This window comes from Vicugna pacos, chromosome 6, assembly GCF_048564905.1.
Source record: "Vicugna pacos chromosome 6, VicPac4, whole genome shotgun sequence".
Classification (NCBI taxonomy): domain Eukaryota; kingdom Metazoa; phylum Chordata; class Mammalia; order Artiodactyla; family Camelidae; genus Vicugna; species Vicugna pacos.
The window spans coordinates 4,036,750-4,138,465 of NC_132992.1; the positions used below are offsets into that span (position 1 = coordinate 4,036,750).

Sequence of the window (101,716 nt, forward strand, 5' to 3'; positions counted from 1 at the left end):
TTATCAATGACTGAGTCAAACTTGATTTTCAAAAAAATCAATGCCACCCCACTTAACAAGTAGCCCCTTGGGTACAGAAAAAGTAAGTCCTGCCCGAGTCACCTTCACAGCCACCTATACAGCAACATAGTCTTGCTGGTTTTTTCCCACAAGCAGTAGCTGGAAAGAACAAATTCCAGCTTTAAGAATGGCCAGCAGCTGGTAGGGTCAGGGCACTGAAGGAGTGTCTCTGGCCTGTGTGAAACAGACTGACTGGACGTGGAGTGGGGAGGGGAGGGCTGTCTTCTGCTGTCACTAACAGAATACACAAGAATGAACCTGTCATCAGGTATCAGGAGTCCATGTCATGCAAGTACTACACTAAGATTATATGGTAAATTCAGGAATGTTACTGTGGGAAAGGGAAGGCAGCCTCACTGAGAATTTAATCATTTAACTTTAAAAAACCTTTTAAATCAGTACAAGAAAGTAAAACTGTAAGAATTATAGATTAGGCTCAAACTGGCAAGAAGTCATCTAAATCTCTTTTTAATGGATCTTTTTCTTTTTTTGTCCAAAGCGCCGCCTGCGCTGTTTATAGAGATGACGGAAATTTACGTATAACCCTGCAAAAGAAGAGAGGCCAATTAGAAATAAGAATCTGTGTTCTTGTTCATAAGCAGAAGCTCTTGGGGCAGGGCTGAAAGATGTCTGTTTTTCATATCCCAGCCCTGGCTTACTGAGTTGCTCAGAAGTACAACTCAGAACAAACTATATTAACAATGCTTCTAGAGACAACTCAATTTTTTCCCAGTGGATTTTAAATTTTAATTTTCTCTCATATTTTATTACAAAAAATTTCAAACATACAAAAGATTAAATCATTGTACAGTGAACACTACCTAGATTTAAATTTTAACTTTTTTATTATATTTATTTCATGATATTACCCATTCCTTTCTAATTTTTTGTGTATTTCAATGTAAATTGCAGACATCAGTATACTCCACTCCTAAAAATTTCATTAGAGTTTGATATTCTTTTTTTTCTTTAAGGTACGATTTATATAAAATGAAATACACGAATCTGAAATGGAGACAAGACAATTTTTAATTCAAGTCTATGCAATAACATGTATTAAGCAACAGCTTAAAAGGTATGAGACACTTTCCTAGAAAGCACAATTCAGTGAACTAGAAAACAGGATTTCAGAGCCAGAAAAAAATGTCAGTCCTATGTGATTGCTGAGTAGTTCTGTGGCTTAGCCTCACCCTAGCTTCCTCATCATACAATACAATTAAAAATACTTATTTTACATTTATTGTGAGAGAACGTGTCTTCAGAAAAACACAAATGGGACTGTTGTTATGCTGCTTCTAAATTATGTCGACTTACAGTTTATTTCATTCTGAAGAATAAGAACAACTACATATTCATTGCAGGCAAACTAAATATGGGTACAGAACCTTGTTAATTAGAACGTGCAACAGCGTAACACAAGAAAAAGCCACTAAGGTTAGTGCACATTAAAGTATGTCTACTCTTCTAGCTTTTAAATTTTTTGTGTGTTTGGTTTTTTAGGTGATAATTAAGTTTATTTATTTACTTTTTAATTATTTATTTTTATTTTTTGGGTGGAAGTACTGGGGATTGAACTCAGGACCTTGTGCATACTAAGCATGTGCTCTACCCCTGGGCTATACCCTACCCGCTTCTAGCTTTTTTAGTAAAATATGTTGAGGGTCTTTCCAATACTTATTCCTTTTTAACACTTTCAGTAGGCTCACCTCATGGAGCCTAATTACAGTAATACTAGATTTATCAAGTAATAGCTCTTTTAATGAATATATTTTCCAAATTGAAGCTTAATCCCTTCAAGCACCAAACATTTTAACATTTTTGGTTAGAAATATTTCTGGCATGGGTTATATACCCTTTCTGAAATAGCCGACCCCCAGAGGGGTTCCTAAAGGGTAGAGGTCTCTTCTCCCCAAATGACCAAGAACACTGGGCTTTCCAACTTCTTGAGTTTACTCTTTGTAGTCTCCCTCTCACTGTCTGGGGTAGCCAGCGTCCAAGCTGGTCCCCAGTGATCCCTACCTCCCGGTATTTCATGCACTTGTGTAATCCCCTGCCACATCGTACGAGGTTGATCTGTGTAACCAACAGCAGAATCCAGCAAAAGTGACAGTCTGTCACTTCTGAGATTAGGTTATAAAAAGCAGTGTGGACATGCTAGAAGTGCTAATTGTCACTACAATGGAAATCATATTATAGTTTATAAGTGTATCAAATCAACATATTATATACCTTAAATTTATACAGTATTATATGTCAAATACAGTTCAATAATAAATAAAAATTTTTAAGCTCCCCCCAACCCCCTGCAAAAAAAAAAGGTAGTGTGGCTTCTACCTTTCTCTCAGATCACTTGCTTTGGGGAGAAGCCTTGTCATCAGTAGCCACATGGACAGTACTACGACAGGAAACTGAAGCCTCCTGTCTGCAGCTACATGGCTGAGCTTGCAGTAGATCCTCCAGCCTCAGTCAAGCCTACAGGAAGTGTAGCCCCAGCTGACCTGACAGCCTGACTGAAACCTCATGAGGGCCCCTGAGTCAGGGCCACTAGCTAGGCTGCTTCCTGGCCCTCAGAATACATGTGAGATAATAAACGTTTGTTGTCTTAAGCTGTTAAGTTTTGGGGTAATTCGTTACACAGCAATAGATAACTAATATACTATCTGCTGTCACAACCTTCTGTTCCTAGGAGACCAGACAGCCATAATTAAGGCCACCTCAGGACTTTTGTGACATAAAGCAGGGAGAAATCCATATAATTACATTAAAGTACGCTAGAACTTTATATAAAGTGAACAGTTCTCCTAGTTAGGAAGGCTTTTAAATCTCTCATATTTGCAATAATTTAGGTTTACTTCTTTTTCCCGTCTTTTAGTTCTTAGTTTTTTTGAGTTAAGGCAAGAATTTGTGATTTTATATAAAGGTAAACTTATAAATAAGCAAGGTTGTACATGAGGAGTAAGGGGCTTTCCTATTGTTAGGTAGAAAGCTTTCTGACATCTCTTGGCTACTGGAGGCCACTATTGCCTTCTTCCTTCCTTGCTGCCACCTGTAGGACCACCTCTGTAAACTCTAGATAAGCACTGTGCTACTGAAGTTAGTAAAAGTAAAATGAACTTTTCATTCAGTTTTAAAAGAGCTTCTTACATTGTTTTAAACATGAAATATCTTATGATAAATTCACTGACCAAGAGCATTTCAAGAAGATAACCACTAGAGATGGAAGGAAGAAATACTTCCACACATAGCATATTCTCCTAATGGATCTGTTCTGCAAAGTAATTGTTTTCTAACTTACTACTACTCTCTTGGAAATAAAAATTCTAGTAAGGACTTTAAAAACTTTGCATCACTTAACTCTACCCTCCATGAAGTAACAGGGAAAAGTATTAGCGAGCCAATACTTACCTAAAAATATTATTATGAGATAAATCTGAAGAAAAAAGGAAAATCTAACTTTGATTTTCACTGGATATGGCAATGTGAAGCTGAATCTTCCTGTTTCATTAAATACTGGAATGGACTGGATCACTGAGACAGCTGAAAGGAGAAACAAGAACTTTTCAGAAACAAATCAAATACACTCACACCTACTGACAGAATCTTCTATCCCCTCAAAATTCCAGTTTGGGGTTTGTTGAAAATGCTTCCTCCTCCCTTTGCACAAATGGCTCTTCTTTCTTCCCCTAGCTTTCCTAAGAGATAAGCCTCCAAGCTGACAATGGACAGAAAAATGAAGAACAGTCATTTGACATATTCTATAAAATGGAGAGAAAAATCCCTACCTGACCCACTCACTAGGTGTTTGTTAGAATAAAATGAAATCATCAATATGACCTTGCTTTAGGAAATTAAAAATTCCATATAAATAGGAAGCATGCAATGCATGACCAGCCAGCTTCTAAACCTCAGCAGTATGAGCCACTTCCTTGGAACAGTCGGGTTACCAGGAGTATTATGGAAAGGAGCCACTAGAAGGAAATTCTGTCAAAGTCCAACACCCATATGTCAGACTAAGACTAGCGGAGGGAGGAAGAAAGGTCTGGCCTGTCAGCTTAGCTGTCCCTTAGAGCTAAATTTTAAAACCTCGAATTCCTGGAAGTACCTTCTGCCAAACATCCCAGAGGATATAAGGGAATCCACACCGTGTAACGAAGCCATGTGAGCACCTTCCAATCCATGTCAATGCAGGAAAGCATGTAGAAGGGGTACCTATTGAAATAAGGAATTCACACATTAAAAGCCAGTGAGTGCAACCCTAGGACATCATTCGAGAAGAATAGTTAGCCTCACAGTTAGCCACACACAGCTTCTTCAGACCAGAATTCTAATCCAGCATTATAAGCTCCCAACACGCTCCTCCTCCAGTCTTCAAAGGGTATGGATTCTCCATAATGGGAGACTAAGTTTAGGTCTCAAAGGAAGCCTTTATGAAAATTTTCAGTAATGGAGCAGATGCTCAGAAGCCTTTTGGCTTTATTCCTAGTTCTGATCTATGTTCCAAAAAAGGTAAAGATGACAATTACTTTGACAGACACTCTCTCCCTGCATAAATGAACATGACCAAAATTAAAGTATACAAAAGACCTCTAATCTACAATCAGGCATAATCTATTTAAAGAGGTGACATTAAAAAAGAAATCTGTTTCTTCCCAAACAGTAGAAGTTAATATTAAATACCCGTAATCTCGTTTGCCTTTCTGTTAAGTAGATTAGAGAGTATACTGGGGGTCATGGTTACAGACTACAGTCTAGGGCTGCTAACACCTGTTCTCTGTCTCAAAATACCACCAAACCTGGAGCTGAGGAGTCAGTTTGGAAAACCAATGCTCCACTTGACTGAAAAGGGAAAAAGTACATAACATGTATGGTGGTCTGGTAGAGAAGAACACACCTACTTTAATAGGATTTTTTTTAAGATATTTCTTCTATTGACACCTGAGAATAGAAGAAGCAGATAAGAGGTCAATTCAAACTTCAGCAATCTTCTAGTAAAAGATTCATTTCTATCATCCCTTCTAGAAGGCTGGTCTTCACTAGTTCCATCCAACCTGGTTGCTCCTTCGACCTCATGTTTCTTCAGCCCTTTCAAGAATTTCTCCATGTAAATGAGTCCTCCCTTACCAACTAGACAGCAAGATCCTGAAGGGTAAGATGGACCTTTCATTTCTCTGGATCTTTCCCTCTGCTCCCCAGTGCCCAGGCTGATATTATGATCCACTGATTGCTTAAAAAAAAAAACAAAACCTCGGCCTCACCTTTGCAGAGCACATAGAGGCAGGCAGAACTCTCCACACATGGAAACTTAATCTCAAACCAAATGAGGCTCTGGGAAAGACAGCAGCTCCCTCAAGGAGAGAGCTGCTCCAGAGTGCGAGAAGCCCTCAGACACCACCCTGGCATTTCTACCCACCTGAAAATTTCAACTATGCTCCACATATAGAACACAAAGAAAACCACAGCTTTGTTCTGCATTTCTTCCATGGTGCCAAAGATGATAAACAAAGTGAAATTTCTTCCAAAAAGCTATGAAAAGGACCCAAAAGAGAGAAAGAAGTTTAAAAATCTATTTTTTAAAAAACCCGCTTAAATGTGTTATCTGAAATCTAAATTCAAGGTAAACAGAAAAAGACTGAGAACAACTTGGGACAAGTTAAATTGCCCATACCAGTCTTTCTGGATAGATGTGTGGGTGTAAAAATATATCATCATAAATAGTATATTTTTTAAAATACACACACGCATTCAAACACAGTTTAAAGAACACTGGCAGACGAACACTTGTGTCTGCATAACCCAAGTGAAGAAACAGAACATTACCAGCGTGGCACCACCCGCTTACCCCGTAAGTAACCACTACCTCGTGTTAACCATCCCACTGCTTGTCTTTACAGGCTTACTGCTTATGTATGTACTCCTCAAACAGTAGGTTTCATTTTGCCTGTTTTTAAACTTTCTGAAATACGCTATATGTATTATTCTGTGACCAATGCTATATTCCCGAGATTCATCCCTGTTGACGCACATGGCATTGCCCAGCTCCAGAAGGCTTCACTTACCTTGCATTCTACACGAGTGGCACTCGCTGGAGCCATGCAGTGTGATGACACTGAACCTGTCCCATCTATCTTGTCCTAGAAATTCCAAGCTGATGCTTACTTGTACTAGTCTTTGATATACAAAAATTATTATTCCGTATTAGTGGGTCACTCATTATCCCCTTTTATTTTTTTTAAACTAAACAAAACAGTCTCTTTCCAAGGACAGAAACCCTAGAAATAACAAGGCTATTGTATTAACACCCTTCACCATGCAGCTGACACTATCGGAATGCCAGAGCTAGTATGCCAGTAAAGGGCAAACTATAAAAAGAATTTCTAGAAGAGACTAACCAACAATCACTTGGTTCCCCCTGAGTCTGGGTGGGTGGTATTTAATAACGTGTAATTGCATGGCTAGGAAACAGGGCAAGGAGGCTGGAAGATTTTGATGCCCCATGCCTGAAAGCAACCTTCCAAATATCAGGAAACAACACAGATGTGAGGAAACTCCCCCCATGAGTCAGAAGAGTCACCAAAGTGAAAAGAATTCCTAGGAATTACACTACCTCCATCAACCCAGGGTGGGAGAAGGCCAAGCACGTCCCTATCTCTGAAGACTGAGGCTAGGATTTTCCACTCCTGCCTGAGAATCAAGCTTCCTTGGTTTTAAGGCTCTTTTTATAACTTTGTGATTCCATGAAGATCCTATAAACAGTGAATAGACCTGAAATGGCCAAAGTCTGTCTACTAAACAAACATTAAAATCTTTTGTTCTCCACCCTTGAGCTCAACTATACGATACCTGGATAAGAGAAGGCGTCACTGGTGACTTAGTGACTCCAATTGCTGCATTGATAGTTTCCACAGTTGACAGCATCTGGCAGAAATACATCATGTCAGCCATGGTGTGGAATGTGTCATAGAAGGACTCTGTGGGACAAATACACATTAAGGGTAAATCCACTGGCAAACTCCAAGAGAATTACTTCGCAAATTAGCTCACTCCTTACATGAAAGGAATTTTAGGAAAAGTATAAGAAATATCCAGTCAAATTCAAGTTCACTGTCCAACTAAGCTGGAGGACAGCAGACCTCCGTGAGCCTGGATAATAAATTCTACTGGTTACCAGAGAGTTAACACATAAACCCTGTATGCCCTTCTCAATTTTAAAAGGCCAGAAATAAAGCATACCTAGACTTCACTCAGTTATTACATGCTGAAAAATCTATGTATCTGGCACTTAAATAATAATTTTTTTCAGATCCATTATCTCATCAATAAACTAAAACTGTATCACATATATTGAATGCAATCGAGCCTTTTAAAATCTCAAAAATTGTACAATTATACATAAATGCAGAGGTACAAAAGTATTGAAATAAAATTAATTTTCAAAAATCTTAACTGTATTTATACATTTAATCCTAATAATTCTTATTCTGAGAAACTATCCTAAGCAAAAAGTCTAAAATGAAAGAAGAAAAAAATTTTAGGAACAAGATAGAAATACTACATGTTTCTAAGTGCACTGAAGTAGAAATGGTCTAAGCCTAAGAGTACAGAAAATTTGAGTAAACTAGGGTATATTTAGCTCATGGAATATTATATAACAATTTAAAATAACAGTTACTACTTATATGAGGTCAACAAATGTGGTTTCAATTTGGAGTGGTCCATCATTTACTATCCTTTACTTTTCACACTGATGCTCACTTGAGGTCCTGCATTCCTACATTCCTATCTGCAGTGTTTCTCAATCAGGGAACCACTGACATCTCGGGCCGTACAAGTCTTTGTCCCGTACATTATAGAAGGTTTAGGATTCCTGCTTCCCTGCCTATTAAATACAAGTAGTGCCCTGGAGAACTGCCAGAGTTAGGCAAGCTACCAACAAGGATGACACTGCAGATGCCTCAAAAGAGTATGGTTTAAATATCGAGTGACTAAAAGAGGCCCCTGCAAAGACTGAAGAAACCCTCTAATATTTTCACAAAAATGACCTGCTTTGCAATCCTGCTGTGAAGTCAAATGTGAAAAAGAATGGTATATAGTGTTACTGTATAATTTTGCCAGAAAAATTTCACCAGTAAGTTCAAAATTTGGTGAATTCTTTTCTTTGAAGCATGCAAAAATACAATCAAATTTTGCTATATATAAGACAAAAAATTTATTCATAATTTTAAATGTCCCCTGTCAAGACAAAATTCCAATCAAATCTTTTTGTCAACGTTTACAGTGAAATTCTGGTATCTTTTTTTTTTTAACTTTTTTTTAATTGAGTAATAGTCATTTTACAATGTTGTGTCAAATTCCAGTGTAGAGCACAATTTTTCAGTTATACATGAACATACATATATTCATTGTCACATTTTTTTTTTGCTGTGAGCTACCACAAGATCCTGTATATGTTTCCCTGTGCTATACAGTATAATCTTGTTTATCTATTCTACAATTTAAAATCCCAGTCTGTCCCTTCCCACCCCCTCGCCCCCTTGGCAACCACAAGTTTGTATTCTATGTCTATGAGTCTATTTCTGTTTTGTATTTATGTTCTTTCTTTTTATTTTTGTTTTAGATTCCACATATGAGCGATGTCATACGGTATTTTTCTGTCTCTTTCTGGCCTACTCCACCCAGAATGACATTCTCCAAGAACATTCACTTTGCTGCAAATGGCGTCATGTTGTTGGTTTTTGTGGCTGAATAGTATTCCATTGTATACATACACCACCTTTTCTTTATCCAATCATCTGTTGATGGACATTTAAGCTGTTTCCATGTCTTGGCTATTGTAAATAGTGCTGCTATGAACATTGGGGTGCAGGTGTCTTTTTGAAGTAGGGTTCCTTCTGGATATATGCCCAGGAGTGGGATTCCTGGGTCATACAGTAAGTCTATTCCTAGTATTTTGAGGAATCTCCATACCATTTTCCACAGTGGCTTTCCTTGCTTCCCTTTCCCACTCTTAATGATTTAGATGTCTTCTTTTACAATTTTGTGTTTATTCTATTTGTAATTCATGGCAGTTATCTCCTTTCCAGTTATGAGTTTCTCATTTTTGTAGCATCCTGCTTCTTTTCTATTCAGAATAGACCTGTCAGTATTTCTTTTAGCATGGGTTTAGTGTTGCTAAACTCTTAGTTTTTGCTTGTCTGTGAAGTTCTTTATCTCTCCTTCTGTTCTAAAGGATAGCCTTGCTGGATAGAGTATCCTAGGCTGCATCTTTTTTTCATTTAGGACTCTGAATATATCTTGCCATTCCCTTCTGGCCTGTAGTGTTTGTGTAAAGAAATCAGCTGAGAGCCTTATGGGGGTTCCCTTGTAACTCACTCTTTGTTTTTCTCTTGCTGCCTTTAGGATCATTTCTTTATCCTTGACTCTGGCCATCTTGATTATGATATGTCTTGGTGTGGGTCTATTTGGGATCTTCCTGTTTGGGACCCTCTGCGCCTCCTGTACTTGGATATCTGATTCCTTCTTTAGGTTTGGGAAGTTTTCAGTCATGATTTCTTCAAATGCCTTTTCAATCCCCTTTGTTCTTTCTTCCCCTTCTGGAACCCCTATTATGCGTAGATTGGCACACTTTATATTGGCCCATAGGTCCCTTATATTGTTTTCATTGTTTTTCTCTCAGGTGTTCTCATTGGGTGCTTTCTGTTGTCTTGTCTTCTAGGTTATTACTTATATGTTCCTCTGCATTATCTAGCTTGCTTTGTACAGCTTTTAGGTCAGCTCTCATCTCAGCAAATGAGTTACTAATTCTACTTGGTTCTTCTTTATAGCTTCTATTTCATTTTTGACATGTTTTATATCTCTAAACACTATTTTTTTTAGTTCCTTCAGTACTTTGATCACTTCTTTTTTTGAAATCTTGATCCAGTAGGCCATCAATGTCTATTTCCTTGATCGTGCTGTCAGGGATTTCTCTTGATTTTTTAATTGGGAGTGGTTCCTCTGCTTCTTCATATTGCCCATATCACTCTGGCACCAGTGGGCGGGCGGGTCACTACCCCTCCCAATGTTGCAGTCAGATGCTGTGCTCAGGAGAGGCAGGCGGGCGGATCGTGCCCACTCCTAGCACTGTGGTCAGGTGCTGCGTTCCTGCCAGGAAGGCGGGTGGCCGCCCGTCCTCTCCCGGCACTGGTCGCTCCGCTGCTCTGTGCAGCTGCCCGCTCTGCCTCAGGTCGGTGCTCCATAGGCCAGCTCGGGGAAGACTGCAGAACAGCCGTGGCCCTGCTCCATGCCAAATCTCAGCTCCTTGTTTGTTTTGGTGGTGCAAGTTCTCTGAGGTGCCAGGGCAGAAAGATCCTATCTGCCTCAGGCTGTAAACAAGTCTCAGTCCTGCCTAGGAGGTTGCGGAGCCCCTGGGTGAGGATTCAGGTCTCAGCCCCGCCCCTGCCCAGGTGCTGCACACAGGAGGCTGTGCCCCATCTCTCTTGAGAAGGTCCAGTAATGGCGCCATGGGTCTGAGGAGACCTAGGCTACAGTGCCCCTCCCCCCAGGGCACACAAGCTGTGTTGCTTTGCAGTTTTCCGCAATTTATGAGGGACAGAGGTTGTTCTGCTCCGTATCCCCTCCCCACCATGGCGCGCAGCACCCTGCAGTCCCTCGGGGCTGCCTCAGTGCAGCCACCCCAGTCCTCCGCCCGGCTCCAGCAGCCTGGCCCGGCCCCCAGCTGCCAGCTCGCGTCTCGGGCTGGGTGTCACAGGGACCCTCTGTGCCCGTTTAACGTAGTTCTGTTGGTTAAGGGGTGCTCGGGGTAGATCTAGGCCTCCGAGGCGCCCCCTCCATCCCGTTGGCCTCTCCATTGGAGGGGGGAGACCCAGCAAACGAGCACTACTCCTTCTTTGCCACTGCCTCCCCGTGGAACCGGTCCCACACTGGTTTGCTTTCTCTTCTTTCTTTTTTCCTTTTCTCCTACCAGACTTTTAGCATCTTTGTCTTTCAAAGAGGGTGATGTTCTGTTGGAGTTCCGCAGGTGCTCTGGCTGGCTGAGTGGGTCCGTACATGTGAGTTTTGGTGTATTTGTGGGAGAGGGTGAGCTACCAGCGTCCTTCTACTCCATCATCTTGCTTCTCCCCCTGGTATCCTTTTTAAGGGGATTCAGTTTTTAATTTCTTGGACAAATTATCTTTGAAAAATGAGGTCCTCCATTATCATGAACTAGAAAATTTAAGACTTAAGATTTGGCATATGGTAAATAAACATTAGATCTTGTTGCTCTGCCTGAGTTTATGGGAAATTCATCCTTGTTTCAACTCAAGAATAGAAATCTGATCTCTAAAATGATAGTTATAAAGTATTAATAGCATTAACATGCTTATAATATTGTTCTAAAAACAAGAGGCAAAACTGTGCACATAGTATGATTATAACTTTTAACTGCAGGAGAAAAAAAGACTAAAAGGAAATGTATAGAAATATTAATAGTGATGGGCAATGGCTTCTTCACTTCCCTTTCCATCCCCCCCCCACCTCCTCCCTGGTTTTCCCCTATTTACCAAACTTTGTTAAATCAGTCCTTTTAATTTTATGCTACGGAAAAACTTTATGTAAGTACTAAAAGGCATTCATACGTTAATGGATATAGATTCAAATAGTAGTAGCATAAATAGTATGCTCTTTCTGGGCAGTATATGTCAGAATCCTTAAAAACAATATGCCCTTTAATCTTATAATTCCACTTTAGGAACTGTTCCTAAATTATGTGGGTCTGGAAATATATACAACAAGGTGCCAAGAATCTGTTGCTCTGACAGACGGGATTATGGTAGAGCTTTTTTGTTTTGTTTCATTTATGTCGTTAGGTAATTAACACATTTTTATAATTAGAAAAAAAAGTTTAATTTATTTAATAAATAAGTATTCCTTAATAGAGAGAGACAAACTCAAGCAAGAGTTTCTATATAAAACCAAGAGTTTACTATTTCCTTAGCATGAGACATTAAGTACAGACATGTTTACATGGAGAAACAAGTACATTTGTGGAATTTGCTATTCACCAACATCCTTTAAGGAAAAAGAGAAAACTGCAGAGGGCAAGCCCCAGGTCTTTACTACAACCGTTGAGGTCTGATAAGGGAAGAATTAAAACAGAACCTCCATTCCAGTAGGTGGTTAGGAAGGGCTCAGAGCAAAAACAAGAAATTACAAATTCAGGCAGCTCACTTTAAACACAAGACGCAGGTAACTGAGCAGCTTTAGGACAGGATCATCTAACGCCAGCAGACTTGCACAGGAACATTCAAAATCAATCCAGTTATGTTAGGTTAAATAAATTATTTATGTATTTGAATGTCCCTATTCATTCCATGGGACTTGTGATAAATCCATAGTAGTAAGAGCTACAGATCTGAAATAACTCTGAGATTTCATTTGTTTCTTTAAATAACTCATCTATAGACCTCTGGTTACACATAAGATACTAGGCATTTGAGGAGTTTTTCATTAGCCTGCTGCTGTGTTTTGGAGAATTCCGAGGTGTTAAGAAAGCAGAAAAACAATGTGCACTTCTTTCAAATGATTCTAGACTTAACTACAATTCACCTCTACAAACTTCAGGTGGAAAAATTTAAAACTGAAGAATAAAATGGTCTACAGGATTTTTTTCTCCTTTTAAATAGTTTATATTTTCCATTATACTTATATTTTTCTTCATATTTACTTTATAAAATAAAGAAAAAATCTTAAATTACCCATTCAAACCATTTGAAAATGGTACCTTTTCTTCTAATCATTTCGCATTTATTGGCTCAATTTTTTTCTCCTTTTTGTACTGTGTGATCAAACTCTAGAACAAATTTATACCTTCCTTTTTTAGCCTATTATAAGTATTTTTCTATATTATTACAAACTGTTTAAATATTTTATATTTGCTTCACAACATCCCACTGAGTGAAGAATCTAAAGCAATCCTTCACTGATGGACATTTAGGCAGTTTCTAATTTGTCACTGATTAAAAGAATGCCATAATGTATGTCTTTTTGAAAAAGCTTTTCTTGCAGTTTCAATTATTTCTTTAGAATCTATTTCCAGAAGTGAAACCACCAAGTTCAAGGATATGAAGAGTTTAAGTTCTTGATGCTCCTTGCAAAATGATTTTCCAAAAGAGCTGTACTTATGTACCCTCCCAGAAACCACTGTTGTGCTTATTTTAGCATATGTTGCCTTGAATTAGGTATCTTCTATAACTTTGCAAAACTGATAGATAAAAAATAGTATTTTGTTTCTCGTTTCCTTCATTACTGAGTTAAACATTTTGCTGTATGGTGAAGTAGTTTTATTTCCTCTTACGAACTGCCTGTGCATGACTTCTGTTTATTTACCTACTGGGTGGAGTTTTCACATTTTAAAATCAATTTGTACAAGTTCTTTATATGTAAAAGAAAAATCAACACTTGCTGATATTTGCTGCAGTTTTCCACCAACCCTCCATCCCCATACTGCTCAAATCAATATGCTTTTAATCTTTTTTTTTTTTTGAAGTATAGTCAGTTTACAACGTGTCAATTTCTGGTGTACAGCATAATAGTTCAGTCATATATATACATACATATATTCATTTTCATATTCTTTTTCATTATAGGTTACTATAAGATATGGAATATAGTGCCCTGTGCTATATACAGTATGAATGCGTTATTTATTTTATATATAGTAGTTAATATCTGCAAATCTCAAATTCCTAATTTATCCCTTCCTACACCCTCCCCACCCTGATAACCATAAGTTTGTTTTCAATGTCTGTGAGTCTGTTTCTGTTTTGCAAATAAGTTCACTTGTCTTTTTTTTTTTTTAGATTCCACATATTAGTGATACCATACGGTATTTTTCTTTCTCTTTCTGGCTTACTTCACTTAGAATGACAATCTCCAGGCCCATTCATGTTGCTGCAAATGGCATTATTTTATTCTTTCTTTATGGATGAGTAGTATTCCATTGTACAAATTTATCACAACTTGTTTATCCAGTCATCTGTCGACAGACATTTAGGTTGTTTCCATGTCTTGGCTACCGTAAATAGTGCTGCTATGAACACTGGGTTGCATGTATCTTTTTGAATTAAAGTTCCCTCTGGATATATGCCCAGGAGTGGGACTGCTGGATCATACTGTAAGTTTATTTTTAGTTTTTTGAGGAATCTCCATACTGTTTTCTATAATGGCTGCACCAAACTGCATTCCCACCAGCAGTGCAGGAGGGTTCCCTTGACTGTTGTCTTTGCCTCCCTCATGCACCCACACCTAACCAATTTTCCTTGAAAACATTATTAGATTTCCTATCCTTTCCATTGATTTATGACTCTTTTTTTTATCATATACATATCATACACATATCTTTTATATCAGGTAGAGAAATCCTCTCCCCTACTGTTTCTTCTCCAATTTTTATTATCTATTTATTGTTCACAATAAAATTTCAGAATACTTTAGATCATATTCTCAAAAACATTCCACTGTCATTTACCTTGGCCAGAATTCTGGTAAAATGCAAATTAATTTATCAAGAATTAATATCTTTATGTGACAGTCTTTTCATTCAGTTTTTAAAAAATTTTTATTTATCTAAATTGAGGTACTGGGGATCGAACCCAGAACCCCATGCATGCTAGGCACACATTCTATCACTGAGCTATACCCTCCCCTCATTCAGTTTTAGAATAGTCCATTTGAGAATCTGTGTAGGCTCCAAAGGGGTGAGATCCCTTTAGGGCTTGTATAATGTTGACACTGGGAGAATCCCATCAACTTATTTAGTTATAAATGAACTATCAAATAGTGAATAAGAAAGGGACTCTAGCCCAAGATGTGCCTCTGGCTAGCTGGGTGGATGTGGATCATTTCTTTGACCATCTCTAAGCCTCTTTCCTCACCTGTTAAATGGATGGAGTATCCAGCCTGCCTGTTTCTCAAGGCCATGGGAAGTAAGGGATGTGAAAGTACGATGAAAGGCATGAAGTGCTACACAAATATGGGGGATTATTGTTAATACCAAAGGCAGAGAGTGTTACTTTTGGTGAACAGTGGACTAAACTACTGAAAAAACTGGCTTTGAAATTCTGTACTTGCCTTTTCCCAGGATAAAGAACCGCACAGTCATATTGACAAATATCCAGGAGAATCCCAAAAACTGAACAAAATTATACATGAACAAGTATCCTTTCTTCAAGCTTGTAAGAGCTGAAAAGTAAAGCAAGGCAGTAAGCTGTCAAAAGCAGTAGTCACAGTGGGAGAGGGGTGTGAGGGGCATCCTTGGATGACTTCATCCCTCTTTCCTACTTGAGTGCCCTAAGCTCCCCCACAAGTATCTGGCCCAGGCCCACACCAACCTGCGTTCCTGGTCCTATAGAGAAACAGATATGGAAACATTTGAGGAACATTACAGTCCAAGGTATGTTTTCAACAGTCTTTCCCCTCATAGCCTTGAAGGGGTAAGTATACAGACATAACAAATCCAAGAAGGAAAAAGGAAAATTACTTCTGGCAAAGAATGACTGACTAGCTTAGGAAGCATTAAAGGGAAATAAAGCTAAATCCAGCTCTTGCTCTTGTCATCTTGATATAATCTACAATTTCTTCTTTTCTAGAACTATATAAGGTCATGCAAGTCAAACTAGTTCAAAGAGAGAGAAACAGTGATGAAAAACATTCTGATATTTGATCATATATCCATTCAACCAAGTATTAACTGAACACCTACAATGTGCAAGAAACTATGAGTAGCACTACTAAGATTCAAGACGGTAAAGACGCTGCCTTCAAAAAGTTTACAATCCAAAAACTATATCACAAGACTAAGAGTGACAAATAACATCTTTTGAAAATTTCAAGTTGAGAAAAGGACGTTCGACTGGAGCAACATGAGTCAGCCAAGGCTGAATGGATGAGATGGTGTCTCATCGGGGCTTTGAAAGGTGGGTAGAATGAGAACACAAACAAAGGAGGAAAATTACAAACCGAGAGAGGCAGGAAGGAGAATAAGGGACATTAATTTTGCCTACAGCCTAAGGGCTGGTGAAGACACAGCCAATTATGGAATTAAGGAAGTGTAAGGAGCTTAGAGTTATAGTTGAGTCAAAGCAATAGGACAAAGGAAAGAATAATTCTTGAGAAGAGCCATGGAGTTTGGATGTTGTTGCTACGTATTTATTCCTATCTACATATTTTTGTAGCCACATATCTGTGCTGCTCCATAGATACTCTGCATAGACAATTGGTTACTACTCAAATAATCAGGCTTTCCGTGGTCAATCAAAAGCAGCCTTATCCTAAGGGGCCAAAAAAAGTCAGACTTCTGGTAACGTTTAACTAATTAAAATTTTTTTCTTTAAAACACCCAAAATGTATTACACTTCCCCATCATAAAGAACTTTTTTCATCAAGAAACTTCATGAATTTAGATAAAACAGTTAAAATATTTTTCTAACATCCTTAAAAAAATCCATCCATATACATGAATTTTTTACATATTTCAGAAGTTAATCCCTCTAAAACACACACAAAAATTAATTTTTTTAGTATAAAATTGTTATTTATTTAATTTATCTTTTGGTAGGGGAGGTAATCAGGTTCATTCGTTCATTTGTTTTATTTTATTTAATGGAGATATTGGGGATTGAACCCAGGACCTCATCCATGCTAAGCACGTGCTCTATCACTGAGCTGTACCCTCTCCCCACAAAATTAATTTAAATCTCAAGGTGGCCTCTTTACGTTATTCTTCACCTCCACTAAGCCTCTCCCTTCCTCTGCTTTTCTGAAGCAGAAAATTCCTCTAAATTAGTGGTTATTCAATTGTTTTAAAGCAATAAAACCTGTTTTTCAAAAAAACCCAATACATAAAACACAAAAGCCAAGCTGCTCTGATTGAAGTGGACTTGCTTGCTTGGCCTGTCCTTCCAAAGCATCTCTGGGAACCCCTGAGGTAGCATGAAACATGCTTTGTAAACCACAGCTCTAAAATGTTCCCTGGCACGCCAATCAAGTGCCACCACAACTTGAAACGTTCAGTGTAGGACATAGGAGGAATCCTTCCTTCACTCTGCTTTTCAGCATGGTCCTCCTACCAGAACGGGAGCTCTCTGAGCACAGGTGCTATGATGGATTCACTGGCTCCACATCTCAAGGGCCTGGTGCAGTGCTTCCCATATAGCATGGATTTAACAGACAGCTGCTGAATTTAATCTATGACACCCCGAAGATAAAACACTTACAGAGCTTCTTGCTTGGACAGATAGGAAGAGAGCTGGATTTTTAAAAGTTTAATGAACAGCAGGACTATACAGAATACTCTCCATTTTTAAGGTTGACAACCAAAGCCCTTAAGATCTCAGTTGGGACAAAAACACCAGGCTGGAAGAAGTATCGTCATGGACATATGCTGTCACTTCCACGTCTAGGCAGGACTTGCGACCACCCATCACTAGGTCAGTCCAGGAGACCGAGGCTCTTCCAATCTGCTACATCACCCTTGCTGTACTTATATGAATGTTAGGCCCCCGCCAGAAGGGGAACATTAAAAAAGTAAGGCTTGTGATGTGGGTGTGTACAGCTTAAGCACTGGACGTTAAGCATTTCTCATAAATTCACCTACATAATATGAGCGCTACTGCCGTTTCACACTCATCCATTCCCCCAACTCTGTCATAGTTAACTGGTAACTGCCGCAGCAGCAGGGGCAACTTACTTTCAGGGGAGCCTTGGCTTTCAAGTCTGAGTTTATTTAGGCGTTCTTCTTCCTAGAATTTGGACAGAAGTTTTCCAAGAACAAGTTAGAATTCCCAGATGCTTACAGGAGTCCACATTTTGGATAAGTGATCTGACTCCCTAAAAGCCACCTCCTTCTCCAATTGTGTTCTCGCTTCACTGGGGAAAACGTCCTAGCTCATGCACCAAAAAGCCTGCCTCCTCCTTCCTGGGCAGCACTAGTATGTGGAATGCCCATTTAGTTCTCACAGAATTAAACCAATCAGCTGGCTTCCCAAACTACAAAGTGGTCAGTCTTAAAATCTTAAGAGCTGGAAAAGACATCCAGAAAATCTGTCATGGTCAGAGAAACAAAATAGAGATTTCAGGCAGGAAATAAATTGCTGTTTCATTTTTTAAGATTTCTATAGCATAATTTTCCAGAAGCTAAAATCATGTCTCCAACATCAATGTGAACTTATATTAGGCTGATATAGATGGATACATAAAGAAATATTTATGGGTACATGTATATGTATGGGCTAGTATACACATATGTATTTTCTTGTTCCATCAGCTGAGGGGGCCTAGAAGCAATGGCACACCAGTAACAATGAGCAGACCTAGCACCCAGATCTTGGTTTCCACTACCATTCTCCAATAAGAAAAACAGAGCAGGGAATATAGGAGATAAACCTGAAACAGCTGATAGTGCCAGAAACTGAGGCCATGCTTTAAAAAAAACGCCTCACGATGTTGGAGCTGTGGCAAAGGGACATATGAGCCAACTGCAAGAGCTTCCAGTGGCCAAAGATGGAACAATCTGTGCAAGAAAGTAAATAACATGTATCGGATTATAATCCAAATCATAAAACAAATATTCATGAGTACACAGTGATACAAATAAGTGATTGAATAAATAAATGAGAACAGAAAAATCTCCCATGCAGAAGAACTCCAAGTGAAGTATGCAAATATTCCACCCTAAGGACAGGCAGTGTAACTCCTGACTCCTTAAGCGTGGGCTGCATTGTGATTTCCTCCCAAAGAGTACAGTAAAGACAGGAGAGGAGAAACATTGCAGTAAAGAAACCTTACACTGGAGAAACCTGCCCCAAAATACCTCAGCCAGATGCTCAAAATTAGTATCAACAGCAGTAAGTCATGTCGATAGTACATACCCTTGATATGACATGCTAAGAAAGGCACTGTATCTCTGTGGGATTCCTGCCAAAAGCACAACTCCCTAGTCTAATCATGAGAAAAACATCAAGCAAATCCCAACTGAGGGCCAGTATACAAAACACATGACCTTCTATAACACCACGTCTCCAGGTCTTTCAGTGAATTTATAACTTTGTCCTTATTCTTTCAGATCCTAACAGGATATGAGGTGGCCTGAATAACCTGGGTTCCTCATGACTTCTGTCTAGATCCTCGGGTCCTTACTGACCTTGGCTCTGAGCTCCATTTCCGCATCAGATTCGTCCAGCCAGCGATCAAAGTCAGGGGCCAAAAACAGTGGGCGCTTCTCCTGCTTGGTGAGTCTCTCCCACCACTGACTCACCTTCTTCTGCACCGTAATGTTTACCTGTCTCTGGGTCAGTTTGTACACCGGCTAGGAGAGAAAGTGAGAATGTGAGAATGCCCGCTCCCATCGCCCACTTCTTCCCCGGAAACCACACAATCCGGTGTGGCTGCACAGAGAAGCTGCACAGTGTGCTTTCTCGCTTCCTTCTCTGTTGCTACAAGTCCTCAGGTAAAGAAAACATTTAGACCAAGGGTTGGTGTGAGGAAGAACCAGTGAGAACTGAACGGTCCTTCTCTCTTCATTCCCCAGTGAATGACACAGGAGAAAAGCAGGGTAAGAAAGGTAGACGGTTCTGGTTATCCTAACGAAAACTAGCGTGAACGTCCTGCCAGATCCACCTCAAGCAAGGCACCACATCCATTCACCCTCTCAAATGCACCATTACCTTCCAAATCTTCCTCCCATGAAGATGACTCAATTCAAATGGTCAGCAGTCTCTGGATTGTTTCAGAAAGGCCTGCATCAAGGCCAAAACTGTACTGGATCAGTTACAACTTTTTCACAAGCATTCGGTCACTACTGAGTCTTCTCAACTAACCTCAAATTCTCAGGGGGTGTTCTAGCTCATTATTCATCTTACGGCCTCTCCCTTTGCCTCCAAAGCAAGCCTAAGACAGCTTCTCTGCTGACTATTACGAATCTCGGAGCAGGAAAGGATCATAGCGATCACTTAACCCAATCCTTCATGTAATACATGGGGAAACTGAAGCTCGAAATGAGGAAACTTATTCACGCTGCTAATAAATGGCAGAGCCCAGATTCAAGAGTCAGCTCAGATTCTCTGACATTCCTCTTCTTCTGCAGCTGGGCTCTGTTCCAGACAAAAGAAGCACATTCTACTTTGGTTTATCTTCTTTCCCACAACCCTTGCTTCTCATTTCACAAAGCTACTAGTATTTATTTCTCAAAATGGTAAGGGAAGTGAGCAAGAAAAGAACATACCTCTGGCTTCACAAGGTCTAAGAACTCCAGGTGAAATTCATAAACATTGTCTCCTTTGGCACCGTGCCCCTGAGCTATAAAGACAGAAATGTCGGTTACAGTCAACCTGAGCAGAGCAAGGCTGCCCAAACATTAACCTGGGGAAGTTCTTTCAGAAGTATGCAAACAGTAACAGGTCCTACCAAAATGAGTGGGGACTTGCGAGCAGAGCTATTCAAAAGCTCAGTAGTTAAATCCTGGACAAAAGTTTATCTCCTTCTGTTCTTCTGGTAATCAGTTCCAGAGTATTTACTTAATCTTCCAGTGTGGCCTCAATGATGCCCAGTACAAATAAGAGGCAGGAAAAAGAACACAGAAAGCAAAGCCAAAGGTATCCCATAGATAAAAATTTAACTTTCACATTTACTTTGGCTCTGAATCCAGTGCAAAGAGTAATCAAGCGAGGGTATTATCTTGACTGCCATTAGAGAAAGCTGCAGGGTACATGGAAATGCTGGACCGTCTCAAAGAAAGCTCTGAATTTAACACCTTCCAACCACGGATAGAAAATGAAGAAGTTGACACATGTGGGTGGAACAAATGGAACAAAAAAGAGACAATTTTCTCAGCTCATTCCTAAGAGAGGACAAATGGAATTCGGAGGAAAGTCCTCGGCTGACCATCACACCATCCCTGTGCCTTGACACGGCTCCTTTCCCCACAGCAAGCAGGTGCCGTGCCTCCGAGCCAGTGACTGAGGGACGTCCCTGCCCCCTAACTCTCCCCCTTGGTTCCCTCCTGGGATTATCTTTCCTTATCTGGCCGTACACGGTATGATTTGCCTAACAGGTGCTACAGGTGATTACTGTGCTCTAAGATCATAAATTCTCTAAGGTGGGACAGTCTATAAGCTCCGTGTGGCAAGATACATCATTTTAACTTCTTTCAAATATTTAACTCCCCCCAAAATCTAAGCTGCTACCTCAACTGCTTTCACCTTGAAAAGTAAATACAAAAGCCAGGCTGTGCCTTCAGGCAAGTATATTAAGGTAGACAGAGTCTCACATAAGGCAGAAATTCTTCAATCTCCCATAACCCCAGTCACTTACTAATGACATTCAAAGGAACTGGAACAGAGAGAACAGGGAGAACCCCACCCCAGCGGGTAACAGTGAATCCAGACCTACCCTCTCAGGCACAACAGAAAATCTGCTGATGACCTAGGGAGGAAGGAGGTGGGGGACAGATCCACAGAATCAAAGACTGTCAGAGCTGGAAAGGCTTTAGACAGCACCTAGACTGCAGTGTTCACTAAACTGGTCTCTAAGAATAATATCAGGGAGCCACGGAGCCTCATGAAGAACATTTCTATTTTTTATTTTTGTTATAGTATTTTTTAAAAGTGTATTCTGGATCATCCAGATGGCTACATTATAATCCAGTACTACCACACAAGTTCAGTGGCTGTGTTTGCGTCTGCATTCACAGCTGCAATGGAGACAAACATCACTTGAGGTGACCATATTTAATTCTTAACTTGTTTCTTAATCTAAGGTCTATGGCCCTGGAGGATCCTGTGGACGCATGTTCAGGTGTCCATGGATCCTCAAGTTTGAGAAACACAGACTATAACCCAATACCCTCATTTGATGGGTCCAGAGAAGTCAGTAAGTTGTCCAAGGCAGTAGCAGAATTAGAGCTAGAAGACCAATCTCCTGATTTCTAGCCCAGGATCCTTTTCCCTACATTTACTGCCTCTCCAAGGGGAAAGCAGGATGTTAAACAAATGCTTAACTTTTCTAATCACAGAGCTCAAAACAATCTAGTTTACTCCAAGAGTATTAGAGAGGGGAGCTTCAACAGAAAGTGAATAAAAGAAACAGATAAAAATAAACAGCAACCCCCATCACGCCTCTTTAACTGTGTAGAAGGCTGGGAATATTTGCTCAGATACTGACCTTTGAAATGCAGCACATTTTCAGTGATGCTGATGGCAGGATTCTGTGGAAAGAGACCAAGGATGCGAGAAGGGTATTTTAATGAGGAGAAAAATAAAATTAAAACCAGGGGCTTACTTCCCTCCATCCCCCCTTGGGGACTCAACCTACGATGCTGTGCCTCCCCCAGAGGATATATTTGGTCGTGTGTTCACGTCTCTGTAGGGCTTCTCAATGTCTATCTGCATCCATCTGAGATTGCAGGCTCCTACAAGAAGGACCCTAAACTGCTCTGCTGTGCAGAAAATCAGATACTGAATCAGTCCATTCTGATCATGACAAATGGTACATGGTGCCATGGGGAATATACAGATCTCTAAGATGTAGCCCCTGAGCTGTGGAGGCAGAGAATCTAGCAGAGCAGATGAGTCATTTCCTGTGAGAAGACACCATACAATATCAAGTAACATGTGCTCAAGACTAAAAGAGCAGTTAGGTGTTGGGCGTTAAGAATTCTTGAGAATGAACATAATGGGAATAGAATGTTTAAGGAAAACCTCATCAAGAGTGAGACTTGTACTGCAACATGAAAAATAAATTAATTCCTTTAGGTTAAGTGAAGGGCCACAGATTACAGGTGGCTGGATGAAAATGAAAAAAATGCAGTGCCTGAGCCTCAGGCTCCACACTCTTGGCCCCTATCCAAACCAAGACTAGAAGAGATCAAAATTCTCCAAATTGTTCATTTCGTCCCCGAAATTGCTACATGTCTTTCAGTGGTATAATTTAAAGTGAAACAACTTTTTTCTGTGGATGAGAAATACTTTACCTCCTAATTTCCAGCTCAAAGTTAATAAGCAAGAAGCAGCATGTTTCCAGTGTCATGCCTAGTTCATTTCTTTTTCTCCTGTAAGCTCCACTCTCTGTGTGCCATCATGCATCAAAGGAAACTGACAAGGCGGAGAGAAGGTGGAAAGGGGCTTTATAATAACAGGCACTGGGAGCCTAGATGCTCTACTCATAGCCAAGAGTCTTAGGAAAAGGGGGAGCCTCAAGGCTGGGATGGGGGAGCATCTGAGCCAAGCTTTACATTAAGAACCTCCCCAGTGAGAGTACAGACTTGAGGCTGAGAAGCTCACCGAAAGGGGTTACCTACCTAGATGATCTTCTCTGTACCAGGAAGAGGGAGTTAGGGAACCTCATCGAAGAAGGCTACACTTTCACAGGCATGGCTCCTCGCCAAGGGAAATGGGGCTCCTCGCCAAGGGAAATGGGGCATGAAAGCTAGAGTTCTGGGATGTCTTAGTGGTAAATTTCCTACCTAGGCCACCTGTCCAACTCTGTGTTCCCCATACCCTAACTCACTTGGAAGGAAAAAAGAAGTTTTGGGGGCCTAGTTTATCCTCTTCAGACACAGATGTGTACAACCACAGTTTAAATACCTAGCCACAGCACAAACCCAGGAGTTCACTAAGCATTTCTGTGAGCCCGATTCCAGATGCTAACTCAGCAATACTAGGACCGCTCCTACCCAGCAGCAGACTGGGCATGTCCGGTTCAGCTTCCCCAAAGACGGTGGGAGTTAAGGAACACATTTCAGTAAAAATGAAACTTATGCCACAGACAAGCTTAAAACTGGGAAGGAAGAGACTCTGAAGCAATTGAAAAATTAATATCTATATTTATAAATGATATTGGCCTATAATTTCCCTTTCTTATATTTACATCATAAAAATGAATTGGAAAATGTTCTCTCTCTCTCTCCCCCCACCCACCCCCATGAAATGTAAGTATAAGTCTGGGGTGGTTGCCAGCCTTCAGCATGGCCCTCCATGCTCCTCTCCCCCTGGTACTTACACCCTTGTGTAGCCCCCTTCCAAACGATGTCACGGATGATCTATGTAACCAATAAAACACAGTGGAAACAATGATGTGATTTCTGAGGTTAGGTCATAAAAGGCATTGCAGCTTCCATCTGAGCCTCCTGGATGGCTCACTCTGGGCAAGACCAGACACCATGACATGAGATTCTATGAGGAGGACTAGCTTATGGATACCGACTTGACAACAAGGTGAGCTAGACATCCCTGAGGTGGCTACTTCGGGGCATCATACAACACCAACCACAACTGACATCTGACTACAGCCTCTTGAGAGAACCCAAGCCACAACACCCACTGAGTTCTTCCCGAAGGACCTTCGGGAACTGAGGTCATAAATGATTAATGCAACAATAGATAATCAGTAAAACTGGAACTGCTTCTTTAAATGTTTGGTAGAACTTCCCAGTGAAGCCATTTGGACCTGGAAATTCCCTTGTGGGAAGATTTTTGACTATTGACTCAGTTTACTTAATGGTTATTGTGCTATTCAGGTTTCCTATCTCTTTGATAGAAACCATCTTTATTTCCTAAGAATTTACCCATTTTATCTGACATAAGCTTAATATTCTCTTAGTTTTTTAATGTCTATAGTTTCTGCCATTTAAGTCTTCATCACTGATATTGTTTGTATCTTAATCTTGTCAAGAGATCTGTCCACTTTGTCTTTTCAAAAACTAACTTTTAGTTTTATTGATTCTACCTCTATTTTCTATTTCTGCCTTATCTTTGTTATTTTCCTCCATTCAACACTTCACAGGAGAGTTTGCTATTTTTTCCCTAACTTCTTGAAATGGATTCACAAGTCATTAATTTTCAGACCTTTGAAATATAAGCATTTAAGAATATGACTTTCCCGCCAACTCCCATTTTGGTTGTATCTGTCGAGCTCTGAATGTAGCATTTTCATTATCATTCAGCCTAAAATATTCTCTAATTTCCATTATAATTTCTTCCTTGAAACATGGGTTATTGAGAAGTGTTCCTTAATTTCCAGAGATTTTCTAGTTACCTTGTTATTAATTTCTACTTCAGTTGCACTGTGATCAAGAAACATTCTCTGTATGATTTTAATCCTTTCAAACTTGTGGAGACTTGCTTTACAAAGCAGTATACAGCCAACTTTTGTAAATACTCTGAGTGAACTTGAAAACAATGTACACTGTGGACTTGCTGGGTGTAGCATTCTATATGTGGCCATTAGGTTTACTGCTAATTATCTGTTCACATAATCTATATCTTTACTGATGTTTGTCTTCTTATTCTACCAATTACTGAGAAATCACACTACTATAATTCGCCTATTTCTCTGTGCTGTTGATGAGTTGAAACCTCTATCATTATGATCTTTTTATCTCTAAAAATACATTTTTGCCTAAAAATCTTATCTGATATCATCTTAGTTATTCCAGAGGGACCTACATTTTCTTCTGCCAGGCACCTAGGGACTCCACCAGTTGGAGCCACTTTAAACTAAATTCATCGCTTAAGGATTTTTGGATCTCTAAAACTGTGTAAATTGGAGTTGCATAATCTTTTTGACAGCCAACTGATGTTTTAACTCCTGAAGGACCTTTCCCTCTACTTTGCTCAGCACTAAGCCATCTGGGGATAGGGAGATGAGATGAATTTACTTCTAGTTCATCCTTACCCTAAGCGCATAGTTCTCTCAAGTGGAGTCTATGGAGAGAAGGGTTTCCTGTTACATAATAAAGCTTTTGTGGGCTTGGATCTTACTTCTATCCCTGCACTCTGGCAGGGTATCCAAGTTCATTCAGTTGAGCAAATGTTGTCAAAGCAAAAGCAGTTTCAGTGTTCAGCTCACCTCTCTGAAATTCCCATTTTAACTTCTAATTTGTTGACTCTTTGATGAATTTAAGATTTCTGTTGAACACTTTCAAGTTGCTTTTAGAAGGGTTGATCTGCACAACCTAGCCCAACTTTTATCAGAGTCAGAATTGCACCTTTGTTTATAAAAGGGGCAATTTGATAGGGAAAGGGGTAGAAAGTGGTTTTGAAGTCAGGTGAATCTGGGTTCAGATCCTAGTTATATCACTTTTTATTTCTATCATTCACTTTCAAAGCCACAGCAACTGTCATCATATTTAAAACAACAATAAAACTTGTTTCACAAAACTGTTGCAAGAATTAAATTGTAATAACACAGAAGTCTGGCAACTAGCAAGCACTCATATTTTGGCTGCTTCTCTTCTTCTCAATGCCCTCCCAAGCTTCTGTATCTGTTGAACATTTATTCATCTTTTAAAGTGCAGGTCAAATATTAATTCCTTTTCCTTCCTACTCACCCCCAACATCAGAATTAATAGCTTCCTTGTTATATATTATCTTCACTTCTATTATACTACTTATTACACTGTTTTATAACTATTGTTTATTGGTTTATCTGCCCTTCCAGCCTTGAGTTCCTTGATGGCAGGCACTGTGTCATTCATCTCTGAATCCCTGAAGCCTCAAAAACTTCAGTGAACTGAAATTAAACCAAATCATCCCATTTCCATTATTTCTGACAGAACTACAGAGTTCAATGAAGTATTTGCTAACTAACCCTTTAGACAAAGGTTTCCTTGGTCATTCTAATGGTTGGTTATTTATCTTATTTATATGATCAGTATATACACAGAAAGGAATTACAAAGCAAGTGTGAGGCTGCTATCTTTAAAGGGGGCTGTTTCCAAGATCAGCTCTTGGCCAGCATCTGGGAACCTGGCTGTCCTCCATTCCCTGATAAGGTTGGTTCACTTTTCTTAGACTATGCCTACAAACGATGTGATTTATGGTGAGCACTAGCTTTCCTTATGGAAGTCTAGAATTTTGGTATAAGCTGGGTGGAGAGTACCTACGAAACCAGCCCCCAACAGAAACATGAGTGCTGAATCTCTAATGGACTTCCCTGGGGCAGAAACATTATTCATAAGTTACTGCATTTTTCGTTGCTAGAGAAAAGAGCACACTCAAGTGTGCTCCCTCACAGTGGGGAGAGAGGAAGACAAGGAGGCCTCTGTATGGATTTCTCAAAAACTATGCCTGTGTATTTTCCTGTCACATATCCTTTCACCACGGTGCTGGTGCGTTCTGCTCAGCTCGACTTCTGAATGTCTGAGTGTCTCGGAATTCAATCCTGGGCTGCTGCTTATCTCTATAAGCTTTTACTATATATCAGTTTTCTGACATAAATTGGCATCTTGGGGGTCAAATTGAGCCCACAATATTTTATATGGCCTGCAGAGAATGTTTTTGTTTTATTTATTAATTAATTTTTAATTTTAACTCACCACCAAGCACTTTCCACCAAGGAATTTGAAGTAGCTGTCCCCTCTTCCTACAATATTCAGTTCCCATAATTTTGCATGGTTTTTTAACATTTAGGTCTCTGCTCAAATGTCACCTCCTCAAAGAGAACTTCCCTGACTACCCAATCTGAAACAGTTCTTGTGATTCCTTCTCATATTTTCTCTTGCTTTACTTCCTTCATAACATTCAATGTTATCTGAAACGATTTGATGATTTTATCTGCTTTTAGTGTGCTTACCACCACCACCATCACCACTCAGTGAATAAGCTTCACGATAGCAGGGACCTTGCCTGCGTTGCTCAGGCCAAGGTCCCAGAGTCAGGAAGCCTGCCAAGCACACAGTAGGTATTTGTATATATTCACTGAATCAGTATAAAACTATGAGGTTTTTTCATTTTAAAAATTCTGGATTTCTAACATCTTTTTCAAAAATTAGAAGAATTAGATACCAACCGTGGATCTCCATTCTTGAATGACAATAGCTACCCTCTAACATGAACTTTATCCTCTTCAATTAACCACTCTCCTCATCCAGCTCAGTTCACTCACATTTACTGAACACTCACTACATTGCCAATTATCTTTCAAAGTATTTCACATTACTAGCTCCCCGCTCCCCACACACAAAACAAAAATCTATCAAATAGGCACTGTTGATAAACAATTTTACAGATGAGAAAAATAATGCTTACAGAGCTTATGTAACTTGCCTGAGATTACAAAATCAGCAAGGGGAAAAACCAAGATTCAAACCAAGACAAACAGCTTCCCGGGTTCCTAATTACAATGCTATGTTTTGAGCATTTGATTTTGGCAACCTCTGATCTTTACTCTCTTCTGGATCATCTCATCCTGCCTCAGGGGGTTAAATACTAAAACTTATTAATTGGTAACTCCAAAATTTGCTACATTTCATCAATTCTAACATTCACATTCATTTCACATATAATCTCTCTATAACTGGGCTATTTATTGCAATTGACAGCAGCACCTTACAACTGTGTAGCAGTTGTGCAGCCCTTACATGGGTGTCACTGCCACAGCATGTGCAAGCTTGGCTGTTATTCCAAATGGCATGATTACACAGCCGCAACCCAATATTTCAGTCAACAAACCACTTAAAGGCCATTTGAGGAAGTAGTATGAGTCCTGGTTAGTATCTGGAAACATTGTGTTGACATCTTCTGGTGAGATCAAGAATGTGCCAGCATCAAAACTTATAGATGTTAATGGCTTGAAAAAAAAAACTGCCAGAGGTAACAGTGGAGCACTTGTTTTCAGAAGTGTTGCATTACTACTGCTCTTAATGGCACAGAGGATGATACCATATGGAAAAATAATGACAGTGACATCTCTGAGTATAAAAGAGATTCAGAAGAGTGAATTCTGAAATATGAAGATGGTTTAGGAATATCTTCACCAAATTTTTTGCTTATATTTTCACATTTACATGTATAGAAGAGTGAGATTACATAGAAATTAGATAGATTTTATGATTTTTTAAACTGTTTTGAGAAAAAAAAATAAGCAGCCCCTGACATCTGAAACTGACCTGACATTCACAGCCAGATCTCAAAATTACTACAAGCTGGTCTAAAGCTCACAGCAAGGCCATTCTGTTCTTCTACTGAACATAAGCAATCTCAAAGAATATCCGCCAACCTCAGGTTACTGAGACTATGATAAAATGACACAAGATAAAGTCATATCATAATTCCGTCTAAGCACAGGTCATTACACCATCCACAAAATACTCAGTCATAGAAATGTCCCCATTTTCTGACAGCATCCTAACTAAGTTGAATCTCCACTTCCTTAGACTCTCTCCCGATTGCTCAACCAAAGCCTAAATCCTATAATCAGTTCCTTCTGACACCCTCTTACTGAGACACCTCTCAGTTCCCCGTGTGTGTTCTCCCTCACTGAAGCAAGCACTAAACCCTACTCATTGAAACAAGGTACGTTTCTAGTAGTCTTTGGCTGGAGGGAACTGAAAAGTTTAAACAAGTCTCAACGAGTTCTTTCAAAAATAAAAAACAAATATTTGAAGTAATAAGAAAGTATGTATCATAATTTAATTAGCAGCATTTTTTTCTTCATGGTGCATAAAATAATGGAGTCTCTTATAATTAATGAAGTCTAAGATTTCATGAAATTCTATTTTCAGCCCAGACTATTGCTCTGAACTCTGCATTTGTATAATTAGGGGACTACTTCCCATTTCTACATGGAAACTGTTTAAGACAAGAGTTTCACACCAACATGTCCAAAAGGCCCCTAAACCTCTTCTCTAGTCTTAAATTTTTCAGTAAACTGTATCATCACCTATTCTGTGCTTAAGCCAAAATTCTAGGACTAGTTGTCAATTCCTTCCTCCTCCCCTCTACTAGCCCCAACATTTGCAATCCATCAAGGCCTGAAGGGTCTCTCCAAATATATCTCAAATCTGTTCGTGGCTCTCTACCTCTACAGTCATCCCTAGGCCGAGCAGCGTTCTCTCTTACCCACAGTGCTACAATAACCTCCCTAAATGCTTTTCCAGATTTCACTTTTGCCCCTCTCTAATCCCCATAGCAGCTGGAATAATCGTTTTAAAACACAAATCCTATAATGTCACTCCTCTGCTTAAAACTCTTTAATAGTTTCCCAATGCTCTTACAATAAAATCCAAACTCCTTACCATGGCAACAAGGCCCTACATGACCTACATCTTGCAAACTCCTCCAGCCTCATCCCCCTATAACTTCCTCCTTTCTACACTCCCAACGTACTAACATCCCCCAAGTCCTTGCTTGTCCTTAAGTATGTGCCCCTAGTTGGGATGTTCTTCCCCCAGTTCTCTTCATAATTCATTTTATCCTTCCAGTTTCAGGTAGCTCAAACATCACCTCCCCAACGAAGCCTCTCCTGATCACCCTATTTTACATGCTTCTACCAATTATTGTTTGCTTTCCTCATAGCACTTACCTTGGGCTTATTTAATGTAATCTTGGAATATGAAATACTCCAAGCAATCAGCCACACACAGAAAAACAGAGCAAACATTACTGTACCTATTATCCATCAGCATTTTACTTTACTTGATTCAGTTTTTTAAAGAAATAAAACCGATATAGGTACTCAATCCCATTGCCCTTTCTCCCTCAAACACGTCTCATCCTCACAGATAACCACATCTAGGACTGGAATTTATCACTCCCACTGTGTTTCTTTACATGTACAACATGTTGGGTATTCATTACAATACAAAGTATTATTTTACATATGACATAAATGGTTTCATATACAATACGAATATATATAATTCTTCAACTTGCTTTTTATTTGATTTATTTCTAAACTTTATCCATAGATACAGATGGTCCTGTTTTGTTTATTTCAGCTGTTGTACAGGTGCCATTGTGTAAATATACCACAATTTATCCATTCTTTGGTTGATGAGAACTGAGGTTGTTTTCAAATTTTTGTTGTTATGAACATGCTGTCTCTTTATGCATAAATGGAAGAGCTCAGTGATACGTACCACAAATATCTGCCTCAAGCTTGTGTTAAATCTGTTTTTTTTTTTTTTAGGGTTTATGTTTTTGTGTCTTGTTTAACACATCCTTCCCTGTTCCAATATTGTAAAGATCATGTCCTATATTTTCTTTTTAGTAGCTGAGCTTTATGCATTTAGGTCATTAACCCACCTGAAATTGACTTTTATGTATGGCATTAGGCAAGATCTTATTTCATCTTTTTGCCATTTGGATTATCAGTTGTCCCAATACAATCTCCTGAATGGTTCATCCCTTCCCCTATTAATTTGTAAAGCCATCACTGTTGTTCAATAAGTTTTCATGTATAGATAGTTCAGCTAACAGACTCTATGCTGTTCTACTGCTCTTTGTGTGTTTCTCTCTCTCATCTAAGGTTGACTATCACTATAAAAATCCCTTACACGTGAAGAGCACACTACAATTTACAAAACATCTTCAAATCCAATATCCAATGCAAACCTCAAAACAATTCTGTGAATTAGGTGTTATTATTCACATTTATTTGGATGAAGAGACTGAGGCTCATAAAGGTGAATAATCCACGGACACCAGAGACTAAGTGGAAGAGCAAGGACCCAATCTCATGCATTCAGTTACGACTCTTTCCACCAGACCCTCTATTAGTTAAGGTCAAGAACAGTGTCTTTCAAGCAGCTCCCAAACAGAGCTATGCACACCGTCCACATACAACTAAAACAAAAACCTTGATAAATGAACAAATGCTTTAACAGATAAGGTTGTTGGCAAAATCTGTCCATCATGCTTATCCTGAAAATAAACTCTATTCTGAAAGTAACCCTGCCCAAGCCCCACTGGACTCCAGCTGGCCCCTTTGCTACCGCTCACCTCAAACACAGATAATGCTGCTGTTGAAGCCTTTACCGAGTACCATTCCTCCTCGTGTCAGTAGTGGTTTCTCATCAGTCATTAGCCCTGCAGCTCCAAGGTTAGAACAGAGATGTGAAAACCAGACAGTCCTCTGTGTCTCAGGAAGGGCGGGGGGCAGGGCTGATGCCCCCAAACTGGAATTCAACACTGAAGCTCACTTATACACAGGCTGAGGGAAATGCTATGGAAAGCAGGGGGCGACAGAGTGCTGTCCAACAATCTAGCACCTAGCTTAATGAGAAACAAAAGTAGGTACTCCACAAATGATCTTCATTGAACAAATAAATGAATTGCATTATCTCAAACCAGAAGCACCAGTTTCACAGGCCCTGCAGAGAGCAATTAATTGGAAAAACATTTCTAAAGAGCAGCTCCTAACATTCAAAAGCTGGCCTTGTTAGAACATGTTATTCTGTTATAGGACATAAACAATCTCACAGAATACCTTAATAAAATAAGACAAAGGCCACCGTATAATTTTGTGTAAGCACAGACAAAACTATGGCTACAATGCCACCCACAAAATACCAGACACCCTTCCTCTCTTGGCCAAAATAAGTGACAGGAAAATATATTTAGAAATTGAAATAAATTAGCTGTAGTTCAGACATCCAGACTAGAGCTGGATGGCCATCGTGGGTAAGGCTTCAGATATGTTCCCGTATTACTAAGGACTTACATTTTCTAAACTGTATCAGGCTCAAGAAAACCCAAAGACAGTGTGTGCCCCTAAGGGATATTTTTTCCTTGCCCCCACCCCCCACCCCCCCCACAGCAAGGGCCACCAAGTGTCAGGCCATAAATAAACTGCCTCTGAGAAATCTATATGTGGACACTGGGCTATAAGTGGTGTGCACCCCAATTCAGCTTGCATTCAAGTGTTAATTACACTCACCCTGCCTCCCAGCAAAAGAAGGGCCATTCATCAAGTCAGAAGTGGAATATGCACTGCGGGCAGTTATCCCAGAGCCCACTCCCTTAAACAAATTTCAGATGGGCATTTCAGGAGGAATGTCTAATTTGGCTAATTCCTTTCTAGGACTCTGGACAGGGAACAACACCACCAAAAACATAAAGGGGTCCCCTCTGATATAAGTAAACTAAATTCAGGGTCCTAAACACTAGTAACCCAATCATAGACAGAAAAATAGGAGTGCCCCTGTTTTCTGACAGCATCTAATCTAAAGTGAATCCTCACTTCCTAAGTCCATCCCCCAATCACAAAAGTCCAAATCCTGTAATCATTTCTAACATCCTTAATGAGCAAACCCATGGGGTATGTCCTACTTTACTGTTATAAATAATAAATACAACTTGATTAACCAGAGGTGTGTTGCTGGCAGTCTTTGGCTATAGGGCACTGACACATAGAACAAGTCAGACAAGTGAAACTCTATGCCTTTCTCTTTCTGTAAAGTTCTCCCAATCTCAGCTTGACAAGAACACTCCATCTTATTTCTGGAAGTCACCTCTAACTAAACGAAAGAGAGGTTACAAATTCCTTTAAGACCAAGGATCTGGTTCAATATTTAACTCAAATTCTACAAATAAACATACTTATGCACAAAGCTTTTTTGTTTGTATATAGGATGCTTCCTCCTAGATAGAAAGCCCTTGGAAAGCTGAGTCTGTCTATTTCATCTTTGTAAATATGCAGTACTTTACACGTGGTAGAGAATTTCTTTTATGAATGGCATTAACGTGCTGCTTTAAAACTAATGGCAGTTGAAATGGATGCCGCAGAATTACAGCTGGGAAATCCCCTCAAAAAAACAAAAACTCAGTTGGGGAAAAAAGGATCCCCCCCCCAAAAAAAGGATTTCTTTCTCCAAAAGAAAATTCCATTTTTTTCTCCACCTTTACATTTCTTCATTTTTAACTACATATTCAAAACACATCCCTTCATGTTTAAAAATATACCAAATATGATTAACACACATGATCATGTTTCTTCACTAAAAGGTTTAGGTCTTTCAGGAAAAATATAAGTATGATCATTCTTTCATTTGCCCAACTAATTTCCATTTTTTCCCACACCACCCTACTCCCTCTAAAAAACAGCTTTTCTGTTAGTAGTTTCAAAAGTATCCCAGATAATGTTGGGATCTAGTTACATCTAGAGAAGGCCTGAGTTTATTTAATTGGTCTATATAATGCTTAAGTAAATACTAAAACTAGATTGCCATGACACATATTCCGTACTTTTCTTATTGATTGCTGGAAGAATACTCTTTAGAAGGAGACTTTTATCCCCATTCATGAAGATTTTGTTTGTTTTTTTTCTTTTTTATTAAAACACCCTGGAGCAGAGTACAGGGAAACAGCACAGAACATTTATTCATCCTCTGATGCAAAAGTGTAGCTCAGTCTGGCTTAACACATTAAATGACACACCGTGCAATGTCAAACTATTGAAAGGCATTCTGGCCAACATTGTCTTTATCTTTCAACAGGAAAACAGTTTTACATTCCAGAAGCAAAGATTAAATTCAGCAAATGCAAGTCCACATTCAAAGAGCACCTACACTTTGCAAGACAATATGCCAGATGGGCTGACAGATCCAAACATAAATGCCTGACTCAGAGGCAGAGAGAGTTAAGCGGAGTAGGGAGGTTACAAAGTGCCATAGATGTCAAGGAGAGTAGGGTGTAAGGAAGACTGTAGAAAGAACATTCCAGACTGAAAACTCCAGATCGTCAAAGACTGGAATCCTGGATGGTAGGGACAGGGACATGGGGGTACACAGGTCCTGAGATCTCCACCACTTAGGAGGCCTCAGCTTGTTCACACAGGGGGCCAAGGAGATCAAACATAAATGCTCAACGTAACTTAAGATAATTTTGCAACTCAGCAAACCTGAGCTCCCAGCCTTCAGAATGGGGGTAGGTGGGGTAGCGGGGGTATTATTTCTTCAAAGTCTTCTGGACTAAAATTAACTAGAATGATTTCCATCGCTCAAAGGTAGGGAGGTGGGTGTGGCCCCTCTGAGGCAGCGGCGGGCCTCGGGAAGGTCCGAGGGGGCTGTCTAGACCTCTTCAGGCCAGCGCTAGACGTCCAGACACCGCCCAGCAAGCCACTGTCACACAGCACTCCCGACCCAACGAGCTCATCAGCTTCGAAGGGCCTTGGCAAACCTGAACCCCGACAGCCAGGCCTCTAGGGTTAGGCTCGGGCTCCATCAGTCCGCAGACCGCGAACAAAGAGGAGGCCCGGGGCAGCCACCAGGGCCCGCGCCGGACTCACGCAGCACCCGAAGGTACCTGAATCCCTAACGGGTCGCGCCTGGGCCCATGGTCTGCGGGTGTGCCTCGATGTGGGCCAGACTTTACCCGGGCCTGGAAGCCGTGAGCGCACTGTGTGCATCCCGCTGGCGCACTACTGGCTCTCCGGCACGCAGCGGGACAAAGGGGACAGGGGTCCCAGAGGGTCCGGGAGCCGCGACTCCGCGCGCGTCTTGCCGCTCGGCCTTTACCTGCACGTCACTCAGCTCTACGCGCAGATACAGCTCGCGGTGTCGCTGAGCCCAGTAGACGTGCGGCGTCAGCACCTGATTCTCCATGACCACGCTGCCCAGGACGGGGAGAGACTAAGCTCGCTGCGCCTCGCTGCCCCTAGAAGAGCGCTGCTGGAGCCCGCCGCACGCAGGCCGCAAACGCCCGCACTCCGGAGTGCCGGGAGCCGGCGGCCGCGAGAAGAGCCACGCTCGCGGGCCGCGCCTGCGCAGTGGCTAGTCGGGGGGGGCGCGGCTGCGCGGGCTCGGGGCCAGGGCGGGGGGCGGGCCCAGGAGCGTGTGACGCCACTGCTTTCTGCGATTGCCTCCGGGGTTGGGGTCCGCTGGTGCGCCACGCTTCCATCTCTTATGGGGGATGCTTAACAATAAGCGTACACGTAAAAAACGGTGGAGATTCATGAGGAGCCAATCAGCATGGAGAAAGGGCTTGGGACTGGTGTATTCGTAAGGTCCCTCCATTCTGTCGCTTATTAATTCAATATTTGCCGAGCGCCTACTATGTGCCTGGGATTCAAAGTTAAATACCGGAGTTTCAGGAGTAAGGCGTGCTGTCCTGGAACCCTCAGTCTGTTAAAAACCACAAGTAATTACAGACACAATAAGGACAATGATTGTAGGGTAAGCGGTATGGGAGAGAATGGAAGAGTTCCAAGGGGTGAGAGTTAAATGTACAGGCCAGAGATTTCCAGCGCTGTCCCATAGAACTTTATGCAATGATAGAAATATTCCCTTCTGTGCTGTCCATTGTGGTAGCAGCTAGCCATGTGAGGCTTTTGAGTACTTGAAATGTGGCTAATGAGACTGAGAAACTGAATTTTTAATTTTATTTACTTCTAATTATTTTAAATAGTCACCAATTAGTAGTTATCCAATGGGACAGGAGACTGGTCTCAAAATAGGAAACCCAAACTAGAGATAACACTAGTTTATTTTTAATTTAAACTATCTTGTCGGTATCCACTTTCATCCCCAAATCAGCTGCAGTGAAGAATTTCATGGAAGCAACATTTGTATGAAAAGCAGAAATCTGGGACACAAATGAAACTTGTAATTCAGTTCTGTTAGCACCCATTTATTTAGCAAAGTGCTGAGCACAGGGATCCAGAAATGATGCCAGCTTTCAGAAAACATTTAGCTCAGGGGGTGGGTCGTATAAAAATATAGAGGGTTTTAATATGGGGAATGTGCTGAGCTCACAAAGAGGCAGGAATTTAGGAACTGAGGGTTGTAGGAACCATGGCAGGCTTTTGAGAACAAATCCTTGAGAGCTGGACAGCGAAATGTGAGGAGAAATTTGACAGAGGAAGAAGCAAAAGTAGCACAGTGGAGGCACAGAGCAGGAGTCCAAAGATGAGGAGATATGGAAGGTTCTGCACACCAGGGGTTGGGCATGCAGGAGAGGAGTCATTATGGGTCTGGAAAGACAGGTAAGGAGTGGATTAGCAAAGACTTTGTTTCAGTGAGGTGTTTGTACTGTACCCCACAGACACGCACATGGGAGCCAAGGAAGTCTGTTACAAGAGATTAACAAAATAGATATGTGCTAAATAAATATGTGATAAATTTCTTCTGTGCAGCACAGGGAACTATATTCAATATCTTCTAATAACCTTTTATGAAAACAAATATATGTATGTATATGTGTGACTGGGACATTGTGCTGTACACCAGAAATTGACACATTGACTCTACTTCAATAAAAAAAAAAAGCAATAGAAAAAAAAGAAGAAAAAAATCAGATGTGTACTAGGCAGAAAAACCTGTCAGTGAGGAGAAACTGGCAGAAGGCAAACCATTTGGAGGTGATGCAATATTCCTGGCATGCGATAATGATGGCTTTGAATTTTAAAAATAAAATATTTTTGAAATGATAAAAGTATTTTTATTGCATTTCTTTTACTACAAGGTAGATGCAATATAGGGCACTTTTTAAAAATTGAGGTGTAACTTATGTATAGGAAATGGGCAAGTTTTAAATGTTCAGTTTAATCTGAATTTTTGCATTCATTTATACCTGTGTAATTAATCACCATCCAGATCAAGGGCTGGAACATTTCCAGCATCTTACAGATTCTCTCACATCAGTATACCTGTTTCTCCCATGCCTATCTGCCAAAAATTAGTATCTCATTTCAATCACCATAGAGTAGTTTCTGTCTATTCCTGAATTTCATGTAAATGGAATCTACAATATGTACATTTTTGCCTGGTTTCTTTCATTCGACATAATGTATTTGAGATTCACCTATGTTTTGTGAATTAGCAGTTCATTCTTTTTTGGTTTTTGTTTGTTTTTACAGTGTAGTATTTCCTTGTATAAATATATCACAAATTATCTGTCCTCCTGTTGATAGATATTGTATTGTTTCCAGCTATGAACATTTATGTACCTGTCTTTTGCTGTATATATGTGCTTAATTCTCTTAGGTAAATACCTAGGAGTGGAATTTCTAGGTCGTGGAATAAGTATGTTGAGCTTTAGTAGATACTGTTAGGCTGTTTCACAAAGTGCTTTGATCAATTTACACTCCCACAAGCATGTTTGAAAGCTCTGGTTGTTCTGTTTTCAGTCTTTTTAATTCTAGCTGTTCTGGCAGGTTTGTAATAAAAAGTAAAATAATTTTAATCCGGCATATTTCAACCCTGAGTTTTGTCAGCTCACCTCTATCCAAGGTGATAAGCAAGGAGACTGAATCTTGACATTTTGCCTCAGATGCTCCATAAGGATAATCCAACAGAAGGGGGTTTATCCAGCCTGGACCACAGCTAACCTACTGGATGACTTCTCTGGGTCTGAGTTTCCAATGTGTCAAATGAGAGTGTGTTAGACTCAGTCCCTTCCAGTGTTCTTTTTTTTTTTTTTTTTAAGTGTCCATCCTCTTTTTTGAGGTGGGGGGAAGTAATTAGGTTTATTTACTTATTTTTATTTTTTTGAATTGTTTTGGCTATTTTGGGTCATTTGAATTTCCAAATACATTTTATTGGGGGGTTTTTTGGAGGGGGAGGTACTTAGGTTTGTTTGTTTTAACGGGGGTACTGGGGATCGAACCCAGGACTTTGAAGCATGCTAAACAGGCACTCTACCACTGAGTTATATACACCCTCCCCCACCTCCAATATTCTTATCAGCTATTCCTAAATGTTCGGTTTTGTGAGAAGGACACCTGTTGTGGGTCTCTCTCTCTCTCCCTGGGAAATCCATTAAGAAAAATATTGAAATGGAGAAGGGAAAGAGTAGCATCCAGGTAAACTGTAAAACTAAAAGATGACAGAGGGATAAAAAGGCAGCCTGAAGTAGGTAGGGTTGAGGGTTTTATGACAATACTAGTCAAATGAAAATGCAAATTAAGCACTAACTGTGTTCTCCCTTCTGCATGCAGCCTGTCCAGCCCTGTTTGGCTCGGGGTCACCTCTCCCTTCACAGGCCACAGGAAGCATTTGCTGAGTGCGTGCTGTGAATGAAGCACATGGTCAGTGCTGAAGGCTGTATTCCTGCCTTTGGCAAGTGATCATACACATTCTCCTTGTTCCCCTTTTCACAGAATCTTCTATTCCCAGAAGAAGGTTTGGAAAATGAGCTGTAGAATTTGATGGTTTGTGCCTCACCCAGGATCACCCCGCTGGATATCCTGAATCAAAATCAGGCTTCTCTATCTAAACAGCACGAAGCTGAGAGTGGAGAGAGAGACTGACTGGATCAGCCCAGGCATCTCCTGGGAATCTGTGCATCCAGCTCATATCCCTGCAACCTCCTAACCATGCCAGGAGGGTGGTGGGCACTGCAGCCAGTCATTGCTGGAAAACCCTTCCCCTCAGCCTGACAATCCACAGTACAGAAGAATGTGCAGACAAGGCCCTTTCTTTGGGCATGGGGAGTGGTCTTTCCACCCTACTCAGTTTGATCTACCTGAAAATTCCTGGCTCTCTGGGCTGCCTATGTGGTTGTGAGAGCAGATCGGTGGTCTGCTACCATTTGTGTAAAAATAGTAGAAGAGTAGGAGGAATAGTACATCTATATGTTGGCATTTATTTATGGATCATAAAATATTACTGGAAAGTATATGCAAGAAACCAATAACATCAGTTTCTTGCAGGGAAGGACAACCATGTGACTGGCAGACCAGCAGAGGAGAATATTTTTTACTATGTACCCTTTTATACTTAAAAAATTTGCATCTCACGACAGTATTCAAAAACTTGAAAATGAAAAAGAAAATTCGCTGGAAAGTCCCTTTTTCTGTTGTTCCAGCACCTTGGTTTGTACCATGACCCCAAAAGTTACAAAATATGGGGGAAATGGAAAAACAAAGTCTAGCCCGTTGTATCCTGTAATCAACTACCATCAGTGTATACATCATGCTTATGATCTGTTTTCTTCAATTAGATTATATATCTCCCCTAGAACACATATTGCCTCCTCTCTGTACTCTAGCATCTAGTAGAATGTTTCAGAAAGTACATGCTTAAAATATGTTTGTTGATGAGAAAGCCCAATGCTAGAAATGTTTTAGTGAAATTGGCATACTCATGCTGAATGTAGCTAAGGACAGTATGAATTCGTGGAATCATTTTGGAAAGCAGTTTTGCAATATGTCACAAGAAATATGGAGATGTTTGTGCTGATTGGCCTGGCAATTCCCCTTTTAGGATTTTATTCTAAGAAAATAATTTTAAGGAGGAAGATTTATGTATGAGGATGTTCATGGCGTTAACAGGGTGAAACACTGGAAATTACTCAAGCAGAATGGCCAAATGAATCGTGGTACGACAACTCAGTGGGAAAACTCTACAGCTGGGCAAAATGGTGAATAAGAAACTAGCAATACTGGAAATACTTTTGATAAAAAATACAAAAATTTCTTTTACAACTTTATCTAGTGGTAAGATACGGGGAAGTGGGAAGCAACTTATGTTTTTGTTTTCTTCCTTTGTGACCCTTGATCCTTCCCAATATAGGGAACTAGCGTGAGGCAATCGTTATTTCCTGGGAGTTATAACTTTGGGATTAGAAAACAGAAACGTTAGACTGTTCTCTTTTAAGCCCAGCTGCACATTCAAGACAGAAAATATTTGGAATAATATACAGACTAAATAAAATTTTTCCAAATAGAGAAGGGGGGAGAAATCAGATGAGAGAAATCAAACTTAGAAAAGCCCTATATTGCACTGTTAGGAAGGAGAGGAGCCAGGATGTGAACCCAGGCCTTCCTGACTCCAGGAGTCCATGCTCTGACCCATGAGTACCTGAGCAAAAGTACCACTGCCTGAAGATCATGGGACTGTTAGATGCAGAACTGTGAGACAGGTTGGTCTCTGATGAGGTCCAGTGTGGAAAGCTGTCTCTAAAACATGAGGCCAGAACTGGATGGGGACCTGATTCCTTCAAATAGGCACTGATTGCAGGATGCAGCCCACGGTTCCCCAGGAATGGTCCTCACTTGGCCTTACCACCCTCATTTTCATTCACACTTATCTGCCTGCTGTCCATTATGTTAGAATATTATTGTTTCATGATGCTTTGTGATTTGTTTCAGTTTATGGCAGGGACAGATTTGTATCAATCCCTCTCTATTTATTCAGACCTCATGTGCCTTCTCCTGAGGAGTTCCTAGAGTGTAGGGCAGCATAAAGCTAGGCTTTGTCAAGCACACAAACAAGTTTGGCAAGGCCCAGTCCTGATGGATCCAGCCAGTAAAGATAAAACGAGCCACTGCATTCCTCAGTGTATTACTTACATATATAACAAAGGGAAGAATGCATCAAGGTACCAGCTGCCGGTGGTCCTTGTCCCACATGAGAAAAAGGACACTAATGAAGTAAAAGGAGCCAGATGGATGCACTGTAAGTTTTGGGAAATCTGGATACTGAGGAGACAATTTAAGACTGTAACTAAGAGGTTTTTATATTCTCAACTCTTTTGTGATGGGGGTGGGGCAGAAAGTGTACACCTCATCAGAACCTGCCTCCGGACAACCTCCCAGGAGAGATTGCCTCAAGGTCTTCCCTCATAAGTCTGTGGTTCTTTCCAGTTGTGGAAAGATCACAAAGCCTTCTGCTAAGTCTCAGATAAGTTTCAGTTCAAGCCTTTGCCTGGGAGGCCTCTGTGGATACGTGCAGAGTTGCCAGGGTGCGTGGCTGTGTGAGATGTTCCTCTACAGCTTTCTCAGGGTTAGAGGCTTTTAAACTCTGCATAAAAAGAGAAAATAAGATATGAAAACCAAGAAATCTGAATTCAATGCTAGTTCAATTCATAATTAGGATGTGACTTTAAATCCTTTACCTCGCTGGGGCTCATTTTTTAAATCCATAAAATTATGTATTTTCTGTTTGTTTGCTTTCAGGGAGGTCTGTTTCCTCTTATTAGAATGTAAATAGAAAGACAGGGATTTTGCCGACTTCGTTCACTGTTATTAGCCCTAGTACTTGGAACAGTGACAGGCACATGGCAGAGATTCAGGAAACATTTGGATGAATGAAATGAAGTACAAGATGTTTCATTGCATTTTGTTAGCATGAGCATGTGCATTCATAGCCTTAAAACCTACTTTTGGGTGCTTTGTTTTTTGCAGGAAATTCATAGAGGAGTCGCAGTAAAACGTGACTGTACCTTTCTATCAGAGGAATTCAACTTAAAAAAAAGCCTGAGCAACTCATTTAACCTCAGAGTCTATAATTACATACTGATGAGTGAAACTTGGTACCCAAATTATCTCATTCGTGCTGTCATAATAAACCCTAATGACACACACCTCTGACACATGGTTCCTTGTAAAAAAAGAATAGGGAAGACCCAGCTTGTCCACTGTTTAGTTCTACACGTGGCTCTTTCCCAGTCATCTCACTAGGCTTCATTTTTCTCTTTCTCTCAGCCAATGTATGGTGCAGAACAGAAAATAAATTGTGGGTCAGGGGATCTGCCTCCGGTTCTGATGATAGCCAGTCACTCAATTCCCCGTCCTGGGCCCCACTTTCTTCATCTTTATGTGTTTGTGTGATACACATGGTTTTCCTTAATTGCTATTTAGTGACGTTATTTTATCTTTTTCACAGATAAAGAAACCATGGCTCAAGGAGATTGACCTGCTGAAGGTCATTAATTAGTACTAAAGCCAGGTTTTCTCACTCCCAGTTCAGGTTTCCTCACCATAAAAATGAGATACCCAGAAGATCCCCAAGGCGGTGGTTACTTCCTTCTCCATGACCTCTCCATGAAGGGACAGGGACTTTTGCCTGGCTTGCTCCTTGCTCTAATCTCGGCTTCTAATACTCCGCCTGGCACATAGGAGGCCCTCAATATATATTTGTTGAACGAAAAAAACAGGTGAGTAGAGACGCGCCACAATTCGTCCTGCGATTTGCAGCAAGTCACTGCCCCTTTGTGTATTTCATCTGTCCCCCACTCTCGACCAGTCTCCTTCCCTCGCCTCGTTCGCTCCTCCGGCCACTAGACGGCCCTGTCGTAAAGGACCCCGACTGGCAGAGAACGAAGTCCTTCTTGGCCCCGTTGCGCTTCGCCTGGTCGGAGGGCGGCGCGCAAGAAACCGGAAGTGCTGGAGCCGCTGCCGCCGCCGCCGCTGCCGCCGCCGCCGCCTTTAAGTGCCGCGTTCACCGCTTCGGTTACCACCGGCGCCGTCGCGGAGGAAGCCGCTGCAGCCGGGTCGGGAGTGGAGGCGGCGCGGCATGAAGCGGCGCAGGCCCGCTTCGTAGCGCGCGTCTGGACGGTCCGGGCGGGGCCGGGGGGGAAGGTGCAGTATCCGCCCCCTCCCCTTCCCCTTCGCCCGCAAGGCCTGGGCCCCAGCCCACCCGGGCCTCTCCGCCTCTCCAAGGGGCCGCCCGGCTCGTTCTCCCGGTTAGCCCGCTCTGCGGTTTATCCGGCGCGCCGCCGTGCGCGGGCCAGAGCCGGTGGCGGGGCCCCACTTGCCGGAAGAGGAAGCCGAGGCTCTGAGATTCCGAGTCAGCCAACGTTCACTGGGCGCCCCCGGAGCGCTGGGTGCTGGCCTCCGGACCTCCACGTCCGTTATCTTAATTGAGCCTTGCTGGGGTTGGGAGCCGGGTACTGTCCGGGCTTACAGATGAGAAACGGAAGCCCACAGAGGCGAAGGGATTTGCCAAAAGTCCGATTGTGGCAGATCGGATTCGGACTGAGATTTTCTGGTTTCCCAGCTGGTGTCCTTTCTACTGTCCCACTCTAGGTCGATTCCCTCCTTGGTCACTGGCCTCTTTTCATTCTATTTCACCCAACCGGGGAAGGATAGGTACTTTCCTTTCTTTTTTCAAACCTTTCCCTTCACGCACTTTTCTTCTAAGTTTTGGCATCCCCCCCAAACCCCCTTCTCCACATTCTCTTCTGCACCTCTCCTCTTACTCATTCTAGCTTTCAAGATCTTTGCCCACTTTGTGATAATGAACCCTCAACTAGCTGTGAACCCTGACGAGTGAAATAGCTAGGCTTCAACGTGGTTTGGGGTGTTTAAGTGGACAGATTGGCTCCTGGATTAAAAACTAAGGAATGACATTTGAGTGGATCCAAATTCAAGAGTCCTGAAGCTGTTTTCTAACCCAGCATGCTCTTCTCTGAATGAAGGGCTTAATGCGTGGGAAGGTGTCTTGACATCTTACTCCATTGTTGCTGTGCTAGCACAGCTTCACCTTTCCCCTCCATTTACCACTGAGCCGTTCGCACCACATCTCTCTCCATCGCCTATTTGGGCTACGAGAGCGCAGAATTAAAACTGATAACAGAGTAACAGGTACAATCACACATCCTGCTTTTTTTTTTTTTAATTTCTTTTCTTTTACTCAGCCAGAATTTGAACTCAACACTTCCTTTTCTGGAAAAGTCACCTAGTTTGATTATTTTCAGGATATTTGTGGAAAGGAAAGAAGCAAAAATATGATGCAATGAAAATGGATAGTACATACTTTATCTTGTGAAAATCTTGTTATTAACTGCAAGTGCTCTTTCCACAAAAATGGCCTGTTCTATAATTCTTCCTGGTTATTCTACTGAATCTATTATGTCTCCAACCAGCTTGATATGTATTCTGTAAAGTAATACAAATGTATTATTATGTAAAAGGCAGAAGAACAGGACTAGGCACATAGAAATAAATTATGTTAATCATCTGTCGTTTTTGAGGATTTGCAATAGCCACTGAGTAACCTCACATCTGTATGCCTTTTATATTTTTTAAAGTTCTTCCATAATTTTCCTTTTAACGTTTGTCGATGTCAGGATTTACACTGCTGTTCGGATATTCTTTTGAGTAAATTGGGTTATACATTTCTGAAATAAAATTATAATTTTCATAACAAAAATGCAGATACAAAATAATTCAGGGATTATACCAGAAAAAAATATTTATGCATCAGTTTTAAATACTGCTTGAGACTTTAGGTTTAATTTTTTTTTTTTTTGGCCACATATGATCCATTTTAATAATGATCAACAGCCTTATATCGTATTTCATTATCCTGGTGAGCAGGATTGGATGGTGAGAAAAGGAAAGACTCCTGTGAGAAGAGAGCAGGATGAGCAGAGGGATCTATGCTTGAAGTTGAGTCACTTGAAAAAGATCTCTTTGAATGTGGAAGAGATCTGAGCAGATGAAAATACAATCAGGTAGGCACCACGGAAGGTCCCAAAGTGAAGAGATAGGTGGGGCAGTGAAACATGCATGGTGCTGAGAATGGGTGATGACCTGTTTTATAATTTTTGAAATTGGACAACTTGGGTCGCATATTTTGAGAATGCATTTGTGCATAAGGTGTTACGGAAATCTGGAACTTAAATCATTTGGTTACCCATTTGTGTAAATTACTAAAATTATATAGTATCAGGTCTATCCTAGGAAATGCAGGACATACATTTACCATAAAACAGAGAATAGTAGTGTTATTTGAACTGTACAATTTGTGTATGTATGTAGAGAGAGAAATAGTCCAGAGACCTAATACAATTTAGGAATACCAGATAATTTTGCTTATACGCAAGCTAATGCAACTTTTATGGAGGAGAGATGTCACGTTAATGATGACTCAAGAATCTGGGCAGTAAGCTTGGGAGGTCTGTGGGCTGAGCTTCTCTGTTTTATCCCTCTAGACCGATTGTTTCCAGCAGTGGTTTGGAGATGATTTTAACACAAGGGAAGTTGAGAAAAATAAGCCCAATTTATATCTCTTCTCTTACCTGCCCCTCACTCTGTTAGGAATCAAAGTAGATCCACTGACATATTTGATAGAAACCGACCTCCACCAGCTTTTAGATCAGCAAACGACTATTATCATATACTGCTACTTACTATCAGTGTACTGAGTACCAGTTGAGCTAAATGACTTCTTCTCTTTTGAGCTGTTTGGGTTCAATCATTGGCGGTAAATGCCCAGTTGTAATAATATTACAAGTTGTATACTTATGGAAGTCCTGAATGGGTTTTCTGGCTGCTCTTGCTATTGTTACATTGGAAATGGTAGTGTAGTTCACTGTAGCTTGAAAAAAGACACAGTATCCAGGCCACACAGTTCTGTTCATTTTATATGCTGTACAGCACAGTGATGGACTAATTCACAACCCACACCTGCTAATTACTTTTTCTCTGTGGTTGGTAGTTACCATGAACTCTGTCAACTTGTGAAACTAAGCTTTAAAAAAGACATCATGTTAAATATTCAGCCATGTATTGATTTTTGTTGTAGCAGTAGTTAATAATTGTCTGAATTGGTTACACAAATGCAATCTAGTTTAATCTTCCAAGTCCACATGTTTTTGACATTTATTAGTTCAAAAAGAGCAAGTTGCCCTAGAATTTCTGTTCATGTTGTTCCTTTTTGGTAGTGTTATGAATAATGCATGTCAGAATACCAGACAGTGGCTTATGATAACACTTCTTGTTGTTTTCTCTGACACTTTGCACCTGTTACATTTAAATATTAAAATAGATAAAGGAAAAATAATCCTCTTCTGGATTTGCAAAATGAAAGAAACATGATTAGTAGATGAAATATTAACACTGTTTTGGAGTTGAACGCATAAACTGAGTTCAGACTTTTATCAAAATATTGATAGTACAAACATTAAATGCTTTCTGCATAAACCGCTTCACCTAAAGCCACTTGAAGATGGTATCTTTTTTTCCCTCTCACTTAATCATGAGAATAAAAGTTGTATACTCTGTAATAATAGTCACATAGATTCCTTATAGTGTAGAGCTACCACAAGGGATCATCAGAAAGTAATGATTTCTAGGGAGAAACTAACGACAAGAGAAAAATGTAGCAGCCAGTTAGGTCTTTTGTTGTTTTGGAGTCCCACTTAAAAGGAAACAGTATTTATATTATCTTGGGTAAGTGACCTAGGAAGATTATTACAAGTACATTGTTTGCAACAATTTTATTACCGTTCTAATTCGCCATGATTATTTCTGTTAGCTGACGAAGTCCACGTTTATCAGATGTGCTACTTTTTTAAAGTGCAAAAACACTTAACTCCCTTGGCATACTTAGCTTCAGTATTGACAAACTCGTGGAAGGAGCATAGCAGCCAACTGGCATGTGGCCTGTTTCCTTCCAGGGTGGGAAAGAAAAAAGAATTTTGGCAAGAGATACCTAAGGAGAGCCTCCTATGAAAGTTACCAAAGGGGTTTATAGTCACTGTGAAATGGACATGACCTCAATTAAAAAAAAAAAAAATCTCACTTTTGAAATGAACACACAAGGGGGAGTTATTGCCTTACTAGGTTTCATTGCAACTACTGAAAAGCATTTTTTTCTTTCCTTTTTTTGGTGGGAGGGCCCTGTCAGACTGTCATTCTGATTCATATGAGAAGGCAGACCTGTGAACTTCATGTGCCTTCTTTTTCTAGGAAAATGCAACATGGCAGCAGCGATGGAAACAGAACAGCTGGGTGTTGAGATCTTTGAAACTGCAGAGTGTGAGGAGAATGTTGAATCACAGGATCAGCCTAAATTGGAGCCATTTTATGTTGAGCGATATTCCTGGAGTCAGCTTAAAAAGCTCCTTGCTGATACCAGAAAATATCATGGCTACATGATGGCTAAGGCACCTCATGATTTTATGTTTGTAAAGAGGAATGATCCAGATGGGCCGCATTCAGACAGAATCTATTACCTTGGTGAGTATGAAGTCATGGTTTCTGAAAAGAAATGCTTTCTTAATTCAAACTTAGAGGCTAGATGCAATTGGCACTCAAATTTTGGTGAATAAATTAATGAATCAGTAATGGTTCCATTAAAGGAAAAAAAGCTGATTTGAAGAACTTCAGTTTTAGTGCTGTTTTATTTGTTTTGTCCCATTATATTTTTACCTCCAGGTAACAAATGATGGATTGATCATGATCTTACTTTCAAAGTCAAAGTTAGAGGTGCTAGATATTGCTTCTTCCTAAAGCTAGTTCAAAATGCCTTCCTGTAGGAATCAGGTTAGGAACATAATAAAACCAGTAGTTTGTTCCCACGCTTAACAATTGCATCTCATTTTTTTTTTTTTAAACCAAGGCTGTTCTTGGTCTCTTCTTCCTGAGCCCATTCACTCCAGATTTAAGATTTGTCTTAATTAAATATATTACATCACTGATTGACTTCTTTTTCTGATTCACTTGTTTATGTACCTTAAATGCTTTATTAAGATGTCACAGTAAAAGGTAATAAAGGTAATAAAAAAGGTTATAAATATTTAGCAACTACCTTGCCTAGGCACAGCTTAGGATTGAAAGAAATGACTAAGCTAGCATGTATATGGATATAAAGCAGTGAATAAAGAGCCAGTCTTGAAATCAGAAGACCTGGGCTCAGTCCATGGGTACCTTATTTACCCTGTGGGTCTCAAGTTTCCTTATGTATCAAATGAGGATTAATATCTATCTCAGAGGATTGTTGTAAGTACTAAACATTTTACATGAAAACACTTCCAAACTCAAATGTTAATAAACTCAATGCTGTGTTTGTATAACCAAACCAAGTTTTACTATGGTTAGTTTGAAGAAGGAAACCTAGAAAGGGAAAGAAAAAGAAAACAATTTTTAGACCCCATTCCCATCACCCAAGCAACTGTCACATTGCAATATTATTTTTAGGATTTGAAATAATAGTTGTACGTTACAGTACACTGCCTGTCATTCACCAGCTGGTAATTATTATTTGTATTATTATTAGCTTAAATCTCAAGAGCCTATTCCTTGTTGCTCATTGAATACATATTTATTGAGAGATTTATTGATGCTAAAATATTTAGATAAGTCATTTGAGTAGATTATATATATACATATATATATATACACACACACACATATATTTATATATATATATATTTCTCAAGAAACTTATGTTAAGGCTTTTAAGGAGGTAAAAAAATCAAATTTTCCTCGGATTGGAGAAGCGGTATAGGAAAAGCCCATCTACTTATTTTCCTCCCCACTTGGGGAAAAAAAAAAAAGAAAGAAATGAAAGGGAAGCCCATCCATAATTGTTAATTCAGGCAGTGGTTGGAAGAGAGTTTGAGCATAATTAGGGGGGAAAACCTTATATTTAGTATAATGTTTTAAAATTATAGCCGTACCATCCATAATTCTTATCTGTAAACAACTCTTTCATGAAATGCTTATGTTGCTATTAAACCTGCTTAAAGAAGGGAGTTTCTCTCCACATACAGTAGTTGAAGTAGAATCATAAGCCCATAAATCTTAGAGCTTCCTTCCTGTAGTCAGGCTATTTTATTTTCCTAACTCGGAGCCTGAAGGGAATGAATGTCTGGTTGGTAGAGTGAGGAAGAAAAGGATGTGAGAGGGATGGGAACCCTGGAGGAACTGTGTCCCGACTGGAATCCCATGGCTGGGGCTTTGATGGGGAAGGAAGGGCTGAGTAGCCAGAGGCGTGTATGAGGGCACTGACCTTCTAAAGTGCCTTTATTAAGTTTTTAAAAATAGGTTTCCTCCCCTCCTCCAAAGCTGTTTCATGTGTTTTTTTTTTAAAGAGATATTCTCTTCGTAAGTCTACATCAGTAATTATACGTTCATTTTCTAGCAACTCCAGAATATTCCATTATGTAATTGTGCCATATTTTACTTAACTAGGCCTCTAATAATGGGCATTTAGGTTTTTCTGTTTTGTTATTACAAAACAAGAGACAGAGAATCTCACTTCTAGATCGTTTTGTCTGTGTGTGACTTTTCTTCTAAGAGTAATTCCAAAGAGTGGAATTACTGAGTCAAAAGGTGTGTCTATTCTGATAATGATATTGTTGATACTGTCAAGTTCCCCCTCCAATGAGACTATAGAGTTTACATCCCTATCAGCGTTGTCTCAGGGTATCTGTTTCTCCACCCTTGAACCAATAGTGAGTAATCAACCTTTCTCTTTCTCAGTCTGATTGGTGAACATTAGTCCATCTTTGTACTTTTTAAAAAATTATTATTTTTTTAAATTGAGGTATAGTTGACATTTAACATTATATTAGTTTCATGTGTGCAACTCAATGGTTCAGTATTCGTACACATTGTTAAATGAACACCGCAGTAAATCCAGTTAACATCTGTCACCACACACAGTTAATAAAAAAAGTTTTTCTCTGATGAGAACTTTTAAGATTTATTTTCTTAGCGACTTTCAAATATGCAGTACAGTATTGTTAATTATAGTCATTCATGCTGTACATTAATCCCCATATTTCATTGTAGTTTTAATTTGTATTTCTCTTATGAGCGAGGTTGAGCATCTCACATATTTACAAGACACTTGTATTTCCTTTTCTATGACTGATCTGTTTGTAATCATTGTCTGTTTTTTTATTGGGTTGGGCATGCTCTTCTTTTTGACCTAAAGCATTTTTTTGTACAATAAGGGAATTAACCCATTGTAGTATTTTCCCCTGAAATTTAATTTGACTTTTGCCTTTAGTGCATTTGCCATGTAGAAATTTGTGATTTTTTGTTTTTGCTAGTTAAATTTTTCCTTTTATGTAGTTTTGCATCATATCTTGAAAGGCTTTCTCAACTCCAAATTATATGTTTTGCAATCTTTACATACTTCATTGTGTTTTTTAAAATCTTTATATAATTTGGACTTTGTTTTGTTCCGTTGATCTGTCAAATCAAGTGCTAATACTATGTTGTTGCTATTATTATTATCATAGCTTTAGATGTTTTACTGCTTGATAGTACTAGTCACCCTTCATCACTCTTTTTCATACTTCTCTGGAGTATTTTTGTTTGCTTGTTTTCCTGTGAGAATGTAAAAAGTAACTCGTAAAGCTCTTTACTCCCAATCCTATTTATACTGTTTTAGGATTATGTTATATCTATAGATGAAGGTAGGGAAAATTGTCAGTCTTTAAAATGTTGAGCTTTTCAAGGAAGTTGTATGCCATTTCATTTGCTCAAGTCTTTTCTACCTGTCTGAATTTTAAAATTTTTTCCATATGAATCCATTGTTTCAAAATTTTTAATGGACCTCGGACACCAGTAAATACCTGTGTGTCATCAGGAAAGAAACAATGAGAAAAGCCCGTTTTGTTTTTATGCAGAACTGGGGTGTGTGTTCGTAGACTGCCTTGGGAATTCTTACTGATAATGGTTGAAGCCAAGGAAGGCATTATGGAGCAGGGAGCAGTTTCAAGAGGGGCAGCTGAAGTGATTGTGGGGAATGGCTCTCATTTGAGGCTAGAAGAGAACCAGCTTTTTCGTATTTGCAGGCTGAAGGCTCTTAGAAGGAGAAGGCTTAAGGAGGCTGTGATCACATTTTGTAAAATCATTAATGATATTGGTAGGTGACTACAGTCTTAAGAATTCTGTAACAAATTTACCCTGGAACATACAAAATAGATTTAAGGCAAAATCAAGTACTGAAGTAAATGTCAGTTGATACCTAACTTTTTACCCGAAAAGCCAACAAAAACTAAAAAATCCTTAAGAAATGTTTAGGAAAATAAAGGGATAAAGAAGCTGTGGATGTGTGGGAGCTCATCCCCAACTTTTGCAGGGATTAGGATGGAAATTAACCATGCCCTTCCACAGACTACTTTCACGGCCATTATCAGGACCACTAGGCTGAGGATTTGTTCCTCTCAAGACAGGTTTTGTCCTTCCTGTGTGACTTATTTTCTCCTTCCTTCACTGTCCCCTAGCTTTTTTGGAAGTGATACCTTTCTGGTACCTTTTAGGGTTGAAGGGTTTTCTTTGGTTCACATCTTGATAACCATGCTGTATTTTTCTTACTTCTTTTTTTCTCGTATGTAGTTCATTCTCCACTGCTGTGATCTTCCCATTCAATTATTGTATGATTTCACAGAATAGACCTATCTTCTACGTAGCATAGATCTCTCTCTTTCACAATTCCTAACAATAAAGGATAAAGATACTTTTAGCAAATCAAGTATCATCAGATTGTGTTGTTTTAATATGAGTATACTTTCATTTGAAATGTATTAGTGATTACAGTTATAGAACATTTTTAGTTCAGTTATAAATTCGATTAGACCTGTGTATATTTCTAAATAGGTACTTTAAATGATTCAGAAAAAGAAGCAGTTTAATAATCTGAAGTTGTCATAAAGCACCCCCATTTGGAATCTAATGAGTCTATTGTCAACTTATAAGACATAATTTTCAAAAAAAAACTAAAAATGACACTTGTCACTACATCATTTTTTACACTTTTATGTTTTGAGAGGGACTAAAATTTGAATATTAAAAGGAAATCTTAGGATTTTTCTGTGAAGCCTGGGTTTTATTGAAGAAAATTACCATGGTATGTGGCGTGTGCATCTCCTTGTTAACATTCATTGTTAAGTCCTATAGAGTGCAAAATTTTGCAGCATATAGAAGGTGTTATGTACTTACTGCTATGGTTGTAATAGATTGCTAGTTTTAAAAAATAACAAAGTGATTTTTTTCTTTTAAAGCTATGTCTGGTGAGAACAGAGAAAATACACTCTTTTATTCTGAAATTCCCAAAACCATCAACAGAGCAGCAGTCTTAATGCTCTCTTGGAAGCCTCTTTTGGATCTTTTTCAGGTGGGATTAAACATTGTTATTCCTGACTTGGTATAAGTTTTTAGATGTTTCATTTATTTAGAGGCAGAAATTCAGTTGGGGTTTTATATTTAAAGCAGATATGAGTCAAAAGGAATTAAAACATTTTAATGATTTTGCATGTATGACCCTTAAATTTCATTTAGTTGTCAATATCTGAAGCTAAGAGATATTACAATTCAGATTTTTTTTTGAAAACTGCCTTCTTCCTGTTGAACCACCTTTCCCTTTTACAAACTTGCTAGTTATGTAGTTCTCACATTTTGTAGTTATTCACATAAAAGAAGTAATATATTTTCAGGAAGCTTTTTATTTAAATCTTTAAATTGGATTTGTAGTTCTAATATTTAGTAACAGCACTAACATAAGGGTTAAATAAAGATACAAAGTTCTGTTTTTGTTTCTAAATAGTATAATTCAATTTATGTAAAATTAAAAGTTAGGGTTTTTTTTGTTTCTTCTTCAATATTTTGTCTTTAGACAAAATGTAAATAATTGAAAACATCCCAAGAACAAGATGACAGTTGGGGTGTGATTGTTTGCTTTTTTGGTTCTCATTTATTATTTTTACATTGAGTACTACTGAACAGCATGTTTGGGCTAAATGAACTAAAATGTGATATTTGTCCTAATTAAAAAAAAGTAACTTCCATGACAACTAATCATTTTGACTGTGACCGTCAAAATCGTGGATGTTTTTTACATAGACTTGTGACTTTTCTTTAAAACAAAAATTCTTTATTCTAAGAACAGTGTGTCGAACTGAAATAATGGCAGTTTTCTTATGGTATAGTTTGCAAATTAGTGAGTCAAATTTTTTTTTAAGCTTTTATTATGGAAAATTTCAAACCATACAGAAATAGAATCACATGTAAACAAGTTTCAACAATTATCAAATCTTGGCCATTGGTGTTTCATTGTAGCCTTGCCAGTTCCCCCTCATAGTCGCTACCGCCACTTCTCTGATTATTTTGATCCATTGACAGTTATTCTTAATGTACGAACTGTCTTAATTTTGGTTGATGGAAGCCCCTTCAACTCGACAAATCCTTTTGACATGACCGTGGTACTAGTTGATAGCTCTCTTGCTCTCTGGTACAATGAAGATGTTTCATGACGATCTTTCATGACGATCTTTCACATGACTTATCCCGCGCTTGAAATCAGCCATTTCTCTAAGGGGCCCTGGTTCCTGTACGGGGAATTGGCATTAAGATATCATGATCTGCGTACTAGAGATGCTCATTATTACTGGGTTGGTAGTTGTTTCTAGGTCTTTACTCATTTATCCTGCATAAGAATCTCAGCATGCTTGCCTCAGCAGCACATACACTAAAACTGGAACGATACAAAGAAGATTAGTATAAGTGTGTGTGTTTTCCCACAGACTCTTCAACACAGTATGTGGTCACACATTTGGATTTTTTGCCAATCTGATAGATGGAAATGGTATCCCAGTTTAGTTTAATTTGCATTTCTGCTATAGGCAAAGTTGATCATCTTTTTATATAGTTAAAGGCTATTTGCATTTCTTTCTCTGTAAATTGTTTATTGATATCTCTAATGCATCTTTCTGTGGGGTGATTGGTCTTTTTCTTCATTTTTAGGAGTCTTTTATATACTGGAGAAATTAACCCTTTGTCTGTGATATAGTTTGCAAATATTTTCCCAAGGTTATCATTTGTGTTTTTACTTTCTTTGTGGTGTATGTGAGTACCACTTGAAAGATTTTTGTGTAATAAAATTTATCAGCCTTTTTTGGTATTGCTTCTAGAATTTGTGTCTTCTGTCTTAGGACAGTTTTCCTACACCCAACTTATAAAACAATTTACCCATGTTTTCTTCTAGTGCTTTTTGTGGTTTCATTTTTTAAAGCTTTATTGAGAGAGAATTGACGTATAATAAATTGCAAACATTAAAGTGTACAATTTAACAGATTTGGACATACACATTTATCTGTGAAATCATGACCTCAGTCATTACCCCCCAGAGTTTCCTTGTACCCTTATTCATTCCCCGCTACCCACCCACCTCCAGGCAGCAATCAAACCAGTCTTGCACAGTCTCTCACAAGATTTCTCTCTTCAGTATTTCATATTTTTTATTCTATTGTAAATGGTTTTGTTTTCTAATTTCAGCTTCTGGTTGGTGTTCATTGCTAGTATTTAGAAATACAGTTGGTTTTGTATATTGATCTTATATCCTGCAACCTTGCTTAAACTCGTTTATTAATTCCACTAGGTTTTTTAATAGCTTCCATTGGGTTTTTCCATACAAACGGTCATATTGTCTGCAAACACTGACAGTCTGACTTCATCCTTTCCAATATACTTGCCTTTTGTCTCTTTTTCTTGCCTCATTGTACTGGCAAACTCTTCCAGTACGATGCTGAATAGAAGTCATGACAGCAGATGCTCTAGTCTTCTTCCTGATCTTAAGAGGACTCAGTCAGTCCTTTACCAGTAAGTCTGTTAGCTGTAAGTTTCTCATAAATGACCTTTCTTAGGCTGAGGAAGTTCCCTTCTATTTCTAATTTGCTTAGGGTTTTTAATCAGAATTTTGTCAAATTTTTTGTGTGTCTTGAAAAAAGATCATAGGATTTTTCTTTTTTAATTTGTTAATATGGTAAAATATCACATGATTGTTGAATGTTAAATCAACCTGCATTCCTGGTAAAAGCCCACTAGGTTATAATTTATTATTCTTTTAAATATTGTTGGATTCAATATGCTAAAATTTTTTTTAGATTTTTTTTAATGTTCATGTTCGTGAGGGATATTGGTCAGTAGAGTTCTTGTCATGTCTTTATCTGATTTTGGTAACAGTGTTAAGTGAGCCACAGAATAAGTTTGGAGTTACTTCCTTCTTTCTAATTTTCTAGAAGAATTTGTTTGGTAGTGAAGCTATCTGGACCTGTAGTTTTCCTTGTGGAAAAATTTTTAACTACAAATTCAGTTTCTTCGTTAGATATAGTGCTATTGAAGTTATGTTATTTCTTTTTGAGGAAGCTTTGGTTGTTTGTATCTGTTTGGGAATGTTTCCATTTCATCTAAGTAATTGAATTGGCATAAAGTTCTTAATATTTCCTAAGCTTTTTAATGTCTGAAGAATCTTTGGTGATATCCCTCTGTTATTCCTGATATTTTGTGTAATTTGTGTCTTCTCCACTTACCCCCCTTTTTTTCTGATCTGTCTGGCTAAGGGTTTATCAGTTTGGTTTCATTTATTTTTCTGTCATTTTCTTTTTTCTATTTCATTGTTTTATACTCTGAACTTTATTATTTCCTTTATTCCGCTCCTTTTTGGTCTTTTTTTCTTATTTCAAAAGGCGGTAGCTGAGGTCACTAGTTTGAGACCTTCCTTTTTTTCTTACATAGGCACTTGGTGTTACAAATTTACCTTTAGGTACCACATTAATTACAGCACATACGTTTTGGTATGTTGAGTTTTCATTTTCATTTAGTTCAAAATACTTTCTATTTCCCTTTAATCCATGAGTTATTTAAAAGTATACTATATAGTTTCCCTTATTTATCATTACCTTATTTAACCCTTCATTTATCATAAAGAGCTATTAGTGAGGGAAGATGTGGATGTAAATTTTTTAAGCTAGCACTTACTAGATTTGTTTTCTTTATATTCCTTTTTAAAATTTATACATGTATCAAATGATATTTTTAGCTTAGGAAAGTCTCTCCTCGTTGTCAGTCATTAATTACAAATATTCCTTGAGAGCGATTTTAACTGATGCTATAGGTATGAAACAAAATGACACAGATTCTGCTCTCAGGTTGTTGTTGTTGTTTTTTAAATCTATTTCTAGTCAGAGATACTGAAAAAAGTGCAAGACAAAGCCATAGCCAAGTGAGTAAAAGAGGCAGTAACTCTTAGATACAAATTTCTGAGAAGAGATCACCATAGGAAACTTCCCTGGCCAAGGTTGAATTAGGTCTAAGGTTTTGGAACATTAGTAAAACTCGGATGGATAGAAAGAAAAATGGCCTTTCAAGGGGAGAAAATGGAACAAAGGCCAGGAGGCAGAACACCACATATTGGGTTTTACATCAGTGATGTGACCAGCCTGACCCAAGGTTTTATAACAGGAGCATCAGTAGGCGTAGTGGAAAGGTACTAACGACCGCTGACATTTGAGAGCTTCGCTCTGTGCCAATCGATGTGCCGAACATTTTACATGTTTTTTTCTAAGTTAATCTTCACAAAGCTGAGGTAGGTGATTTAATACTATTTTGAAAGTTAGGAAAATTACTTTTGAAGAAGTTAAGCTACTTGCCCAAAGTCAGACTTCTAGAAATGGTCAAAGCCTAGATTCAAATCACTTGACTTCAAAGCCTGTGCTCCTAACTGCATGAAAACTGCTTAATTACCATTTAAGTTGTTGAAGATCTTGAATGCCAAGCCAAGGTGACAATACTTAATTCTTGTTCTCTGATGTATACAGTAATCATCTAGGGACCCTTTACCAAGAAATCTTTCGGCAGACTTCCTACAATTAATCTACTTAGAGTTGCTGGCAAATTTGGGGATACTCAAAATGTAAACTCAATCGTATTAGAAATGCTAGGATTTCAGTGCTAAAAGCAAAAAGCCAGCTCTCAGAAGACTGGAACAGGAGACTTTTCCTTCCTTCTACATTAGGCCACACTGGACTATGGAATGTACTCTCGAGAAGAAGAACTATTAAGAGAAAGAAAACGCATTGGAACAGTTGGAATTGCTTCTTACGATTATCACCAAGGAAGTGGAACATTTCTGTTTCAAGCTGGCAGTGGAATTTATCATGTAAAAGATGGAGGGCCGCAAGGATTTACTGTAAGTTGGTATTACTACTTGTTAAATCTATTTTTGGGTCCTAAAGGTTATTTGCACTCAAATCAGAAACATAATTAAACCAAAAAATTATGTTTACCCAACAATTGTTTACTGCTAATTTAGTAGTAAAGAAAACAATAAATACGAGTATTAATTTCCAGTTTTAAGAGTTAATAATTTTTTCAGTGACATTCGTATACGATTTTTAAAATGCTAAAACCAGTTTCTATGTAGACAGAGATAATAAAGGACATCAGTGCCCGTTTTCTGAGTAAGTACTGAGGGGTGTTTTGGAAGATAATGAAATCACAAGGCAATTCCTTTTTGTTTCCCCTAAAAGTTTAATTCATCATAATAAGCAGTTTTACATGTTTGGTTTTATTCCAGGCAATTTTTTATGTAATATTAGAACTAGTCCTCCTATAGAATTGTGATGATTCTGGTTTTCATTGTATTTTTTTGAGCAAACTGTTTTATACTAGTAAAATTAATTGGAAATATGTAATAAATAAAATAGTCAGTAAATAAGTTTAATAAAATACATAACAAATAACAATTACTCTATTAATAAGCTTGGGCAACAAAATTTGTAAAGTGCACTAATATTGTCTCTATTTCCTCACTTATTAATTCATAGTAAAAAAAAATGAGTCCTTTATAAGTTAAGGCATATGAAAGTGTGTTTTGCTGGGGACCAATTATCATAGTTGATATTTTACTTGGAATTAGTATTCATGTTTTGAAAAATTTTTATTTGTTTTATTTTGTGGGGGAGGTAATAAGGTTTTTTAAGTTTTATTTATCTTTTTAATGGAGGTACTGAGGATTGAACCCAGGACCTCATGCATGCTAGGCACGCACTCTACCACTGAGCTATGCCCTCCCCACCAGAATTAGTATTCATTTTATAGGAAGGGTGCTGGCAAACAAGTATGTATGTATCAGCCTGATACTTGCCTTTAAATGTTGTTTACTTTTCTAGCAACAACCCTTACGGCCCAATTTAGTGGAGACTAGTTGTCCCAACATTCGGATGGATCCAAAATTATGCCCGGCTGATCCAGACTGGATCGCTTTTATACATAGCAATGATATTTGGATATCCAACATTGTAACGAGAGAAGAAAGGAGGCTCACCTATGTACACAATGGTAATTCAGGTTTTCAAGTTCTTCAAATCTGCATTTCTGAAAAGTATTTTTAAAATGTAATTTGCTTTTGCTACATTTTGAAATTGAAGCATACTGGGTGATCTTTATATTTTAAATTGAAATCTTTAAAATTAAAAAAAGCAAAAGTACAGAGGATAACTGGTATGTACCACCTATATAATGCTGCCTTGTTTTAATGTTCAGTTTACAACAGTAGCACCTGTGACATGATTATTCTTTTAGCCTAATAAGACTGCCAGAATTTCCCCAACTGTTCTGATTAGAGTAAAATTTTAATTAAAAAAGTTAATGTTGTTTTTAAGAAAACAAACAGAAAAACCTAATACACATTGTAAGAACTACCTAAAAATTTATCTCCCCTTTTTGGAGAGCCTACTTGGTTATTTTGTCATAATAGGAAAAATAAAACTTTGTAGAACTATGTGTATTGTGGAAACATTTAATTTTTATTGAACTATAATAATGCTACACACTACTGAAAGCACAGAAAATATACGGATGTTTTCCTCTAAAGCTTTCATACAAATGAAAGATGGGAAATAGTGTATTGCTTTTTTTTTTTTTTTAACATATGAGATAGACCTTAAGATGAAGCTGCATAATGAAGGACAGTCACTCTAGAAATTTATTTGTTCAACTTTTGCATAAGCTAATGTTCCACAAAACTGGTTTATTGGGCATCTTAATAAATTATTTTAGATTATGATAGTGTATTGACGGTAAACACTTTTTCATTAGGATAATCAGTGTTATAGAAGCCGCCTCTTCCTGAACTTTTTACATTGATAGAGCACTGAATTAGGATTCAAGAAATCTGTTCTAACTATTTGAACAGTCAACAAAGATAGATCCAGTTCCTATGTGCCAGGCACTCGGGCAGAAACTAAAGGTACCGAATTGAAAAAGATATAGTCCTGGCCCTCAAGGAAATTATAAACAAATAACAAAACAGGATGATAAGAAGAAAAAGTAGGGTGTTATGAGAACACCAGTGAGGTAGGCAGTAAATGTCAGGAAAGGCTTCACTGTAGAGATGACACTTAAACTGATCTTAAGTGGTGACTGTACATTAGCCAGTACACAGCAAGCAGGGGGAACTCCATGAGAAAGGGCTTGATGCAGAAGGCACCGTGGTGTGTGTGAGGAATTAGAAGCAGTCTTCTGGTCCTAAAGCATGAGGTATGAGTCAAGATGTGAGGAAAGATAAAGCTGGCAGATAAGAAGAGCCAGGACAGGGATAGACTGTACCTTATGTAAATGAACATGGCCTTTATCATGATACGGGGATTCACTGAAATGTTTTTAGCAGTTGAGTGGTGTGGTCAGAGTCATAGAGAAATTGTTCTGGATATTTTGTGCAATTTATATATGAGAAGTTCAAGTCTACAGACAGGGACACCAAAGCTTGACTGTTGCAATTTTCCAGGCTTTATAGCCTGAAACTAGAGCATAGGATAGGAAAAGGGGGTGGAATAGGGAAAATTCTGAGTAAAAAGTACGTGTTTTGGTGTTTAATGAGTCTCCATTTGTAGTCAGGGAATCAGAACAGCTACCACTGGCAGTAGACAGGTTAGGTTGGTAGTGGTAAATCTGGGTTGGGAATCCTAGCCATTTGTTCATGCTTTCAACAAACATTAAACTCTCACTATGAGCTAGTTACTTTAAAGGCTGAGACTGCAAAGCTTTGACAGTAACTGTTAGAATTAAGGCTTTTTCTTTTTTCAGTTTGTATGTTTTTTAATCTTCTGTAGAATTGTTTTCCACACAGGATTATTGTGAAGATTGGCACAAATTAAAGTAGAAACCCTGAAATCTTGCAGGATGCTATAGCAGTGTTTTTCTTCTTTTCTGTACATGTGGGTATGTGGTGTATTTATTATTTCCAGGACTAGTGTAGTGGTTAGAAATGCAGTCTGGAACTGGGGTATCGGGGCTTGAGGCCCACATCTACCACTTGAGCTCTGTTACTCTGAGTGTTACTTAACCTAGCTCTTTGCTTCCACATCTCTAAAAAGGTTAATTAGTAGCATGATATCATAAGGTTGTTATTGAGACTTAATATTTGTGAAGTGTTTTGCAAAGCAACTGCTACTTAATGTTTGTTTAGATAGGAAGGCAGAGAGTATGCATCATCACTCTTACTCCTCTTATTCACAGCAGGTTCCACGTGCAGGTTCTCTTTGAATGGGTTTAGTCAATCACATGTGCATATATTTATTCTCTTCCCAGCATGATAGAGGAATTTAAAAGTAACATAATCCCAGCTGATACTCAAATGACATATCTTATTGGGAGAACAAGGTTGATATCACTTATTCATCTAATAAATCTTAGTAATTGAGGTCTGAATAAGTGATAGGGAGATACAAATGAGTGGGACCTATTCTCACATCTAAAGGAGAACAAAATACAAAACAGTGTGGAAGGTATAGCTTTGGAGTAGTTCAAAGGTCCAAGAAAACTGAGCACTGTTTTGGCTATCTCATTAATTCCCAAATTCAAGAAACTCTGACAACTGAACTTAGTTTTCATTAGGCTGGTGCTAAAAACTCATTTGGTGGCAAAACCTGACCTGAACTGACCTGAAGCTATTTATAACCTTAATCCTTCTTAGCGTACCTATTCATAAGTTTGCTGCGGGAAAACTGGTGTATTTGATTACAGGTATTTCATTGCCCTGCTGGAGACGTGGCAAATTATGTGGTTAGATGTACAGTATATGAAAAATCCTCCACATTCTGAGTTCTAAATACTTCTAGACTCAAAATATTTGGACAAGGGGATGTTCGTTTATATTGCGCATTTGTTTCAGGCAATATATAGAAAATACAGATAAGAAAGATAATACATTGAAACTCGCCTATAAAATTAAAATCGCTGTGAGATCCTACTGCACATCCCTTAGAAGACCAAATGTTGGAGAGGAATTTTCATACATTGCTAGTAAGAGTATAAACTAATACAAATACTTTGGAAAACTGTGTGGCAGTTTCTTACAAATTTAAGTGCACCCTAAGCGTACTACCCAGCCATTCCACTCCTAGGTCTTTATTCAACAGAACTGAAAACATGCATCCACAAAGATTCTTACACAAAAATGATCATAGCATTTTTATTCGTAATAGCCAAACACTAGAAGCTGCCCAGATATCCATTAACAGATGAACAGGTAAAAGAACTATGGTAGAACATCACTCAGCAACAAACCACAAAGTGTATACTGTATGATTTCACTTCTATGAAATTCTAGAATATGCAAAACTATTAACATCCAGTGATAGAAGTCACATCAATGGTTGCTTCTGGGGTGGGCATGGACCTTGCCTGGGAAGGGGGATGAGAAAACATTCTGGGGTGTTGGAAATATTCTGTGTCTGGATAGGGTGTGGTTATACAAGTATATGCATTTTTAAAAATAAATGGTACACTTAAGATTTTGTAAAATATAAAGCATTTTTTTAAAAAAGCTTGTCCATAGTCTCACTATTTGGAGAGAACCACATTTTGTTTTATTTTCCAACACTTTAAAAAGCATATATTTGTATAACATTTTTATAAATGGAATCACAACATGCATATCATTTAGTAATATGCTTTTTAAAATTCAAGTATATTATAAACATTTCCCCATGCTGCGAAATCTTATGTAATCATGGCTTTGTGGGGTTTTTTGTTTTTATTTTTGTTTTTTTAAAGCAAAAGTTCCCTTCAACTGTTTGCTGGAAACCTAAGTGTAAAACAGATGAAAACTGATCTGCTCTGCTTGAATGGGAGGAAGGGGAGAGGGGAGGAATGTTGAATCACATGATCGGTAAAGACCCCTTCGAGGTCTAAAGATGTGCTTCTCTGTGTAGGAGAGTTGTAAGTCACCATGACCCTTACATGTATTCTTTTTCCCATGATTTTAACCAAATGGGAAAATAATACCTAACATTTATGGAACACATGCTATGGTTCAGGCTCTGTTTTAAGTACTTTATGTGAAGTAACTCATTGAATCTTCATAGCAGTCATATAAGGTAGGTTCTTATTCTCATTTGCAAGTGGGACACAGCAGTCAAATGTGACAGGGTGATTTGCCTGAGGTCAGTCTGCTAGTAAGTGATGGAATCCAGATTTGAACTCAGTCCATTTGGCTCCAGAGTTCGCCGCTATACAACAGCTGCCTTTCAGAGTAAACTGAATCATTCTGCTTTGTGCCTGTGAAAAGAGAAAGAACTTCGTGTGAGATTTGCCTTTATGTTTGCACAGAGCTAGCCAACATGGAGGAGGATCCCAGGTCAGCCGGAGTTGCTACCTTTGTTCTTCAAGAAGAATTTGATAGATATTCTGGCTATTGGTGGTGTCCAGAGGCTGAAACAAGTAAGACGGTTCAAAATAATCTATTATAGGTCAATTGCAGTGTTATGAGATTGAACTACCAATTAGTTAAGTGCACAGATTCTTAATTCTGAACGGTAGATTCTGAAGTGCTGAAGACTGGATCCTAGCAGTAATTATTTAGAATATTCAGGCTGTATCCCACCATAATGAATTCTAGTAAAAACAACTGCATTGTGGTTCAGTGCCCCAGGTCCTTCAACTCTCCTTGCCAATTGTTCATCTAGAAGCTGGTCTTGGTAATGTCGGTAGCAAAATTAAAATATCACACCTTAATGAGAGTTGCTGGAAGAACATAGGACTGGCTAGGGAGTCCGCAAGAACAGATGGCCAAATTAGTGTATGAATGGATCAGAGAAAGGGACAAATTTGTCCTTTTTCTTGGTGAATTGACGAGTATTTTCCTTGCCAAGAAAAAGCTCTCTGAAGCAGGAGCTTTCAAACTTTGACTTACGATCCAGTAAGAAATTTATTTTCCATTCTAGCCTAACACATTGTACATGTACTCTATACATAAAACTGAAAACAGAGTTCATGAAGCAATACTTATCCTTATGTGTAATGCACTCTGACATTGTATAGTTTTTTCTGTTTGCTGTATTTTTTAAATGCTGGTTATGAGCCATTAAAAGATTTCATAACCCACTAGTGGATTGCAGCTAGCGTTTTTGAACATGTCTCTCAGGGACCATGAAAAATATTTATTTTTAAGCCGTGTCTTAGATTTGGACATTTTATTTTAAGATGTAAAGTGTTTTATAAGAACTATGTTGTTAGAACAAGATTGTGACATGAATTAGAGAAACTATTCAAAAAACTAGATTCTATTGAAATAGGACTTTTTATAGGAAATATTGTAAGTGTATTGATACACTTTTCAACACTAATGAATTTTAAGGTACGCAAGCACTGAAATCCTTCACAAGTGTTTCCCCTTTTTTAAATATGTATGTGTATTTTTTTACATGCCCTCCAAAAAGAATAACCTTTAACCAGTAAAAGTGGCTTAGCAGTAACTTAGCTTGCTACTACAAAGACTAGTGATATTTTCAAACATAAAAGGCAGCGTAGTTCATATATAAACTATTTTTCACTATGGGAAATATAATACTAGAGGGACTGGTCAATTATGATTAATTTCTGGCATAATTCTTCTACATTTTCAATATTTAATTTCCTTTTAAGCTCCCAGTGGCAGCAAAATTCTTAGAATTCTGTATGAAGAAAACGATGAATCTGAGGTGGAAATTATTCATGTTACATCACCTATGTTGGAAACAAGGAGGGCAGATTCATTCCGTTATCCTAAAACAGGTACTGTATTCCATTGGCATTTATATTCATTCATTCCTACTTTTCAAACAAGATTTTTTCTGCAGTTATCCAAAGGTATGGTCAACACTGGTTCTTTGCAGCCTTAGCAAGGATGAGCTGTGTATTAAGTGTCCCTGAAGTAGCTTTTCTAATTACAAGCTGATCCTTTTAGTTATTTTCAAAGCTGGGGAAGTGTACTGATTATTTCAAGAAACGAATAAAGAAGTGTCTTTGCTAGGAAGTGAAGATTTTTAAGGGATTATGTTCTCAATGAATTAATAGTTTCCCCCACATATTGCTGTTTACAGCATTTCAACTGTAAAATGATACAGTTTCCCTTCTTTGTTACCTACTGACTTGATATTTTACAGCTTTTTTTTAATACCCATATGAAAAACTGTGAATTTGAAATGGAGTTTTGAATTTCTTACGCTATCAAGCCCTGACTCTGTGCAGTATCCCTGATTTAACTGAAGCGTAAGAAGGATTGACCTGGCAACATTAGTTTGAATAATTTTGGATGTGCATTACTGTTCATTTATGTCTCTTTCTAAAGGCACAGCAAATCCAAAAGTCACTTTTAAGATGTCGGAGATGTTGATTGATACTGAAGGAAGGGTAAGTATAAAATGCCGAGTTAACTTTGTGTGTCATTTGACTAGTCAGTCAGTAGAGATCCTAAATACACTTCTTTATGTTTTGGACTCGTTGAGCTTGCTGAGATCTGCAGATCATGATTCCAGGTTGACCTGATTTTCTACTTTGAAAACTTTCTGCTGGTTCTCAATAGGAATATGGGGATATGCATATTTACTACTGCTTTCCAATAGGGTTTCCCCTTTGCCTTTGCTAATTCTCCAGATCATTGTTTTTTAAATAGTGGCTTTTGACTGGTAAGTTACCTTCTGTGCTGAATAGATGTCTATGGTAGATTGATATAAATATCCCTCATTTCTCTTATACTACTGTTCTCTGATTTGGACAGCCAAATCCTTGTAAGCTGAATATATACAAAATTAATTAAAAAGCAGTCTTCTCTGCTAGACTTTTTTAAAACACCTTTATTGAGATATAATTCACATACAGTACAATTCACTCATTTAAAGTTTAAAATGGCTTTTAGTGTATTCACAGAGTTGTGCAGCTATCACCACAGTCAACTTTAGAATATTTTCATCATCTCTAGAAGAAACCCACATCCCTTGGTCGTCACCCCTAAACCTTCCCATGCCCCTCAGCCCCGGGGTAACCGTTAATCTTTGTCTGTGGATTTGCATACACTGGACATTTTGTGTAAATGGAATCGTACAGTATCTAGTCTAGATTCTTTAATTAACATCATGTTTTCAAGCACTAATCATGTTACACTATATAACAGCACTTCATTACTTTTTATCACCTAAGAATATTCCATTGTATAGATATACCACATTTTATTTATCTGTTCATCAGTTATGGACATTTGGGTTGTTCCAACTCTTGGCTGTTAAAAATACTGCTGCCAATACTGTGGGCGTACAAGTTTTCATTTCTCTTGGTTAGATACCTAGGAGTGGATTTGTTCGGTCCTAGGATAACTCTATGTTTATTTAATCTTTGAGGATCTGCTGAACTTCTCCCAGGTGGCTGTACTATTTTATATTTCCACCAGCAGTGTGTGAGGTTTCCAACTTTTCCGCATACTTATCAACACTTGTTCGTGTTTGTCTCATAGCCGTCCTAGTTGGTTTGAAGTTGTATCTTACTGTGGTTTGGATTTATATTTTTATGATGGCTAATGATGGTGATCTTTTTATGTGCTTATTAGCCATTTGTATATCTCCTCTGGGGGACTGTCTATTCAGATCTTTTGCCCATTTTTAAAAATTTATTTTTTAATTGTATTAGCTAGACTTTTAAAGGGAAAAAGTTTGCTTACCCAGGACCATTTCACTAATATATTATACAAATAATATTTTAGGGTAAAATATAAGGAACTAGGGACTGATTTTTCTTAGATACTAGAGTCTAAAGTGATTAAAACCTGATTTACTGGTGATTTTCAAGAGTTCTATTAGTATGAACTCATGGGAAAAGACTTTTAGATTACGCTGATTTTTATAGTTAGAACTTTTTTAGGCATAAAGAGCACCAGTATAGGTAACCCACAACTTATTGCTGGTTTTGCTATGTCCTATTAACCTAAGACTGAAAAGGTGTCATGTTGTTAAAGATAGTGATTTAAGTGGACCAGTAAGCTAATTATTTATCTAAGTCTTCTATAACTAGATTCCTTTTTTTCTTTTTTAATAGATTATAGATGTCATAGATAAGGAGCTAATTCAGCCTTTTGAGATTCTGTTTGAAGGAGCTGAATATATTGCCAGAGCTGGATGGACTCCAGAGGGAAAATAGTGCGTATGTTAAATTGTCACTTCCTTACAAATAATTTAGGATCCAGAACTGTCTGTGCTATTAGGTTTTTCTTTCCAGGGCAGCTGCCTTCACATGTAAATTTGCAGCATAGTTATTTCTGCACAAAGAATTTTTCCTGAACTAAATTGACTTGAGGATTTGTAATCCTGTAAGTGTAGGTGCATTGCATTTTAATTGTCTGTTACCTAGCCAGTCATGGTTTCACAGTGTTATTTGTGGTTAAATTGTATGACTTTCAGGCTCACGTGTAAGTGTGTACTTTTATTATTATATAATTTAAGCAAATACTTGTAGAGCCTTATATAAAGTTGATTACACATAGTTCCTGTGTCTAATGCGGATAACGGGAGTTTCACAAGGCTGGTGTTTGTTGACATTAAAGGGAGAAAACAATTTCAAAAGCCACCTGTGGTTTTGGAAATTTAAAGAAAACCACTTTAAAAAACTCTGCTCAAGCTTAACTTTTAAAAATAAGTGTAGAATAAGCTAATACTTTAAATTAGTCATTTATAAGTGATAATTTAACATAAACTAAAGCAATTCTTCCTTTGTGATTACAGAAATAACTGATGGGTGCTAGGGGAGGAAGTAGTTGAGTATTCATTTTCTGCAAGTTGGCTTTATTTTTGGTTCTTTCCTTTTATTTATCTAAATAGTGCTTGGGCCATCCTGCTCGATCGCTCCCAGACTCGCCTGCAGATAGTGTTGATCTCACCTGAGTTATTTATCCCAGTAGAAGATGATGCCATGGAAAGGCAGAGACTCATTGAGTCAGTGCCTGACTCTGTGACGCCACTTATTATCTATGAAGAAACAACAGACATCTGGATAAATGTATGCATGTTTTCTTGTACTTGGTTTAAATATTTTCTCAGAGTGCTAAAGCAAATGAAGCTTGAGTGCTGACTATCAAAATGAATTTTTTAAGTTCAAAGTAATCATGAACGTTATTTGCTTAGTTAGAACATTTCAAAGTGGGATGATGGTTCCAGAATGGGGAGGGGTTTGTAGACAGAAAGTAGATGCCACTGAAATGACGTCTCCCTGGCTGCAGAATTGCCCTTGTTCCTGGATATTGAAAACACTGCCTCATCCAAGGGCCTCTGAGAGGACCACAGGAGTTCTGTCTGGAAAGGGCTTTCTCTTTCAAGTTGGCAAACTATACCAAAATATACCAGTTTGGGATTAATTTTGAATTTTCCAGTTTAGTGGAAAAAACTTAAAACAAGATACAAAATAAATAAAGCCAGCTCACTCCCTGGCTGAATATAGGCTTCATATGATTCACATAAACCAGATGAACATCTGCTTTCCCTTCAACTGTTAGAATGTTTCTCTCTGGAAAAGAAAAGTAAAAAAAAAAATTTATCCTCATCATTTCTGTAATAAGGTTTATAGCATTAAACAAACCTCGTGCCATGTTTCAAAGGATTGCAGAGAATGGTGAGTAAGAAACAGCTATTGGCCACATTTTTCTATCTTCTCCATTTGGAAACATTTATTTCTACATAGATGAAGTGTTTGACTAAAGTAAGATAAATATGAAAGGCCCAGGCAAAATCTAACATTGTGCATATACCATGCCCCCAGCCTGACGGTTATTTATATTTTGGAGTATGTTTATCAAGTAATTCTTCTTTCTCTGGCTTAATTGAATTGTTTATGTAGTATTTTCATTAATGTGTATAGTAAATTAAGCTATTCATTTTACAGATCCATGACATCTTTCATGTTTTTCCCCAAAGTCATGAAGATGAAATTGAATTTATTTTTGCCTCTGAATGCAAAACAGGTTTCCGTCATTTATATAAAATCACATCCATTTTAAAGGAGAGCAAATATAAACGATCCAGTGGTGGGCTGCCTGCCCCAAGTAAGAAATCCTTTTTTATTTAAAAAGGAAAAAATGTTGGGAGCAGAGGTGGGAGGGGCAGGGTAATCTAATTTTTTTTTATATACTTTATAAGCGTAGGACAGAGTTCTCGGTGGATACATAATAAACTGTTCATAGTGGGTCATCTCTGGGTACTGGGATTACTTATTTTTACTTTCTCTTTTTTTTTTTGACTTTGACCTTGACTGTACTTTTTAATTTGTTTAAAATCAGCCCATATAATTTTTAGATTAAAAAAGCTATTTTAAAAATGTTGTATAGTGAGTAGATATTTGTACATACTAGATTTTTTAATACTGTCTGCATCTACGCTGAAGTTAATTTATAGTTATAGCGCCTCAGACTGATAAAATTATGTTGCCCAAAGTGAAATTAAATATTATGTCAGCTGAAGTTAATTTCTTTTTAAAAAGTGATAGTTTTCCTTCTGGGAAATGTAATATAGAATGTGTAAGCCTAGAAAAAATGAAATAGTACATCAGATACATCTCCTGGGTATTTGAAAAATTGAGTTATGGTTTTCTACTTTAAAAATACAGAGTTTGTTTTGGACCCTAGGCATTTTATAATGTTATATGCTTAACTGCCATTTGTAACTTAACAGACTCAGCCATTTTTTGTGGTAAAATACACATAACAAAATTTACCAATTTAACCATTTAAGTGTGCAGTTTCATGGCATTAAGTATGTTAACATTGTTCTGTAGCCATCACCGCCATCCATCCCCAGCACTTTTTTCATTTTCTAAAACTGAAACTATCCAATGAGTAATACCTAATTTAGTGGAAAATAAATAATAACTCTTCATTCCTTCCTCCCCTCAGTCCCTGGCAACCACTTTCTGTCTCTATGAATTTGACTAATCTAGATACCTCATTTAAGTATAATTATACTTATATAAGTATATTTGTCCTTTAATGTCTGGCTTATTTCATTTAGCATAGTGTCCTCAAGGTTCATCTAGGTTGTAGCATGTATCAGAATGGCCCTCCTTTTCAAGGTTGAATAATATTTCATTGTATGTATATACCACATTTTGTTTTTGTTTATCCATTCATCTACCCATGAACAGTTGGGTTGCTTCCACCTTTTGGCTATTGGGAGTAATACTGCTACGAACATGGGTGTATGGACCCTGCTTTCAGTTCTTCTGGGTATATACACAGAAGTGAAATGGCTGGACATGGTAATTCCTTTTTTAATTTTTTGAAGAACCACCATACTCTTTTCCATAGCAGCTACACTTTAATAATACATTCCTGTTAGCAGTGCACAAAGGTTCTTATTTCTCCACATCTTAGCCAAATTTTGTGATTTTTCTAGGGTTGTTTGTTTGTTTTGGCAATAGCTGTCCTACGGGGTGTGAAATGGTATGTCATTGTGCTTTTGATTTGCACTTTCCTGCTGGTTAGTGATACTGTACATTCCTTCATCTGCTTATTGGCCATTTGTGTGTCTTTGGAGAGATGTCTATTCAGATCCTTTGCCAACTTTTTATTTGGGTCGTTTGTTTTTTCAACATGGCCTTTTTTGGGATGGAGGGCTAATTAGGTTTATTTATTTAATTACTTACTTTTATTTGACGGAGGTACTGGGGATTGAACCCAGGACCTTGTGCCTGCTAAGCATGCACTCTACCACTGAGCTATACTTTTCCCCCTCAACATGGCCTTTTAAATATCATTCTTACTTGGGAAACAGTGAGCTCCATCTTAGCAAAGTAAATACTGCCTATGACTTTGCTCCTTTCCTTAGTCTAATTTTTTTTAAAAGTCAGACAAGATCTAGTATATCTAAGATGGAGATTTCTTCCCTAAGAGCCTTAGTTTAACTTGGCCCTTAGCGTGAAGTTGCCCTACCAATTCTTCTGGTGTTCAGAAATTAAATAAATCCACTTATGGAATGCCAGAAAGTTTAGTGATGAAGACTGGTCAGAAAGCTGTGAATAGTAGTTAGTTAACTAAAACAACATGCTTGGGACAGTAATAGAAAGAAGATAGCTTAAAATTTTATACTCCAATTGAGGAATAAGAAGAGCGTTTCCCCTCAGCTGAGGTTCATTCAGAACGCCTAGTCTCTGTTCCTTCTTGGTGTCTGTTTCTGGGCCCTTCAGTTTCTCTACTTCTTTTCATTTCCCTCCTTTTTACTTATTCTTTCTTGCTGCAGATCTTCCTCCTCTTCCTGATGTCCATTTTATTTTGTTCCTCTCTCCTCTTTTCTTCCATAAGTGGCTATAATGTGAAACAATTTGTATTTGTTATATATGTTAAATAATACTCGTTTTCTGGTGATAAAATTTAATGTACTTAAGTGGAATTTTTGTATCTAAGAAAAAGAAGTCTGTTTTTTTAACTTGAGTGGGACCCTGGTTAAGATCCTGTATCATCTGACCATCTCAGCCTGTCCTCAGCTGTCACTCCTCACAGCCATACCTAGCATTAGCCAGGCATAGGGCAATGGTTTCCATTTTTTTCAGCCTCCTCCTTAGGCCACTGAGAACCTCATGTACCAAGACAGAATCTCATAAAGATACATGGGACATATTGGCATATACTATGGTAAAAACCCGGTTTATTTTTGGCAAATAAAAAACAATGGTATTAAAATGTTCCTTCTGAGCTTCTTAAGTAGTTTTGTTGCATTTCTAGAAGAAATGAATGCCTTATTGACCCATTACATGATTTTGTTTGTCTAGGCAAAGGTTTAGGAAGGCAAGTGACTTTGAGTTCTTTTCTGGCTTTGCCATAAGAATCTATTTTGCTGTTTTTACTTTGTTTATGTAGATCATTCCATCATGAAGACTCACAACCTGGAATGTTTCTAACTGTAGACTTTATATTAAGGTGAAATTCACATACATTAAATTAACCGTTTTAAAATATACATTTAAAATGAACAGTGGCATTTAATACATTCATGATATTGTACAACTACCACCTCTATCTAGTTCCAAAACATTTTCATTACTGCAAACATAACTTGAATTTTTCAGTGTACTTTTTTGGAAAAAAGCATTTAGAATACTGTTCTTCATTGTTTCATTTGTTTATAGTCTGGTGTGAAGTGCTGAATTATAACTATATTTATCTTTAGGTGATTTCAAATGTCCTGTCAAAGAGGAAATAGCAATTACCAGTGGTGAATGGGAAGTTCTTGGCCGACATGGATCTAATGTATGTTCTTTTATTCTAATAACATGTTTCGTCAGCATCGGCTGTGTGTATACAGTACAAACAACCAGGAGTGCAACTTCATTTGACCCCAGTATTCTGAAAATATTAAATTAGGGCCTGAAGAGCTCAAGTTGTTAGAAAAGAAGAGTCTTAGTTTAATGTATAAATCCCACCCATTTCATAACCCTAGTGTTAGATGTGCTGTGGTTACTAAAGGTCACCATTTTCAAATACAGTGTTACTACTTAATAAGGAAAGGGCTGGTCCATACTTTCCGAGTCTAGCAAAAGCTGTGAGTTAGGATACAGTTTGAAAATTATTTCTAAATCTCTTACAGACTACTCCTGTCATTTCTGTATTAGAAATTGCATTTACTGCTTCTGAGGTTTTGAAGCTCTTGTGTTCATCTGTTTACCTTATCTCACAAATGTAAAGTTTCATCTACCACCTGCAAATATGATGGACATTTATAGAGAGCATAGATTGATAAGAAATCACCCTCGGGATATGGCTTTCTGTAGCAATTCAATGAATTCTAATTTTTTTTCTTTTGCCTTTTATAGTATTTCACATTTGTTTCAACTTTCAGTTAGGTGGTCAGTTTCATGAGAGCTCTAAGAACTCCATCCTTTATATGTGTGATACATACAGTTAAGTTGATGTATGCTACCAGGATTTAGTGAAGGCCTGTGATTTCCTCAAACTGATTCGGAGATTTATTGAAGGATTGTGTATACTGGCTACTATAGAAGTCACTCGTAGTCCCCAGGGTGATTAAGGAGAAACAAAGAAGATCCAGGTCCCAGGTTTGTTTTTGTTGGTAAAAACTTTAGAATATAATAGGCAACTTTTAAAGTCTCATTTCCACTGAGAGTGTCACATGGCCTTCTGGTTATATAGTCAATATGTGTATTTTTTCTGTTGAGGGACCTTGGATGTTACTGTCACCTGAGAAGAATCTTACAGTGAAATTCTAAATTCTGAAAACAAAAAATTATGCTGATGTAAACTTTATGCTGTGTAATGGTTGGATAATACTGAGGGAGCCCTTAAGACTGTATTTATGCAGATCTGAACCCTATTTGGGCAACCTGAATGTCTTTCTACTACTAGCTATCTTGTGCATCAATTTTCTTCTTTGTGTATGTCATGCTTATTTCTGTGATGTGTTTGTGTCCTCTTTCTAACTCTTCTATTTTCCCTCTATCCTTGCTTTATTTTTTTTAAGTCACTCTTCCCTTCTTTACTTTTGCCAGTGACCTAGTTCACACCCAAAGATTTCTAATGACAGTAGTTGGGTGAAGCTTTGAGACTTCTGAGTCCATGTGCCCCCTTAGGGTTCTCAAAGTATGGCCCCTGCACCAGAAGCCAAGCATTGGCATCTCTGGGAACTTTTTAGAACTGCAAATTCTTGGGCCCACTCCAGACCTCCTGAATCAGAAACTCTGGTAATGGGACCCAGCAGTCTGTTTCACGAGCCCCTCAGATGATTTCAATACTCATGTGATGCTAAAGGCCTCAGGTGTTTCCTGTAAAGTTGTTACATGAAACAAAGAAAAGGGGAGTGAGGAATTAATAAGTTATTTATTCAATTTTGAAAGGCCTGACTTCTAGCCTCTAGGTCACGAGCAGAACCCATCCTGACCTTTCACACAGATTAACACGTACCTGTGAGGTTTCATGATTTTGCCATTTCTTATCCCTTATATCCTTTCTGTCTCTGTCATATGGGCCTACTTAGTGTCAACTGTATTTATTTCTGTATCCATGCATGCTAAAAGTGTTTGTAATGATGAAGAAGCTTCCTGAAGAATATGTGGCATTTAAAAATATTCATTTTAGAAATGTATCTATGTTTTCTTTGCTATGTAAAAAAAATGGTGAATTTTATTAAACATTATTTGAGTAGGCTGGTAGAAGATCTTAAAAAGAAACAATAAAAGCAAGTTATTTAAAATCTTACTGTAATTTGGGAAGAACATCAAGTGAATTCAGCCATGAGTTTACTTGCAGTTTTTGTTTTTGGTTTTTTTTGAGTTCGGTATTGAAGACTTAAAAGATCTTATCCATACTTATAAACTATACCAGTATTGAAACTGCTTGAGGGATTGAGTTCAGTTACCCCCAACCCCAAATAGATAAAACATTTTTGCAAATTTCTACAAAAGACCAAAAAAAATACTGCTCAAGATAATGCTGCACTGAGAAATAGGCAGAATGCTAAAATTAGACTCTTAAATGTGCATGAATGGTTGACCTGTATAGGTATTTTCTCTCTGTAAAGGGTTGTCGTTTTAATGAAATAATCAGTGTATCTTAAGAAGAGCATACATTCTAACCATATTGGAAACTCTGCCACTAGCATGCAACTCAGGCGTCCTTTTTTTTTTTTTGGACAGAATCTAGTCTTAGCTATAAGACATGAATAAAACCAACTCAGGTTTATTAACATTGGTGACAAATTTTTTAATAGAGGCACAAATCAAAGGTGACTGAAATGATTCTGAATAAAATTGGGTATTGTTTGTTGAATTACTGGCCTTGCCAAGGTCTTGCTAGGTCTTGATTTTTTTGTTGTTGCTATTTTGACAGATCCAGGTTGATGAAGTCAGAAAGCTGGTATATTTTGAAGGCACCAAAGACTCTCCTTTAGAACATCACCTGTATGTGGTCAGTTATGTAAATCCTGGAGAGGTGACAAGGCTGACTGACCGTGGCTATTCCCACTCCTGCTGCATCAGCCGGGTATTAAGCCCTTGTTTGTAAAGGGTTTCCTGTCATATAAAAAACACTCTGCTCATGTAATACTCCTTCTCAGTAATGTGAAAATCAGTGAAGTTGGCCTGCAAAAAGCTTAGCCTTAACTTTAGCATTGAATGTGCATATAAGTGGTCAGACTCTTAGCATGCTCCTGCTATAGCATCAGGGCAGAGGTTTTTACTTTTCCCTGGGGAAAAAGTAATTGTTTTTCCTTTCTCTAGCATTGTGACTTCTTTATAAGTAAGTACAGTAACCAGAAGAATCCACACTGTGTATCCCTTTACAAGCTATCAAGTTCTGAAGACGACCCAGCTTCCAAAACAAAGGAATTTTGGGCCACCATTTTGGATTCAGCAGGTACTCATTTCCCTGAAACTGGTCTTAAGTAGGATTAGTACATTAATGCACTAAACCTGTGTCGTATGTCCATGTTTCCTGGACAGTCTTCCCATCCCTCACCACTGCCTGTCCCTGAGCTGCTGGCTTCCTGATTGATCCCACCCCTCCTACTCTGTCAACTACCAGATAACTTTAGGCAGGAGCAGGTCTGGAAGGCCTTTTTGAAAATAAGATTAAAATAGTCAAGATATCAGCTAGGAAATGATTTATTCACATGTTTGGATGATTTCCCAGATAAACGAATGCACTTGAAGATAACATATGCTGAACTTTTGAGCAGGGAAACTGCAGCTTTAAGGAATACCAGCTGGTGACTTTCTTAAATTCTAAACAACTTGTAATGGCTATGTTAATAAAAGATAGAACACTCATTCTGTATGAGAGTGAAGAGCACTAGAATTATTTTCAAAATGCTTGATTTCTTAAGCATAAAGAATGGACTGATTTTATTTATCTTTTAATTCATTTTATCCCCAAATCCTTCTTTCTGTTAAGTATCTTCATTTGTTAATATCTGCTAAGGAATTAGAACATCAGTGCAAAAGCACAAGGTATAGGAATGTTTTGATGTCCACGATCAGGATTAGTAATACGGTCTCTGCTTAGACTGTCACATCGTCCAGTATACATAGACTTAGGATAGGTCTGCATAGCTTTGGAAAACCAAAGACTAATCATGACTTACTTTTTTTCTGCGTCCCGATTAGGCTTATTCTCTAATGATCAGAAACAAATGTGTTTTGAGCACCTGCTGTGATCAAGTTAAATTGACTAAGTTAATTTGTGCTTTCAGTTTCTAATCAGGTATATGGCTTAACCATCAATAAGTCACACCAAACTGAGCGCAAAGTATTTGTATTGTTCTGCATGTAAATACCTCCTTGACTCCCAGGATTATTTATAATACTGTGTGTCTGCTTCTGAAATAGATAATTTGACATGTTCATTAGATTTTCTTTTTTAAAGGTAAATGTTCATGCTTAATTTCTTGCTTATCACCTGAAAGGGGGAGAGTCAGTTATTTGTGTATGTGGTTGTGGGTTTATGGTACCTTTTCCTTGCTCTTAGATTGTCGAGCTCCCATAAGAACTCCTTTTACAGACTCGGTGTTACCTCCTCGCAGGTCCTCTTCCTGACTATACCCCTCCAGAAATTTTCTCTTTTGAAAGCACTACTGGATTTACATTGTATGGGATGCTGTACAAACCTCATGATCTTCAACCTGGAAAGAAATACCCCACTGTGCTGTTTATATATGGTGGTCCTCAGGTGGGCATATTTATATACATAAGTGTGTGTGTGTGTGTGTGTGTGTGTGTATTTTTTCTTTTTCTTTTTTAGGTGATTTGTTTTTTAAGTGTCTAGCCAATTGTTCAAGATTTGAGCTTTGCTGAGCCTCTCCTTTTATTGACTCTGGCTTGTGTTCTAATTAACCAGATTAGAAGTTCAGGAAGCTGGGTTTTGCTAGATGGCTAATTTGAAAGTCAGTGTCAATTTCTTAATTTACAGCGAGGACCGTAACTGTCATGGGGAATGTGATATTCATGTCAGTAAGTAAATATGTTGTTTCCTATTTAGAGAAACTTGTTTGGGAAATAAAACTAAATAATTAAATGCCTCCGTAACTAAAGAGTCTTAACAGATTTTTTTTTAACATTTTTTATTGATTTATAATCATTTTACAATGTTGTGTCAAATTCCAGTGTTCAGCACAATTTTTCAGTCATTCATGGACATATACACACTCATTGTCACATTTTTTTCTCTGTGATTTATCATAACATTTTGTGTATATTTCCCTGTGCTATACAGTGTAATCTTGTTTATCTATTCTACAATTTTGAAATCCCAGTCTATCCCTTCCCACCCTCTACCCCCCTGGTAACCACAAGTCTGTATTCTCTCCCCATGAGTCTGTTTCTGTCCTGTATTTATGCTTTGTTTTTGTTTGTTTGTTTGTGTTTGTTTTTTAGATTCCACATATGAGCGATCTCATATGGTATTTTTCTTTCTCTTTCTGGCTTACTTCACTTAGAATGACATTCTCCAGGAGCATCCATGTTGCTTAACAGATATTTTTGAAAGCCTTGGTTAGCCTAGTGAATTCCCCTGCCTTCATTCTAAGGTCATTTCTCTTAAGTAAGCTATAATATTTTTATGAGCTAGTTAAAGCAACTGTTGTACTACTATTCAGCGCTGCAAAATGTTTACACATTGTTTTTCCTTTTTCTGGATTAAATACTGGCATGTGAGTATTACATAAATTTTATTGACTGTCAGAGTAAAGTACTTGGGGTAGGTGAACTGGTTAATTGGAAATGTTTTTAAATGTTTAATCTTGGTTATATATCTTAAATTGAGCCCCTGAATATAGTTACCCTGTTTTGATAAAGCAACTCCCTTGGACTCAGTAAGTATCCTTTATAATTATACTTAGTTATTCAGATCTGGAAATGTATTTAGATGTCAAGTCATTCAAAACAATAAAAGTAAAATAAGTACATAAGCCATAAAGTCTCAGTAGTGATGATCACATATCAAGTTAAATCACTTTGCCATATTGTTTAGTGAGTTTTACAAACAAGCAAAACATGGATCATCCACACACAGACCGTGTTAAAAACCTGAAGCCAAATGCTTGTGAACTTCGAACAAAGGTATAATATAAAGAAATTCAAGAGAGAAATTACAGGACACTCAAGAACTTTACATGTTTTGTTATATTATTTTGATATTACAGCTAAGCAAGAAGAATGTTTTTCCTTCCCAGTGAAGAAATGATATATGACATGTTTGGAAAAAACACTATGAAAACTATAGCTGGTTGTCTGGATTTTAAGACCAGAGGACTCCTTATATTAGTAATTAAATTTAAAAGTCTAAGACATATGAAAAGATACTCAATATCACTAGTCATTAGGGAATGCAGATCAGAACCACAAGGAGATACCACTTTACACCCCATAGGACAGCTGTTATCCAAAAGGGGGAAAAAAGGAAAATAACAAATGTTGGTGAGGGTGTGGGGCAAAATCGGAACTCTGGTACATTGCTGATGGGAATGTAAAATGGTGCAGCCAGTATGGGAAACAATATGATAATACTTCAAAAGTTAAACACAGAATTATAATCTGATTCAGCAATTCCATTTCAGAGTATGCACCCAAAAGAATTAAAAGCAGAGACTTGAACCGATGCTTGTATACCAGTGTACACTGCAACATTATTCATGATAGCCAAAGGGCGGAAGCAACCCCAGTGTCCACTGACAGATGAATGGGTGAACAGAATATGGTATATGATGGAATATTATGCAGCCTTAAAAAAGGAGGGCATCCTGACGCATGCTACAATACAGATGAATCTTGAGGACATTGTGCTAAGTGAAATGAACCAGACACAAAAAGATAAATATTGTATTATTCTACTTGTATGAGGTACCTAGAAGAAACAAATTCATCGAGACAGAGTAGAATAGAGAGGTGGCCAAGGACTGGGAGAGGGATCGGGAGGTATTAGGTAATAGGTTTGAAGTTTCTGTTTGGGATGATGAAGAAGCTCTGGAAATGGATGGTGACGATGGTTGTACAACAGTGTGACTATACTTAATACCAATGAATTATACCCTTAAAGTGATTAAAATGCATGTTTTACCATAATTTAAAAAAAAAAGAGTCCTAGCAAATGTTGTTAGGACAAAATTGTTTAATTATTTGGAGCTCTTTAAAACTGCGTTTTTTTTCCACTCACAGAACAGTTTCTTTCTCAAAGTATCTTTGGAAGCATCCAAATTTGATGAGGCCACAGGAGAATGTGGTGTTTGGTTTGCAGGGAGCTTTCCCCATGAGACTGCATGATAGAATGTGTTTGGCCATTCAGCCCACTGGGAGATCATTCATCCCTGTGTTTGATGACCATCTGGGTTAGTTATGAAGAGGCTCCTTAATGTAGGACCAGATCTTTCCAATAGCACATAACAGCCTCGTGAAATTCAGTTAAATCGTATCAATGGTCCAAACATTGTTTTTCTTGGTGTATATTCGGGTCAAAGTGGGAATCCTTTGAATAGCAACAGTGTCACAATTCATACCATGAAGTGAATTACTTTGTCACTAAATGCAGCAAGGTCTGTAGTTGGACAAAAGTGAAATTCAAGAAAAGCAATAACTATTTCCCCATTAAAGTCATCAACGCTTAGTTCCTTAAACTTTTCATTGATGACAATTGTATGTTGTGAAATGTTTATTCAATAAATATTTATGGTGTTTCCTGTGTGACAGGCACTGTTTTGCAAACAGAAATGCACGAGAGAGCAGGTTGAGTAATAGCAGAACACAGGTTTTGAAGAATCAATATTGAAGGAAACTTTTGAATGCTTAGTGCCGAAGGGCATTATGTTTAAATACCTTCTGAGAAGAAGCAGGCCTCCAGGGCAATAAAGTTATTTAAGAATTCCTGTACTTTTTGCACTGATTCGTGTAAAAGGAAAAAGGGAGCCAGCTGGTCACAGTGTTTTCATTAAAATACTGTATTTTTCCCCTACTGATCAGAGAAAATCCCAGAAGAGAGAAGTAGGGAGGAAAAATTATCTTATTCCGTCATTTGAATGATAAAATTCTTCCTCAGGGTAGAAGTAATCATTTTAGTACCTTTTTCTATGGGGCAGGTTAAAACTCTTGTATATAATTAATATCTAGGTTATAGTTTTGAAGGCTATAGTTGCTCAGTAATTGCTCTGAACCTTGAACATGAAGTTAAGAAAGAAAAGTAACATAAACATGAAAAGATTTAAGTTAATTTATGTACTTTTTTTTTAAATTGAAGTATAGTCAGTTTACAAGGTTATGTCAATTTCTGGTGTTCAAGTTAATTTAAAAATAATTAACTTGAGGGGGGAAATGGGGGATTGGTAATCAGCAGGCAAAAAAAAAGATCTTAATTATGCAAGATGAGTAAGTTCTAGAGATGTGCCAATACAACATTGTCCTGTGATTAACAATACTGTATTGTACACTTAAATTTTTGTTAAGAGAGTCAATCTCATGTTGTGTTCTATAAAATTTTATTTTATAGGCAAAATAATATAAAAACGTTAAGCTTTCTGTTTTTTGCATCCTGCCTCTCTCATGCTTTTGTATGCTACCATGTAATAAATTTCACTGAAGTTGTATTTCTTCCTCAGGTGCAGTTGGTGAATAATCGGTTTAAAGGAATCAAGTATTTCCGCTTGAATACCCTAGCCTCTCTGGGTTATGTGGTAGTAGTGATAGACAACAGGGGATCCTGTCACCGAGGGCTTAAATTTGAAGGCGCCTTTAAATATAAAATGGTGTGTGAGCATACAAGCATTTTTCTTTTAAAGCCATTTACATTTTCGGTGCATTGTTTGGTGTGAAATCCCAGTGGAAGAGTTGGGGGAAGGGGCTGTGAGTGAGTGCGCGTGTGTTAGCATGTGTTTGAGTTTGGGGGTGGGAGGGAAGATGCAACTTGATACTCACTAGGCTAGCTCGTGGATACCTGTATGTAACTTTGGGGAGCTGAGACAGAACCACTTGTACCTAGAAATACCCTCTCTTTCAATTTTATATGTCCAGCTTAGCCAGAAGGCAGCACATTTAGTTTTCAGCATCCTGTACACTATTGAGATTTGTTCTGTCCTCTGTGAAGAGAGAAACCAACTGGTTAGTGCCTTCCTTGTGACAAGCCTCTTTCTCTCTACAGGAAGCTTTAAATGCTACCTTTTAGAGATGCCCCATGTCCTTTCTGCTGCTTTGGGAAATGATGAGAATCCGATGTTCCTTTTGCACAGTAAGGCAGTTACTGTGTTTGCCAGTGTATTGGACATGCTGAGTAAGACATGGGGAGTTTCTCCCACAGCCAGTTCTTTGACCTTATGTTGTATTCTCATGTAAGTTTTTTTGTTTTTATTTTTGTTTTTGGCTCAGTGAAGTGAGATTGTGTGCACTGGCAGGCCTAGTAATACAGACAGGGTGGTGGTGATAGGAATTAGGACTTAACAGGACTTTAAAGAAATTGTTCAGTTCCTAGAGGTAGGTGATAGGAAAATAGGAGGAAAAGGTCTCGAGGGTGATCCCTTCTGCTTTACTGCATTAAGTTTTCAAAAGGAGAAGTAAAATCAGTCAACCACTCAAGGGGGCCAATTTTTTATCTTTGGGTATAGGAAGGCTTGTTACAAGGAAGATGCTGACCTCTTAGCAGACAACAGAACAAATGGAAATGGGAAATACCCACATAGCAAGGGACATTTTGGGTCACAGTAGGGAAGAACACTATGACCAAGGATAGCTAAACTCTAGGGCAGGCTAGCAACAGAAGCTGTAGGTTCCTATCTCTAAATAGAGTAAAAAAAAATTTTTGAGCAACAGAATCTCAATTAATAGTGAGTTCTTATCTTAAAAAAACTACAGGTATTTTTAGTAAAAACATCTATCAGCTTTAAAAGCGCTCTTATAATGAGATTTTTATTCATCAGAATCAGTGAAATGTTCACCCTTTTTTGACAGGGTCAAATAGAAATTGACGATCAGGTGGAAGGACTCCAATATCTAGCCTCTCAATATGATTTCATTGACTTAGATCGTGTGGGCATCCACGGCTGGTCCTATGGAGGATACCTGTCCCTGATGGCACTCATGCAGAGGTCAGATATCTTCAGGGTATGTCACTTCCTGCTGTACTCCTTTTTGCAATAAGGGTAGAATTTTTTTTTTTATAAATTGAGGGTATGAGAAAATGTCGATTTTCTGCCAGTTTACAGAGTTGACAGTATTATAAAATGTTAGGGTTTGTGTATTTAATAGCTGCGTGAGATAATAGATATATCTTGTCATCTTGTGATATCCATGTGAGATATATTTACATATCTTTATCTATATATATGTCTATATAAAACACTTGTCAACTTGATAATCAGTTATTAGCTATTTATAGACATATGCCAAAGATTATGGGAGATAATCAGGATTAGTGAAATACACACATATATACTGGGTTGTACTTACTTGTTTAATTATTGGACCCCAAGCTCTGGGGGCAGAGACTTGTCTGCCCTATACTGTGTCCTCAGCAGCTAAGCACAGTGCTTGGCTCATGGTAGGTCCTAAGTAAATCTGTATTGGATGAATAAATTATTAAATATATAACAGTGATTACAATTCTATAAACAACTTCTTACAAAAATATACTAGAAGAAAATAGAAAAAGGAGCTAACAGTTGTTAAAGGAATGGGAATTAAGAATAGCATTCTTCTTTCTTAATATTGCAATAACATGATTTTATTTCACAGCAAAAAGTTTTAGGAATAAAAATGATGGGGTTTTTGTTCTTACATGTGTATTCAGATAATCTTTATTTATAATAACCACAAAATGAACTCTGAAAGCAGTTTTCCCAGGCTTACAGCTGTAGAGAAAGTAATTAGAATATTTAAATACAAAGCTGTGTGTGGGTGCCGTAAAGTGAGGCAAGTGTTCAGTGCTTAAATACATTTCATTCATTGTTTTAAATCCTGTATTGCCAGTAGAGGCTAAAAAAAATGACTGCTTTTCCTATATAAAGCTGACACTTGTCCCATATTTTTTTCACCAGAAGCAGGAATGAGTTTACATTGAGGCATTCATATGTTCTAGTTCAGCCTCCTCTTTTAACAAAGGCCCGTGTTTGTGTGTCAGCTAGCCCAGGTTAAGGACTTGGTGTGTGGCACACCCGTGGAATGTGAAGCTAACTGACGCACACAGTATCAGATTCCTAACCTTGGCACTCCACTCTGATTTTCTGAGTTGCCTGAGACCATGTATGCCCCAGCCGTGGGGCTAAAGCCTGAGGATAATTTTAGCCTGTAAATTTGCAGATACAGATTCTCATCGCTAGCCATTCTTTTCTGGACCACATTTGACTGTCACTGTTTTCTTATGTAGGTTGCCATTGCTGGGGCCCCAGTCACTCTGTGGATCTTCTATGATACAGGCTACACGGAACGTTATATGGGTCACCCTGACCAGAATGAACAAGGCTATTACTTAGGCTCTGTGGCCATGCAGGCAGAAAAGTTCCCCTCTGAGTAAGTTCAAGCCTTAAAATTAAGATTATAAATTTAAAGTCGTATTTTTTTTAATTGTCTTTAGTAATAATAAAAACTTACAACTATGACAAAACTAAGCCTAGTATTTTATAGGAATACTAGCAGGCATGGATGTTTCTCAAAACTGAATTACAGGCCAGTTCATATAATTTGGGTTTTTTTACAAGTTATATTTGAAGCCATTGCTTAAGTGCTGAAAGAAGTTTAATTAAGTACACAGCCATTTCAAGGTGGAAAAAATTCTATTTCTGCTCACGTATATTTTACAAATAACGTATATGACGTTCTTCCTCCTAGGGACGTGCTATAACTACTGATGTGTGCTGATTTCTCAAAAGGAAACTGAACACATGAGATTTTAATTTTTTAACCTTTCATTACATACATCATCTGGTTAATATAGTACTAATTTAATATTGAAATGTTGAATCCTTATTCTACTATTACAGTACAAGAACATTAATGTACTTAATTGTGATTAGTTTAAAGGAATTAAGTGGTTTTTCCCAAATAATAAGTGGCTTGCCTAATCCTCCTCCGATATTTCCATTTCTCCAGACCAAATCGTTTACTCCTCTTACATGGGTTCTTGGATGAGAATGTCCATTTTGCACACACCAGTATATTACTGAGTTTTTTAGTGAGGGCTGGAAAGCCATATGATTTACAGGTGAGTTCTTTTCACATTTTCTCATTAAAAAAGTCGTGATTACTGACTGATTACTTTGAAATACAGTAAACCATGGAGTAAGGTCAGATTTTCAGCTGTGGCAACTCTCTGCTTAAGAGAAATAAAGTAATAGGCATAGTCAGTAGTGCCTCTAGTTGGATAAAAGTTAAGATCCTGTTGAAGTCAGGCTGAAATTTGACCTATTGGATTACATGCCTCATGTATCTATATCTGCCATCAGTTTGTGATCATGGACAAGATGACAGGAGTCCGGCCATTCACTAACCTCCTTTGCTTTGCTTCTTCCCCTTGGAAGGGTGAGGAAATGCTGCTTGACTTCATTGTTGTAAAGGACTTTCAGGACCTAATTACATGGTCTTCTGATTTTCTTTTATTCTATATTGACACTGGAGCAGAAACCAACAAGTCACCCACCTCCATTGCTCCATTACGAAAAAAAAAAAAAACGGCTTTTAAGAGGACTCGTTATTCCTTGCTTTCTCTTTTTACTCCTTACACAGATTATGTGCTCATAAGAAAGGAAAAATATTGCTTTTCCCTTTTTTATGTTCCAGTTGACATTTATGTAAGTATTATGAGATATTTATCTATGGCAGCGGTTTTCAAGCATTTTGGTCTCAGGACCCCTTCATATACCAAAGAGCTTTTGTTTATGTGAGTTGTCATTCAGCAGCTATTGTATAAGATTAAAGACCAAGAAAATTTTAAAATATTTATTTAAAATTAATAATAACCTCTAATATGTTTATTTATGGGGGGAAAAATCAATTTTTCAAAATAAAAAAAATTTCAACCTCATAAAATTTGTAAAGAAATGGGAGCCTTTACAGACTGTGGTGGATATTCTTTGTTACAACACCAAAACTGGACAAATGGTAGCTTCTTAAAGGTTGGTTTTAGTGTGAAACCTGAAGTCAAATTTATATTTTCATACTCTGTTACATTAAAATCTCTTGGATCTTGTACTTCAGATGGATCTTTTACCCATGCATTGGTCATCTGGAAAATACTGATTCACTGTATTATGCCAGTCTTCTAAATGTTGGCTCATTTCATTATAAAATGTTTTAAAAATCACATGCATTGATACTACCACTGGTCTCAACAGAAAAGTCTCTACGTTTTGGGAGGCTCATGAGCTAGAAGTAGTGGTAGCTGCAAGTCTTCCAGAATTCGAATTTTCACTTAAAAGTTCAAAATTTTGTCATTGGCAGTAAGTACTGTCATTGTTTTCGTTGAAGTGACCAGCTCACGTCATTTTTGAGAAAACGTTTGCCTAATACCCAAGCCTGAATCATCACAGTTGTCATTCTTTCAAGTGAAAAATGGAGTTCCATTTTAAACGTTCCATGTAAAAACTCAGTTGTACAAGTGCTTTTCCTTGAGACATTCTATAAAGAAGTGCTTTATGAATTCTTCCCATTTCATCACCACAGAATATTAAAAAGACCTCTACTCAGGGGTTGCAATTTAATAAAATTGTAATTTTTACTGCTACTTAAGTGAAATTGGCTTTTTTTTTTTTCTTATTTGCTGCAAGTGTATGCCACTGCCTTGATTCAGGCCAAGGCACCAGCACTTGTACCCACCATTGCCTTTCATTATCAGTGCAAATGCCAGCACAGTGAAGAAAGGCAGATAATGTCTTCCTTTTGTTCTGAAAGTCGTTTTGACCTTGTGAATCCCTTGGAAGGGTTTTTGAGTTCCCTAGAAGTCTGCAGACCACACTTGGAGAACCAGTGGTCTACAGATAAATCCTTCTGTAAGCCCCAGTGGTGCATAGGAAATTATAAAAAGAGGAGAAGGGCCTTAAGATAGGACGTATGTATATGGTACCTTGGAGAGGCTCTGCTGCATATTACTAATCCTGCTGAAAATCTCTGGACAGCTTTGGAAGGCGATGTAGTATTAATTTCTTGTTTTGTGTGTTTTGGTTTTTTGTCGTTGTTGCCGTCAAGATCTATCCTCAGGAGAGACATAGCATAAGAGTTCCTGAGTCGGGAGAACATTATGAACTGTATCTTTTGCACTACCTTCAAGAAAACCTTGGATCACGTATTGCTGCTCTGAAAGTGATATAATTTTGACCTGTGCAGAACTTGGTATACACTGGCTGTTTAACCAAATGAGGAGGTTTAGTCAATAGAGAATATAGAATTGGTCATCACATTTTGATACCTGCCACATAGCATCTACTTCCGAGAGTATACTTGGTGCCATGCAGGTGTTTACAGCTCGTGGACAGTAATCTAATACCGTAACCTAAAGTAATCTCATACACACGCAAAATTGAATGACATATTTTTAAGGGACCGAGCAATACCATGAGAATTACTGAAGAAAATAAGACATTAGCTCCATGTATCCATACTACCTTACTTTCATTTTTAATAGCATTATAAACCTCATGGACTTAGTGTATTTTTACAGTATACTTCTGAGTTTGTTCAAATACGATGATATTAGTGATCGGTTTGGTTCAATTCCAGAATCTCTGACTAGTTACAGATTTGATAGCACTTAAATATAATTGAATAGCTTATACTTCATTGCTTGGGGTATATCCAGCACGTTATGAACTAATCACCATTAAACCTACGGCTTAACCAGTCATTAATGATTTTTCAAGGATAACTTAGTGGCCTCCTAAAGACACTTATTTCATTCAAAGTCTGACCAGTTTTTAGCCAATTTAAACTGTGTCTAGTATAAATACTTCTCTATGATGATATGACCGAGTGGATTTTTCCTTTCACATAAAGGCAAGTGAACTGTATATGTAGCATGGATTTAATTAGTCTTATAACATTGATAATTAACAGGCAGGAGAATTTTAATCAAATGATTAGAGCTTAAATATATGCAGGCAATGTCTTTCCCTTTAGGAAAAGAAAAAAAGTACACATTCACTTGTATTCTTCGGAAAACTTAGTGGTGCCAGTTTCCATTGGGTGTTTCCTCATTAAAATGTTTCAGAGTATTAGGGCAATAGAAGGGAATTTCGGTGGAGCGGGGGAGACCAGGGCATGGAGAGCAAGAGAAGACCAAGGTCTGCTGAAAACCTAGGCAGCGGTACAGTATGACCAAAAATACTCACGGAAAAGTTTCAGAATTGGAATTTAAACTCCTAGACTGTTAGTTAAGGAAACCAGAATTAAGAAATCACGCTCTTGCCAACACAGTTACAGACTAACATTAGTCACGGGAGGAAAGGTTCCTTAGAGTTACTTTGATAATTCTAGTTTTTTGTTATTTTCTTCTTAATTTTGGAAACCTTACAAATTTAAACTTTCTTTAAACTTTTTAAATTACTTGAGCATTACTTAGATATTGTGAGCTTAAAATAAAGAGGTTTCCAGACAACCTCTTTACCATAAACCGATCCCCAGCAAGCCATGGCCCTCTTTTTCAGTGTTCCAAGCTTATAAGCGACTTCTTGAATGGCCATGACATTTTCCTGGCTTGGCCCCAGCACTTGACTATTAAGGGAGCTCATAGTGCTGATCGGTGCTGATTGGGATCTACCGTCTTAGACTCTTAGGGTGCTAGATGGGTCACATCGGAGCTAGTGGCAGAGAAGCCATGTCCCTTTTTAGCCCAAGTCTCGGTGTTTGGAAAGTTGTTACCAGTACTTTCAAAAAAAAAAATTATTCCTTTCCTTACCACTACAAAGAGAGTAGATTTCTCCCCGAGAGAGCACAGCCGCCATCAGTGAGGGTGGTGACTGTGCGTCAGAGGTGGCCTTCGTCACTGAAGGCCGCACGGGAGCTGGGGGAAGTCCAGAGATGGCAGGGTGGCCTGGCGGTTCTGCCCATGGAAAGGGATCGAGCTTCTGTTTTTTGTATTTATTCTGTATGATAGGTACCACACTTTTCCTTATGTCTGTATATGTATTGATTTTCTTGTTTATGATATTTTCCCATGCCAAGATTTGTTTATATTTTTTTCAATGTTAAATTAAATTGATTTGGGTAACTCTTCTTCCCCAAGAAAGTATTTTCCCCCAATGACTTAACTATGTATCTGATTACTGAAGACAGCTTTTGTTTGTGGACTAGTTGGCCTCCAGGGATCCACCCTTATGTAATATGCAAAGTAGAAATGGTGTACAGACAGCTACTCATTTGAAACCTCTTATCCAATAAGGTGTTTCTTCAAAATGGCATCTTGTACCAAAACAAACCTTAGAGAACCTCATGGACTCTTGAAATTCACAGATGTTTTCCTTTTGCATCTTGCCTTCTGCTTCCCTTCTATCACAAGAAATATAGTTCCCAGTCACTTAAATGCCGTTCTCCTTCCATAGGGGGAAAAAAATACCTGACTGAATTCACTTGCAGAAAGACAGCTCGACTGAATTTGATTTTTAAAATCAGTGTGAAACACATCATAGTCAATTAAAGCACTCAGTAGAAATCTCACTAAAACTATTTATGGGTAACAACTTAAAAGGCAAGAGTATGTAAAAGTAGCAACGTTTTTAGTGAGAACCAAAAAGCACTAGGTTAAACATTGTAGGAGGTTTTGCAGACCTGGTAAATCAGTGCCCTTGAACAACCATCAACAGGTTTGATTCTTTATGTGTTGTTGAGCAGTGGGACTCGACGTCTAAGATTCATCTGAGACGCTCATGAAAAGAGATGCAGTCTTGAACATCACTCTTAGAAATCTGGATTTGGTTGATTTGAGAGGAGATTAGGAATCTGCATTTCAAACAAGCCTTCCAGATGATTCTAAAGCCAGTTACTTGTGGGCTACCTTAAGAAACTCTTCTATAGAGAATGAGCTGGATTGAAAAAATAACAGGTGATTTTTTTTCCACTGAACTGATTTATTAGAACTTAAAATAATAGTCAAGGTAGCTGCTCATCTGTGATAAACATTGGCCCTTTTTTCACTCTGAAAAAAAAAGTTAATGAAGGGATCATTAACTGTATATCCCCTTTGGAGATTAATTTTGGAATGAAGGTTTTTCCCTCTATGCCATTCCTGGCTGGTTTCCAAAGCCTCATACACGAGGATGAAGTCACAATGCATGCATTACCTTTTAAAAGAATGAGATCTAGATATTGATGCTTCCTTTTTTTTTTACTACGTGTTTAATTTCTTAGAGAAGGTGTATCTGACTTCTCTGTAATGCTGTCCTCTCTGTAGGTGGAATGATTCCTATAATATCTCTCATTATTATAGAACCAAATTTTCAAGTTGTTCTATCTTTGATATAATCTAACGTTCCCATTTTTCAGAGGAGGAACCCACGTATAGAGAGAGGAGAAAATGCACCCGTGGCCACACATCCAGTTAGTGTTCGTTTGGTACTAGACTCCATCCAGCTATCCTGACTCATGGTAGTTAAATGATATGTAGAAAGGGCAAATTTTTAAAGAAGTATTTATTAATATATTCCTATGAAACATTTTAAAGATAACATAAAATGGTTAATTTTTCCATTCTAAAGTAAATGCTAAGCATGCTTATTAATGAAGCAGTACTTCTAATTAGTATATGACATTCTGAAGTTAATTAAAATTGTTATACTGAATGTGTCTTCCTTGGTGTGGTCGGGGACTGGGGGATCGGGATGTAGTGTAGAGTGTTTGCTTAAGCCCGGGAGCCCAAATTATAGCAAGTTAAATTAAGAAAAGAATCATGGCCATATCTAAACTCAGACATGAAAGGTGAGTGTCGATTCCCGGCAGACACAAAGGAATAAGGAAACTGTCCTGACTCCCACCTTCCCAGCCCCACCCAGCCTCACCTGTTCATCATGCAGCCTAAAATATGGAGACATAGTTAGTGCCAGGTGCTGGCTCCTGCTTTTCTGATTTTGTCAAGAGACAGCTCTGGGTAACCATTTGAGAAGTCCCTCACAGACAGCGAGGAAAAGTAGTGTTTATATGTTTGTTTTTAAATAACCCAAATACAAATTTATGTTGTATCCAGCACAATTGGAGTTCAGGTCTTTAATTTTAGAACATTAAGTGCCTGCTGTTTTAAGCATTGACATGTATAAAGAGAATTGCATGTCTCACTCCAGTAAGTTTATGGGTTTTCTCATTTTCGGCTACATGGCTTTTAATCATGTAAAGTGAAACATTAGTTTTGTTGCTTTTTATTACAGGTTCTTTGTTGCAATAAAGATGCTGCTAAAATTAATTGATGAAAATGTTCCTTTTCGCCCCACTCCCCATTTGTACACTCTTGCCTTGATTAGTGGCAACTGTGAGTGATTAACACACGAGCAAGGTCATGTGCTTGCAGTGGAGAAGGGAGACTGCAAGGTAATTACGTTGAGGTTTCTGGTATAAACACTAACCAAAAATGCATCCAAACCCAAAGGGAGGTGTGCAGAGAACGGCTTTGTACCTGTAAGTGGTTCCCGACAACCAGCGTTGGTCCTGCAGGGTAGCTGATGCTTGGAGCCAATGGTTAGCAGCTAGGAGTTTCTCTGGAATGCCTCTTGGAGTTGATAGTGGTTTCTGCATGCTCCCCGGGAGATTTCAAGGGAGTTCAGTGTAATGCTGTCTTCAGAGATTTCCTTGACAATCCTCTGGTCTTCTGAAGCTGTACTAGAGAAAGGGTAAGGGAAAGCAGCAAGTGAGCTCCTCTAAAATTAGTAAATGTGGGTTTGTCTGAGAATCCTTCCAGAATGGACACTTAATCTGAATTCTGTAACCCTCTGAAGTTGTATACAAAATATTGCATGAATGAGTGGAGGCACATTCTAGGGAGAAAGACTTTGGCATTATAGATTCTCAAAGGGATAATGATTCAAAAAAAAAAAAAGAACCACTGCTATGTAATGTATTAGGGTCTTAAAACTTTATAAATTTGTATACAAAAATTATTAGAAATAAAGATTTATCTTTAAACAGGATAATGCTATAGACCTATCCTTTTTACCTCATGACACTTAAAAAAAAAAAAAGACATTTGTATGATTCTGGGATAAACAGGTAGACTAGGTTAACCTGTTGAGATTGCTTGTAGCCAGAAGTGACCAGCCAGACCCCCCTGCCAAACTCTAAAGAATGAATACCTCAGCATACATATACTTCATCTATGGTACTCCGGACAGGAAACTTTTATAGGCTACCTCGGTCTCTTTCATTCAGCCAGGATTTATTGCTAATCAAAAATCAGCTTTCAACCTGGCCGTAAGCATACTGCGAAGACTTCTTCACAGAGGTGCAGACTTCTCAGTGGCTCTCAGGCCCCAGGGTCCTGTCGGAGCAAGGGCCGTGGCCTCCAGGCCCCTGGCCTTCCCTGTGACCAGACCTCACCCACGAAGTGGTTATGAGAAACAGTGATTGATGCCTTGGTGGGGGAGGGGAGCAGAGTTGAGACAGCTACAGTATGAGACTCTCAAAACCATAATTTTATTACGAGTTTGGAGTGGTCTGAGAAACAACCAGGATTTAGATAAGTTAATCAGCCTAGTTCTGTCCACAGATCTGGTGGCCCGGCCTTGCCGCCCTGGAAGAGGTTGAGCTCCCATGGAAACTGACTAGAGTGGATTCAGCTCCACTGGCAATGACACTGGCAATGAGATTGTGGAGTTTGTGTGCCCCTTACTAAAAGATACTCTTTCTAAATTGGCTCCTAAACTTGAGTTCTTAAAATAGAAGTCTGGGAACAATTAGCCAGGATAGTTGTCCTCAGCCGGTGCCAGGAGCCCACCCCCCGCCCCCGTCCACCCATCCTCACTGGAAAAGCACCCCGCAGAAGCGCATAGTTCACGTTCTATTCACAGGTGACAGTTCTTTGCGGGAAGTCCTCTGACCAGCTGGGCTCTGGAAACGTACCGCTCTTCTGTGAAACGGACTCCGTTGGCTTGGTTTCTGGGCGTACGTACGGTCATTGTTGTAACCCTAAGCGTGCCTGTGAACGCCACTGTCTGTAGTTGTGTTGAGCACTTAGGGATGTGTTGCCTCGCCAGTTAATCGCTTTGCGTTGTCTCAGCTGTCCATTCCTCCTCATTCCTGTCTCTGCTCCTGCCTCAGCCTAGGACCTATAATGTCACGCTGGGTTGGAGTTGAAGGCGAAGATTAAGAATTCCAAGTGACTTCAGAGAAGCAGTTCTCAACTTTCATTCTGCAAATATTTAGTAACATTCCTGTGCCAGGCCTGTGTTAGGCCAGGAAGAAGCAAAGATGAAAAGGACACAACCCTTGCCCTCGATGGGTTCTCAGGACCACCTTCACCTCCCACCTCACTAGCATACCCAGCAGACACTGCCACTTTCTTCCTGGCATGATGAATTCGCACTTTCCCGCTCCAGTCCCGAATCAAATCCCTCTTGCGCCCCAGTATTCAAGGCCCTGTGTCACCTGACCTAGCCTCCCTTTCCCTCACCTGGGCTCTTCCCTCACCCACAAGCATCCTGAGGCCTTCCTCTTCCGAGTAGCACGCATGCTTTAAAGCCAGACCCAGGTTCCTCTCGGCACCCTACGGAGCTTATCCGGCCATTTTCATAGGTGGTGTTGCAAAGTGACACCAGCATCCGCTCTGGAGCCTGCTTCCACCCTGGCCTCTGCTACTTGCTAGCTTTATGGGCTTGTGCGTGTTTACATAACGCACTGATCCTGGGCTTCCTTAGGTGTGAAATAGGAATAACAACAGGACCCTCCCCAGTGGGTTACTGTGAGGATTAAATTCGTTTCATATACTAGAAAGCTCTTGGTGCCTGGCATGCAGTAAAAGCGCTCAATAAAGGTTATCTTAGATTTAGCACTTAGTTTTATGCCATTCTGGTTTTGTTTCCGCAGTTAGACTGCAGGCTGTGAGAGTAAGCACCATGCTGCACTGGGCTAGTTCTCCCCCCCATACCTGCTAGAGTCAGGTATGTAGGAATCACTTATTAGATACTTGAATACCAAAACTTTTTAAATTTTTTAATAAAAAAGTTTTGACTTCCCTCATTTATGATTATCTGATTGAAAGATTATAGGTTCCCAAGCATTCACTGACCAATCCACTTGTAAGAGTAACAAAGAAACCAAATTCTCCCCCAGTTTAAGCTTTTAGGACTCCTCTGAAAGGTCGCTGGAATTTTTATTCTTTGTCCCCCACTGAGGCTTTAGGTTTGGAAGGGTGATGCTTCTCAGCCCTAGTTGCTATCGCAATTGCCGGGGAGCTTTTAAAAACTCTGATGTCTGAATCCTTCCTACGATCAATTACATCAACATGGGGTGGGGGTGGAAGTCTGCCATCTTTCAATAATTTTTTATAAGCTCCCGAGGTGATCCCAATGTACAACCAGAATATACAACCTTTGGAGTAGAGCAATGAAAGACTGCATTTGTGGAATATCAGAGCCAGAATAGATTCTTCGAAATCGTCTCATCTACTGCCTTACTTTACAGATGAGAAGCTGAGGTCCAGAGCCAGGAAGTGATTATACCATAGCCATCCCAGCTGCTTAAAGAATCTGCGTTTAAGCCCAGGTCCTCTAGCCTTGTCTTCACCTCCTGGAGCATTGTTCTCCCAAACCAGAGCTTAACAGAGAAATCTGCCAAAGTGAGGAAGTTGATGATGGCCCTGGCAGGGCGGAGGGAGTTGAGGAAACCATAGGGTTCCAGGCCCTCCCACCCTTACTTCAACCAGAGCAGCTGAGCTTTTTACTTACATATGATTGGGGAACCATGTTCTGCAGCTTCAAAGAAGAGGTCAAAAAATCAGTGACTTCCCATCATTCTATAGATGAAGCTGAATCCCAGAGGGTGATAGCAAAGCCACAAAGCTATCAAGTGGCAGAGCTGGTACCAAAAATCAGGCTAATGCCCTGAGGCACAGGCAGGTCAAGTGACTTCCCAAAATGCATAGCACCAGTTGGTAGCTGAACAGAGGCACCCGAATACAGTCTCTAGGACTCCGACTAAATTTCCTAAAATCCAAGATGTTACCATTTTTAAGATCTTCATCTTGGAAATATAAAACTGTGAATAAGATTTTATCTTAGAATCAAGGAAATACGGTATTTGCCTGAAATCTGAGTTCCTTCAGGGACTGAGCTCATGCTGAGCTCAGGAAGCATGTACTGGGTGGGTCTTGGAGAGCAATCTCCCTGAACTTGCCCAGAGAAGGAAGGGGGAGCATGGGAAAAACTCGAGAATTTGGAATCTGATAGACTTGGGTTTAAGTCCAACAGTTGTGCCCAGGAGCAAGCCCTCTGCTTCTCTAACTTTAGACTCTAAAGGGGGTTCTAATATCATCTTCACAGAGTTGCAGTGAGGCCAATAAGTTGGAAGTGATTTATGAAGTTCAAGTTGGCACTCCTGCCATTGACCTGACCTCATCCCCTCCGAGGAGTGCAGGCTGCCAGTGGGAGCAGTCTGCTCTCCAGGACCTCAGCTGTCAGGCCCAAGCCCTGGGGAGAAGATAGATGCTGGGTGGGGAGAGGAACATGACTTAGCCCCAGGGATCTTGGGAGAACAGCAGGTTCCTGGACATGAGTAAGGAGTGTGGGTACAGAAGCCTACCATGGGGGTAACTGGACCCTACCTTGACCTCAGATATTTCCCACCTGCCTGACCCAAGGCTGATCCTCCAGAACGGCATATTACTTTGGATAAAGGTATCATTAGCTGTAAGACCCTTGTTAGGGATAACGTTACCTGTGAGCAGGTGACACATTTCCCTCTGAATACCAACTGCTGGCATTTATATGGTGTGTGCCCCACCGCTTAACACTGTATTTCTCCCTGACAGTAGCATGCTCAGAAATCATTCTTGCCTATAATTGCAAAGGGCACTAACATCAGCAACTGCTATAAAATGTCTTACTTTGCTCTTACTCTATTAAGGGACAGCATGTGTAGCAGACGCTATTCACGGATTAGATGCTGATTTTGCACCGTACTTATTTATCTTCACAATAAGCTGGAAGACATCAGTTAGGTAGTGTTATTATTCCCCTCATGGTTCCTCCCCACCCCAGAGAAAGAAATTAGAGCTCAGAGAGGTTGTGTGCCTTGCCCAAGGTCACAGTGCGGAAGTGGAAGTCTAATCCTGGCTTCACTCCTCCTTGAGCAACACGAGTTGAGCAGCTGCCACGGCCTGGCTCGTGCGAAGGGATTCAGGGATCTGGGGATGCTCAGAGCAATCAGACACATTCTCTGCTCTCAGAGCATTTTCAGCGCAGAAGTGGAGATGGACGTGTAAACAAAAGAGGATCAGCACAAAAAGAGACGTGTTGCGTGCAGAGTGTTGTGTGAGCCCCCAGCAGGCAGGGCAGGACAGCAGTTCGGAGTTCAGGCTTTGACCCAGAGGGTCTGCCACGCTGTCTCCCACTGAACCACTTCCTCCTGTGTGACCCCGGGCAAGGTACTGAACCTCTGTGTGCTTCAGCCTTCTATAACATAGGGTTAATAATGGTACTCCTTCAAGGAGTTGCTGTAAGCTTCAGTATGAAAAAACTCACACAAAGCTCCTCGTATCTGGCACGCAGCCCTTGACAAATGTGAGCAACTGTTTCCTCTGGGCAGTGGAAAAGAGGATGGTCAGCGAGGACTAAGGGGGTGGCATTTGGATTAGGTATTAAGGAATGAGTTTCTCCAGGTGGGAGGAAGTCATTCCACACAAAGACTACTTTACACACAGACACGGAGGGATAAAGGCAAGGAGCTGGCACACTGGGAGGCAGGAATCTGAGCATGTGGGGGGCGGCGGGGATATGGTAGGAAAAGGTGGGAGTGCTGGGATGCAGTGTGAGCGGCTTGAACAGCGGGAGATGAGGGGGCGGTGCACCTGCCCTGGCTTTTCCGGCTCTTCCACTGGCTTCACCTCAAAGGCTAAGTTTGTCTGACAGACCAGAGGGGAGGGCGGGTCATAGGGCAGACGTGCTTTCATGTTTGTTGGGGAAAGTGAGGGGAGAAAGGCTGTTGGGTGGAACAGGCCCAGGGGAAGGACCCTGGGAAGGCTGGAGAGGATACAGAGTCTCCACTAGAGAGGGTGCAGCTTCCAAAGAGGGGTGGGCAGTGTGACCAGAGTCACCTCCCTTTAGTCCTGCTGAAGTGCTCCCATGCTGCCATGGTCAGTGTGTCCGGCTGCAGGCAGAGCATCCAGAGACCGCGGGAGAGAGCAGGTCTCAGCCCGCCGAGCCAGGTGGGCAGGGGCCCTCGTAAAAGGGGACCGGAAAGAGCCTTCAGAATCCCAGCTTGCTAGGGTAGGGTGGCCTTGAGCAGCAGTGTGTGTCAAAGAGCAGTGACTCCAGCAGGTGCAGCAAGGCAGTGTAGAGAGCTGAGAAGGAGGATGGTTCAGGGCAGGGGGGTGTCCACCCGAACAATACAGAGACCTACATCACCTTTTTTGAAGTTTTCATTTTATTATGGTTACACAGGCACATAGCTTAAGGAGTCAAGTACTAAAACAAATCTCTAAATAGATCTTAAATAAGTTAAATTTGTAATGTTTCTCTGATTTTTTTGGTTTTTATTCATTATTAGTTGTGTCCCTACTATGGAAAATGAGAATTTAACTGTTTTCTCTTCCATCTCCACCCACATTCCCCATCCCCTCATCTTTTCAATATAGTAGCTCTATCATAATTTTACTTGGACTAATATTCAGTGTTTACATCATTATAAACTATATCAATGTATTCAGAGGTAAGTCTTGAAATAAACTGAATATTTTCTATCATGCAGAACTTTCTGTTTGACCTAGTTAATTATCTTTTTTAAGTGTATGTATTTATTATTAACTCAATCCCAAACTTGTCAATCTTTCTACTGATTTTTCTGTTTTATTTAATTGCCGGTATTTTCAATGTTTTTATTAAATATATTTTCATTGCCAATATACAATCGTTCAGATATTTAATGAATTTAACAGGTTTTGATTGGCTGGTCTGAGAATGTAGCCATCATTTGCAGTGATGATTCTTTAGGGGTGTCTGAGCCATGACGGCTCCAACTCAAGGGGTCCACTTCCGCCGGCAGCTAGGCTCACCTGGGGATGGCTGCAGGGAGAGCCTGTCCTTGGGTGATTTCCCAGCTCCCCGGCCCCCCTCAGCCCCCCACCCCCTTGGATGGTGTTTCTCACCTGACGGGCCCGCCCTGGGGGAGGGGTTTAACCTTCTATGAGATGTCAGTGTGGCACCTTGAGAGCCCCAGGTATCTTTGGAAGCTCAGGGGCCACAGCATCAGGCATCTCCAACACTGGGAGTGACAGGGCATATGACACAAGCCAGACACCAGGCTGAAGAGGGGAGGGGCTAGGATGCCCCATATGCAGGAGGACCCCGGACTCAGCTTCACTACAACCTGGGGTCTCCTATACCTCCACTGGTAGAGGGGCCCTGCAGATTTCAGAGCCCTGAGACCACCCCAACTTCTGACCCCGACTGTGGGGTTGGAGTCCCTGGGACCACCCTGGGTTCTTTTTTCATGGAGGGTCCCAGGACTCCCTGAAGCTTTATACTCAGGGGCAGGATTTGTCATGGTGAGAGGACACAGAGACGATCAGCTGAGGGCAGAGGTCAGGAATAGGGTTGGGGGTCCATCAGGTGTGGCTTCTCTTCTGTGTCTGTGTCCAGATTTCCCTCCTCTTACAGGGACACCAGCTGTTGGGTTTCAGGCTGTCCCTAGTCCAGTAGGTCCTCATCTTAACCACATCTGCAAAGACCCTGTTTTCAAAATAAGGCTTCATTCTGGGGTTAGAAGGGACATAAAATTGAGGGGACACTATTGAACCCACAGCTGCAGGTGATGTGTTGGAGGACGGAGGGGAAGAGAAGTGCCCACCGAACTGAGAAGGCATCTTGAGACTGAAAAAGGAGGCAGGCAGCTCCACGTCATTAATGGATTGGTTTATTATCAGTAACTTACTCCCCGGGTGGGATCGGGGATCCAGTGGACAAAGATCAGAAGAATTTGCAGCTGCATTCCACACAGCCAAGGGGCCAATGGGACAATTTATGGTTAACCTGGGGGTGGTGGGGCGAGTGGTGCTTGGAAACATGACATGCATTCCTAAGTCAAGATTCATGAATGGGTAACTGGTCCCATGGGCACCAGCCATAAGTCAGCGAGGGTTTTCATTGTTTGGGGATTAACAGAGCACAGAGGCCACCCGGTCCTAATGATTATTAAACAGTATCTATTAACTAGAAAGGCCTTGAGGACAGAGAAGTGATTGACCGCACAGTACAGCCCTGGGTAGGGTCAGAGGAAGGACAGGAGATGCTGTAGGGAACCAGGACAGCGCCAGCTATGCTGACAGACTTACAGGAGGGGAGGCCAGGCTGGAGAAGGTGCAGGTTTGAGTCCCACAGGTGCCACAGGAAAGGGACATGGGCCGGACAGTGGGGCAGGCCTTGCTCCTTGAGCTAGACGGGGGCAATGGCCCTAAGAAATTAGCTCACACTGGCTCGTAGGGACCCCTCTGTGCACAGTGGACATGCTGCTTCAGGGGCCGACTACCCAGACCTCTGCGTGACCTCTGCAGGCCAGCCTGAGCCGGAGCACATGATGTGGGGAGCCTCAGGCAGGATTTGACCTCAGGGTTCAGTGAGGCCCCCCCCAGGAGGCCTCAGTGGCAGATTCTGCAGGGCAGGGGCAAGGACGCAACTCCAACCACCATGGGGAGGGTGAGCAGGGCGGGCAGGGGCAGGGTGGTGTTATCAGCTCACCTGAGAAAATAACCTTTCAGGGCTCCTGTGTGTTATGTAAAAAAATTACTTTTTTCTTTTCTTTTTTGGCAGGGGGAGGTAATTAGGTTTATTTATTTAAAAAGAATTCTACTGGGGATTGAACCCAGGACCTTGTGCATGCTAAGCATGCGCTCTACCGCTTGAGCTATACCTACCCCCCAAAAGTCACTTTTTTAACGTGAGGGTTTTCAAGTGGCGGGAAGTGCTCCAGCCTCACTCTGTGGCCGGGTCCATGCTCCAGTAGCGCCTGTGGACTGACTGCAGCATCGGCCACTTCACCTGGCAGGTCCTGGCCCCAGGACGAGAGGAATGGGACCTGGGCCCCGGCGAGCAGGGCTGTGGTTAGTCAGTCAGTGCACAGCCACCAGCTGCACAGGACTGTTGGCAGTGCAATGATAAAGCCGGTCACCCCTCCAGGCACACTCTGTCCCACGGTGTTGGGGACGCATCTACGTGCGGGCCGAGCGCTGTGTCTGCCTCTGGACCATCCCATTTACACTCCACAGCCCCCACATTGTCACCTGGGGTCTCAAGAATCATGTAGGCAAGCAGAGAGGGTCTCTTGGCAGAAATGGGAATTCCTTGTGGTGCTGAGTTATTGATGTGACGAATAATGATTTTTTTTAATTGTGGTAAAATATACGTAACATAAAATTCCCTAGTTACCACTGAAATGGACAACTCAGTGGCATTTATCACATTCAAAAGTTACCCAAGCACTACCTCTGTCTGGTTCCAACACATTCCCATCCCCCAAAAGGAGACACCCTTCTCCCTCCCCAGCCCCTGGCACCACTAAGCGCCCTCCTGTCTCTGTGGATTTGCCGGTCCTGAGTGTTTCCTATAAATGGAATCATACAGTTTGTGATTTTTTAATTGAAGTATAGTCAGTTTACAATGTTGTGTCAATTTCTGGTGTACAGCACAACGCTTCAGTTATATATGACACCCTTACCCATTTTACGTCAAGTATTTTGTAACACTCCTCTCACTTTCTGAAGTCAAATGCAGAAATAACAATCTCTCTACACATATAATTTAAATATAATTATATATGTGTGTGTATCTATGCAGCTATAGTTACGATAGTGAGGAGAGTTAAAGATGAATACTTTTTAATAATACACAATTTAATGGGTGAGTGCATGGCTTCAACTACACTAGGTAATCAGATGCTCGCTTAGATTTTTCTTCCATTTAGATTTAAGAAAAGACAGATGACGTTCAACTTGATTCAACCTTTATATTTAATACTATCAAATGAGAGCAAATAGGCATCTTCCTCTATAATTTGAATTACTGTGGTGACAGCAATCCCAGTGAATTTACTGGCAATTTAGAAACTCTGAGCCACTCTACCAGGAGCTTGATTTTCCAACATGTGGGAGAATTCTTGGTAATGGTCTGAATGACACTAAAAACAAGTTTCGATAGAATCACATCGTCACTATATTCCTGCAAAATTAAGTGTATCTTAAAGCCATACAGAAATAACTTGTGTGTGAAGTAGAACAGAGTCCGATCCCAGTTCAGAAGATCACAGGTAGGTCCTTCCCACGAAGGGTAGGCAGGCACAGAGCAGCCCTTCCTGCACGACACCTGGCGGCTCAGGGTACCCCCACAATGTGCCCGAGAACCCTACCCTTTGTGTGGACCACAAACGCACAATTCCACATGCTCACGGGAGAACCCAGCTGCAACCAGAGGTTCCCAAACTGGGACGTGCACCACCTTCCATCCAAGGAGCAGGAGAGTGCATGGTTTGGAAGGAGTCATTTTGCAGGTGGTCCTGTAACCGGCCTGCCTGGAGCCCTTGCATGCAGAGACGCTCATATGCAAAGGGACCCCGGTGTAGCCCCTCTTCCTAGGACATTAAATCCTTACGGCCCTATAAACATAATGCTTCTTAGCTTGGCTACCACAACAAATGCAACACACTGGGCTGCTTTAACAGCAGACATTTATTTCTCACAGTCCTGGAGGCTAGAAGTTCCACTTCAAGGTATCAGCAGGGCTGGTTCCTCCTGAGGCCTCTCTCTTTCGTGTGCAGACAGCCCTCTTCCCCCTGTGACGTCGGCTGGTGGTCCCTCTGCGTGTTTCTGTGTCCTAATCTCTTCTTCCTATTTGGACAACAGTCATGTCAGATTATAGCCCACCTTGGTGACTTCATTTTACCTTAATCACCTCTTGAAAGACCACAGCTCCTAAACACATTCACATTCTGAGGTCCTGGCGGTCAGGACTCAACATGTGAATTCTGGGGACACAGTTCAGCCCACAGCAGGCATGTGCCCGTAACACAAGGCTGCTGGCTTTTCCCAGCCGAGACATTTGTGTTAAGGGTGAGGACTCGACATGGAGCAGGTGGCCTCACCTGGTGGCTGGAGCCAGGATGACACCTCGTCCATCCTTCAAGGACGCGAGAATCACCGTCCCTGTGTGGGAGCCCGTGAGGGCAAGGCATCCATAGTGCTGGTGAGGGCGGTGATCACAAAACTGTCTCACGTTTTTAACATTAGCAGTTCTTTTCAGCTTTTCTCAACACAAAAGATCCTGGGAAAATCAGAACAGGATGGGTTGTCAACCAGCACGCTTTCCGGGGCTGGGGTTGTGCCCCAGAGCAGACGCTCTGTGATTTCCGCCCGTTGGACGTGCTTTCCCGGAGTGGCCAGAGCTGCCTTTGCTTACTCCAGCTGTGCCTGGTCCTCATCGAGCCTTAGAAAATGTTTATAACTTCTTCTTATTATAGTATCTGTCTGTACATTTTTCAACTAATACAGTGTACTCTACCTGCTGATCTGATCTGCCATGCCCCACTCTCAGTAAATACCTTTATATTGCATTGACGTTTGACTATGACAGTCATTGAGAGCATTTTTAATTTTTAATGTCTTCTTAGTTACTTATTCTAAAGCTGAAAACCAAAGTTGAATACATGCTTAATGCCCCCAAACGCCCCCTAACACACTTGCATGTACATTTCCAGAAAATGTAAAGTAATTTGTAGTGACAGAAAGCAGATCCGAGTTTGTCTGGATGGGGGAGGGTGGGAGGGAAGTTCTGGGGATGAGAGTATTGATGAAATAAAAATTCATTTTTTTAAAACAAGACAAGAAAAATTTAAACATAAACTTCTCCTCCGCCCTCTGGCCTCCTCCCTCCCCACTAGCATGCACTGTGCGTTGGCATTACGTGTTAGCCAGACCTCCCCAATGGCAGAAATAACTGCTCAACCACAAAGATCAGTTTTTTCTCCTTCTGGTGCCAGCCTTGTAACTCCTTAGAAGATAACATTCCTTTCTCAGTCCTGTAAGGGGTCATGATGACCCACCACTCACCTTACATGTGCAGATATCTTTGGTCGACTTTATGTACAATGCCAATATATCATTCCCCTTAAAGACACTGATGGACGCAGAACTAAGTCAGATGAACTGGGGAGACCCTGGGCCACACCTAATGGAAGTTCTCAGCTTGAAGACTTGTTTATGACAGTATTAGTGTTACCAGCCATATTACTTGTA

The 101,716-nt window shown here is 39.3% G+C and overlaps 2 protein-coding genes across 5 annotated transcripts; one reads left to right on the forward strand and one right to left on the reverse strand.

The window, feature by feature from the left end:
- Positions 1 to 512: 512 nt before the first annotated feature.
- On the reverse strand, positions 513 to 35,580 carry HACD3 (3-hydroxyacyl-CoA dehydratase 3). The gene is made up of 11 exons (XM_006209606.3): positions 35,327 to 35,580; positions 22,255 to 22,297; positions 20,318 to 20,391; positions 19,238 to 19,402; positions 17,786 to 17,837; positions 15,169 to 15,279; positions 6,901 to 7,028; positions 5,471 to 5,583; positions 4,163 to 4,269; positions 3,466 to 3,597; positions 513 to 605 (listed from the first exon to the last, which is right to left on the reverse strand). Exons 1-11 carry the CDS (start codon positions 35,411 to 35,413, stop codon positions 529 to 531), a joined length of 1,089 nt encoding a protein of 362 aa, XP_006209668.1. The 5' UTR covers positions 35,414 to 35,580; the 3' UTR covers positions 513 to 528.
- Positions 35,581 to 42,697: 7,117 nt separating this feature from the next.
- Positions 42,698 to 87,514, forward strand: DPP8 (dipeptidyl peptidase 8). Of its 4 annotated transcripts, none has more exons than XM_072962212.1 (21): positions 42,698 to 43,110; positions 44,851 to 44,987; positions 47,227 to 47,496; positions 52,278 to 52,390; positions 57,065 to 57,238; positions 58,221 to 58,389; positions 62,662 to 62,772; positions 63,976 to 64,104; positions 64,661 to 64,722; positions 66,397 to 66,497; positions 67,176 to 67,353; positions 68,233 to 68,392; positions 71,508 to 71,587; positions 74,180 to 74,332; positions 74,569 to 74,704; positions 75,870 to 76,015; positions 79,929 to 80,075; positions 81,271 to 81,423; positions 82,685 to 82,827; positions 83,407 to 83,518; positions 85,498 to 87,514. In XM_072962212.1, exons 2-21 carry the CDS (start codon positions 44,951 to 44,953, stop codon positions 85,618 to 85,620), a joined length of 2,697 nt encoding a protein of 898 aa, XP_072818313.1. In that variant the 5' UTR covers positions 42,698 to 43,110; positions 44,851 to 44,950; the 3' UTR covers positions 85,621 to 87,514. The 4 variants fall into 4 exon arrangements, with proteins under 4 accessions (XP_072818313.1, XP_072818314.1, XP_072818315.1 ...); XM_015243855.3 differs by lacking the exon at positions 42,698 to 43,110 and adding an exon at positions 43,172 to 44,115; XM_072962213.1 differs by lacking the exon at positions 44,851 to 44,987.
- Positions 87,515 to 101,716: the final 14,202 nt, after the last annotated feature.

Excerpts from the sequence above, each read along its gene's own strand:
- HACD3 (XM_006209606.3), bottom strand. The coding sequence starts at position 35,413 with ATGGAGAATCAGGTGCTGACGCCGCACGTCTACTGGGCTCAGCGACAC. Across the intron at positions 19,403-20,317 it reads TAGACCTTGTGAAGCCAGAG|CCGGTGTACAAACTGACCCA; the intron begins GTATGTTCTTTT and ends TTTCTCTCCTAG. Across the intron at positions 17,838-19,237 it reads AAATGGAGCTCAGAGCCAAG|GAAGAAGAACGCCTAAATAA; the intron begins GTCAGTAAGGAC and ends TCCAAATTCTAG.
- DPP8 (XM_072962212.1), top strand. The coding sequence starts at position 44,951 with ATGTGGAAGAGATCTGAGCAGATGAAAATACAATCAG. Across the intron at positions 80,076-81,270 it reads GCGCCTTTAAATATAAAATG|GGTCAAATAGAAATTGACGA; the intron begins GTGTGTGAGCAT and ends CTTTTTTGACAG. Across the intron at positions 82,828-83,406 it reads GCAGAAAAGTTCCCCTCTGA|ACCAAATCGTTTACTCCTCT; the intron begins GTAAGTTCAAGC and ends CCATTTCTCCAG.